At 31.8% G+C, this 144,179-nt stretch overlaps 3 protein-coding genes across 10 annotated transcripts; 2 read left to right on the forward strand and 1 right to left on the reverse strand.

Annotated features, from left to right (window-relative positions):
• Positions 1-7,679: 7,679 nt before the first annotated feature.
• LOC129906209 (chymotrypsin-2-like) lies at positions 7,680-36,166 on the forward strand. 2 transcript variants are annotated; one of them, XM_055981884.1, is made up of 5 exons: positions 7,680-8,651; positions 26,363-26,439; positions 32,487-32,811; positions 32,876-33,131; positions 34,391-36,166. In XM_055981884.1, exons 2-5 carry the CDS (start codon positions 26,380-26,382, stop codon positions 34,761-34,763), a joined length of 1,014 nt encoding a protein of 337 aa, XP_055837859.1. In that variant the 5' UTR covers positions 7,680-8,651; positions 26,363-26,379; the 3' UTR covers positions 34,764-36,166. The 2 variants fall into 2 exon arrangements, with proteins under 2 accessions (XP_055837859.1, XP_055837858.1); XM_055981883.1 differs by lacking the exon at positions 7,680-8,651 and adding an exon at positions 24,732-26,172 and having other exon boundaries at positions 26,228-26,439.
• Positions 36,167-38,728: 2,562 nt separating this feature from the next.
• LOC129906210 (uncharacterized) lies at positions 38,729-57,681 on the reverse strand. 7 transcript variants are annotated; one of them, XM_055981887.1, is made up of 8 exons: positions 57,540-57,680; positions 56,869-56,986; positions 55,082-55,329; positions 51,846-51,949; positions 48,256-48,372; positions 47,812-48,056; positions 47,497-47,733; positions 38,729-38,940 (listed from the first exon to the last, which is right to left on the reverse strand). In XM_055981887.1, the coding sequence occupies exons 3-8, from the start codon at positions 55,110-55,112 to the stop codon at positions 38,760-38,762; spliced, it is 915 nt and encodes a 304-aa protein (XP_055837862.1). In that variant the 5' UTR covers positions 55,113-55,329; positions 56,869-56,986; positions 57,540-57,680; the 3' UTR covers positions 38,729-38,759. The 7 variants fall into 7 exon arrangements, with proteins under 7 accessions (XP_055837862.1, XP_055837860.1, XP_055837866.1 ...); XM_055981885.1 differs by lacking the exon at positions 56,869-56,986; XM_055981891.1 differs by lacking the exon at positions 55,082-55,329.
• A 26,012-nt stretch (positions 57,682-83,693) lies between these two features.
• LOC129906208 (venom serine protease-like) lies at positions 83,694-95,802 on the forward strand. Its single transcript, XM_055981882.1, has 6 exons — positions 83,694-84,092; positions 84,159-84,367; positions 85,384-85,717; positions 85,776-85,874; positions 94,357-94,519; positions 94,583-95,802. Exons 1-6 carry the CDS (start codon positions 84,077-84,079, stop codon positions 94,947-94,949), a joined length of 1,188 nt encoding a protein of 395 aa, XP_055837857.1. The 5' UTR covers positions 83,694-84,076; the 3' UTR covers positions 94,950-95,802.
• Positions 95,803-144,179: the final 48,377 nt, after the last annotated feature.

Genomic DNA, 144,179 nt, shown 5'->3' on the forward strand with positions numbered 1-144,179 from the left:
AAACAACATTTTTAATAACATTTTATCTTCCACGAAGTGTAAGTTTCTAACACCAGAACTTGCCCATGCCATGACCGATGTCCGATCCACCGCCATGTTTCACAATTGCCCGTTTATGTTTATGGGAAAATTCTTCATTTGCTTTTCTCCATACAAAATAAAAAGTCTGTAGTGTACGGGGTGTCGGGGGCTCTAAGTTTTGTATTTAAAATAAAAGCCCCCGCACACTACAAACTTTCTATCGTCCGACAGTTTAGTCGTATGGGCTTCTAGTGTACGCACTACAGTCCGCTAGGAAATTTTTTAGTTTGAAGGCAATTGTGTAGCAAAACAAGCTTTTTTTCGATCAAACAAACTTTTTGATCGGCCGATACTTAATCGTTGTAGTGTGCGCACTCTCATTCATTTTTATTCTGATAAAGAGGCCGACTAAACTATCGGCCGATAGAAAGTTTGTAGTCTGCGGGGGCTCTTTAAGGTCAGGCGCACACATGCGATTTTGATCGCGCGATTATTCAGTCGCAAATTAGATGACAACAATTTCAATGACTGTAGACATAATTTTCAAATTTTTAATCGCGGGAAGCATGTGTGTTTACAGGCATTGAAATCCTTGTGATCTATTTTTGCGACTAAAATCGCATGTGTGCGCCTAGTTTAATACATCAAGAATACATTTTCTTAGAGTAATTGCACTGTTGAAATTTGTATTTTCTGTGTCCGATTAGTCGTGGGAGGCACTGTACTTAAACCAACTGCTGCAAAACTTTTTTCATTTGATATCAAAGCCAAAACCGTTAAGCGTTTTTGTGTCATGGTAGACCGTAGATAGTTTTAAATGATTTTTCAATTTGGAAAATCTTCCTTCTGCACTTGAAAGTGCAATACATAGATATATGTATTAGGACCGAATCTTAAATTGGTTTTTACATTTTATAAAACCTCTTCAGGTAACATCTTAAATAATGCATAACATAACACTGACAACTCCTCGGAGAGTTCTAATCTCAAAAACGTGAGCTGATGGAAACTTTCTGACTTCAGATTCGAGTTCAGCATCCCAAAAACCTTTGAAAAGGTTAATTTAGCTTAATATAACAAAACCAATGTTCTCCAGTGTTATTGATTCATAATCCATCAAAAATCCATTTTTGCCGCCCTGGTCAAATGGCCAATTATACTTGCATTGAAAATATGACAATATACTACATTAGTACGTCAAAAAACATAGTCCAGGATTTTCGTCCGTGTACCTCCGAGAAAGATAAATTACTTGAAAAGTTCCATCAGAACTTATCTGCTATTAGGATGAGGGGGTGGTTTTAGTGTGGTAACTAAAGTTATTAATGCTGGGACCCTACACCCTACTCCTCTAGAAATAGGTACATCGATCTACCGCGATTAGCACCAAATAAAAATCTACTTCCGGTCCTCGCATATAAAGATATCAACACCTAGCCACTTAAAACAAGTTTTAGTAAAGAAGAATTTACAGAATCCACTTTCACTTAATTAGGAAAACATTACAAAACGTTCATACATACTATACTATATACCTACATAACTACGCTTGATAAGATTTCCAAATTACGTATAAATGAACAAAAATCAACCCTCTACATATCTCATATATCCAAGTCATAAAGTATCAATCATATTTAAGAGCATTTAATTTGATTACCTACCGTTTACAAATTCCCAATTTTCGCGTTTGAAACATAGTTTGAGTTTTGGTGCGTTATAGAAATTATTAAAACCTCATTGCAAGGGGAGTTGTTGAACATTACCTACACTTTCAATACAAGAAACGTTTATTTTTTTTAATTTTATTTTTTATATAATTAGGTTCATCCCTTATTTTTTATAATTTTGTTAACATAATTTTGTTAGACAAATGCTTGGATCCCCGGATATTAATGTACAAATGTTAATATACATATTAATGTATACAAAACTTCAAACCAGTATTAAATATATATAATATTATATTTAATACTGGCTTGGAGTTTTGTCAATATATGGAAAATTATAGGGTGTTCTGTTGTGAATTTGTTAGTCGCAGATTTGTTTGTTGGAACATAGAAAATACAAAAAAATGCAAAGAAAATCTTATGCAGTCTTCACAAAAATTAAACCCTTTTGAATGTGAAAAACAGCATCTCTGTTATTCCTAGCTTTATACTACGTTTCCACCTTCCCTAAATCTGAGATATAGCTAAGTAGATTTACTGCCATATTATTCACTAGTTTTAAAAATACATCTGGATGTAAAGAATATCAAATGTCAAAAATAAATCCAAATCCATACCTAATTCACTACTTAAATCCAATCTTTAATCCAATTTTTTAAATCCAATCTCGTTAAATCCAAACAAATTTAAACTGCTCTCTGGAGGTCTGTTTAACTTTATAAATCCAGCTGTAAAATTCATTTTCACAGTGTTCAGTTGTTTTGTCAAGTATTTTGTGAAGGAAAAATAAAGATAAATGCAAAATATACAAAACTTATTGAAAAATCACATAACATGGTGTAACACTCAAAATATACGCGAGCGGAGACCTATCACGTTTTGTAGAGCTAGTCGCACTGATTACGAAACGGTATTTAAAAAGTCCCCAACACCCCCAAAATCTGGAGTTAGGGGCAAAAATAGGTTTTTTTGACCTTCACCCAATGAAAAAAATCTAGCTTCGTCAAATTTTTACCCAGTTTCTGATAGGAGATAAATATACCTTTTCAACAATGTATTAAACATGTAACTCGGTTAAACCACCTAGAATTTATCAAAGTTCAAGAATTTTATTTTTTTCGTCATTTCGTTTCTGATAGGAGATAAATATACCTTTTCAACAATGTATTAAACATGTAACTCGGTTAAACCACCTAGAATTTATCAAAGTTCAAGAATTTTATTTTTTTCGTCATTTACCCAACTTCGACATCAAATTAAAGTATATATTTTCACAACAACATGGTGTTTTAAAAATATATTCTAAAATAATATTTATTTCCAAATCAAACGAGGTATTTTTTATGAAAATCAGTTTAAAATTGGCTTAAAAAAAAAAAAAATTTGCGATTTCAACCCAGATACAGAAATTTGAACTTTTAGGTATTGGGCGCGAGGATTTGATAACGGGTTTTTGTAGAGGAGCTCAACACAAACATTTTTTTCTTTGGGAGGGGGGGTCTATCTCCCCCTGTTTAGGTGGGAGGGGCAGTTTTCTAAAAAAAAATTATCAAATTAAAAAAAAATTACTAAAAAACAACGCCAACACTTACAGTAATAAATGATACCTTTTCCGAAAGGCAAAATTATACATTTAATTTTAATTTTTAAATCAATATATTATAACCAACAGTTTTTGAAATAATCGATTTCAAAGTTAAAAACAGGCGAAAAATGAAAACAAAAAATATTTTTTTGAAAAACGAAAATCTGATAGATAAATTTTTCAATTTTCTCAAAAACTAGAAGACATATCTATCAGAAACTGTTAAAAATCGAAAATGGGTAAAAATTTGACGAAGCTAGATTTTTTTCAATGGGTGAAGGTAAAAAAAACCGTTTTTTGCCCCTAACTCCAGATTTTGGGGGTGTTAGGGACTTTTTAAATAACGTTTCGTAATCAGTGCGACTAGCTCTATAAAACGTGATAGGTCTCCGCCCGCGTATATTTTAAAACTTCATTTTTGTAACACCGTGTAATTTTTTTTTGAGTGAATAATATGAACAAAAACTAAATCCTTGGATTTATGAAATTCAGATTTAAGTGATTAGATTTAAAATTAACTTTAATCCAAACTAAATTCAGAGTGAATAATATGGCTGTTAGAATAAATCTCGAGATTTATTCTAAATCTACTTCGCTCAACCGCGGATTTAGACATAACTACCCTAAATCTAAGCTTTTGACCTAACCTCAGTCCGAGATTTAGAATAAATCTCCAGATGTATTTTAAATGGTACACCTACCCTAAATCTAAGTTTTTCAACTTACCTTTAGGGTAGGTGAAAAACTAAGATTTAGAGGGTGTACCTAAATCCGCCGTTAAGCATAGTAGATTTAGAATAAATCTCAAGATTTATTCTAACGACCAAAAAAACTCCTGTAAACCAGTGATATCAACTCCTGTTTAACAGATGTAAAATCTGTTTTTACATTATTCAATAATAGGTACCTACATATATGAAAATCACAAAAATTATATTGAAAAGTGAGAAGGTATGTATAACAATTGACACAGTAAAAACGATAAAATAACAAGAATTAAAAAAAAAATAAAACAAATACTGACGCAAATAAACCAAATTTATAGTTCTTGGATTGGGATTCAAATAGTTGGATATAAAATTCACGTTAACCAAACTAAACTCAAAAAGAATGTAATAAGATTTTATCAATTAGGGGAAAGGTGCGAACCTTTTTTTTAAATTGGTATATCTAAGAATGTTTTCAAGATAGCTTACCCAAACTTTGAAGTCAGTTTAAGACATATTTTATCTTAATGTTGCAAAAAAAGTTGTAGTTGAAGAATGAATGAGAGCATCACCTTGGACTTAAATGTAGAAAAAGTCAAAACGTCTCACCGTTTGCAAGGGATGCGATCAGTGAGACAGTCTTAGGGTACGGCCACGTCCTGAGCGGCTGAGCGTCTGAGCGGCTGAGTGTCTGAGCGGCTGAGCGTCAATCCTGAGCGTCAAAACTAAATTAGAATTTGGGGGTGTTAGGGACTTTTTAAATAACGTTTCGTAATCAGTGCGACTAGCTCTATAAAACGTGATAGGTCTCCGCCTGCGTATATTTTAAAACCTCATTTTTGTAACACCGTGTAATTTTTTTTGAGTGAATAATATGAACAAAAACTAAATCCTTGGATTTATGAAATTCAGATTTAAGTGATTAGATTTAAAATTAACTTTAATCCAAACTAAATTCAGAGTGAATAATATGGCTGTTAGAATAAATCTCGAGATTTATTCTAAATCTACTTCGCTCAACCGCGGATTTAGACATAACTACCCTAAATCTAAGCTTTTGACCTAACCTCAGTCCGAGATTTAGAATAAATCTCCAGATTTATTTTAAATGGTAAAAACTAAGATTTAGAGGGTGTACCTAAATCAGCCGTTAAGCATAGTAGATTTAGAATAATTCTCAAGATTTATTCTAACGACCAAAAAAACTCCTGTAAACCAGTGATATCAACTCCTGTTTAACAGATGTAAAATCTGTTTTTACATTATTCAATAATAGGTACCTACATATATGAAAATCACAAAAATTATATTGAAAATTGAGAAGGTATGTACAACAATTGACACAGTAAAAACGATAAAATAACAAGAATTAAAAAAAAATAAAACAAATACTGACGCAAATAAACCAAATTTATAGTTCTTGGATTGGGATTCAAATAGTTGGATATAAAATTCACGTTAACCAAACTAAACTCAAAAAGAATGTAATAAGATTTTATCAATTAGGGGAAAGGTGCGAACCTTTTTTTTAAATTGGTATATCTAAGAATGTTTTCAAGATAGCTTACCCAAACTTTGAAGTCAGTTTAAGACATATTTTATCTTAATGTTGCAAAAAAAGTTGTAGTTGAAGAATGAATGAGAGCATCACCTTGGACTTAAATGTAGAAAAAGTCAAAACGTCTCACTGTTTGCAAGGGATGCGATCAGTGAGACAGTCTTAGGGTACGGCCACGTCCTGAGCGGCTGAGCGTCTGAGCGGCTGAGCGTCTGAGCGGCTGAGCGTCAATCCTGAGCGTCAAAACTAAATTAGAACGTATAAAAATGTATGGGGGTAGCCACATACATCCTGAGCGGCTGAGCGGCAATCCTGAGCGGCTGAGCGTCAATCCTGAGCGTCTGAGCGACGTCGCTCAGCCGCTCAGCTCTGTTCTATTTTATTTTGAAATCCTGAGCGGCGAACTACATTTTATTCTAAATTACCACGAACATTTTAGTAAATGGTGAAAATAATGGTTTCTTGTGAAGAAAAATATTAAAAAACAATAATTTTTTTCATTAAAATAAAAAAAAAATAATTAGGCCCCGACAGGAATCGAACCTGGGACTCGAATCTTTGACTGTTTAAGAAGCTATAGCCTAAACAGATGGATCAATTCTCTTCAAACTTGGTATGTAGCAGTTTTTGGAGATTGTGCAGATGATTGTATGGAATTAATTTTTTTAGAACCTTATCTAACCATACCTGTGATCCACTTATCCTAGAAAAGTATGATTTTCTCAAAAACTCTTTTAACGATTAAAATTTAAAAAAATGAGTGTGGGTTTTTGGACAAGGCCTATCTTTTAACAAAAAAAGATTTTTTCTAAAGTCATTATTAACGGTACCTGTCATAGAACCGTTTTTTTAAACTCTGAATTTCTCGCAAACGACTTATTAATTTTTATTAAAATTTTTTGTACAAAAGCATTTATATAGTCTTAGTATAAATCAAAAATAAAATTTTGAAGAAATGCATTTTTGCATTTTTGAAAAAATGTTGATTTTTTTTTTTTTGAAAAATCAATTTTTTTCAAAACAGGAGATTAAATTCTTTTGAAATTTTGGTTTTAGGTGTTGACCTTTATTAACTACAATATGGCATACCAACTATATTTACCTATATTTACTACAATATGGCATACCAACTTTATTTTATTAAGAATTTTAAAATAAAAAAAAATATGCACTTCTAGGAATCGAACCTGGGACTCCCGCGTGCGAGCCGAGTACTCATCGAATTTTTTTTGCACTTGTAGGGTTTTGATTGCCGCTCAGGGTCGCCGCTCAGGACGTGGCCACCCCGTCGCTCAGGATTGACGCTCAGCCGCTCAGACGCTTAGCGGCTCAGGACGTGGCCGTAGCTTTAGGTGAAACAAATTAACAAATAGGTAATTGAAAAGTATGTAATTAATTAATTTATTTAAATCTAGGTATACCTCACTGTTTGCTTTTTAATAATGTCTCACTATTTACTTTTTTCATTTTTGGAAAAATATAAAATAACAAAAAACAGAAAGGCACATTATATTTTTTTTATGAAAGAACATGTAAATATAATACATATGTAAAAAAAGTTCTGTCCATTAACCTGATTATTTGTGTTACACACTCTTTTCATAACACTCCAAAAACTACTTCTACCTGATTTTGTGTGATATTTTCCGGTGTAGGAAAATTGGACTATAGGTACTTAAATTTAATAGGAACAAAATTAATACGCGCAGAATGGGAAATAAACGTTTTGACCCAAACAAGCGTTACTGTAGGTACTTCTTTTCAGAAAAGAGAAAAATGGATGTTCTCACTGTTTGCACTGTCTCACTGTTGGCACCTTTTCCCTACATTTTAATAAAAAAATTTAACGTAAATGAAAGCAAATTCGATCTTTATTCGAAATGGATACGAAAATAAGTAATGAATTCTCTAGAATAGATACCTATGTTTTTGTTTTTTTTTTTTAATATGCACCTATGTACCTCTGTTCTATATTATGTAAATATATACCTAGCTAGCTAAACATACAAACAAGAAGAAATGTGTTTTTTTTCGTTGTAAGTAGCATTGCAATGCACAAACGCTTACACTTGCTTATTGTTATGTTCAGCCTTCATCATAATTATTTAATTATCATGTAGATCATCATCGTCATCGAATCAACCAGCATATCTTATCATCTTCATTTTCTCTGGTAACAAACTCCACTCCAGTTACGTGTAGGCAAACGGCAGATATTCGTCCAGTCCACTCAGCGCGTGAATATTTTTATCTGTTTTGTTTTTATTCCCTTTTTCTTAATCCCCATACACGTGGGTATATAAATATGTAGGTATATGTACTTATCTGTGCAGGAACAGCATGGTGGAAAATCCCAAACAAATCGAAAAAAACGAATTTCACGATAAAAACAAAGAAAAGTAAAATACTTTTCCCCGTTTAAAGAGAGAAAACAAAATTCCAATTGATGTTGTCATTGTCATCGAGATTGGAAAGGGAAAAATAGAAGAGAACAAACTGAGCAAATATGACTTACAAAGAGACTGCGCGAAAATGAAAGCTTTTTGTTCTTAGATTTCTTCGTTGTGATACCAACTCTTTAAAAGGGCAAGTAAAAGTTTTTGGAACTATGTTTGGTGGAGGATGGAGGAAATTCCTCCTCGTTCGTGAAGGGTGCGAACGAGATAGTATTATGTATAATAGGAGTGCTTCATATTCATCCCTTTCATACATTCTTAAAATTTAATTAGGAAAAAAATAGTGGTGAAGTTTTTGCCCAAAGCTTGGAAAATGAGAATGGCTAAATGGGATGGGAACTTATTTTTCTTCAGTCACATTTCCGAGGGAGTTTTTTTTTAACACTTCCACTCCACGCAACCCCGTAGTGGTGGGTATTTTTCTATAGTAAGCGCGATGCTGTATGTGCGCTGTGGTGGCGACGATATTGTAAACAGACTTTCTGATTGGCTCGAATCTGAAGTGTAATTTGAAATCCTCCACAAACCTGTAGTTGAAAGTTGTAATCATAAAATTAATAAGAGAAAATATAAACAAACTATATTTAGCTCTCATTGTGTTGCATAGTTAAGTGCCATTTATTTCTGTGTTTTTGATTTCTGTACTGATTTTGCGTAAGTTATTTAAATTATTAACATACCATTATAAGAAAGTTATATCTAGATAAGAGCACATTTTTCTAGTATTAGGCATTCCCTCAATGATCTCGTTATCCCATGGAAAGTGTTGTCTAGTTAAATTCAAAGCTTTTAAAGTTTGTTTTTTTCTAAGATCTAGGTGTAAGAATATTGTTGTAATACCTACATATTGGATTTTTATTTCTTTTTAACGAAATAAAAAAAAATCCAGAATAATTGCATGTTTGTAGGCGATGAACTAACTATCTATGCTTATGGTTTGTGGTGGTGGGGTTGCATTTTAGGGGTGTGTTTAAATTTCGACCTCCAGCCCCAACCTCCATTATGCTGATAATGCCAAGTAGTTCTATTGTGTGTATCGGGCGATGGTATGGCAATGTAGGTTCATATATACATATCTTCTACCTACCTACCTACTATTTAAACTTTTTTTTTTCTCAACGTGAGAGAATTGCTTTTCTTCCTCACTTAATGTGATGCTATGCGGATGGAAAAGAGGAGATTGGAGATGTGTATAATGTTGGAGGATGCGGAGAAAATTTTTCTTAGCCTAGGTTTTCTCTTATATTTTTGCTCTCGTACATGTATGCGTGTTCGTATGTCTGTTAAGTATTTAAAAAAAATCCTGAAAAATGCGTTACGTTGATTGGTTGACATCATTTTCATGATTGTCGGAGAGAATTTGTAATTTAGTTCGGGTTGGTTAGTGTGCGCATTTTTGTCATGATGATAGTAGTTTGGGTAGGGCAGCAGGTAGTTGTAACTACATATTTAGGGGCTGTTCTAGTTAATCTCGTTTTTTATTATTTTATTTAAGTTGTTCTGTTTTGTATGGGTTTGTATGTTGTTCGTATTTATTTAGAAAATTAAGTTGCTCGTATATGTTAAAAAGAGAATATTAGGTAGGTATTTAGATTTAGGTCAATGTTTACTGCTTTTCAATAATTGGATCTGTGAAATGAACTTATTCTTATTTTTTTTAGATTATTTGTAGGTAGGTTACAACCAAAGATTAAATAGGTACCTACATACCTATCTAGCATGGGTATCTATTCCCAAATGATGCATTGTTTTCGTACTTCAATCTTAAATGAGTAAGTACCTAGGTACCAAACCCAGTTAGGTAGGTAACTAGGCAGTCCAGTGGTTTAGCTATTTTTTTATGCACCTACCGAGGTGGGTAGCAACACTAGTTTAAGTATTCCTAATCTAATTTAATATCAAAGCCATTTTCTTAATTTTTTTTTCTCAGAAAAATTAAGTAACATGATCTAGTTCTGTAAAATTCTAAATTTTAGAGCCGTTCGGGTAAATGGGCGCAGCCGGTAAGGCGATAGGTAGTTATGCATTTGTTATTTTTGAAAAATAGTGATAGTGATCAACTTCGAAATTCTGCCGATTCACAATTAACTAAGATATTCGTTGAAGTACGTGTTAGGTGTATGCTTCCCCTTCCAAAATTTGGAAGGGCTGGAAAATACAAACACAAAAAGACGAGCATCTGAGCTGCATCTAAAACTCTAAGATTTATTTACGAACAAGTTTCAGTTAATCATGTGCATTGTGATGAAATCAGCTAGGTAATAACAGGATATTGAAGGCTAGGCTCAAGCCCCCTCCCCCCCTCAATACGCCACTGTGTGACAGTGATCTGTCTTTTTTGTGAATAGGTAGGTGCTGAAATTTTCAAAAGATTCTATGAGGACCGGTAAACGCGTGCTTATTGATATGTGGGAACCTCCCGACCAAAAACTCTGCTTCCATAAAGCTTTACGGAAAATAAAGCATTATACAAGCAAAACTTTAAGTCGGACCGACCGCACTAAAACCACCTTCTCCTCCTGATTCCAACTACTTAAGTACAGATGGAACTCGAAGTTAAGTTACGCGTTGTAGATTACTTTCCGGTGAAAGTTCCTACTGATGTTATATAAAGCTAGCTAAATAGCATTTTTTTTATAAAATTATATCATTTGAGTAGATATCTATTGGCTCAAATTTTGTTATCAAAAAAAAAAGGTGCAACGATCTGGTGCAACAAGCCTAGTAAAAATGTAAAATTTTATTTTTTTACAATGGATCGTGAACGCCCCTCTTCTTAACTATAGTAAATATTGAAGCATGAATGAAATTCATGATGTTTTTTTTTCTCCACCGTTGCTTCTTCTTTTTTTCCATTTTTTATAATTTAATTCTTTGTCTTGTTCGGTTCCATTAATTTTCACTAACTATTTTACATTAAAAGAAACTAAATTACGGGACAAGAGTAGCGACAACCCTTATAAATAGAATAAAAAAGATAAACTGTTCATCATGGGCGACGGGACGGCGCGGCGAGATGCCATCTGTCAAAAAAATTTTACACCATTGTATTTTTATTTTGCAATAGGTCTAGGGTATTGCAAATTGCAAGACCATTGTAAAATTTCAATCCATATATTTTATTGTTGTAGTGTTGTAAGATTTTACACTTTTGCACTTTTGCAATGATACAAGACCAGTTGCATCGGATCGTGAATACCCCTAATATGTATAAAGTAGGTAAAATAGAAAAAAATAAATGCTCTTAAACATTTTTATTTACAATTTAAAAAGTTTTTTATGACCTGTAGCCCAGGTACAACAGTTGTGCTCATCAGTTAGATGCTGTTGAACCCTTTCTAAGATGCAAAATTTTGGTCGATGATTACCGACACTTATTTAAATTACAGCATAAACATACTTTGAATTCTAATATTCTTATGGGAATTTGATTAAATTCGTCCACCTAAATAGAACTGCTTGGGTCTGGCTGAAGTTATAAGAAAGAAAACAGAAAACTAAAATAATGAAAATAAAATCATAATTTTTGTTTATGATTTGTGGACTTTATGAATAAAATTCAATTTAAAAAGTTTTTTTATGACCTATAGTCCAAAATGCGTTTCACCCATCTACATGGTATGTTCAACTAAAGATCTTTATAATTTATTTTTCAGAATTTTATCATTATAATGATTTTCGAAAAAAAACTTTTTTCATAAAAAAAAAAGAAATAAACATTTGAACTTTTCATCAAACTCCTTTGAGCCGTTTTACAATTTGTTATAAGTTGTCAAATTTCAAATATGTACAAAAATGAACCAAATCGAGGTGGAAGAAAAAAAGTTTGTTTTTTTTTATGAAAACTGATTGCATTAAAAAAATGTCAGTTTTTTTTAAATGTCATACAAACATGATTGAGAGGAATATGTATTGGAATTTTAGATGGTATAAAATTTACTATTAGTTGTCATGTTCAAAAATTGACAATAGGTATGTTGTTTTTTTCGCTTTTTAATTTTTTAAACTTTTTTAAAAACATAGGTATAGGCCTAGGTTATGGTTTAATTATTTATTTAGAAGAAAAATAAGGAATGTCTGATGCCTGTCGTAAGAGGCGACTAAAATCCACCCTCCGTATACTGAAAATGAGTCCGCCCAAACCGCCAGAGCGTGCAAAACAAGACTCAGAGAAAGTAGAAAGTCAAAGTACAGTACAGTATTATTAGGCCTAAGCGAAGAAAATAAAATTGTTTGCTTCATATTACTGAATTTTTAAAGTGTTTGTCTCAATATCTTATTTTGTCTTAATATCTTTTTTTGTCTCATTTACTAACACTTATCATGTAGATATGGATTGACTAAAAAAAAGTTAAAGAATTGATACTTTTTCATAAAAAATATCGTACAAAAGGGGAAAAGCTCCAAAAGACGTTTTCTATGGAATTCATGCCTAGAAAATTACCAGACCAGTATATCGAGCAATAACGTGACATTCTTAACTTTATTCCAAAAGCCCCATCTGGGGTAAATATAGAAGCTCTGATCGTCTGGTTATTACGTAATGTTCTTAGATTTGAAGCAGTTTTTTCTTTCGTAGAAGTCACAGTATGTTCCCAACTTTTTTTAAGTCAATCCGTGTCTACATGATAAGTGTAAGTAAATGAGACAAAAAATTTAAGATATTTCAAAAAAAATTTAAAAAATTCAGCAACATGAAAAATTGTATTTTATTCGCCTGGGTTTAATAATATGGCAAGGTACTGTAAAAGACAATAACGATCTTCGTCAAAGACTCGACAAAACATTGAAATTCTATCAAGAGTTGAAAGAAGAAATCAATTTTCTAAGAAATGAAAATGAGGCCTTACAGAAAGCACAAAAAGAAATCGATCTTCTTCACAAAGAAAATGGTAGGTTGAAAAAAGCTCAAACACCTAAAGAATAAAAAAAAACTCCACAGCAAATGGATATTTACGAATATAAAACACACGAAGGAGAGTTGTAAGGGCCTTATTAAATTGTTTTATTTTAATGAAAAACAATATAATAATATTTGCCCAAGCAGTTCATAATAAAAAAAAAAAATTTTTTTAATCATATTCTTTGATTTTTAAAGGTTTCAAGAGTATCATTTTTTCCTAGATAACATTTGAATTCTTTTCCTTCGTATTTGCCTTTACTTGTCATCAATTTATCTTTTGGATGTACGTTATTATTTGTTATTCAATTTTCATTAAATTTGCGATTTTAGCTAGAAATAAAATAAAATATTTGGATATATTTTACTAAGCATGTAGCATTTCTAGGTACTTCCCTACTAACAATTTTGCTTATATAATGCTTTACAGAAGCAACAATTGCATCTGTAAGGCTTTATAGCACCAAAATTGTTTTTCGGGTTATATGGCTAACCAAAAAAATCAATGATTTACACACGAAAAAATATTTGTTTGTTGTGGTTTTTAAGGTGAAATATGAACTGAAGCTTCTTAACAGGAATATTATATGGACTACATTCAATCATGTAAAAATGTTAAGTCATATAAATAACATTTGAGGCGCAATACAAACACCAGTGGATTTAATTGTTCTTAATTATAAATTTAAAAAAGGTCACTTTGGTGTATGCGTACTTTTTTTTTTTGGTGTGGTGAATAAAAACTAATTCTTCTATAATTTTTAAACTAAGCGTAGGATAGCGAAAATAAAAGTTGGGCTACTCTAGGCTAACCTTGGGCAAACAAACCACGGTTTTAAACTAACGATTTTTTCACAGGAAAAAAAAGATCACAAATTTTTCGGTTTCTGATATGAAAAAAGTTTTTGGCTGTACCTTTTGAAAAAATAGTGAAATAAAGAAAAAAAAAGTGGGCTATCCTGGGCTTACGTTGGGCAAACGAAACACAGTGCAAAACCAACGATTTTGAGGTGAAAAAAAATAATTCCGTTATAATTTTAGAACGAAGGGTTGGCTAGCGAAAAAATCTTGGGCTATCCCGGGCTAACCTTGGGCCATTGGAACAGGCAGGTTTGAAAAAAAATTAGCGTTTGGGGGTGCCAGCTTCACATTGTCCATTTTAATCGATGCTGTTTTTTTTTTTTTTTTGAAATTCTACATAAAAATTTTGCAAGCATTTCGTTACTTTAATGAAAACCAAAGAAAACTTTCCTTTTGCATCAGAAGCTTATCTAATGCACCTGTCTATTAAATTTAACAATTGATAATTATTGTAATTAAAGTATTTCACTATTAGGGAAAAATAAATAATTATTGAGCACCAATGTGTATCATAAAAAGATTACTATCATTTTTTTTCTAATTACTAATAATAATACTAATACTTTTAGGCGTATTAGTTGTTCAAGTATAACTTGTTCTAAATGACGAGTATAGTTTCGTCAAATATTACTCTCAGAATAAAACGATTGGACAAAAAAAACCTGAACTTTGAAAAAATGATCATTTATATTTTTATTATATTAATTACTACTTATTTAACCTTTTGCACAATAATTAAAACATAGTTTCTTATATCAATACCTAGTTTCGATTATGTCCATTTTTCCAACGTTCCGCAAGCTATTAGAGCATTTTTAATATCCTAAATAATGCAAGAGAATCAGAGAATAGGTACAGCCTTGGCCAAAAGTATTAAGCACCCCAATAAAATGCTTCTTTTGGATAAATCTGCTTATATTGGAAGCCCAGACTTGTTTCAAGTTCAATTTTTTTTTGCTGAAATTAGTCGTTATGGATGCATGTGAGTGTCTTAAATAAATATGACTTTAACAGTTGTCCCTGGTTCTCATCTTGTTTATATTCGTTTTTGTATAAGGTTAAAGTAATAGCGCAGCGGTTGCTAATAGTAATTCTACGTTTGAATTCAGCAATGGTGTTGCTGACTGTATTAATAGCGGAACCAAACTAGACAAATTATTACCTCAAAGTTACGACTCTCCATGGTTTAGTTTTTTCCAATAAGTCGGTGTTGAGTGTCCTTTTCTTAGGACAGTGCCTACCAGTGATGCCAACTAGAGGCATAATTATGCCTTATAGGCATACTTTTATTAGCTAAGGCATTGAGACTTGTTTTTTGCCAAAAAGACTCAATTTTTTCAATCCACCCTTGATTTATATTTTAAAAGTTTCTTATAATTTTTTAATATTTTGATAAAAAAAAATAAAAATTAATAAACTATAATATTATATCTTTTAAATAAAGGTTGTTCGAAAGATTGTTTGCAGAATTTGTTTTTACCATTTAGATTTTGGTAGTGTTTAACCCCTTGTAACCCAACATCGTAAATTTTAACATTAATAATGTCAATCGAAAGGGCTTTAGTTATAATAAAACACGTATTTTTTAAAAATTCAATAAATTCATTATTTGCTTAGTTATTTCGAAATTTACGCAGTAAAAAAAAAGTTTAAATAATTTATTTTTGTAGATAGATAGATAGATAGATATAATTTTTATTTTCATGAAAAGTGATTAACAAAAACATGGCTTTAGCTGGTATATAAAAATTAGTTTAGACAATAACATTAAGTTGTCTGTCAGGTTAAAAAAGTTACATTAAAAAAAAAAATATAAGCTTAAGAGTTAGTTTGTTTAAGAAAATTCATTTAAAATGAGGTAGCGGTATTTAAGTGCAGCTTTTAAATAGAGATAAAGATTAACATAGCAATTTCCATTTAGGATGTTTAGGAGTTGAGAGTGTGAAAGCACGTAGCTACCTAGAAATTTAAGTCTGTATCCTTTGAAAATAGGGCATATTCCAATGAAATGAAAAGTATTTTCAGATTTTGTATATAAATGCAAAAATTCAAACAAAAAGCTATCTAATATTTATTTTTAGGCGCATTCCTAAAATCCAAAAATAAAACCCCGTTAGTTTATGCACGAAAAATACTTTTTCTGAATTTCGTAGTTTTTACATAAATTTGCTTGTTTTCCAATTAAAAACTATTCGTGCCAATTAAAAACTATTCGTGCTATTTATTTGAAATATGGCGCATTATTTCGATAAAGAAATTCTTAAAGATTATGTAAGAAGCTTTAAAAGAATAAAAATATGTTTTTCACAGCTTTTTGGCGATCTTTTTCGGTTTGTTACAGAAATGTCACATGGGGCTACAAGGGGTTAATTTTTCGAAGAATTTTGTCCAAACTTATCAATTTTACTAGAAACGAATCTGCAAAAAGCGATTTTGTTGCTATAAAAAGGTCTAAAACGCTTGCAAATAGGCGATTATTGGACTACAGGCCAAAAGAAAATATAAAATTGAAATTATTTCTTATTGGTGAAAAAAAAAACTTTTCGCTAATTTCTTTCAATTAGGTACGTAAAGCAATGTCTCAGTTCCCTTGAAAAATTCCTTTCGAAGAAAATAAGTTGCTTTTTCGTGACAAATAAGTAGCCTTGATATATACTTTTATTAGTTAATTAAACATTTCGTTTTGTGTACTTGCAGTTTTTGTATATAATTTTTCAAACATAAACTAAGAAATCTAAATTGAGGCATAATTTATTTGAAAACGCATATTTTTTTTTCGGGATCGGGTCAAAATTCTGGCTTCAAAATTCTGCTTTTCAAAATTCTGCTTTTTTAGCGAAAATTCTGTTTTCAAAATTCTGCTTTTCAAAATTCTGCTAGCATTATACTTGAACAAACAAATTCTGTCAATTCTGTTTTTTTTTTATAGCTGACTAAAGAAAAATACACCTCATTATAGTAATTCAACATTGGTACTTTCCTAAATTTTTTTGTTTAAGTGTCGCAAATATTTTTTAAAATGCATAGACTGACTTTCTTTCAAATAAAATCTATAACTTATTGGAACCGAAGGTGTTTAATACAAAATATTCCTTTTCTTATTCAAATTTCTTAATATTCATCTTTATTTGATAAATTAAATGTTTAGTATTAAAAACCTTTTCTTAATATTTAAAAATTTATTCATTTATAAAACAAAAATTAATATTCATTCAAAGAATGACAAATAAGGTGAAATAAGGGGTAAATCTTGTAAATCTTGTGGACATGAGACTTTTTTAGATTTTTGACATAAGTTATAGAATATCCAAACAAAGATAGAAACCAAAAAATTTGCCTATTAGCACTAATTCCAAGATTGTACCAGGATGTTTTTTAGTGCATATCCTAAAATTTCTCCTTTTCTCAAAAAATACCAATTTTTCATAGGTACACAGAGAAAAATATGACCCGCTAAAAACTAACAGATTGCCATATTGTTTTACCGTCCATACATTTCATAAGGAAATCTTATTAAAATCAACGATTAATAAGGTTTTTTTAAGGAGATTTCTTATTATTTTTATAGAGAAAATCTTATTAAAATTTGACTGAAAAGTTGATTTTTTTGCAACTTAGCACTAAAACAAAAATCGCGATCAATATTTTCATGGCAGGTTGGTTCAGGTGGTAAGTTGGGCGACTAAAGATTTGAAGTCTCCAGTTCGATTCCCAGCCTGGTCATCGTTTTTTTATTTTTTTTGTAGATTTTAAAACAATAAGGAAAACCCGATTGTTTTAATAAGGTGTCCTTCTTGGATGAAAACCATAGAGAAATTTTATTGTTTTTGTTCTATTTTATGTGGTCTATTTTTCTCTGTGTATGAATGTTTTTTTCATTTGATTGTTTTGATTCTTAATGATAATGGATATGAAAACCTTCATGCAAAATTTGGTTCCGCTACCATAACTTTTACGGGTTTTTCGGTAGTAAGTAAGCAAGGTGCGGGGAACTAAGTCCACTGAGGTAGTTAGTTCCCACTCAGTGGGAACGAAACCCACTTAAGTGAAATGGAGTAAGTTCCCATGCTAGGTGGGAATCTAATTCCGTAAAAAAACGTGTGGTTTTCATTCCCTCTGAATGTTAACTTGATTCCCATTTCACCAAGAAGAAGTTAAATAAGAAGAAAAAGAGTCACGAGTTTTTGATTTGACTTTTTACAGAATCTGGAAAATCAGTACTTCATTTCGAAATCCAGTTTTCAAGAAACTGAAAAGAGTGTACACCCACGGAACTAACCCAATTGAATGTTAGTTCTATTTAATTTGGAATTAACATCCGCGGGACAAAACACAGTTTAGTTAAAAAAGTCTTGTTATTGGCGCCTTCCTGGCGACTTTACATACCCTTAGCGGAGCAACGAAGTAACGTGAGCGGGACAGAGAACCCTAAAAGGGATTTAAAATACTGAGAACCCGTGAAGCGAGCCAGGCAAGGTTTCAGTTAGTTAAAAAGACGCCAACATATCCTAAGTGGACCGCTCACGCAAGTTCGTTCCTCTGCTTAGGTAATTTTAGATCGCCAGGCAGTCGCAAATGTTTGCATGTTAGTGAAGTGTTATAATTTGGCAAACGCGAAGCGGAAAAACATTTGCTAACATGAGAATCTATTACAACCCAAACGCGAAGCGGAAAAAAATTTTGCCCAGGGGAGAATCAATTTTGAGGTGTGAAAATAAAACTTCGCGCGAATTTCCGAAAGTCCCTCAGTGGACTTAGTTCCCGTGGACTTAGTTTCCTGCACCAGTCAGCAACTGCTATAATAATATGGGTTGACAGATGAAAAACAGGTATAACTTTTCAGACACGTCAGATTGCCTTGATTTTAGATTTTTTGGAATCAGCATTAAAAAGTACCTTGAAATCATGCATCATATGTATATATGATACCATCGTCTTTTTTTGCTAATTTTAAAAACCCCATTTCGCACTTTGACCTTGAAGGTCAAATTGAAAATCGCTATTTTTCTATTAGCATTCATTCCGAGGTTAAACCCTTATTTGACTGGATTATAGGTAAGTAATCAAATATGTAGATAATTTTTCAAGAAGATGATTTTACCGAATTTTGCAAAAAATTACAAAAGCGTTTGGAAAATGTTAAAAAGCGCGCTTAAAAATCTACAGAAGTTTGATGATTTCTAACGTCTGCTTCTACACGAAGATTTTCGAAAAGAAATTGGTATCGTTTCTATTGAAAAGCTCTATTGTTGTTAATTTTAACAAAAAATGACAAAGGTAAGATTTATTAACAATAAAATTATCTAAAAAATGATATAAAAACCAATTCCGTGAGTTGATTCACTAAAATTTTATAGTTGGTAAAAGTGCGGGTTTGTCTCGCAAGGTAGGGGCAAAATGGAATTTTTTCATATATCTGACGAAGTTTGTTGGGGTAGTATGAAAATTATAAAATTTTATTTAATCAACTCACGTAATTGGTTTGTATATAATTTTTTAAGATAATTTTATAGTTAATAAATCTTACATTTGTCATTTTTTTGTTTATTTGAACAACAATGGAGCTATTCAAAAAAAACGATACCAATCTCTTTTCCAAGATGGCGGCTGCTCCCGACCTCCTATCAGCCAAACAAATTAATTTTTATGATAAGGACAGCCAGCGAAACACATTCCATGAAAAAATTTTGAAAAATGTGATTTCATGCCCATATTTTGAGATTCAGACACGTTTTGGACGCGTTTTGAACGCGTTTCAGACGCATTTTGGACGCGTTTTTTTAAAAGTTTTTGAATATGAGCATAGATCAAGCATCGGTTCCTGAACTTCTAAAGACTTCGATTGTACGGCCAATACACAAAAACGGAAGCAAAAGTGACATATTAAATTACCGGTCCAGTTCCATCTTATCAGCGGTCGACAAAGTTTTAGAAGAGGTAATGGCGAATAGGCTTTATGGATATGTTGGAAAATACCAGATTTTTGAAAAAATCAGTTCTGTTTCCAAAAAAATAAGAGCATAAATCGGTTGCTTGGAGATTTCTCTAATACACTATACTCCAGCCTTCACAAAAGCCATAATTCAAAAGTTCTATTCATCGACTTCAAAAAGGTCTTTGACACGCTGAGTCATGTGCAAATAATAAAACAACTGGATAAAATAGGCGTGAGAGGCAATATTATATCATGTTTCTCGAACTACCTTCAGAATAGAAGCTTTGAGGTGAAAATTGGAAAAGAGTTGAGTGAAAGACAAAGACAAACATATGGTGGCCCACAAGGATCAAAACTGGGCGTTTCAGACGCGTTTTTAACGCGTTTCGGACGCGTTTCGGACGTGTTTAAGACGCGTTTTGGATTCGTTTTGGACGCGTTTCGGACGTGTTTCAGACGCATTTTGGACGCGTTTCAGATGCGTTTTGGACGCCTTTCAGACGCGTTTTGGACGCGTTTTGGACGCGTTTTGGACGCGTTTCAGACGCGTTTTGGATGCGTTTCAGACGCGTCTGGACGCGTTTCAGACGCGTTTTGGACTCATTTCGGAAGCGTTTCAGACGCGTTTTGGACCCGTTTTGGACGCGTCTGGACGCGTTTTGGACGCGTTTCAGATGCGTTTTGGAAGCGTTTCGGACGCGTTTCAGACGCGTTTCAGACGCATTTTGGACGCGTTTTTTTAAAAGTTTTTGAATATGAGCATAGATCAAGCATCGGTTCCTGAACTTCTAAAGACTTCGATTGTACGGCCAATACACAAAAACGGAAGCAAAAGTGACATATTAAATTACCGGTCCAGTTCCATCTTATCAGCGGTCGACAAAGTTTTAGAAGAGGTAATGGCGAATAGGCTTTATGGATATGTTGGAAAATACCAGATTTTTGAAAAAATCAGTTCTGTTTCCAAAAAAATAAGAGCATAAATCGGTTGCTTGGAGATTTCTCTAATACACTATACTCCAGCCTTCACAAAAGCCATAATTCAAAAGTTCTATTCATCGACTTCAAAAAGGTCTTTGACACGCTGAGTCATGTGCAAATAATAAAACAACTGGATAAAATAGGCGTGAGAGGCAATATTATATCATGTTTCTCGAACTACCTTCAGAATAGAAGCTTTGAGGTGAAAATTGGAAAAGAGTTGAGTGAAAGACAAAGACAAACATATGGTGGCCCACAAGGATCAAAACTGGGCGTTTCAGACGCGTTTTGAACGCGTTTCGGACGCGTTTCGGACGTGTTTAAGACGCGTTTTGGATTCGTTTTGGACGCGTTTCGGACGTGTTTCAGACGCATTTTGGACGCGTTTCAGATGCGTTTTGGACGCCTTTCAGACGCGTTTTGGACGCGTTTTGGACGCGTTTTGGACGCGTTTCAGACGCGTTTTGGATGCGTTTCAGACGCGTCTGGACGCGTTTCAGACGCGTTTTGGACTCATTTCGGAAGCGTTTCAGACGCGTTTTGGACCCGTTTTGGACGCGTCTGGACGCGTTTTGGACGCGTTTCAGATGCGTTTTGGAAGCGTTTCGGACGCGTTTCAGACACGTTTTGAACGCGTTTTAGATGCGTTTTGGACGCTTTTCCGACGCGTTTTGGAGGCGTTTCAGATGCGTTTTGGACGCGTTTCAGACGCGTTTTGGAGGCGTTTTAGACGCGTCTGGACGCGTTTCAGACGCGTTTTGGACGCGTTACAGACGCGTTTTTGACGCATTTTAGATGCGTTTTGGACGCGTTTAAGACGCGTTTTGGACGCGTTTCAGATGCGTTTAGGACGCGTTTCAGACACGTTTTGAACGCGTTTAAGATGCGTTTTGGACGCTTTTCAGACGCGTTTTGGAGGCGTTTCAGACGCGTTTGGACGCGTTTCAGACGCGTTTTGGAGGCGTTTTAGACGCGTCTGGACGCGTTTCAGACGCGTTTTGGACGCGTTACAGACGCGTTTTTGACGCATTTTAGATGCGTTTTGGACGCGTTACAGACGCGTTTTGGACGCGTTACAGACGCGTTTCAGACACGTTTTGGACGCATTTCAGACGCGTTTAAGACGCGTTTTGGACGCGTTTTGGACGCGTTTCGGAGGCGTTTCAGACGCGTTTAAGACGCGTTTCGGATGCGTTTTGGACGCGTTTTGGACGCGTTTTAGACGCGTTTTGGTTGCGTTTCAGACGCGTTTTGGACGCGTTCAGACGCGTTTTGTACGCGTTTCGGACGCGTTTCAGATGCGTTTCAGATGCGTATCAGATGCGTTTCAGACGTGTTTAAGACGCGTTTTGAACGCGTTTCAGATGCGTTTTGGACGCGTTTCAGACACGTTTTGGACGAGGTTTAGATGCGTTTTGGACGAGGTTTAGATGCGTCTTGGACGCGTTTCAGACGCGTTTTGACGCGTTTCAGACACGTTTTGACGCGTTTCAGACGTGTTTAAGACGCGTTTTGGACGCGTTTCAGACGCGTTTTGACGCGTTTCAGACACTATTTGATGCGTTTCAGACACGTTTTGGACGCGTTTTGGACCCGATTCAGACTCGTTTCAGACGCGTTTTGGACGCGTTTTCGATGCGTTTTGAACGCGTTTCAGACACGTTTTGGACGCATTTCAGACGCGTTTTGGACGCGTTTTGGACGCGTTTCGGAGGCGTTTCAGACGCGTTTAGGACGCGTTTCGGACGCGTTTCAGACGTGTTTAAGACGCGTTTTGAACGCTCTTCAGATGCGTTTTGGACGCGTTTCAGACACGTTTTGGACGAGGTTTAGATGCGTTTTGGACGCGTTACAGACGCGTTTTGACGCGTTTCAGACACGTTTTGGATCCGTTTCGGACGCGTTTCAGACGCGTTGTGGACACGTTTCGGACGCGTTTTGGACGCGTTTTAGACGCGTTTTGGACGCGTTTCAGACGCGTTTTGGGCGCGTTTCAGACGGGTTTTGGAGGCGTTTCGGACGCGTTTCAGACGCGTTTTGGACGCGTTTTAGATGCGTTTTGAACGCGTTTCAGGCACGTTTTGGACCCATTTCAGACGCGTTTTAGACGCGTTTTGGACGCGTTTTGGACGCGTTTAAGACGCGTTTTGGACGCGTTTCGGAGGCGTTTCAGACGCGTTTTGGACGCGTTTCGGACGCGTTTTGGACGCATTTTGGACGCGTTTCAGACGCGTTTTGGATGCGTTTTAGACGCGTTTTGGACGCGTTTTAGACGCGTTTTGGACGCGTTTTGGACGCGTTTCGGACGCGTTTCAGACGCGTTTCGGACGCGTTTCAGACGCGTTTCGGAGGCGTTTTGGGCGCGTTTCAGGCGTGTTTTGGGCACGTTTCGGACGCGTTTTGGACGCGTTTCAGGCGCGTTTCGGATGCGTTTTGGACGTTTGGACGTTTTAGACGCATTTCAGACTTGTTTTGGACGCGTTTCAGACGCGTTTTGGACTCGTTTCGGACGCGTTTTGGACGCGTTTTGGACGCGTTTTGGGCACGTTTTGGACACGTTTTGGATGCGTTTCAGATGCGTTTTGGACGCGTTTCAGACGCCATTTGAACTACTAGGTAAATTAAGTTTTTGTCAACTGACATAAGTTTTTCTGGCCGCTTTAAAAGGTAGATTAAGTTTGTGTCAACTGACATAAGTTTTTCTGATCGCTTTAAACGGCCATCAGGAAAAAATATTCAATATCATACTATTTCTTTTTTTGATGCATTTTACTGAAAAAAACTCAAATTCTAGATAGTTCCGCGGAACTAGTTCCAGGAACTAGTTCCGACCGAAAAAAGAACCGTTTTATGTTCGTTCCGGCTTTGGAACTGTTTTGCGGATCTCTGTTTTGAGTAATTTGCCTTGGCTATAATAATAATTAAATCAAAATTGAAACTTTTTCGTATGATTTCTCTTTCCAGTTTTATAATGAAACCGTAATGCCGACTTATAACAAGTCGATTTTCGCCATGCGGCGAAGCTTTTTGGCGTCAGTCGAGTCGTGTGAACGTAAGCCGCACGCGACTAAAGTGACAATCCCCATACTAGAGTCCTAGTCCACTTAAGCCGTGAGACATATCATATGGTTAAATTCGACTCGTGAAAAGTCGGCATAGGTGTACCTACTTATACCTTTTGAATCTAAGATACATATTTTCTAATAACTTATCGTTAATAAAAATTATCTGTGAACCATCAAGTTGCTAAAATTTTTTTGTTGAGATATCACTACAATATTTATTATAGTTATTTCAAAACTTTTAGTTTACATTTATAAAATGACATGATAGGACACCAGATTATATCCGATTAGTCTCTAGTAAGTTACCTGCACAAATTTCTAACCTAACTTAAAAATAGCTTATGATATTGAAAAAGCATCGAAAAAGGGCCCAAGAATTATTTTGCCTAGAGGCCCATGACATGGTTAATTCGGCACTGCTGCTGATACGGATCGCAAAGCCAAAAATACGTTGTCTTGAAATTGATGAATAGTTTGTGAATATTCTAAACGTATAGAAAACGTCAAAACGTCTTACTGTGAGACGGGCGAATAAAACAGAAACAAATTAGAATTATCGAAAACGTCGAACTAGTTAGGTAGTATCTATTTGGGAATTTAAATTTTAATTTATTGTTATCGGTTAAAATAACCTTCTTAAATGGTAATTTTAAACAATTTAACTTAACCGAGGCGACTACGTTGATTTTAGCAACGAGAACTACGTAGTTTTTAACCAAGACTACGTTACTTTTAACACATTTTATTTAACCCACTTCTCGGTAGGCCCATTATTTTTCTGCGTGAACTCCAAAGCGTTTCGCCCAGGTACAACAGTGTACTCATCAGTTAGATCTTTCGTACCCTTACTAAGGCGCCTTATTTTGGTCGATGTTTACCGACACAATATAAAACTCACAGCATGTATACACTGTGAATTTTAATATTCTAAGCGAATTTGCTTAAATTCAGACAATTCAGGTCAGGCTGATAATAATAACGAAAAAATAAAAAAATAATAAAAAAATATTTTTATTTTAAGTGGAGCAATTGAATATAATTCAATTTTAAAATTCAAATGACCTCAACTCCAAAGCGTTTCGCTCCACTTTAAATAAAAATAATTTTTATTATTTTTTCGAACCAGGCTCTCCACGAACATGCAAGAAGGAATTCTGAGGAAATTCGCTCATCAAAGTTTCGACGGATTCGAAAGTAAATCAGATATTTTTCGCTGAAGATGGAGCCATCATAAGTGAAAACTCAACATCCTTGCAACGATCAATGTGTGACTGTTCTGAAGGGAAGTGGATAAGCTCGAAAAAGATAAAATATTTATGATGTCCATTTTCCGACCCTGACGGCCCACGGTTGTCCAAAATGACTTTTCATAATCATAACTTTTGAACGGATTGAGGTAGCGGTACAATTTTTTTGAAAATCATTATTAACGGTTTTTTTTAATCCGATATTCTCCGAAACGGCTTATTCGATTTCAACGAAACTTTTTGTGAAGAAGCACTTATATAACTCAAATATAAGCCAAAAATAAAATTTCAAAAAAAAATAATTTTTGGATTAAAAAAAAAACTTGATAGTTGAGTCAATGAGGAGTCAAATGCAGGGGATCCGAAAAAAGTTGTGACGTCAGATAAGTTTGAATGCAGTATTGAAGAGGGGCTTATCCTGATTATAAATCTCAGTTTGCGTATTGTTTGGTCTTGTGGGGCGTCCACCATTTTAAAAAACGCATTAGTCTCAATACCTCGAGAACGACTTGTCATACAGAAAGCTTCAAGGACTTTTTAGATTGGAAATATAATTATTATCTTTCTTTCTATGGCATATCATTTTTCTCTATTAGTAATACTTTCAGAGTAAGAGAATAGAGGATGGAAGAGTTAAAGACAATTTGTATACCGTTACAGATGGTTTCCAACGTACGCACAAGATTATTTTTCCTTCAGAAATGTGGCCTTACAGAGTGAGAGCTGGCGTTATTGACCGGTGGAGTGGGAGAGTTGTGATCCCATGAGAGTTGAAGAAGATGAAGTTTTTTTATTAATTCAAAATTTTACGAAATGTATTAAAATTTTAGCGCAATTTCATAAGCCATCTATATATAATTTTGACCCCAAAAAGGCTTGCTACGATTAATATTAATTATCAAATATAATGTTACGTTTAAACTAATATCACCTTTTTTATAAGACCAATTACACTGTAGAATGTTTTGATATTTTAGGAATAGTGAAATTTACTCCAAATTTGAGTATCTTTCAAGCTTTCAAGGTTTGTAGAGACATTTTCATTTTAACTGATTTGGAAAATTTTCTATATTCTTGATTTTGCGTACGGTTTTTTGGTTCGATAAAAATAATATATAAACTCCGATTTTCTAAATATTAATTTCACAAATTGTGGGAGAGATAATGTTTCCATTAAGTAAAATATGTAAGTTGAACTTATAAACATAAATAATAAATAATATAACCGCCTCTTGTTAAAGATATACTGGCTCTACTTTACAATGTTGGGATTTCATTTGCCCTTTTCGAATCTTGCAACTATTCGTACAATAATACCGATCCTAATAGAGAATTCATTTTATATTCACCATATTATCCTAATCAATACACTCCAGGAACTTCGTGCTTGTATATGCTGACGGTTCCACTGGATTATGAAATTGTTGCCGATTGCAGTTTATCAATACCAAAGGTAAATATATATTATTCACAACTAGGTCGCACGAATGTACATACATACACTCTTAGTTCATATTCCATAGATTGCTTTTTGTACATAATTTTTTGAAGATTAATATCTGTCCTATTCAGAATGAAACTGTTCCTTTTCCGTTCGAATTTTGTTCCTTTTTCGTAAATAGTCAAGAAAAAGCGAAAATCAAGTAAAATATATGGAATTGATCTTACTCCTACGTGACTTTTGACGTGAAGTTTAGTCTCTTTTATTTTCTATTTTGGTATTTTGTATTCGGCCGAAAGTTGTGACACTATTTGGCCATATTGATATTCGTTCACATGTTCGGAGGCATATCTAATATCGATTCTTCGGCAGCATTGTTGCTCGAAATGTCAACATTAATCGAACTAAAATTTATTGTTTTATAACAAACAAACTTTTATGGTGATTTTTTTTTGTTTTTGCTGCTAATTTCGTAGAATTATGAGTGATTCAAGAATTGTTTATAACTTTAATTTTCCTTATTTCGGGACACCCTGTATTAGGGTGCTTCTTATATGATCGAAAAATTTTTTTTTTTCGATTTTTTAATGGGACACCCCTGAATTATGTTCTACCATATAAGCATAGTATATGGTATTTTTTTCCGATTTTAATATTAAAATTTAGGGGTCGCTACCATTAGATAAAGATTTAAGTAAAAAAAAAGATCAATTTCAACAAAATTTTTTTTGTTACAATACAAACTACGCTTAAGACCCGATTTTTCAATTTTCTAATAAACAGTCAGTTAACTGTCTTTCGAATAAAGATATTAGGCTCATAAACAAAGATAAAATCATTGAATTTTTCAATTAAGAAAGATCACTCAGTTAGCTATTCTACAGAATAACACAAAAAAAATTTCAAATTCAAAAATATTCAAAATTAAACTTCATTTTTATTCCGCTGTATTTTTATCAAAATTTCTTTCAAAACAGTTAGAGATTTAATGTAAGGTACTTAATTCTGATTAAAAATTTTAAAATTTTCTGAGAAAAAAAACAAAATTTGGTGTATTTTTCAAAACTTTGAATTGTGGTAGCGACCCCTAGAACGTGTTTAAACTGGACCAAATTTTACCCAGTTTATATTTAAGGCAGGAAGAACAAAATGAAAGGGTGTCCCATTAAAATTTCGAAAATTGATTTTTAAGAAGCACCCTACCCTGTATGTACACTTGATGATCTTTTTATATATATAATTTGCGTACCTTTTTAGCCCCGTAAGAATAGACGAAAAATTGTCAATGAAAGGAAAAAAATTGTAACACGCTAATTTTTGGTATACAGCTTGGTGTTAGGGTGGTTTACAATCTGTGAAAAGTCCCGAAGTTTCCTCTGTCCGCTAGTCCCATTATAAGGGGTCAAAGGTCACAACACAACGGCAGGTTAAAGACAAAAATTATGTTCTGCAAAACTGTAGCTGAGGTTATTTTACACAAAATTGTCATATAAAGTTTTTTTGTACCACTTAACGTTTAGACATTAAAACATTTCAAACTATCCCATGTAATTTCATTAAAATAACAAATATAAAAATATCACTCAGAAGTTTTTTCTAAATCGCCAGCTTAACTGAAGCCACCTGTGCGATAACATGAGACAATTTTCAACTATGTCTCCTCCTCTGTGCCACGTAGTTCAGTGTTGTATGTTCTTCTCTCGTTCTTTCTCTCTTTGTCTTTCTGTGTTGTATTAATGTCTTGTGTTGTATCAGCAAAATGGACCTAGATTCCGAAGCTGCAGTGTTTCTAGTCCGGAGATTTATCTTCAGACTAGTTTAATATGTAATGTAATGTAATGTAATGTAAAAATATCAAGAAAAATATTTTAGCAGAGTAACTAAAGCAAATTATTAGGGAACCCGGCCGAACAGCTCTGATTTTGACGATTTTTTTTTCAAACGTAGGTAATTAAAAATACTTTAAAGTCTATAGATTGAAAATTGCTGGTGTTGCCGTATTGTTTTTAAAAATTAAAATTAAATTTTTTTTTAACAAAACCATTTTTTTTGCTTAAATTTCATAAAACAAATGAAAACAAAAGATTCTCTAGGTAATTTAAGGAAAATATATAAAAGGCAGTAAGGGACAATCTTCCATCGTTTAAGCGATAAATGCAATTTTCTAACATTCTGACCTCAAACACAAAAAAAATATTTTGAAAACAACGGCAACACCTACAATATTTTAAAATACATTTTTAAAAAGCCAGAAGCTCATTCTTATCTCTTAAATCTAAGTCCACTAAATTTAATCAAGAGTTTTTGAAAAAATGGTCCTCAAACTCAGAATTAAAAAAAAAATGTTATTAGAAAAATTTAAAATGACTTTTTTCCAAACTTTTTCTAATAAAATATGAATTTATTTAAAATAAATTTTTGGCCATAAATATTATCAGTTGAATTTCGAAGCAAAAAAGGTAAAATATATCACACTTTTGAAAAAAAAAATGAAAAATTACTTCAATTTCAATGGTTTTTTTTTTATTAAAACTGAATTTTTGCATTGAAATAATTAATTTTCTCAAAGACTGTGGTAAATAGGAACTTTAAATTTTTGCTATTTAACTTTCAACAGTAAGGGTTATTAAATGAATAAAAAATAATTTTATGTTTAGATGTTGAACTTTAAAAAAAAATAAGTTACATTTTTTTTCAAAACTTTTATTAAAAAAAGTTCTTTGAAAATGAAATACTTTTAAATTTTTTTCATAAACCGTAATACATATTGACATTTCCTTTTATAATTTGAAATCATAATAAATACGGCCAAAAAAATTTGAAAATAAATGCATTTTATATTACGACCAAGTTTAAAAAACGACATGTTAAAATTTTTTCAATAATTTTTTTTTTCAAAAATCTGAGTTCAATTACCATTCTTTCAAAAGCCGTTCATTCAATTAACTTAATTTTAATTTTACATATATGACTAAGCTTCTAGCTTTTAAAAAATGTATATTTGAATATTGTAGGTGTTGCCGTTGTGTTTAAATATTTTTTTTTTTGTGTTTGAAGTCAATTAATAAGAAAATTGCATCTATCGCTTGAACTATGGAAGATTGTCCCTCACTACCATATATTTTTTTCCTTGAATTTCCTAGACAATCTTTTGGCATCAATTAATTTATGAAATTTTAGAAAAGTTTTTGAAAAAAATTTGTTTTTGTTCACAAAAATCTTCAATTAAATTTAAAAAATCAAAACGGCAACACCGGCAACTTTTAATCTATAGACTTTAAAGTATTTTTAATTACCAACGTTTGAAAAAAAAGATCATCAAAATCTAAGCTGTTCGGCTGGGCTCCCTAATATTGCCAATTTTTGGGCTTTAGTTACTCCACTATTTGCGAGTTTGAAGTGATATAATTCCTAAACGGTGCATGATACAAGAAAACTTTGTAAGACAATTTTTTGTAAAATAGTCTTACAACAACAATAAAACTTTTAACAGATTATAAACCACCCTAACACCAAGCTGTATACAGCAGCTGTATTACAGCTGTTACAAATTTTTTGGGAGCGGGTCATAATTCTGCTTGTCAAAATTCTGCACTACAAAATTCTGTGGGGTCAAAATACTGTAAGACCATAATTCTGTATGTCATTCATTATACTGTAAATACAAAATTCTGTATGTCAAAATACTGTATGAACAAAATACTGATTTGCAAAATTCTATTTTCTAAAATTCTGTACCTGTACGGTAAAATACAGTATTTTTACAGTATTTATTTATTTATACAGTATTTTTCAAGAAATTTCTTTTGATAAAAAAAACTCATAATACTAGCTTTAAATATAATTTTTGACTATAAAATTGTAATTTTATACAGACTAATTATTAAAGTAAAAAAGTAAATCAATTCTAGGAACACAAATCAAACTTTTTTAAACATACAAAATACATTTTACAAAAAACTTTCAAAATCAATATAAATTTAATTTTATTGGAAGCCGTTCTAGGTATGCAACGTGGTTTAATTGAGATTGTTTTTAAATAAGTGTAGAGTTTTGTTTTCTCCCTCCTTTTTCCCTCGCTCCTAGTACCTAGATAAATAAGCATTAGAAGTTTGCCTCTTTATTAAGTTGATCTTTAAGAAATTCATAATAAAACCTCTTTTAAATAAATCTGTATTTCAAAGTTCTGTAAAAATGCTGTAAAAAATATCGTTTTGATAATGTAAAAAAGTACGCGCGCACTTTTTTACATTATCAAAACGATATTTTTTACAGCATTTTTACAGAATTTTGTTGTAGGTACAGAATTTGGAAATATCGGACCCTCAGTGCAAAAGAGCAATAAGTCAAAAAATGACATTTTTGAGATAATGATGAGGAAATGTTGCTTTTTAAATTACCTTTCTTTTGAAGCGCTTGTTGTTAACGTAAACGAAAAATTCGAAAGATTATGACTGTTTTTATCCAATTCCTACTATATTAAAATTCAAACTCTTTCCTAATTTAAACAAATTTAAAAAATAAATTTACTAAAACTACAAAATAAACATAATGGTTCTTGAGATAGAGCCTTGCCATTATGGAAATTGCTGTCCCATGGAAAGTTATAGGGGAAAGTTTAGAGTCAGTATGTATTTTGCAGAAGCGTTTTCTCGAAATGAACTTTTTTGAGTTCTCGCTCTTTTGCACTGAGGGTGCGATATGTACAGTATTTTGACCAACCAGAATTTTGCTATACAGAATTTTCACTTTCGGAATTTTGTTCGTACAGCATTTTGCACTTACAGAATTTTGAATACAGAATTTTGCAGCATACACTCATACAGCATTTCGACCCCAACCCAAATTTTTTTCTTGAAAAAGTCTATTTTTCCTGGACTATTTACTCCGTCGTCGCGTGCTTCGTCGTTCCGATTTTATCAGTAATTTAGATCCCAATTTTATTTTCTTACATACTTTGACGTAAGAGACTCGGAAATCATATAAAAAAAATACGATGAATACCTTTTCTACATCTAGATAGAATTTTTCCAAGTTTTTTGTCGTTGTTTTTCCCAGCATACATAGTATTTGGGCTATACCTTAAGTAATAAACGAGCAATCTGAACAGAAAAACAGGCACCTGAAAGCTGAATAAATAAGCAAGAAATAATAACTCAACTATACCTATTCAACAACACTTTTACCGATCGCATGAAATGAAGGGAGCGAAGTATCATCTGGCCCACCCTAGACAAAATCTCTAGCTACGCCAATGACCACACTGTGCATCGGTTTTAAGGGGTAATAACACCTTGTAAACCACGAAATCAAGCGTTATTTTCATCAGCGTATAAAACAAAGAAAAAATATTATTTTCTTTTGGTGTTTGTTTAGTTTAATTAAGTATATCAATAGGTAACAGAGTAGGCTAATGTTAAATTTTTTTATGATGTGAAATTTTTTAAATGGCGGTGTAGTTCAGGATGATAGTAAAATTCTGTGCTCCCATCGGGCGACCAAATAACTCCTACAGTTTTTAACCGATTGGGCTGAAATTTTGTGTGGAGCTTAAAAATACTATTCTCTAGTGAAGTACGTAGGATTTTTTTGAAATATTAAAATTTAACGATTTTATGGTCTTTTTTTCAACGAATTTTGTTTTTGGAATGAAATAATTTTTTCAAACTAATGCCATTTCTTTAAAAATTAATATTTAAAAAAAATCCTACGTACTTCACTAGAGAATAGTATTTTCAAGCTCCACACAAAATTTCAGCCCAATCGGTTAAAAACTGTAGGAGTTAGTTGGTCGCCCGATGGGAGCACAGAATTGTACTATCATCCTGAACTACACCGCCATTTAAAAAATTTCACATCATTAAAAAATTTAACATTAGCCTATTCTGTTACCTATTAATATACTTAATTAAACTAAACAAACACCAAAAGAAAATAATATTTCTTCTTTGTTTTATACGCTAATGAATATGACGCTCGATTTCATGGTTTACAAGGTGTTATTACCCCTTAAATAAATTCAATTTTGATTCAAGGTTTTATTTGATTTTACATTCTAGGGAAAAACTTCATGTTCTACTGACTTCTTTTTCATCTCTCGGGATGGTGATCAAAGTTTAAATGGAGCTGAGCAAATTTGTGGTTCGGGGAATATTACTCGTGTATCAGAATTTAACAAAATTGTCATAGCTTACTCTTCATCTGCAAATAGCCGAGGTGGTCGCTTTAGTTGCAATTTAAGTACGCGAGTAAAGGCCTGTGATTGCGGTTGGTCCTCACAAACAAGAATAATTGGAGGTACTGCAGCTAAACAATATGAATACCCATCTATAGTTAGTCTTTGGCAAAAAAGAACACAGCAGCATGTTTGTGGAGGGACTATAAGTAGATATAATATCTGCCGTCCGGGTCTTTGATATAATTTAATTGTAAATCTTTTTTTTTTCAGTCCACCGGCGTTATATTGCTACAGCAGCACACTGTACTTTATTTTTGGAGGATCCGCAAAACATACTCATTCAAGCTGGGTTTAATGCAACGGAGAAGACTGTTCAATTTACAAGAATTTATGAAGCTGAAGAATTTATAAATCATCCCAACTACAATTGGTTAACAAGTTACAATGACATAAGTCTTATTAAAACGAAAACTCCTATCGAATGGGCATGGCACATTGGGCCAATATGTCTCCCCATTAACCAAGAGTATGTATTTTTAAATTAAAAAATTGAATGATTGAAAAATTTTGATGTTGACATGTATTATTGCACTTGCACAGATACCAAGCCTCAGTGAAAATATCCTTACAAAACTAAAACAAATAAAAAATTGTTAGGAAAATCATTTAATCCCCTATACATAATCACCTTCTGTTTGCGTTAACACCGCAAGTAAAATTTTTGAGGAAACTTGTTATTTTTAAATCCTTGTGCGTATTTGTTAATTGCAATCCAACATGAAAAATTCCACAAGTTTCAAGAAAAGAAGTAAACACTCCTTTGAAGTCGGACTATAAACTGTAAAAATATGTTTTTCTTATGGTACCTAGTAGGTACTACCTACCCAATAAACAGAAATTGTAAAATTCATCCGACAGGACTTCGTAAACAAAACTGTTCCTAAGAGACTATGGGAACTCAATTTTGTGACAGATACAGTAAGAAAAATACCGTGCACACCTCTTAAAAATATGTTGAAAATTATGAAATTCGCAAAAGAGCATATTGGTAACCTTCTTTTCTTCTGAAACAAGGCTTAGGACTGATAAGTTCTATTGCACTCCACAGATCAAATGCGGTCCACACCATAAAACATTGTTTCAGAAAAAAGGAGGTTTTGCAACAATGCCTTTAGCGAATTTGATAATTTTCAACACGTTTGTTAAGCTGCTTCCACTGCTTTTTTGTGTGAGTCTGTTCCCAAATTCGAAAATTGTGCTATTTTTTGTAGAAGAGAGCGCTCATGGTCATGGCACAGTATAAAATTTCCCCTCCCTGAATTATTTGGTGCCAATTTTTTTTTTTGGCAGAAAAATGAGTTCTGTCAAACGAAAAGTTGACTTAAGTCATATAATTTAAAAAAAGTAAAAATCAAATCGTTGTGATTGTTGAGTTGAATTGGGTTTACTTGTGTTTGCATAAAAAATAGAATATTTGGTATCGAATTAAACGAATAATATGAAAATCTTAAATGTGATTGGCGTTCACTTTGTTCCAAATTCTTTTACATTGTTTCGCAGGTTTATTTTCTTATGAGAGAATTTTCTTCAGAAATTTCACAGTCTTCCTATTTTGGTGCACAAAAAGTGCGAAACAAATACTCTAATCTCATCCCAACTAGCCAATTTTTTTTACGAATGTTTAACAGTTTGATTCATGTTTGATTGAATGTTGGTCAAAATACCTACTTTTGTCACTCAAAAACTGCACTTCTAATAAAATATTTGTAATAACTTTTTTTGCAGATACAATAACTTCGACTTTGAACCAGTTGATATCGTTGGTTGGGGTACCACTTCCTTTGCGGGTTCACTATCAAAGAATTTGCAAACAGCCACTGTATATGTAGTACCTTATAATGACTGTCAAACACAAATACCTTTTGTACAACATTCGGAATTATGTACATATTTACAAGGAAAAGATTCTTGTCAACGGGATTCTGGTGGACCAGTTGTTTCGAAAGGATACACTCGGCAGTATTTACTGGGAATTATAAGTAGAGGTAATGCATGTGGATCTGGTCCGGGAATAAACACTCGTACAACTTCTTACCTTGAATGGATTTATCATGTGATCGAAGGATCCTTGTGTTATAAGCCGTTAAAAAAAAATTGAAAAAAAAATTAAGTTTTTTCGAGAACTTCTAATAAAACATATTCGCCTTTAAAACTTCTTCAATGATTTAATTTTTATAATAATTACGTAGTATGAATACACCACGAACCAAAACTCAAAGGAATAATTGAATCATTGACATACTATTATACATGGACTGCTATTCGTGTGAATATGATTCAACGGATTCACACCGCGATGCTAGCGAATAATGGACTCAGGTATATGCGGAAGACGAATATAAAGACGCCAAATTAATTACTTTTATTTTATTGATGCTTCAAGATTTTAAGAAACTTAAATACTAATACACTGAAGGAAAAAACAACTTAAAATCAACGAAAACCACGTTGATTCAACTATTTTTCGGAATGATTTTGCGTTGAAGACGAAAATTTTAAAATCAAAGTAGAACATCGTTAGTTTAAAGTGGTTAAGTGGTTATAAAACATCTTTAAATCAAAGAAGTTTCAACTTAAAAAAAAAAAGCGTCAATTTATCAAAAAAAAAACAAAAACAAAATGGGCAGCCGCTGGGGATCGAACCTATAACTCTTGGGTTACTAGGCGAATGCTTTACCAACGTGCTATCTCACTGTTGAAAATTAGAGTGATAAAATGCAGCAAAAGCTGAAGTTCGACACAAATAAAAAAATTCGTACGTTGTTTCAATTTTATTTTGAAGAAGTTTCATGTTAATGTTTTCAACATTAAATCAACGTTGAACATTTTACATTTTACGTTGCGTTTTTCCCTCAGTGTATGTATGTACTACGCTTCCACCTACCCTTAATCCGAGATTTAGCTAAGTATATTTAGAATAAATCTCGAGGTTCTTTAAATTATTATTCACGTAAACGCGGAAAACCCATAGAAACCGTAGAATTTTCTATCGGTAGAAATGAGCTGTCAAAATTTGTATGGGAAAAATATTCCGCAAATCATAGAATTTTATCTCACAAATTTGAAGCAGAAACCGTAGAAAACAAATCTGATAAACTTTGGGTGTGTTCAATCACCTATCGGATAGGCTATCTGGGATCCCCGTATCTGGAATATCTTTTTGAACGCGATTTATGTGTTATTATTCAGATAACCACAAATAAAATATATGTTAATATTGAAAAGAAAATGTTATTTTATTTGAGCATATTACATTTTTTTTATTGTTGCATAGTACACTTAGGGGCAAAAAAAAAACGGAATGAAATAAATTATTTATATTGAAAACAAAAATTGCAATGGATAAAATAATGTTTCTTCTAGTCTCATGGTCTCATTTAAAAGCTTGAATTTTTTGCTTTGAATTGTTGGTAGAAACATAAAAATGCATACGATAGTATCGTCGCTATCTGTCAATAAATTGCACTTCAAATGTTAAATTTTCTGGATACTCTGCTTCAATTTCACTCTTTTTTCCTTACTTTACTATTGACGTTATCTGTTAATAAATTGCACTTAATTTTTTTTAATGTTTAATTTTCCAGATAATCTCTGTTTCAATTTCAGTTTGTTGATTTGATCTTTATAAAGTGAACGGGTTTTGAAGTTCCTTGCATTGATTTAAAGCTTTTGCTGCAAGCTTTTTAATGGTGCAATTAACATTCATGTGTGTCAGTTACATCCTGACCAATTAACGTTCTTACAGAACGCAAAAGTTTGATTCCATTTTTTTGCTCTTAAGTGTATTTGCAAAATTAGCTTGACTTGATTTTTTTAATTAAACAAATTTTATAAGTTCAATTTGACGTTTAACAAACACCTGTTTGTTTCCCTTGTTTACGCAATTATTTTCTGCTGGGGTGTTCATTTAAACCTTTTGTGGAATTTTCTATTTTTCTGCAAAGTAGAAAATTATCTTGTTACGTGAATACCCTTATTATTTCCTCAAAAAAAGTTTATGACACAATTTTTTTTTTGTATTTAACAAATTTAATTTAACAAAAAATTTCAAAATGCACTTATCATGTTTTGAAAATAAACGATTCAATTTTAATGCAGAATGAATAAGTTTCATTTTTGAAGCTGTTGGAATTATGTTTATTTCAGAATTGTTAACACCATTTAGTTTTTAACTAAGTATAATTTTAATCAGAAGCATGCTGAACCATTGTTTACCCAAATAAAGCCTTATACGGAGACAAACCTATTGCTGAGTGGGTGGCCGTTTTCAAAGCGCAACTAATTATAGAAGGAAGATGTTAATCCCAATCATTTTGATCTTTACCTTAAAGTCCAGACAAAATAGACATTAAACCCGGAAATAATTCGCATAGAGCTGAAAATTGGTACAGAGCTTTTAAATGCCGATTAAAGTAAAATGTCAAAAGTCCCATGTGTGCATAAAAAGTTATTCAAGCTTTAATGTCGAAAATTTATGTTTTTCATATACCTATAACTTTGAAACGGAAGAAGCTTTCATAAAAAAGTATATGGATGACTTATAGGTTTTGTAATTCCCTAAAAGTAATGTACACTTTTTTTTCTACGAGATATTGTTTAGAAGATATCGTGATTTTAAAATGTGTCAAATGTCGAAAATATCGGTTTTTTGCCTATTTTTCTTAAACGATGAGTCCTATCGAAAAGTTATCTTTAAGAAACTGGTAGATAATATCATTGAATAATTACAAATAGAAGTGACACCGAAGATTACTCATGCGACTATAAGAGTACCGGAAGATAGATGAACTACATGTTTGCGCCTCAACTATCATGTATTTTCGAGTTGAGTCTTAACTAATAATTTTTTTTAAACCTTCATAAAAAAATTAATAATTATTATTATACATTTCAAAGAGCTTATATTGATATAAGTTTTCGTATATTGAAAAGTCATATTAGTCTAGAGAACAAGGACGATGCCTTTTACTCCTACTGGCCTAGGTTCGAATACCGGTAAAAATTGAAATTTTTTTTTTATTTTTGCGGAGATTTTTTTTTGACAAATTGAATTAATTTTTATTCTAGTAATGTAAAAAAAAAAACAATCTCAATTTCCCGTCAGATTCGAACCTAGGCATGTAAACTTACCAGACACTCACCTTATCCTCTGGGCTATCTCCACTTTTTGAAATAGGTAAACTTTTATCTATATGTATAAGCGGTTTAGGATTTGATTTTGGATTGTTGGATTTGCTTTTGATTGTTGGATTTGCTTTTTTAATTCAACGCACGATACTAGCGCCTATAATTTTACAGCGGAAGTTTCCCTGGGTGTCCACTTCTATTTGTAATTATTCAATGATAATATGCTCCTCTATATAACTACGTTTTTTGTTTGCCAATTTCTCAAACATTTTTGGTGATCACCTTACACAGACGGAAAATATTTTGTGTTCACATTTTATAATCACAAATGTGACTATCGCCAATCACCTTATGCGATTCTACCCCAGAATTTCGCTTTGTTATTGTAACTCAAATAAATACAACATAAAGCGCGGCGAATATAGTAAGTAGTATCTTGTAGGTTTAGCCCAGTAATTTTAGGCATTTTTTACCCCAATCTGCGGAAAAATTCCTACTGGGCTCGATTTTGGTATAGACCTTCGTTACGGCGTTGTTATGAAGATGCGAAAAATCGACATTTATATCGCGTCCGCGTTAGAAGTTATAGAGGTCAAAAGGTCACGAAAATCAGTTTTTCGCATATATCTCGTGGCCTGTTGCTCGGAGGTCAATAGGGGTCTATGGAAAATCTGTTCGTCATAAAATTATCTACAAATATTGCCCTATGCATTTTTCGTGACCTTTTGACCTCTATAACTTCTAACGCGGACGCGATATCAATGTCGATTTTTCACATCTTCATAACATTGCCGTAACGAAGGTCTATACCAAAATCGAGCCCAGTAGGAATTTTTCCGCAGATAGAACCTAAAATTACTGGAATAGTTTTATTCATTCCCTTGTTAATTTTAATAACTATGCCTTAAGGTACTAAGGTAAAAAAAATTTGCATACTGGAACGGATTAAATGTGTTTAAATGCGTTTCTAATTGGATATAGAAGCATATGGTGTCATTTTTACTCGACTCATCTGGTATGTCTTTTCAAAGCCAAGCTTTATGTAAAGATTTTGTGATGCAGCATTATGAGGCAGAACTGCAACAAAAGGCACGTTGTTGAATTCGATAACAAGTTTTGTGAGTGCTTTAGCAACTTGAATTCCATATCTGAAAAAAAGAAAGAAACAATTTTTAATTATTTTGATCCTTCCAACATGATAAGAGTATACAGGGTGTCCCAAAAGTTAACGTCGAAACGAAAACGGTAGATAAGGTAGGTGGTGACAGTTATCAGAAAAATAATAAAAAAAATTGCAGCCATATATTTTGTGAGTTATGGGCATTTGAAAAAAAGTCGAAAAAATGGTCACCCTGTGACAGTTTTTCATGTGCCGTGACTACAAATCATAATTTTTTCTTTCAGAACCTTTCCGAATACAAAAACTTAAATAATATGGAAAAATTACCTAATAAAAAAGTCGGATTTCTTTAGAAAATAAATTTTATCTCGGTTATTTATGGAATATTCTCAACAATGTCATACCATTTTGAAAAGAGAATTGAACACACCAACTTTTAAGGTAACTTGCCAAAACATCGTAGTGCATTTTTTACACTATGGTTCATTGAATTAGAGTCATGTAAATTTTTTTAGTATTTAGTTGGGCAAAAAAGTAATATTTGCTTTTAAACTGATGCAGCTGAGTTAAAATTTTTGGATGTATTTAGTAGCAGGGTTATTCAAGGTTCTGCAACAGAAGAAAAAAATGAAAAAAATTAAGATTTGTAGTCACGGCACATGAAAAACTGTCACAGGGTGACCATTTTTTTCGACTTTTTTTCAAATGCCCATAACTCACAAAATATATCTATGGCTGCGATTTTTTTCATTATTTTTCTGATAACTGTCACCACCTACCCTATCTACCGTTTTCGTTTCGACGTTAACTTTTGGGACACCCTGTATAATGCTATAATATCCACATGAAGATGAACAATTTGTCACAGCAGGGTTAAAAAATATTGTGAACAAAAAAACATTGAACTTTTTCAGCCGATTGAAAATAGACACAAGTTTTCTCAAAGAACCTCCAAATCTTTGGCCCGAAAACCCGCATTTTAAAGAAGGCTTTAAAAAAGTGCAATAACTTAAAGTCGTAAATGACATGACAGAAAGAGGAGTCAAATTAATAACCGATTTTAATAACCTTTTAACTAAAGATGAGGAACAAAAACAATATGTACTTCAAGTAGTCAGTGAGTGCCGAAAATTGTATCCTGATGCTTCCAAAACTACTTTGTAAATCTCTTGATTAAATTTTTTTAGTATTTACTTCAATAATTATGTATAAGAAATGTAACACGATGTTATTTTTTTTGTTTTTTAGGCCTATGTGAATTGCGTAAAATAGTTAACATAGTGCAAAATTTTTGACACTATTGAGGTGAATAAAAAAATTTCAGCTGTTAAAAATTTATTGGGCTCTGGCACCTGGTTAAATTTGAGTTAAATTTTTTTTGCAGATGGTTTTGTTTCGTTTTTTTTTTTTTTTATTAAAAAGGAGTTTCATAGCAGAAAAGAAGCAGGGAAAATATTAAACAATAAGCCATACAGCTGAAATTTTTTTGTTCACCTCAATAGTGTCAAAAATTTTACACGGTGTTAACTATTTAACGCAATTCACACACAGCCTTAGAATTCTGTTAAATGTTTCGTTTTTTTAAATAGGTAAAACAGTTTAAAAAAAAAAGTTTCATTTTAAATCGAGTTTGCACTTCAGCTCTTTTTGAGGTAAGTACTGAAAATTTAAATTGATGACAAAATTTTTCTGTTTTAGTAAAACTAAACAAATTTAGCATCTGAATTATGTGTAGCAGCACTACCCTTAATTTAATATATAAAAAGTGAAAATAACCCGATCTCTTTGGGAGCTAGAGCTAATTTTCTTCGAAAAACAGTGAAAAAACAGAGATTTTTGATACTTTGAGTGTCGGCACCATTTAGAGTTATCCAATCGAGCTGAAATGTTGGCTATCTAAAAATCTGCAAAGGCGGAACATTTTATGGGGTTCCCCCGACCAAATTTCGAAAATCGATTTCTTGCGGTCACTCTATTGTACACTTTATAGTACACTTAGGAGCAAAAAAAAACGGAATGAAATAAATTATTTATATTGAAAACAAAAATTGCAATGGAAAAAATAATGTTTCTTCTAGTCTCATGGTCTCATTTAAAAGCTTGAATTTTTTGCTTTGAATTGTTGGTAGAAACATAAAAATGCATACGATAGTATCGTCGCTATCTGTCAATAAATTGCACTTCAAATGTTAAATTTTCTGGATACTCTGCTTCAATTTCACTCTTTTTTCCTTACTTTACTATTGACGTTATATGTTAATAAATTGCACTTAATTTTTTTTAATGTTTAATTTTCCAGATAATCTCTGTTTCAATTTCAGTTTGTTGATTTGATCTTTATAAAGTGAACGGGTTTTTAAGTTCCTAGCATTGATTTAAAGCTTTTGCTGCAAGCTTTTTAATGGTGCAATTAACATTCATGTGTGTCAATTACATCCTGAGCAATTAACTTTCTTCAACATCCTAGGAAGAAGAAATTAACTAAATGTTCTTTGTTTACATGTTTTACATATGATTTTAATTGTTTTTTCTTTTTCTTTTCTTTTCTCATTCTAATTGTCAAATTTAAAGCTTTCTATGATTTAGGCAACGTCATTTTGTGAACGGAAATTTGAGTAAGTTGACTAAATAAGTTTGGATATGATGTTATTGTCAAATTTCGAAATTTAATAAAGACCGCATGGGGCAAACACCGAATTTAACTTTACTTTAATAAATAAATAATATTAATTATAACCGATAACGCACTTTTAACTCGTGTTTCACACAAATAAATTCAATTTTGCTAACGAAATTCTGTAATTAAAAACAATCAGCTGTCATGTTGACAAAAAAACTTTCCTAGATTTTTAGGTAAAATTTTCTTGCCTAATTTTCCAGTTAGCTTTCCAATAAAATTACCCAAATTGGAAGGATTTTTTTTGACAGTTGACCAAGGCCAAGGCCAGAGGCCGAGAAATTACCTAAATATTTAGTCCCTAACGTTTCTGAACCTGCCCAATAAAAATATTTGCTGAAGATGGCATGTAAGGTGCCGAATTCAAAATTGACGTTTGTTTTTAATTTTAATTTTGCATTTTTTATCTGGATTAATAATTGGGAACAAGCGTTGAAAATTAAAGTGAAGTCATTAAGGCGTGTATGGCTAAATATTTATTTTCATATAGTTTGTTGTGAACTTTGACTTCTTAATGATCTCGGTTTAAAGCAAAATTGATACATACAATGCAATTTGCAATGCAATGTATTACAAGAAATAATTATTTTTAAATATGACTGGACAAAAAAAACTGATGGGATCCATGCATTTGTGGCAGCAATGTGAACAAACTTAAGACTATTCATTATACAGTTAAACTGTCTTAAACAATGGATGAATAGTAGTCTTCTCAAAAGTAGAGGTTGTCTGTAAAGACGGTTAACGGACGATGATTTTACGTGATAACGTCGTCAGAAAACAGGTTGTGTGCTTTTGTTTAAAATGAGTCAATTGAAGCGTTTACTTATTTCAAACAATGATAATTTACAAGAAAAAATACCTTTTTTATTTTCTCATTATATTATTTTTTTTTTAAAGCTTACAAAAAAAAAATGCAATTTAAGCAAAGTATTTCTTCTTTAGAATAAAACCATTTTGAAATTTTACGATGCGCAAAAAGTTTAAAAATTATTTATTGAAACAATCATTTTTATCAAAAAAATCAAAAAAAAACATGAATTTTTATCTTCTCACGTCATTAATTCCATTTTTTCCCCTAACAACCTATAACCTATACCATTTGAACTCGATCAAATTTCATTAAAAAAAGCAAAAAAACATCACGCTATGGAATCAATTTATTTGTTTGACAACCTATAAAAAATTTTATACCATGTGAAAGCTTATTATTTCACCTTTCATATGACGTATCAATCTCATTTCAAAGATGCCAAGAGAAGTTAGAATTTTTTAAAGTCAACCATGTCAAATTTCCAGACTGAGATTACGGTACTTCCCACACTGGTGGCTGTTCGGGGGCAACAGATCTCCATTGGTGTTTTGAGGTTTTTCCCAAGTTTCTTGATTTAACATTGTGTAGCTTATTGTTAGTCTACCGTTATGTGTGGTATAGCAAATGAAAGGTAATTGTATCAGAGTGCTCATAAAAGTTTAATAATATCTACTCTTGGTCAATTGTTATAACCTGTAAAATTTTATTTTACCGTTATCTCAAAATTGTGTTTACGAAAATGATTGAAACTTCGCACACATTTAGTCATGGTCATGGTCTGTCCATGACCATATACTTTATCCCTGTATCTATTAAAGAAAAAAAGATAAAAATAAAAATCGATGAAAATCGGTTGAAAACGGTCTAAAAACGTCTTCCGTTATTCAGTCAAAACTCACTAAGTCCAATTTTTTGCACATGGATTCATAAGGCCAAAACCTACATGTTTTATAAGTTTGAGATTTTTTGAACGCTCCAAAAAAAGCTAAAAATCAAAAACTACCCAAATATACCCCTAAAAAACAAGGTGTTTTTCAAAAATTCATATTTCAACTTTAAATCTAGGTGTCCCACAAGGTTCTGTATTGCGCCCAATATTGTTTTTAATTTTTGTTAATTCCCTTTTCGTCCAATTTTAAGGGAAATATTACGGCCTTCGCGGACGATACGGCGTTAACGTACTCCACAAAAAACAGTTTGAATATGTTTATTAATATTAATAATGATTTGGAAATACTTCGTCTTTGGTTTCATTTCCATAAGCTTACTATAAGCCAAAAAACGAAATATATGATATACAAGCTTTCAGCTCCAATTTGTGATGATTTTACGCTAAGATACCATTCTCCCTGTTGTTCGAAATATATTTTACAAACCAAACAGACCCATTCTGACCTATGGCAGCTTAGTCTGGTGGCAAGCTCTAGGGAAATCCACGAACTTGAAAACCCTAACCAAAGTACAAAGAACAGCATGCACTAGTACTACGGGGGTGATGAGGTCCACTCCAACCGCAGGTTTAGAGGCAATCCCTAATCTCACTCCCTTAGATCTATTTGTACAAGAATTAGCAGCAAATAATGCCCTACGACTTAGTCAAACCAACATTTGGAGTACTAGTCAAAGCGGTCATACCACGATCCTCTCTAACTACGTTGATAACAACGTAAGTACAGACTACATGACCCCTTACTTAGACTTCAACAAGTCTTTCAATGTCAGTTTCCCCAACAGGCAAGATTGGGAAAACAGTGTACCTTTCTCAAATGAGTCGACTATTACCATCTTCACTGATGGCTCGAAAATGAACACTGGGGTTTGTGCAGGTTTCTACTCAGAAAACCTCAACCTTCCCAGTTCCTTCAGACTCCTCGATTACAGCAGCGTCTTCCAAGCCGAGATACTGGCAGTGAAAAATGCTGCTACACAAATATCCATGATGGCGATACCACCTGCTGACATCACCTTTTTCATTGATAGCCAAACGGCAGTAAAAGCGATTTCTGCCACCTAAATCAAGTCAAAGCTTGTTTCATGCTGTCGCAAAGAGCTTAGGGTTCTTGGTATCCAGCATAATGCAAGACTCTGCTGGGTTCCCGGCCACAGTGATGTGTTCGGCAACGAAGAAGCGAATGAGCCTGCAAGGGAAGGCTCAGTACGTGATCCCTCTCTCATAGACCATAACATCAGAATCCCACAATGTGAAATGAAACGAAATATCGTCAAACATGTTTTTCAAAAAAACCAATGAAAGATGGAACCTCCTAGATAACTGCGGTCACACCAGGAAACTTTGGCCGAATTACGACGAGAAAAAATCTAATAAGATCTTACTACTCAATAAACCTTCCTTAAGATCCCTTTTAGGTATCTTAACGGGACATAACCTACTGGGCTACAATAAAAAGAAAATAGGGCTTAGCACAGATGACCTATGTAGAGGCTGCGGCAATGAGGACGAACAGGAAGACACCACTCACTTCCTCTGTCGCTGTCCAGCTCTCTGCCGCACTAGAAAAACATTTTTAGGGAACTACTTCTTTAATGAATTAGAAGAACAATCAGAACTGTCAGGCAACAGCCTACTGAACTATGTCAAGTCTACCAAATGGCTCGACAAACCACACTTTGTCACTTCTTCAGGGTATCAGAAGGGATCTACATTGATCTAAGTGTGACGGTAACAACATCAACTGTCAGCCCATTTTACCTTTTACCTTTACCTACAAACCTCTTGTCAACACAATCTTCACCCAAATACATTTATTTCTAGCGGAAGTTGTTATAAGGATTGTTTTGATATTGAACGTGTTGACAATTTTAAGTACCTTAGAGTCATATTGGTTGCTAGGTTAAGCTGGAATGATCACATAAAAAATCTATCTCAATATTTTAATATGGTATTGAGGAATAAACAGGGTGTCCCAAAAGTTAACGCCGAAACGAAAACGGTAGATAGGGTAGGTGGTGACAGTTATCAGAAAAATAATTAAAAAAATCGCAGCCATATATTTTGTGAGTTATTGGTATTTGAAAAAAAAGTTGAAAGAATGGTCACCCTGTGACGGTTTTTCATGTGCTGTGACTACAAATCTTAATTTTACTCATTTTTTTTTTTGTTACGGTACCTTGAATAACCGTGCTACCAAATGTATTCAAAAATTTTAACTCAGCTGCATCAGTTTTAAAGCAAATATTACTTTTTTGCCCAACTAAGTACTAAAAAATTTTACATGACTCTAATTCAATGAACCGTAGTGTAAAAAAAATGCACTACGATGTTTCGGTGAGTTAACTTAAAAGTTGGTGTGTTCAATTCTCTTTTCAAAATGGTGTCATTGTAGAGAATATTCCATAAATAACCGAGATAAAATTTATTTTCTTAAGAAATCCGACTTTTTTATTAGGTATTTTTTCCATATTATTTAAGTTTTGTACCCTTTCAGAACCTTTCAGAATATAAAAACTTAAATAATATGGAAAAATTATTTATGTTTATGTAAAATTGTTTAGTACTTAGTTGGGCAAAAAAGTAATATTTGCTGCGATTTTTTAAATTATTTTTCTGACACCACCTACCCTATCTATCGTTTTCGTTTCGACGTTAACTTTTGGGACACCCTGTTTATCACCTCAGCCTCTATTGTAGCCAATCTCTTTTAAAACTTGTTTATAATGGTCTATTTAAATCAAAACTACAATATGGATGAGTCTGTTGAGGTGGCACTCACCGCAGTGAAATTGATCTTTTGTTTATTAAACAAAAACACGCCATTCGTATTTTATGTAGAGTAAAAAGTAGAACTCCAAGCTTTATTCTGTTCAAAACGCTAGGGATTTACCTATAAAGCATTTATACCTTTATAAAGTCTCAAAAACATTTTTCGAAAAGTCTGGATGTTCTGTTTCCAGGCAATGCAACCTTTATAATTTACGTGTGAACAACCCTAATGTTGTACCTATTCCTTATATCAAAAAAACGCACTTTTCTCCGTTCTATAAAGTCACTGCAGCCCGATTTTTCAATAAATCTACTAGATAATATTAGATGGGAAAGAGTGAAATCGGTGTTTTTGAAAAATATTAAATATTTCCTATTTACTTTAAATCATAATGATATTACATTTCTTAATATAGTAGTTTGATATTTTTTAATTTTTTAATAAATAAATATTTTTTTTCTATCTTCGATATTTTTGGATTAAACATAAATTACCTACATAAAAAATTTACACATTCAAATATAAAAAAAAAAAAGATTTTATATCTTAAAAAATTATTATACAAAATTACAATAAATGATCCCCATCAATTTATCATAAATTTATCAAATTTGATGGTACATTCAACTCTTGTCGTTCGACAGCTGAAAGTTCTTAACTATTTCATATAAATAAATTTACGCTATTTTTTATATTGTTATTATTTTAATCTTGTTAATCAATGTTAGCACTAAGTTTTTATATGAAGTAAAGAACATATGAAATGAAAATTAAATTAATTTCTTAAATTAGTAGGCTGCTTTTGCATTTCGGTCCTAATAACTTCCCTATAACTCTAGATGCGATAAAAACTATAACAATTCTGAAATTCCCTTTAGAAGCGCTTATTTTTAAAAAAGTTGGCCACCTAGGTTCCTTTCCTACAGATGTTTTTTATACCACAGGTGTTTAAAATTTTTCATAAAATAATTTTTTTTTTACATTTTGCATTGAAAGACAAATTTCAAGTTATTTTTTTAAGAAAAGGTGCAGCAGTTATGATAACTTCTTTTGGAAACTGTCTAATAGGTAGACAGTAGATATACGCAAAAAGAAGGGGCGTGTTCTCTAATGATTTCTGCAGGAGTTGCATGAATGAAGAAGAAGAGGATACTGTTCAACATCTTCTGTGCACCTGCCCAGCTCTATTAGGTATCACAATGGACCATAAAGGGTCTAAACTAATTTATTCGCTTAAATATAAAATAAGCGTCGGTATCATTTAACCCTTTTTCAGTTTTTTTTTTTTTTTTTTTTCAAAAACCTTTAAAAAAATCTAATGGAATTTTAACTTTCCCAAACCTTAAATTCAAAACAAACAAACTTTCTTACCCCTTCCGCCTGTACTTTGGAAGTGTCTGCATTGAAAACATTGCTCCATAGTATGATGAAAGCATCCAAGAAGCAAGTTCATTTGTATCCTTGTTGAAAACTCCCAATGCGGGCAATTTCCCTACTAGCGTTTCGAACAACTGCACACACTCTATTTCCTTTGCCGGATAGTGGTCATGCACAAGTTTTACATCGTTTACAGTTAGGGGACGTATTTCGGCCTCTTCATCTAGAAAACTATAATATGTATTTAAAAAAATGGCCAATACATTTTTTTATATAAACAAGAAATTATTCGGTACATATCTATCTTACTCTTTCACTTGCAAATCAGCATTCTGTGAATTATTCAAAATTAAAATATCACAAATAAGTTGCTCCATTGTACCAAACTTCTCGTAAAAATCTGTTAGCCGATCGACAATAGCTGAATGAGTGAAATGTAGGTATATTGGCATTTTCCAATTTATCAGGATGTCTTCAGTTTCTATTAGATTCACACATTCCAAATGACTCAGTGGACAAAAAATTGAAAAGCTTTGGTAAATATTACCGCCGGGCTAAAAAAGAGCAAACAATTAAGACAAAAGCATTGGCGCAAAATTTTAAACGATTTAGTAAATTGATAAAGCCATTTAGTAAGTTGCTAAGTTAAAAAACCGTATGCTTTTTGGCTTAGTACTTAATTACTAAAATGGCTTTAGCAATTTACTTAATCGTTTAACATTTTGCGCCATTATTTTTAATGATTTATTTTACCGTGAGGGTACAACCTGGAAACTGAATAAGTACTGGTTTTTGAGGCCATTCTTTAGAAACGTAAAAGTGAAAATCCCATATCCGATTCTTTATATATATATTTATGGTCTGATGCAGCTAAAAAAAAGGTAAGTAACTTTTTATAATTTGTAGCCCTGTTCCATTGGAGGTGGTAGTCTACTAATAGTAGATGTTTTGGTTAATCTAGTACTATCTACTCATGCTCTTCCTCCCGAGTAGATACGATTTGTATTGAATTCGTTGAAAGTACGTTCCATTGAAAATCGCTAGTAAACTACTAGTAGTACATTGCCACCTCCCAAAGAAACAGGACTTTTGTGACAACATACATAGACATAATACAATAATAATGTCAACACTAAAAAAAAGGTGTGCACACATTTACACACGATACTAATAATTAAAATTAGTGCTAAGGTTAAAAGAAAAGCTTAAGATTTTAGTTAATCCGCACACCAATAATGTATTTAATCTCCAGTTTAATTGTTAGCAACACATTAAAATTTAAATATTTAAAGTCGAGCACTAAAAAAAAGTAACTTTGTTGATGAAAATAACCAAAATGATGGTCCAATAACCAAAATGATGGTTTATTTTTGATAAATTATTTATCCCAACCGAATATTCTTGTGAAAAATAATAAACAAAAAATAGAAAAAAAAAACAATAAAAAAAACTAGCTCAACTACACCCTGACTTGAACCTAGGCCGGTGGAGTAAAAGACAATCTCCTTGTCCCCTAGGCTAATTCGAAGGATATAAATAAGATAATATTTTTTCTCAAAAACATAAAACTGGAGACTAAGTTAGTGAAAAGGTTAAATTGTTTATCAGTAGCATTTTGTAAAAACTCAGCATTTTGTTCTAACCTTCTGGTTAGCTAATAGTCGACATTAGCATTTGATTTATTAGTAAGGCCCAATTGATGTAGAAGTTGGGGAAATGACGAAAAAATGGAACTTTTGAAATTTGACAGCTTATAAATTCTAGGTGGTTTAACCGAATCACATGTTTTATACATTTTTGAAAAGGTATAATTATCTTCTATCAGAAACTATAAATCAAAAATGAGTATAAATTTGACGAAGCTGGAATTTTTCCAATGAGTGAAGGTCCAAAAAAACGTTTTTTGCCCCTAACTCCAGATTTTGGGGGTGTTAGGGACTTTTTAAATACCGTTTCGTTATCAGTGCGACTAGGTCTAGGTGGTTTAACCGAATCACACGTTTTATATATTTTTGAAAAGGTATAGTTATCTTTTATCAGAAACTATAAAAAGATCAAAAATGGGTAAAAATTTGACGAAGCTTGAATTTTTTCAATGGGTGAAGTTCCAAAAAACCGTTTTTCGCCCCTAACTCCAGATTTTGAGGGTGTTAGAGACTTTTTAAATACCGTTACGTAATCACTGCGACTGGGTCTCCGCCCTCGTATATTTTGAAACCTTATTTTTGTAACACAGTGTAATTTTTAAAACTTTGAATTTTAAAACTAGGTAATGATATCTACAATAAAATTAAAATTTTTTTTATGAGTCAAAAATGATCTAAGATCGTTTGAATACTATAATTGAATTATGTATGCTGATTGCTGAGTCTACACTACACCAAAAAATAAAATAATAAGTTTAGGAAAAAAAGGAAAAATGCATAGGAAATTAACCTACTCAAAAGATCTCCTGAGAACCCAGAAAAAAAACTTTAGGTATATACAAAAATTCAGCTAAATTTAATCTGGAATGAGTCTGCCCCTCCCTGATCAAAATCCTGCGTACGCCCTTGGAGTTCACCATCGATGTAAAAAAATTGTAGTTTTTATGAGTAATAGAAAAAAATCATGAAGTCATTATTATTTTTTTTTTTTTATTCATTCAAATCTAGCCAAAAGTAAATAGATATAAGCATCAAAAACAGCCACACCAAAGCCAACAGCATCAATGAAGAAACCGACACATTAATTGGTATGAAATTGAAGCCATTGCAATGCAGCTGAACGAATTCCAACATAGTTCGATACGGACTGAAAAATTCATCGGAACAAGGAAAGAATTGGAATCGATCGAACTTAAGAGGCTGGAGAACAAAACTATGAAGAATGCCAATTCCAAATTAATGGAAACTTGGAATTCAATTTCCAATACATAAAGAAGTTACCATTCGCCACCCCTGGTGTAAGTCGTATTTAGAATATTAACGTTGGTATTCTAGAGATCGTTTTACTTTTTAAAACTTTATTACTCGACACAGTGCTGATACGAATTTTGTATAGTATTTGGCATTATTCTATAATTATTTTCATTGAGATCTTAGACTACTTGTTTCAGATATCAAAAGAGATATCAAACATACAATATGTATATTGTATAATAGTATACATTGTATTCAAATACCTATAAACATAAAGATATACAAAACTGAGATAAAGTTGAAAGGGAGGCTCGAGACTTTATCAGTTTCGTCTTTTTCATTCGAAATCATTAGACAAACGTCATATTCAGGGGAAGGATTCTTATGTAAATACATATTTTTTTTTCCGCTTTAAAATGGCATTTATTTGCTAGTCCATATTTTTGCATATTTTGCTATGAATGTATATAAATGCATATTTCGGTTTTTAGTGCATATTTTCGTAATAAACGCATATTTTTGCGACATACATATTTAAAAAAAAAGGAACAATTTAATTTTTGTTTAAGTTTTTTTTTTTAATTTGTTTCAATTTGTGCGAATCAGATGCAGTTTCTATAGGAAAAACTAAAGAAGTATTGAACAAAGCAGTGCTAAAAATCAATTAATATTTCTAAATTCTATAACTATGGCTTTTTCAATGAACTCTTAACTAAGCTTCAGGGTTGGAATTCATTAAAAACCAAAATAGATTAAATTGAAGCTGCTTTAAAAAAAAAGTGCAGTTGAGAGTTCAATTGGAAAAGCCATTTAAAAAAAAAAACTGAAAATGTTTTAAATAAAAGTGAAAATTACTTCGAACTTAAAAATATTTCAAACATCTTGTCGAATCCCGAACATGACGTTGTTTTAGAAACTTATGGAGTAGTGAAACACTTGCTTTTAAAAATGCTCCAATAACATCATCCGAAGTTGAACGGTCTTTTTCTATGTTTAAAAGTTTTTTAGGCCAAATAGGCAAAATTTAACATTTGAAAATTTCAAAAAATATTTTATGGTGTATGCCAAGAAAAATTACACTATTGATCCGAGTTTGTAGATATCTGTATCTATGTACTTAACTTAAATTTAATGTTTGTTTTTTTTTTTTAATATTTAATTTTAATAAAAGACTGAATTCTGTTAATTTTTCTTTGGTTTTAATTATATTTTCATACTTTTTATAGCGCATATTTTTAGCGCATATTTTAAGGTTTAGTATATTTTATGCACATATTTTGTGTTTTTAAGTGCATAAAAATCCTTGCCCTGGTCATAATGTTTTCGTCGTTTGTCGTTCTACAGGAGTAGCAGTATTGTACAAACTAATCTTACGTAGATTTAGATATGCAACGGTCGAACGGCCGAACCGCCTATACTTTGGAAAATGAGATTCATAAATACCTTAAGCGATTCTGGTAAATAACCATCCAAAAGTTTCAAAATGTCCGTTAATTCAAATTCTGGAACCAATCGAAAATGTCTTCCTTCTTGAATCAAATCCATTTCTAAAATGAAAACAAAATATCTTATTACTGGTAGTAAGATAAGATGCACCATCAGGGCGCGAAAGCATGCTTATATTTTTTGATGAAAATTGGTTTTAGAAGTGAAAACTATTCTTTTAAATAAATTCTTCTCATATTTAAACATATACAAAAATGTATCCGGAAACAATAAAAATTATGCTTCAGATCAACTTTACACAGTTTATCCAATATGCCATTGGTCATTTGAAGCCAAGGCAGCTTTTTTTTTTTAAGTTTTCAATTTAATTTTATTTTAGTATCGTTTCACTTGATAAAAATAAGAAATAAAAATCACTTGAAGCTTGAACTTTTTTTTGAATAATTTTTTTGAAAATTGTTTATTTTGTTGTTTCTTTTTTTCTTTTGTAAAGGTTTGTTTGACTTCTTTATCTGTCAATTTTACACGTGTTCAAATAAAAATTTGCCTACGTTACGTGTCCCATTTTTTTTCTTTAACTAAACGAGCGCTCTAACTAGAATACGCTTTATCGTTTAAACGAGCGCTGACTGAAAATTTGCGCTTTTGACATTTTGGATTTGTTTAACTTTTATTGTTAGCAAACACACATCATAGACTTGGCCAATATGCACACAAAATTTTAAAATGTAGGGGAGAGGTGCGGACCGTGAGACACACTTTTTTTAAATTAGTATATCTTAGAATGTTTTCAAGATAGCTTAACGAAACTTTGAAGTCAGTTTAAGACATATTTTATCTTAATGTTGCAAAAAAACTTGTAGTTAAAGAATTAATGAGAGCATCACATTGAACTAAAATGTAGAAAAAGTCAAAACTTCTCACTTTCACTGTTTGCAAGGGGTGCGATCAGTGAGACAGTCTTAGGTGAAACAAAATAAGGTGCCGTGAAATAACGCCGAGCGAAATAACGCCGAATTCCAAAATTCGGCCTTATTTCACTTTACAAAAGCGAAATAACGCCGAATTTCAACATTCGGCCTTATTGCACTTTGTCAAAGTAAAATAACGCCGAGTCCCAACTGAGAAATAAGGCCGAATGTTAGAAAAGTCAGCATAAGAGCAGACGCAAGTTAACCGGTATGTTACCCTTTTTCTTATTTTCAAAGGCATATAAGTCCCAAATTTATTTGGGCACAATGGCTCCCATACCAATTTGGGACTTATGTCCATCCCATCGAGGTATAGGTTCCAAAAAAGTTTTGGCTCTTATTTCTTATATGCCTCTTAATTATTCATTAACCTAGATAAGTTTCAAGATGTGATAAAAATGTGGCGCAGGGACATAAGACCCAAGGACATAACGCCCACTCTTTATTTTTGGGAGTTATGTTCCACTTGAGTGGGACGACATTTAATTTAAGAATTATATCCCACTTGAGTGAGACATTAGCCCAACATATTTTTTATTTAACTGGGACATAAGCCCCACACTTTTCGAAATATAAAATAATAATGTAGAATAACTTTTGTTCTATTTTATTCGCGTTTTGTTTCAGATTCTTTAAATGAAAAAGAAACTTTGAATACAACCAACCTCGCATGATAAGCGCGGGTCATTTTGAAAATTATCTCGCAAATAGGGCGGTCATCACAATACAAAGATAAGAAACGAATAAATCCCACCTGTTTTAATTGGTGGAAGGCAAAGCGGGAAAAAATTTGCTTACATGAGAATATATTTGATTTTCGGAACCCAAACGCGAAGCGGAAAAAAATTTTGCCCACGGGAGAATCAATTTTGAGGTGTGAAAATAAAAATTCGCGCGAATTTTTATTTTCACACCTCAAAATTGATTCTCCCGTGGGCAAAATTTTTTTCCGCTTCGCGTTTGGGTTCCGAAAATTAAATATATTCTCATGTAAGCAAATTTTTTTCCGCTTCGCGTTTGCTAAGTTATAACACAAACAGGACTTAGGCGTATAAATAGTGAAGTATGTTTGTAGGCTGGGGACATGCTGTCCTGCTTTGGATACACTATTGGATAGGCGTATGTGCCAATAGGGTGGGACATAAGTGCAAAATCGAATTTTGTAACTATCCCAAATCCAGTTGGGAAATAATTTTATAATTTGTGAATTCTTCGTTAGTGAGACATAACGTCCATCTTTTATTTGTGGGTCTTATGTCCAACCTGAGTTTGACAATTAATTTGGAACTTATGTCTCACTCAATTGGGACTTAAGTCCACAAATATTAAGTGGCTGTTATGTCCATGGGCCTTATGTCCCTTTGCCAAGAATATGGCATTTCAATACCAAACTGACTACAGGTGGTTACATTGCAATTTTTCCTAAGCTCCACTTAGCAGGATTTGCCTCACCGAAAAAGTGAAATAATGCCGAATCGGCGTTATTTCACTTTGTCATTGTGAAATAAGCCCGAATGTTGAAATTCGGCCTTATTTCGCTTTTGAAAGTGAAATAACGCCGAATTTTGGAATTCGGCGTTATTTCGCTCGGCGTTATTTCACGGCACCCAAAATAACGAAACCGTCAAATAATTAGGTAATTGACAAGTATATAATTAATTAATTTATGTTACTTTAAACCATTTTTTCAAAAAAAAAATAACAAATAGCAAAAAAAAACGAAAGAAAAAAAGCTACGAAATCATATTGAAGTCATGCTAAAATAATATATTTTTTTTAAATCTATGTCTCAGTGTTTGCTTTTCAAAAATCTTTCTCACTGTTAACTTTTTGTCATTTTTCGGAAAGATATAAAATTACAAAAAAACGAGAAGGAATTCTAATTACATGATATTTTTTTATGAACACTAACCAGATTTTTTTGTGTTATACACTCTTTTTATAACACTCCAAAAACTACTCTCACCTGATTTTGTGTGCTATTTTACGGTGTAGGAAAATGGACATAGCTTTAATTTAGTCGGGACAAAATTAAAAGACGCAGACGGGGAAAAAAACGTTTTGACCCAAACTAGTGTTACTGTGGTTATTTTCAGAAACGAGAAAAATGGATTGTCTCACTGTTTGCACTGTCTCACTGTTCGCACCTTTCCCCTACCTACTTAATTATTGGCTATTCCTCTTCGTTTAGCCTGGATGGGCAGTTTAAAAAAAAAATTTACTTCATTTGGAAAACAAAATATTAGAAATCAACGGTTATACCTACTATACCTTTTTGTAAAGCCAAAAACATAGACTATTTTTGTTGTTCAATTTTCATTAAAAAATGGCGGTTTTATTGACTTAAGGCCCATACAGCAAGAATCCATGGGCGGCGGGCAGGTACGTTTTCAGGTGTAATTAGGGCTGGCAGACCTCCCGATATCGGCGGGACAGTCCCGACATTTGGACCCTGTTCCGATTTACAAACTATCCCGATTTTATCCCGACATTCCGATTTCGTTGAAAAACTTTGGGAAAAAAATAAAAGTGAGTGTTATATGAATGAATATGTCCTTATACATAATGTCCTTACTAGGAACATTTGCAGCATGTTAAGTGTTGCATTTCGTTTTTTTTTTTAATATACATATTCACACCTTTTTTTATTATAAACACGCATAAAGTAAAGTTATTGGTCCAATATTTTTTTGACTATCTGTGTGTGTTAAAATTTTAAGCATAAAAAGCTTTAACCCCTTGTAGCCCCATGTGACATTTCTGTAACAAACCGAAAAAGATCGCCCAAAAGCTGTAAAAAACATATTTTTATTCTTTTAAAGCTTCTTACATAACCTTTAAGAATTGCTTTATCGAAATAATGCGCCATATTTCTAATAAATAGCACCAATAGTTTTTAATTGGCAGTTAATGTTGAAAGTTCGCCTTTTTTGGAAAACAAGCAAATTTATGTTAAAACTACGAAATTCAGAAAAAATATTTTTCGTGCATAAACTAACGGGGTTTTATTTTTGGATTTTAGGAATGCGCCTAAAAAAAAAATTAGATAGCTTTTTGTTTGAATTTATGCAATTACATATGTATATACAAAAATAAATTATTTAAACTTTTTTTTTTACTGCGTAAATTTCGAAATAACTAAGCAAATAATGAATTTATTGAGTTTTTAAAAAATACGTGTTTTATTATAGCTAAAGCCATTTCGATTGACATTATTAATTTTAAAATTTACGATGTTGGCAAATCGCATAAAATGTTTAAAACTTCTTTATTTTTAAAGGCGACGTTAAATTTAATGGAAATTTGGGATTGTTACTTACATTTATTAAAAGATACATCACTTGACATTTTTTTTTATTATTTTTTATGGATAAGGCCCAATGTCTTCACTATCCATTAAGTTTAAAGACGCCATTACAGATTTAAAATTTGTCAAATTGCATACGAATTTTAAAACTTCCCATGTTATATGGTGACTTTGACTTTAATGGAGAGTGGATAAATTGGGACTAAGTTTAGTTTTCAAAAAATGAAATTTTTAACAATTCATATTTTTGCGTGAAATCCAAAATCAAACACGTGATTCTTTTCATTTGTTTTTAATAATTTTCGATTTCAATAATTTTTTGGTGTCCCGATTTGTCTCGACTATTAAGACCTATTGTCCCGACATTAATAAAATTTTATCTGGCAGCCCTAGGTGTTATCAATGAAAAAAGTTGATCAATTCAGGGTTAATCCAATACTTTTTTTTATCTTAATTTATCTAAGTCTAAATGTTTAAAAAATAATAGACGAATGATAAATGTTTCACAAATAAATTTACCAACAAGACCAGCCAAGAAAAACAAAAAATAAAGATGTTTCTTAGAATATAATTAATTTCTCGAAAATGTCAAGATATTTCTGGATCCGGTTTTTTGTTTTTGTTTATATATAAATAAAAGCATCGAATTTTTAAAACTAAATTAGTACTTAATTACATAAAATTTAAAAAAAAATTAGTTTGACTTTTTTTTTCAAATTGAGTCAATTTTTTTTTAAATTACCCCTACGAGCTAAACGAAGGGGAATAGACCCCCCCTCCCATAGGATTTTTTTCTTGTCTCGACGCAAACTACACGCTCTAGCTTTTTGTCACAGTCCTCCTGAATCACGCTTGATCGGCTTGAAAAAAACAAATGAGTTTTATGGATTATTTTTAGTGTTAAAAATATATTTTAAGTGAAAGTTACAATTTTTAGATCGATTAAGGCATTTACAAATAATTCTAAATCGTGCCATCTATTTAATCCACTCCACCAGTCTCGATTTAAAAAATATTGTTACGATAAATTAGGTACAAGGCTGAGTATTTATTTGGGAGTTTAGTTCGAAAAAACTTGTTAAGTCTTGAAAAATAGTAACTTGCCTTGAAGTTTTACTTGCAACAAATTACAAATCCCATTTATTATCTACTCTTTTTCCTTAAAATACAAAATTATATACCTACCACTTTTCATGGAATGCCTCTTAGACTTATTGGAGACGATGTTTATGTATTATGTATGTGATTCTTTTCTTGAGTAATTTATTGATAAGAACAAAATTTATTACTTTTTTCGTTTTCAGGGTTAGAAAAATACAATTAGTTATAATATGCTCTCCATAATTCATAGTTTAATTTGGCGCTTACGATAATTTGGTGGAAAGGGCTTGATATATTTTTAATTGGTCTAACCTTGTAAAATTGTTAGATATCATACACCGATAAGTAAGTTTATTCAAGCATTAACAAGCGATAAGAAAAAAGTTAACGCATAAGAAACAGACACAAACATGTCTTGTCTCGATGAACTGTAGAGGCAAACTATTTTCAATTAGAATTAATAAACTGTTACTTTGCTCACTCACTAACGATTCGTATTTCGTAGGTATACCTATATACACATGCATGATAATGACAACAATGCCTAAATACAAGACATTCAACCTTCAAACATCATTAATGAAAATGATAGGTACATAAGTCTAGTTTCATTATAGCACTAAAATTGAAATACAAAGCTGACATTTATTTGTGTTTGACTAATAACCACGACAAAGATTTTTATGCACTTAAAAACCCAAAATATGTGCATAAAATATGCACCTGAAATCTGAAAATATGCATTAAAAAACCACATTAAGATCAAAAAAATTAACTGAATTAAAATTTAAACAAAATAACAATATAAATAAAACATATAAAATGTTCTAGAAAAAAACACATTTGCTTCTAAAACCGAACTGGTGTTCAGATATAACACCTTTTTCTTCTTTTATTGGCTGAAGACGCTGTAGAAATATTCTCTCAAAAATCTTCGACACTACAGAATGCAGGGAAATGGGTCTGTATGATTTCTTTTCGTGTGATGGTTTGCCAGGTTTCAAGACCATTATTACTTCTGCGACTTTCCATTGATTTGGAATATATTCTAGCCTTAAAGTGGCATTTATTACACTGAACCAAAAAGGTACATAAAATTAATGAATTTGTACATTAAATTAATGTAAAAATTCATGGCAAATGAGCCAATGTAAAAATTCATTAAATTTAAGAATCTTTTTAAGAACAAATTCATGAATGAATATTTCTTAAAAATTAAGAATAAGTTCTTAAATTTTAAGAATTCTGTTCATAAACGAATTCGAAAAGTTTTGAACATGTTTAAGAAAAGTTTCTTAGGTTTTAAGAAAAGTTTCTTAGATTTTAAGAAAAGTTTCTTAGATTTTAAGAAGAGTTTCTTAGATTTTAAGAAAAGTTTCTTACATTTTAAGATTATTTCTTAAATTTTATGATTTTTTTCGTAAATTTCGTTAAAATTTAAATGAAATGTTGCTTAAATTTTATGAAACAAATCATAAAAACTATGTATGAATTTTTCTTAAAGTTTTATGATTGTTTTCATAAAATGTAATACACTTTTCATTAAAATGTATGCATTTATTTATATAGATGCATATAATATACATTACCATTCCAAGCATTTAATTTGTTCCTGAAAAAAATTGTATTCCAATCAAACAAACAGCCAAAGAAAACAACCCAAAATCTGAAACAAACAAATGAAATAATTTTTAAAAATAAAAGAAATGATTGAGTTTAAACGTAATAAAAATGTTTTATTGGTCACTGTCACTGTACATTAATTTTTAAATTTAATTTTTCTTTTTTAATTGATGCATCATCTGGAAAGATAAGAAAAAGTTTGTATTAGTAAAATGACTATGTAATATTTGGTTCAAAAAATCGAAATAGGAGGTAGAATTATCTTTTACCTTATTTTAATCGGCAGCATTAGGCTCTGCAGCTGAAAGAAAAAACAATACAAAATTGAATAAGTTGCGGAAAGATCACAATATAAAAAATTTAGGTAGATACATCATTATATAGAATAAAACAAAATAAAAACAAAATTTAAATATTTAAAGGAATTAAATAACAACAACACTTATTAAATTCTATGTTTTCCAAACATGATGTGTTTGCTTTATTCTGCAATGACAACTTCGGAATGTACTGGATCTGTTGCAAACAGCCTTTAAGATGGTTTTTACGGAGCAGTATTTAGTGCCCTTTTGCCGGTTTTATTATAATTCGCTTTTTTGCGAAAATAACATGGTCTCAAATTGAAGATTGAAGACTCATTTCACAAAAGTATCTAAATTATGTACCTATAACAAAAAAATTTAAAATATATTTAATATATAAAAGAAAGAAATGTTTAACATGTTATGTTTTTATACTTATCTAAGTATATGAGAAAGAGGCAACGTGAACCAACAATAATTTCAACTGTTGAATGTCTTATACTCTTCAAAATTGTTTACGTGGTTTAAAATGCATAACACATAATAAATATTGTTTTTTATTCACAAATTTGTTTCGGCAACGACCGTCCACTTTGAATATCAGATGTTAAACTAAATCCGCAGAGAAATCCTTCTAAGGCATAGATTCAAAACAACCAAAACAACAGTTATTATTTTCTAGATTGATGAAAAAATACATAGACTTTAAGAAAATATACTTAAAAACTCAAAAGGTAAGTATTTTTTCATAAATTATATGTATACTTTCATAAAATTTAATGAATTAATTCTTAAATTTTGGAAAAATATGAATTTCGAACTTAAAAAGTATGAACAGATTCTTAGATTTTAAGAATAAGTTCTTAATACCGAATGCAGGATAACGGTAAAATTTTCGTTATTTTTCAATTAATGAAAAAATACATTCATTTTAAGAAAAAATACTTAAAAACACAAAATTTATGAACTCCTTACAAATGTAATTTTAAAAATAAAAATCAAAAAGTCAATTTTAAAAATTATTTTAACTCAAAATACAACTGAATGGAAAATAATAGTGAATTTCATTCATAAAAGTATGTCCAGATTCTATGCAGCAAAATATTCTTTCAAATTGGAGCTAGAAGTTTATGAATTTATTCATAAACCTTCGTATTTGTTCTTAAAAAAAATTCATTCAAATTTTTTCCATAGGAAAATTTTTATGAAAACTGATTCTTAAATTTTATGAATTTTTCTTAAATCTAAACTTTTTTTTTAAGAATTTGTGCTTAAATTTAATGAATTTTTCTTAAAAATGTATGAATTTTGGTTTATGAACAAGATTCATAGTTTTTAAGAATAATAATTTTTTCAGTGTATATAAAGGAAGTTTATTTAACCTTTCCGTGAGTGCATTTTTTTTACTTTACTTTTTTACTTTTTTTTACTTTAACTTCTTTATTTCTTTATTTAATTCGGTGATCGTAACATTTCTTGTGATGAAGCTTTCACTTGACGTTATATATTCATGTTTATACTGTCATTCAATGCTTGCCCATTGAATGGTTTGAATGTTTCCTCTAGGAATCAGCAAAAACGATTGCATTCTCTTTGTCGCTTCTTTTCATAATCGGAGTTGCTGGAAGCCTTGGTGGCTTTTATTGCTTTCCATAGAGAGTAGTTAGATTCTTTACCTGCCGTCAAATTTTCTAGGTAATTTTTAGCTTCGCTGCTCTTAAAATCTCATATTATTTTTTTAAGCAACCTAGCTAGGTGATTTAGATTAGCTTTGTGTTGAGGAGTACGAGTTTGTTGCCATTTCTTGCTCGCTTTTCGCTATTCTTTAAGTAGATCTTTTATCTCTTGGGGGTATTTAGCGTCTTTGTACCCTGAAATTTCTCTTAGGTAAGGGGTATTGTTCCATGCAGCTTTTTGAACAATATGCACAAAATTATTTACCGCTTCCTCAAGCCCAAAAGGTGTTTGTAGTGATATTAATTCAACATATTAATTCAACATATCCTCAATATCTTTCTTAAAGCCTTCCCAGTTAGTTTTACCGTTTGTTAGCCTAGGTGGTATTTCAACTTTAACAAGACTCTCGCTCATAGTGAGAATAACGGGAGAGTGGTCAGAGAAAAGATCAAAGCATTCCGTTATTTTAATTCGATTTGAGGGTATTCACCTGACTATCAAGAAATCAATCAGGTCAGGTATTTTAGAGGTAGATATCTGCCGGCAAATAAGTTGGTTTCACAGTAGAATGAAAGTCACAATTATTCGTATAAAGCTCGGCCTTTTTGAGATATACATCTAGAACCCCAAAAGGAGATCCCACATTCTTTGTGCTGTACTCTCGAATTGTATTGTTGTTGTTTTGCATAGTTTTGCATATTCGAAATCAAAGCTTCGCCTTTTTCCTTAAGCCAGAACTAAAAATTGACTGAAGCGTCGGATGAAACGGAGGGGAACAGCACTCGACGGATGAAAACTTATCAAAAATACAAAGAAAACAACAACAATTGACGGTAGCTTCCGACTCCATCCACCAATTATGGTTCTGGTTTTATCCAGATTATACCATTTGATCTTCCCAAAAGTCTTTGTCTGTTTGTTGTCGTTCACTGTCTCCATAAAAAATTCTGTCGGTAGGAGACGGTGTTGGTGGGCGATAGTTTCTCCAAGTATCATTTTACAATCCTAGACCCGAAGTTTCGTGAAACTAGATACCAACTGGTAATCAATCTAAGTCTCACTCTGAAAATTGTTTTTTTACCGACTTCCAAAAAGGAGGAGGTATTCAATTCGTCTGTATTTTTTTTTTGTTTGTTACCTAATAACTTTGGACTGAGTGAACCAATTTTGGTAATTCTTTTTGTATTGGAAAACTGGTGGCTGCAGTGTCGTTCATTTATAGCCATAGAAACTATTAAAAAAAAACCATAAAACCCAGCTTTGATGCATGGAAGTCGGTTTTGTTTTTTGATAAAAATGATTATTGAAAAAAAAGATGTTGTCTGTAAAGCCGGTTTAAGGACGATGATTTTACGTGATAACGTCGTCAGAAAACAAATTGTGTGGTTTTGTTTAAAATGAGTCAATTGAAGAGTTTCTTTTTTCAAACAATCATAATTTACAAGAAAAAGCTAAAAAATTACCTTTTTTATTTTCTAATTATATTATTTTTTTTATTTTAAAAGCTTACAAAAAAAATTATGCAATTTAAAAGGCAAATATTTCTTCTTTTATTTTTAAATTTTATAATGCGCAAAAAGTATAAAAACAATTTATTGAAAACAATCATTTTCATCAAAAAAATTTATACCATCTAAAAGCTTATTGTCTTAGCTCAAAATATATATATCGATCAGGTCTATGACCTATGAGACATCTACAAAAAAAGCTAGAATTTTTTGAACACGATCAAATTTTTCACGCTATGGAATCAATTTTTTTGTTTGATAACCTATACTAATTTATACCATGTGAAAGCTTATTATTTCACGTTCCATATGACGTATCAATCTCAAAGCTAAAAATCAAAAATTACCCAAAAATAGCCCTAAAAAAAAAGGTGTTTTTCAAAAATTCATATTTCGAAACGCAGAGTGTTGGAAAAAAATCCGTATCAAATGCCTTATTTTTTTTTCTCTCATTTTTCACCTGGCATCTTTAGAATTGTCAAAAATTTACCCAAAATCATCATTTTGTCATAGCCTCAACACATGTACAACGTTCAAAAAAAAAAACGTTATAGCTTCGTTTCAAATTTTTTTAGAACTTCTTTTTTAATGCAGTTATTCTTAAATTAATCTCATCTATCAATTCTCTACAACTTCGCGTTTAGATTTTAGCCCAAATTTCATATTTCCGTTTTACCCCTGTTTACCCTATTAAATGACTGAATTTTTAAAAATACTTCATTTGAATTAAGCTTTAGTTATTATCTTTCAAATAAGCTATAGAAGATTTTTGTATCTCTAATAGTTTATTTTTAATTTTGAATTGAACTTTTTTGCCGCACTGCGAAAGTGCGAGAGTGTAACGTTAGAAAATGGCGTCACTTTTTTGTGGTGGCCGCCATGGTTCATCGATTTATTTTTTTTTTTTTTTTGTTAAATTCCCACGCCTCTTTCCCCCCCAGATACCGCACGCGCTGGGGTCCATTTTCACCGAGTACGAAGTCATTTGCGGATGATTATCGTATAGGCACTTTTTAGTGTTTTTTGAAGGTAAAAACAAATTGAAAAGAACTAAATAAGTAAAGAGAATGGTGATACGAATATCAAAGGAAGGTCAAAGATTGGGACTGCTTAGTACAAGCATTTATTATATCTATGCAAAATAAAAAAAATTTAAAATGAAAAAAAAAAATAAATTTAATATTTCATGTTTAATTTTCAGAAAGTGTCAAAATTTTAAAACAAAAATGTTTTAATAGTCAAGAGTGTTGAGAAAAAATAATTCAATATACATATGTACATTAAATTAGGTATAAAGATATTAAATGAGAAAAGAATCAGTAAACATTAAACATAAATACAATAAAAAAGTTTATGAGCGTGGTACACTGGTTTTTAGTATTTTTTCAGACTAGTTTTATTAATATTAAAATCAAACAGATTAGTATTCAAATTTACAAGCTTACACATGCGAGTTAAGGGCACATGCATACCATAATTAGTACGGTGTTGGGGTAATTTTATTAAATCTAAGCTACGAAAGTTATAACCTCCTCTCCGGTAGTTAAAATTAATAGAATTAAGCAGATCAGGGCCATCAATTACACCCGTTATAAGTTGATGAATAAATACAAGGTCGTTATTTACTCTCCTTTGAGACAAGGTTTGGATCTGCAGTAGGTTGATTCGATGCTCATAGGAAGGAAGGTTAAAAGGGTCCGTCCATGGTAAGCCTTTTAAGGCAAAACGAATAAAATTACGTTGGACTGATTCTATTCTTTCTATATGGATGAGGTAAAAAGGTGTCCAAACTTGAGATGCGTATTCTAAGTGGGGGCGAACTAAGCAGTTGTAAAGAGCTAATGTAACGTAAGGGTCCCTAAACTCTTTCGACCAACGCTTGACAAAGCCTAACATAGAATTGGCCTTGTTTACAATCAGGTTTATGTGATTGTAAACAAGGTCTTTAAAGCTATGCACGCGGAGTAAAGTGTGATGAGATATCTTATAATCATACAGACTAGGAGTTTTTTTCTTTGAAAAGGTCATCGTCTGACACTTAGTAGGGTTGAGATTTAAACCGTTCTTTGTACACCAAATAGCAAATCTATCAAGATCATCTTGCAAGGATATGCGGTCGTTCACAGAGCTTATGGTTTTACAAATTTTCATATCATCTGCGAAAATAAGAATTTCACTCTTACGTAAACAAAACGGTACGTCATTAATAGCTAAAATAAAAAGAAGAGGTCCCAGGAGATTACCTTGCGGGACGCCCGATTTGGCAATGAAGGATTTTGAGAAGGTCCCTCTGAATTTCACCTGATATGACCTATTTTTAAGGTAAGAAGAAATCCAAGTGATAAAACTTATAGGAAAACCAAACGTTTTTAATTTAAACTTTATGATGTCATGAGAAAGTTGATCAAAAGCCTTAGAATAGTCTGTATAAATGCAGTCGAGTTCCTGTCCACTTTCTAAAGCGAAGGAGCAATTTTGCAAAAATGAAAGTAGATTCGTAACCGTTGATCTTTTTTTGCATGAAACCATGTTGTTGATTACAAATAATATTTCTACAGTAGAACGTTAAACTATCACAAATAACTTGCTCAAAAAGCTTTGGAATACATGAAAGTTTTGATATTGGCCTATAGTTAGTTATATGGGCTTTATCTCCCTTTTTAAAAACAGGAGTAATATATGCGCTTTTCCATATGTTTGGAAATATACCCGATTTAAGAGATCATACGAAAATGTGTTGAAGAGAGAGAGCTAAAACGGATCTACAGTTTTTCAAAACTATCGGAGGGATTCCATCAGGTCCCAGAGAGCAATCATCATGAAGAAGTGAAAGACAGTGTGAGATCTTATCGAGCTCAACTGGAATACTGTTAAATGTAAATTGGGGGTAATCACGTAAATAATGGAAGTAATCTATATCTATATCGATGGGGGTATCAATAAAAGATTGACTAAAGTTATTTGCAAACGCGTCAGAGATCTCAATAGTACTTTTTAAGATATTATTGTTATAATTAAAGTTGACTGGACTTCAGACTTCTTTTTTGAATTGACGAATTTCCAAAAACTTTTAGGGTCTTGTTTGATAGAAATCTCCATCGACTCAAGATATTCTGCATAAACATTATTAGAGAGAGTCTTAAACTCATCAAAAAGAGAGATGTATAATTTTCCGGGGACATAATTTTCAAATAATTTTTCCATGCTTTATTTCTTTTGTTTCGGAGAATTTTAAGTTCTTTGGTATACCATGGATGGCATATGCTTGTGTATTTGGATCTTTTCAAGGGAACTATCTCCGCTATACAACTATTTAAAACGTTATAAAAATTTCAACGTCACACGAAACTGGAATATTTACAGATGCACTAAGTTTATCAGATAACTGATGCAAATTAGCTCTCCTAAAGTCAAATTCATATGAATTGTCTTGAGAATTACTATTTACAAGTAAATGACCTCCTAAGTCAAGAAATATGTCAAGTGGGGGATGGTAAGGGTCTATGTTAGATATAGCAGAGGAAGATTCTACCACTACTGTATTAACTGCGTCAGATGAGAAGACTAAATCGAGTAATCGATTTTTAAAATTTTGAATACAGCTGACTTGCTGTAAGTCTGTAGAGATAATATTATCCAAATTCTGGGGCTCCAGTTGAGATGAAGTTAAAGAAGCTTCGAAGTAGGACTCGTCTTCCGATGGCACCCAGTCAATGTTAGGAAGGTTAAAATCGCCTATCAGAATTATTGTACTATTGAGATCTGCAATGCCAATAACAAAATCAAGTGCTAAGGAAAGCTCTGAAAAGGTAGAAGTTGGACTTTTTGGGGGGATGTAAGCTGTTAATACTAATAGATTTTTTGATTCCGTAGTTATTATTACACATATTAATTCTATGGTAAGATCAAAAGGGAATGTAACAAGAGATGTGCAAAAATGATGTCGAACTGCGATAAGAACTCCACCGCCTACAGGATTCTTAACGCCTACGTGACGATCTTTCCTGAAAACTAAGAACTCTTGGTCGAAAAGTTCAGTGTCCAAAATTGTGGAATTAAGCCAGGTTTCAGTAAATGCGATAGCATCGTATTGTAAAGCTTGAGAGTTTTTAAAGATTTGAGTAGTTTTGCTACGAAGCCCTCTTACGTTTTGGTAATAGAGGGAGAACCTACTAAGTTTTTTGAAATGTTTTAAATATTTGACTTTCGTTTATTTTTTTGCCTAGACGGGGTAGTAAATTCTTTTACCAATGTATTAGGTGGCCAGTTACTAAAACATAATATGTTCTCAAAAATTGGGCTTGGGGCAATTATTTTAAAGGATGATACAAAGCTAGAGGGTTTACTGATTTTCAAACATTTGATGCATGAGGCGTCCGGAATGGCAGCAATTAAGTGTTCAACTATGTCTTGAGGTGTAGTTACAATTAGCAGACGGGAGATAAATGCTGTTTTAGGTTTGGGTACAGTTTCTATCATGTTTTGTAGAGCTAGTCGCACTGAATACGAAACGGTATTTGAAAATCCCCTAACTCCCCCAAAATCTGAAGTTACGGGCAAAAAACGGTTTTTTGGACCTTCACCCATTGAAATAATTCTAGCTTCGACAATTTTTTACCCATTTTCGATTTTCTTACAGTTTCTGATAGAAGATAAATATACCTTTTCAACAATGTATAAAACATGTAACTCGGTTAAACCACTTAGAATTTTTAAGCTGTCAAAGTTCAAAAATTCCATTTATTTCGTCATTTGCCCAACTACGGCATCAATTTAAAGTATATGTTTTCAAAACAACATGCTATTTAAAAAATATATTCATAAACTATATCTATTTCCCAATTAATCGAGGTATTTTTTATGATAATAACTCCAAAATTGGCCTTAAAAAAAAATTTTCGATTTCAACCCAGATACAGAAATTCGAACTTTTAGGTATAGAACAAAAATGTTGTTTCGGCACGTAGTAGGATAACCTTGGCGCCAGGATTTGATAACGGATTTTTGTAGAGGAGCTCAATACAAACATTTTTTTTCTTTGGAAGGGGGGTCTACCTCCCTCCTTTAGGTGGGAGGGGCAGTTTACTAAAAAAAAATTATCAAAGTAAAAAAAAATATTAAAAAACAACGGCAACACTTACAGTAATAAATGATACCATTTCCGAAAGGAAAAATTGTACATTTGATTCTAATTTTTAAATCAATATAACATAACCAATAGTTTTTGAAATAATCGATTCAAAAAATAAAAATTGGCGAAAAAAATTTTTTTAAAACTCATTTTATACTATTTTTGTCCAGACTGTGAATTTTAGTAAAAAAAATTACTCACACAGAAAACTGCCTCAATTGATTCCTTATCGAACAGTGAAAACTATATGTTTCTATGTCTTCTAGTTTTTGAGAAAATTGAAAAATTATTTTATCAGATTTTTCTTTTTTCAAAATATTTTTTGTTTTTATTTGTTTTTATTTTTCAATTTTCTCGAAAACTAGAAGACATAGAAGATAGAAACATATAGTTTTCACTGTTCGATAAGGAATCAATGGAGGCAGTTTTGTGTGTGAAAATTTTTTTTATTAAAATTCACAGTCTGGACAAAAATAGTATTAAATGAGTTTTTAAAATTTTTTTTTCGCCTATTTTTAACTTTGAAATCAATTATTTCAAAAACTATTGGTTATGTTATATTGATTTAAAAATTAGAATCAAATGTACAATTTTTCCTTTCGGAAATGGTATCATTTATTACTGTAAGTGTTGCCGTTGTTTTTTAATATTTTTTTTTAGTTTGATAATTTTTTTTTAGTAAACTGCCCCTCCCACCTAAAGGAGGGAGGTAGACCCCCCTTCCAAAGAAAAAAAATGTTTGTATTGAGCTCCTCTACAGAAACCCGTTATCAAATCCTGGCGCCAAGGTTATCCTACTACGTGCCGAAACAACATTATTGTTCTATACCTAAAAGTTCGAATTTCTGTATCTGGGTTGAAATCGAAAATTTTTTTTTCTAAACCAATTTTGGAGTGATTTTCATAAAAAATACCTCGATTGATTGGGAAATAGATATAGTTTATGAATATATTTTTTTAATAGCATGTTGTTTTGAAAACATATACTTTAAATTGATGCCGAAGTTGGGCAAATGACGAAAAAAATGGAATTTTTGAACTTTGACATCTTATAAATTCTAAGTGGTTTAACCGAGTTACATGTTTTATACATTGTTGAAAAGGTATATTTATCTTCTATCAGAAACTGTAAAAAAATCGAAAATGGGTAAAAAATTGTCGAAGCTAGAATTTTTTCAATGGGTGAAGGTCCAAAAAACCGTTTTCTGCCCGTAACTTCAGATTTTGGGGGTGTTAGGGGATTTTCAAATACCGTTTCGTATTCAGTGCGACTAGCTCTACAAAACCTGATAGGTCTCCGCCCGTGTATATTCTGAGTGTTACAAATTAAATATATCTTTTTTGTAACTCTTTCCATAAGTAACAGTGTAGTGTACGAGTGTAGGTAGGTACCATCATAAAAAGAATGACGATTGTAACCTTGAGACCTAAATTAAATGAATGACATGTACGTATGCTTGTTCTTTTAGTTGGAAAATGAAAACCCTCACTATAAATGTGTTTGGATTAAAATAAAAAATGCTAATTAGTTTTATTTTGTGCGAAGTTCGCACTCAACATTAAATGTTCAATTAATATCCAAAGGCGAAGTTACCACTGTATCCATGTAACAGGGCCCCCGAAATATAGGGGCCCCAAGAAACGTCTGAAATAAAAACTAAAATCTTCAAACATAAAATAAAATTTGAATATTAAAAATGTTATGAAAACCATTTCTAGTTATTGCGTTTTTGCGATAGTCTTTTTTTTTCTGTGTATCCCTATACATACGTCCACTGAGGGAACAAACGCAAAGAATTTAATATGGTCAACGTTTATTCAATGTTGAAACAACTAACATAAAACATATTAAAATTAAAATTGAAACGTTGAAAATTTGAAATCTTTGTTGCACTTTAGCTTTTGTTGCATTTGAAGTTATGGAAATAATAGTGGCGTACAAAAAATTCATTTTTGAGCTACGAGAGATTTAAGAAGCAGGGTTTTTTTTTAATTTTTTGAATTTTTCCTTTGATTTATCGAAAAGCGTGGAAGAGTTTGAAAAAGAACATATTACGTAGAACAAGCTTTTTCTTTTAAATTCTACTTCATTTTGAAAAAAAAAAAAAATGGGTTACGCCACTCTTGCATTCATGGTTTTCTGTACAAATAAAGAAAACTTACGCCAAACTTTATACAGGGTGTCCCAACTCCCAGAAGTAATGGATCAAACGAAATAGCTGAAAGGCCAACTTACGGGTTTTCAGAATTTGGTAACTTGTTCATTCCAAATCCTTACGATTTTCGATTAAATGCAGTTTTTGTGAAATTTCGCAAAATCCCTACTTTGCAACAGTATTTTGCTTCCTCCGCCCATACTTGATTTGTGTTTTTTTATAATTTATTCTTTCACTAAAAAATAATTAATCAAAATATTTTTTATTTCAAAGGCCATTTTGATGCAAATTAATTAACAGTTACAAAAATCTCAATGTTTATGGTGTGACACCAGTTTATTATTTTAATAACTTGTGCCGGTATTGCAGTTTCCAAAGAAATATAAAAATTTCCAAAGTTGAAGCTAGATCAAAAAATATTACGATTTGTATTCAACAACAGTTTTTAGAGTAAAAAAACAAACAAAAACAAACACATTTTCTCGAACTGTTTTTTTATTTGTTTATTTCTCTTTGAACAAAAGCGGTGACGTGAAATAACGCCCTACGAAATAAGGCCGCATCGGCCCTTATTTCCATTTGTAATGGAAATAAGGCCCTGACAATGCTTGCGGCCTTATTTCCATTTCAACAACGAAATTAGGCCCGTCGGGCCTTATTTCGTTTTTTCTACTTGAGAGTAGAAAACAAGAACATCTGAACTTCCAAACTTCATTCTTTAAAAAAAAATTAAATGTTATTTGAAGTTCAGAGGGTATAAACGTCAGATGAATAAGCGGGGATGCAGCCCCCTATAACGCCTTTCCCCCTTCCTAGGGCAAATTATAGGGTTTGGGGTGGAGGCAAGGTTGAGTGAATTCAATATTTCTTTTAGTTTCCTAGAAACTTTAAAATTTTGAAGAAAATATGCTGACACATAACCTAACACCCACCTTGAATCGGTGCAGGGAACTAACTTAAAAATTTTATCTGTTGTGGGTAATAATTCTACTTTTTCGTTATATTCCATCATTTATGATGGGAAATAAGTTTATCCAAATGTGTGTCAAAATATTTCTCCCTTCCACTTGAAGAACAAAAATACATTTAAGAAATTCAAAATAAATAAAATTGAGTTACATATATACTTACTCGTAGTAACATAAGTATGTAGATTAGGGTGGGTCAAAAAAATCGAAAATTTTTTTTTTGATTTGGTACACCAAATATGAGCTCTTTATATTAATGGGAAGGTCCTCCGCTTTGCAATTTTCCATTTTTACATCAAGCTTCTACTAAAAAAAAATAATTTTTTTATTAATTGACTTTTTAGCAAATTTCTTTTCAGATTCTTGTAGGAAATTGAACGCTCTACAAAAAAGGCCATATACACTTTTTTCGTTTATCTAACCGTTGAATAGATATTTGAGGTCCAAAAATCGAGAAAATCTTTAAAAATTCGTTTTTTGTTCTTAATTTTGTAACAAATTTAAAAATTATAATGATTAAACGCGCAAGACATATTCTTGTTGGAAATTGATTGCTCCACAAAAAAGGTCTTAATAACTTTTTTCATTAATATAACCATTCTAAAGATATTCGAGGTCAAAGTTAAAAAAAAATATAAAAACATTTTATATTTTTAAAAAATTTCTAATTCATTGAAACTTCATTATTTTCAAATTAGCAAGATATATTCTTGTAGGGGCTTAAACGTTCTACAAGAAATTCCTTGGAATGAAATTGATTGCTTCAACTGTTTAGAAGATATTCGTATCCAAATCGCAATGCATACGGGTCATAAGAAAACTATTGAAATCAGTGAGCATTGGTTTGGATACGAATATCTTCTAAACGGTTAAAGCAATCAATTTCATTCCAAGGAATTTTTTGTAGAACATTTAAGCCCCTACAAGAATATATCTTGTTAATTTGAAAATAATGAAGTTTCAGTGAATTAGAAATTTTTTAAAAATATAAAATGTTTTTATATTTTTTTTTTAACTTTGACCTCGAATATCTTTAGAATGGTTAGATTAATGAAAAAAGTTAATAAGACCTTTTTTGTGGAGCAATCAATTTCCAACAAGAATATGTCTTGCGCGTTTAATCATTATAATTTTTCAATTTGTTACAAAATTAAGAACAAAAAACGAATTTTTAAAGATTTTCTCGATTTTTGGACCTCAAATATCTATTCAACGGTTAGATAAACGAAAAAAGTGTATATGGCCTTTTTTGTAGAGCGTTCAATTTCCTACAAGAATATGAAAAGAAATTTGCTAAAAAGTCAATTAATAAAAAAATTATTTTTTTTTAGTAGAAGCTTGATGTAAAAATGGAAAATTGCAAAGCGGAGGACCTTCCCATTAATATAAAGAGCTCATATTTGGTGTGTATATTCTAGAGGGGTCTAGCAATCGATTTTTCGGAGTACCAATTAAAAAAAAAGAATTTCAATTTTTTTGACCCACCCTAATGTAGATTCAATTTAATTCCAATGTTCAAATGCGAAGCGGAAAAAATTTTTCTACCCCGAATTTTAATGCGAAGCGGAAAAAATTTTTGCCCACGTGAGGATCAATTTTGAGGTGTGAAAATTAAAAATTCGCGCGAATTTTTAATTTTCACACCTCAAAATTGATCCTCACGTGGGCAAAAATTTTTTCCGCTTCGCATTAAAATTCGGGTTAGCAAAATTTGTGAAGACCCGCGATTCCCCATTTTCATTTTCAAGTGCAGACTTTTTAAAAAAAAAATGTGCGAAAGACACCTCATCTAATAAGATACAGTATTAAAAAGAAAAATTATTTTCCACCTCACACTTCACCCAAAAGTGAATTTCGTTCCAAAAAAAAAAAAAAATTGTTGTTCTCACATTCAGCGAGAACTAACTTCCCAAAAAAATTGAAATTATTTCCTGCTCTTAGTGAAGTAATGTCCCATAAGAAAGCCGCATCCCCCTCCCATATTCTTCTCACTTCTTATTACTTATAGGTACTATGAACACGAAGCAAGATTTCGCTTCCTCCAGAAATGCGGCCTTATTTCTATGTTGAATGGGGTCTTATTTCTATATTGCAACTGAAATAAGGACCGTCGGGCGTTATTTCGGTTTTTCCATGGAAATAAAGCCGCATTTCAAATGGGGCCTTATTTCGTAGGGCGTTATTTCACGTCACCAACAAAAGCCTCTTGTTTTTGCCAGTTTTTTTGCTTGGCGTTTTCAACTTTCGTCACTCGTTTTCTATCGTCAACAAACTTAATTTTTTTTTATCATTCTGCATTCCGTTAGTCGAAAATAAACGACGGCTATGAAGAAAAACGACAGTATCTCTCGTTCTAAATTTTGCTCAGGACAGAGAATTGGAAGGCTACAAAGCACTATCTTTTCTTGTAAAATGATGTTTTTTGTACAATTTATCATTATTTAATTCATCATACAAATTTATCATACACAAAGCAATAATAGTCCAGTCATTTAAGTCACTTTTAACTTCAATCTGCGGAAAAATTCCTAGTGGGCTTAATTTTGGTATACACCTTTATTACGGCGTTATAATGAAGATGTGAAAAATCGACGTTGATATCGTGCCGGCTTAAAAAGTTTATAAGGGTCAAAAGTTCACGAAAAGTTTTTCGCAAATATCTCGCGACTTATTGATCGGAGGTCATCCGAGGTTTCGGGAGAAGAGAGCAAAGAAGGTGACTAGATTCCACTCATATACGAAAAAATACATATTTTTGATATATTTTGCTCAATTTTTGAGGTTTTTACATTTTTTTTGGTCTCATTAACTTATCTTATTATGTAAATATGGATTAACTAAAAAAAAACTAAAAATGTAGACATTGGGATAAAAAATAATATATAAAATGGGAAACCACGTTTTTTGAAAATTTTGTATGTTTCCCTTTTTGTTACAATAATCGCTAATCATTATTTAGAACACACTTTTTAAACATGGTTTAATTTTAGTTTTAAGCTTGTTATCAATCTTAAATTACCATTAAGCTTTTTCAGCAACTAATTTTTTATACTGTTATAAGGTATTCTGCAACTTTTCTCTTGAGAAGCTTCAAACGACATTTTCTATGGAATTCATGTTTGGAAAATTGATAACAAGCTTAAAACTAAAATTGAAATATGTACATATGTACAAATGTTTAAAAAGTGTGTTCTAAATAAACTGAAATTCCTGAAATTCGCAAATCGAAATTAGTCGCAGACGCTTGTCGATATTATGGAAATTTTTTTTAACTGGATAAATTCACATGGAATTGAATGGAATGAGATTATGGCAAAAACTGTGAATTCTTAGTTTAATAAATATACAAACATAAAATTTTTTTAGACCGATATTATAAACATATATAAAACAAAAATTGTTCCTGAATGTATGGAAATCTGTATGTAAATGCAACTGAAGGAGGCGTAAATCTCCACTGGAAGATACATAAATAAATTTACTGAACTTAAACTGAAATTTCAAGCAATTTACTTCACTATTTAGAATCATTTAATATACAAGATCTTCTTTCTAATCTTATTTTGTCATTGTCCAATAAAACATTTCGCATTAGTCCGTCTTTCTTGTAAACCAATATTCTGCATTTTTTTTTTTTCAATTTCATTAGATACCTATTCCTTTGTTGTCTTTTAAAAATCTACTACAGATTTATCGCGTTGTAAAAGTAATGGAATGCCGTTTGAAAAACGACACGACAAAGGAAACGAGAGCTGTCGAAAAAACGACACGACACACAGTGTGCTTTAACCGTTTAGAAGATATTCGTATCCAAATCGCAATGCATACGGGTCATAAGAAAACTATTGAAATCAGTGAGCATTGGTTTGGATACGAATATCTTCTAAACGGTTAAAGCAATCAATTTCATTCCAAGGAATTTTTTGTAGAACGTTTAAGCCCCTACAAGAATATATCTTGCTAATTTGAAAATAATGAAGTTTCAGTGAATTAGAAATTTTTTAAAAATATAAAATGTTTTTATATTTTTTTTTAACTTTGACCTCGAATATCTTTAGAATGGTTAGATTAATGAAAAAAGTTAATAAGACCTTTTTTGTGGAGCAATCAATTTCCAACAAGAATATGTCTTGCGCGTTTGATCATTATAATTTTTCAATTTGTTACAAAATTAAGAACAAAAAACGAATTTTTAAAGATTTTCTCGATTTTTGGACCTCAAATATCTATTCAACGGTTAGATAAACGAAAAAAGCGTATAAGGCTTTTTTTGTAGAGCGTTCAATTTCCTACAAGAATATGAAAAGAAATTTGCTAAAAAGTCAATTAATAAAAAAATTATTTTTTTTTAGTAGAAGCTTGATGTAAAAATGGAAAATTGCAAAGCGGAGGACCTTCCCATTAATATAAAGAGCTCATATTTGGTGTGTATATTCTAGAGGGGTCTAGCAACCGATTTTTCGGAGTACCAATTCAAAAAAAAAAGAATTTCGATTTTTTTGACCCACCCTAGTGTCGAGCCCATACAAAAGTTTATCATAAATACTTGCAGCTAAGTTTTTGGAGTTTTAATATCTTTTTTTGTGTTTTTATGGCAGGAATAGAAAAAAAATTACAAATTAACAAATTAAACAGCCTATTACTTTTTTTTTTTAGTATAATTTATGAAATTAACATTTATTGAAGAAGCCACTTGTGAGCAAAATTAATTTTTTTTTTATACTCAGGGTGTCCCAAAAGTTAACGTCGAAACGAAAACGGTAGATAGGGTAGGTGGTGACAGTTATCAGAAAAATAATTAAAAAAATCGCAGCCATATATTTTGGGAGTTATGGCCATTTGAAAAAAAGTCGAAAAAATGGTCACCCTGTGACGGTTTTTTATGTGCCGTGACTACAAATCTTAATTTTTCTCATTTTTTTCTTTTGTTACGGAACCTTGAATAACCCTGCTATCAAATGCATTCAAACATTTTAACTCAGCTGCATCAGTTTTAAAGAAAATATTACTTTTTTACTTTTTTGTATTCTGAAAGGTTCTGAAAGGGTACAAAACTTGAATAATATGGAAAATTTACCTCATAAAAAAGTCGGATTTCTTAAGAAAAAAAATTTTATCTCGGTTATTTATGAAATATTCCCAACAATGTTATACCATTTTGAAAAGAGAATTGAACACACCAACTTTTAAGGCAACTTGCCGAAATATCGTAGTGCATTTTTTTTTACACTACGGCTCATTGAATTAGAGTCATGTAAAAATTTTTAGTACTAAGTTGGGTAAAAAAGTAATATTTTCTCTAAACCTGATGCAGGTGAGTTAAAATTTTTGAATGCATTTGATAGCAGGGTTATTCAAGGATCTGTAACAAAAGAAAAAAATGAGAAAAATTAAGATTTGTAGTCACGGCACATAAAAAACCGTCACAGGGTGACCATTTTTTCGACTTTTTTTCAAATGCCCATAACTCCCAAAATATATGGCTGCGATTTTTTTAATTATTTTTCTGATTACTGTCACCACCTACCTTATCTACCGTTTTCGTTTCGACGTTAACTTTTGGGACACCCTGTTTAACAAAAATATACTTTTCGTAAGGTTTTTGGTGTGCTGAAAAATTCTATCATATCACGTTTTTGAAATATTTCCGTTAGAAAATCTGAAATGTCGTTTTTTAACAGTTTTTGAGGTTATGTTCTTGAACGTGGTGATTTATTTTAAATAAATTTGTGACAGTTTCTAAAAGAACTAAATGTTTCCTTCCGTTTAAATCTTTTCAATATCTTTTTTCTACTTTGAGAAATCTTAAGTTGAAGTCAACTTGTTTTGTTTATCTTCTCTATACAGAGAGCAGACAAAACTTACAGCATCAGCTTGTTCTATTGTTTTATTTTTGTTTTGTTTTAATTTAATGTAGCAGAGGATCCCATGTACCAGAAAGATTGAAACTTTGGTCACGGTTGAAATTTGTGTGCAATTTTATTTCAATCGCTTCTCGTACCAATCTTGGAACATAGAATCTCTCCGTAGCAATAGATTTAGCTTTATCAAATCTGATGAAATGATCATTATTATAAGCTAAATGCTCACATATTGCCGATTTTGTGACTTGGTTGTTTTGTATGGCTCTCAAGCTTACATAAACGCACAACAACAATTAACAGCACAACAAACAATAACAGATCAATTACAACAACAATCAACATCTCAAATGCAATTGCCACCACAGTCAACACACCGGTACAATTTACGTAGAAGAGAATGAAGAAAAAGAAGAAACAACAACCACCCACAAGCCATCAGTCTACCCGTGACCACGACAAGTGGAATCTTGTCGAAACGTCGGGAATAAATATTCAATTAATTTGAATTAGTAAGTCCGTTACGTTAATAAAATAAATACCAAGTAAGTTACTAAAATGGCTTTTGCATTTTACAAAATCGTTTAAAATCTTGCGCCAAAGAGTTCGGACATTCTATTGGGCTCAGTTGAAAATGTACTCATAGTTTGTACACAAAATATTTGAAAAAGTGGCGAGGCTCAAAGTAATCGAACATAAAAATATCTTCTAAGTGTAGCGCTATCAAACTATCATGGGACACAAAAATTGGTTCGAGTTAGAGGGAAATTCGAGTGAGAGGAATTAATTTAGTCTTTTCACAAATTGAAAATTTTGAAAAAGTTCGAGTTAGACGGAAATTCGACTTAGAGGGATTCGACTGTATATCAGTCAATTTTAAAAGAAAACAGACAAATTTACAATACACTCCGCTTCAACTGAATAAGCACACAAATTTTCAAAGGTATTTAGTCCTTTTTTTTTCCTAAGATTGAGCTTAAATGTATCATTTCATGATCCTTGTCGTTAGCTTGTGATGTTGAGAAAACAAATCAGAAAAAATAATTCACAAAGTACCGCTATTTTTATGACAGCTCTGTTACAAAGCGTCCCATATGGAAAAATGCAGTTTTTTTTTGCGTCACCTGAATAGACACACGGTCATTCAGAGTCAATATCTTCATTGTTTCTGAGAGTTTTGAGGTGATTGGTATACCAAATCAAAGGTTGAAGTGTTCTTAGTGAGATTTGGTCGTTCAATTAAAATTTAAAAAAAAATAGTAGATTAAAAGCTTTGGATAGTGCCGAAAGAGCTAAAATTGATTTGTTAAATACAAGGACTGACCGGGCCTGCTATAGCTACCAAAATTGATAGGAGTTTTAGTGTTGCATATTCGAACCTCAAAAATAAAAGTTCGTACAGGAAAAATATGAATTGAGGCAAAAAAAACGACAAAATAGCAGTTAATCGACGAGAAATTTTGAGATCTGTCTCAAACCACGCAAAGTGGTTTTTCTGATGAGAAAAAGTTCAATTTTGATGGCCCCGACCACAGTGGGGCAGAATAGGTCGATTTGTGTGTTAACAGACTTCTTGAATATTATGAACTTTTTTCCATTAAAATTTTTATTTTTCTCCAGGAAATTAAGTAAGGGGACAAAATATCAATGCACCTATAATTTTGAGTTATGTTTTTTTTTTTGTTTAAAAAGTGAACTCTACTTTAAGAAATAGTTCTTCAGTTTAACCTAAGAAAAAAATTGTAAAAAAACCTTATAGCCGCATCAATTTTAATTGGAAAAAAATTAATAATAAATTAGATTTAAAAATATTTTAATAAAAAAAAAGTAAAAAACAAAAGCACTAACTTTATATAACAAATCACCCTGTTTCACGGAACTTCTTATAATAAAATAAAAAAAAAAAAACAACTTTTAAAAAGAAGAGGTAGGCATGCCTGTCGTAAGAGGCGACTAAAATCCACCCTCCGTATACTGAGAATGACGTATGTATACAAAAATATGGAATGAATAAAATAGATTCAGATTTTCTGGAAAATCCACCCTCTTCGGAGGTTGGCTGTTAGGATTCTGGGAAGAACCAATTATTCCAATTCGAACGCTTGATAAATGCGTTCCACAAAAATCGAGTGCATCCGGGCAAAAGAGTCCGCCCAAACCGCCAGAGCGTGCAAAAGAAGACTCAGAGAAAGTAGAAAGTCTTGTAAGTCTTGTAAAAGACAATAAAGATCTTCGTCAAAGGCTCGACGAAACATTGCAACTCTATCAAGAGTTTGCAAAGAAAATGATATGTTGAAAAAGCTAAAACAGATATAGAATCAAAGGAAACTCCACAGCAAGTGGATATTCACGAATATAAAACAGAAGAAGAAGAGCTAGAACGTGAAACGAAAAGATTCTCAAAAAGACGTACTAAAAAACGTAAAGTCACCAGAGGATGCATCCTCTTCCGAAACGGAAGAAGCGAATGTAGAAGTAAATAAACAAAACGATAAAAATAACAAAGCAAAACCTGTTAAAATAAGGCCACCGCCACCGATTAATGTTGTCGGGGTTGCGGAGATCAATAAATTACAAACTATTTTAAAGGCGTTACCGCCGACGAATTTAAAAGTTATCTCGCTAATAACAACAAGTGGAAAGTTTGTGTAAAAGACTCCGATAACTATCGTCTCCTTTCGCTAAGACTAAAAGAAGAAAAAGTAGAGTGGTACACATACGAAAACAAATCGGAAAGACCTCTAGAGTCGTTTGTGGTAAGTGTGCGCACTTTTGACTTTGAAGAAGTATTACAAGCAAAATATAAGATGTACATAAAAAAAGTAAATTGATTATTAGAGATACATGTTTTGACTTCTTAAATTCAATTAAAATATAACTAATATTTATAAAATTAATTATGTTTCTCTAAGAAAACCAAAACAGGTCATATTGCGCACACTTACCCCTTCGTAGGGGTAAGTGTACACTGTGAAATTTTGATGCATTTTGAAGCATTTTATGCAAATATATATATTTTCAGTAAAATCCCATGCATTTGCAGGCGCACACTTGCCCCCGAATTTTTGCGTACACTTACCCCAAATGCAGTTTTTTATTGTTTTTGATAAAATATTAATAAATAAATACTAAAAACAATAAAATTTTAATTGGAACATAAAGTTTAAATAGTAAGCTCAATAAAAAATATCAATTGCCTTCACTTTAAGTCAAAGGCAGATCACTGTCAGAGTTTGAAAATTGTGAAAAATTTTAAGGAAAGTTAGCTTTTTTTCTTTTACTTTTTCTCGAAACACTGAAAACAACAGAAGCATAAATATAACGGACTTCGACGAAGATCAGATATCTAATTAATTGTGCATTAGCAGAAATTTAAATTTTTACACTAGTTTCGAGAAATTAGCAATGCGCACACTTACCGGCTGCGCACACTTACCACGAACGACTCTACGCGTCGTGGCGAGGGGCTTAAACAAAAGAACAAAATTACAAGATTTAAATGCTGAAAACATCGTCAAGAAGGAAAAACAACAAAAAGATAAAGAAACAGTCGTGGTACTCGTACAACGTGGCCTCCCACTATTTATACTCACGTTTGATAAAACAGAAAAACTAGAAGAAATCTACAAAATTAAAACAATACTTAACCTCGTTGTTAAGATCCAACCTCTAAGAAACCGTACAAAGCAAGTACTTCAGTGTAAACGCTGTCAAGGTTTCAACTACACGCAAACCTATTGCAAAAAAGAACCTAGGTGTGTGAAATGCGCGGGAAAATATTTAACTGCAGACTCTACCGGAAATAGCAAAAGTACAGCGAAGTGCATTAATTGCAATGGAAGTCACCCGGCAAGCTATAGAGGCTGTGAAGTAGCCAAAGAGCTGAAGAAACGCCCAGAAAAAACTCACGCACAAAGAAAACCAACGAAGCAAACAGAAAAACCAATTCCTAAGACAATTAAAAGGGCAAATACATTAAGACCCAGTACCGGCAAAGGAAATGCTACGCCATCAACATCAAAGACGTCGCTGATTACCTAGAGGAAACATTCAAACCATTCAATGGGCAAGCATTGAATGATAGTATAAACATGAATATATAACGTCAAGTGAAAGCTTCATCACAAGAAATGTTACGCTCGCCGAATTAAACAAAGAAATCCAGAAGCTCAAGACAAAAAGGCACCAGGATACGACTTAATTGCTGCAGAAATTCTTAAAATGCTCCCACGGAAAGGTTTAATAAACCTGTTTTATGTAATGAATGCCACTCTAAGGTTAGAATATATTCCAAATCAATGGAAAGTCGCAGAAGTAATAATGGTATTGAAACCTGGCAAACCATCACACGAAAAGAAATCATACAGACCCATTTCACTGCTTCCTGTAGTATCGAAGGTTTTTGAGAGAATATTTTTGCAGCGTCTTCAGCCAATAATATAAGAAAAAGGTCTTATACCTGAACACCAATTCGGTTTTAGAAGTAAGCACTCGACGATTGATCAAGTGCATAGAATCACCGATGTCATTGAGAAAGCTCTTGAAGAAAAGAAAATTTGTTCAGCGGTCTTTTTAGATGTCTCTCAAGCTTTTGATAAAGTATGGCACGAGGGTCTCAAATTTAAATTAAACAAGTCCTACCTGAAGGACTCTTTACCATTCTTAGAGAATATCTAGAGAACAGACACGGAAATGATTACTCAGACTTTAGAGAAATAGTGGCTGGGGTACCAAAAGGTAGTGTTTTAGGTCCCATTCTGTACCTTCTATTCACACGCGATGTACCTCAAACTGAAAACACAATTGTAGCAACTTTTGCTGACAATACTTGCAGTAGGCAAAACAATTAACGAATCGACAAGTAAATTGCAGAATAATAATGTCAATGAATGGACACAAACATGGCGAATAGCGCTTAACGAATTTAAGTCAGTCCACGTATACTTTACGTATAAGAAAACTACCTGTTTTTATTAATACTACTCAGGTCCCATTTGCAAATGAGGCAAAATATCTCGGGATGACTCTCGACGCGAAATTAAAATGAAAACCGCATGTTAAATATAAATGTGATCACTTGATCAGTTAAATATGAAATTAAGAGAAATGTACTGGTTGCTCGAACTACATTCTAGACTTAGTATTGAAAACAAATTTACAAGCAAGTACTTAAGCCTGTCTGGACATATGGTACTCAACTTTGGGGTTGTACCCGCGATACAAATTTAAATAGATTACAAACTTTTGAAAATAAATTATTAAGATCATTTGTAAATGCGCCGTGGTATATAAGAAACGAAGATCTTCACAGGGATCTTGGAATCCAAACGGTTCGCGAAGAAATAAAAACTTTTGCCCAAAAGCATAGAAAACGCTTAGTCGAACATACTAATAGAACAATACTAGAAATTCTCGATGAGACAAACTAACCGAGACAAACTTAGTACGACGTTTGCGAAGGACTAAACCTTCCGATTTGGTACAGTAAAATTTTTCAATTTCATTCCTTTATTTCAAAATATCGGCATTGATTAAAATATTTTTCTTTTGATAACAAAATTTAAACCATTACTTAAATGATTTAATTCAAAACAAATGTTATTTTTTTATTTTTAAATATCATCAGTAGGAACTTTCACCGGACAGTTACCTACAACACGTAACTTAACTTCGAGAAAGATAAATTGCTAGATAAGTTCCATCTGAACTTAGTTGCAATCGGGAGGAGGAGGTGGTTTTAGTGGTTAAGAGTCCCACATATCCATGACCACGCGTTTTCCGGTCCTCATAGAATCTTTTGAAGATTTCAACACCTAACCATGGACAAAAAAAAAGAAAAAACATTGTTTATAAGTAATCAGTGCATGATTGTCAAAAATGAATGATTTTGTATTTTATTTTAATAAAAACAAAAAAGCACTTTCTTAAAAAAAACCGTTTTTTTGAAGTTCAAAATTTCATTAAAAATATTTTAGGCAAATATTTAGCAAAAGTGTTTATAGTTTATAGGGGCTTATATATAAACAAAAAATACCAAGACTGGAAACTTTCGTACGTCTTTCCCCCCAAAACCCTTTTGTGTACAGTGCTGTCTGTGAATATATGTGAAAGCCACCACGTTGGTAAATGACGTTAACACGCACACATTTATAGATTCACGACATTCACCACACATCGGACATGAACACAACGATAGGTTCACGACATCCACCACACCTCGCAGCTTGTAGGCAAACGTCAGTTGACCGCCGAGTTTCCAGTCTTGGTATTTTTTGTTTATGGGCTTATACAGTAATTACTTATCATGCTTTCTCGATTTTTAGACTTGCTAAATATTTGCCTAAACAGAAGATTTTGAGAAAAAAAATTTAAGATGCGTTTCAAAAAATTCATTATTTTCTCATTCATTTTTTTAATATAAGAATTTTTTTCAGAAGAATAGTAATTTACATACTTTTATCTATGCGAGAAATTTGTATTTTATTTTTTTCTCAAATAATTTTGAGTTTAAACAAAAAAACAAAAGAACACCTTTTTTATTACCTACTTATTAAACACTGAATTTTTGCTCTAAAACTCTCAACTTCAACCGCATGAATAAACATAAATCAAAGACTTTTAACAAAACAAATATGCTCATCTTATTAATTTTACTGTTAAGTTTAGATCTCGTGATCTTTTTTCCCATAGCTTTAGTTTTAAAAAATAACCTTTATATCACCACACTATGTGGGGCTGCCCCATTGTGCGACGGCTTCAATTATGAATTTAATTGTATCCATTTACCTATAGCGAAACTCTTGTTACACAAATTACCAAATAACTTGAACTTTCTTCCAACAAATTTGCCATGAGAGGGCATTGAAGATTGGCATAATTTTAAGCAAAAAAGTGGACTAATTGAAAATGTCAAAAGGTTGATTTTGTTTTTAATCACGCACGGCTGAAATGAGACATGGAAATTTTTTCAAATTAGCTTAAATGTTTTATTAAATTTGACCGCTTCATCAATTCAAATTGCTAAAAAATTCAATTTGGCTCAAGTCCAAGTCCATTAACATTTTAAAGGTCTAGGAAACACTACAAAACTGCTTTTTACAAATACTCGATTCCGAACCCTGTATGAATCTGTGACCAATTAAAGTCCTATAGGTATTTTATTTAAATAAAATTAATAAAAGGATTTTACAAATTCCAGGAGAGGCGAAACGAGGGCCTCCAAAATAAATTGGATACAGGGCCCCCAAAGGGCTAGCTACGCCACTGTTATAGATACAAACAAAAACTCCGATTTGCTCGAAAAATCATCATAACCATATCACTCTTCTGTAAATAGTCAAATACAAATTATAAAATAAGTAAAGCAAATTCGGTCTGATCGCAGTTTCTGCCATAAAACCGAAGTTAAGTTCTTGAATATTTATAAATTTATTAAATCAATCAAACATTACAACTAGGTCGGCTTAACATTGCACTCATTAAAAAAATGCTTGTTTAAGAAGATAAAAGACATTCATTCTGCAAATAAAGTGTTCGGCTGTGGTTTCATTCTGCAAATAAAGTGTTCTACTGTGGTTGTTAAGAGTTATTTCCAAGCATTCGTAACTTGTCAGCGGTTCGAAAATGATTTTGTGTCTAGGTTAGTTCCAGGGAAATGAAATAATTTACAATTTTTTTTAAGGAATAATCTACAATTTTTTTTAAGGAATAATTTTGCTATTCAAAATCTTGGTGATATGTAACGGACTATTTGAGGGATGCAACCATAGATATTCACTTCAGCCAGATACTGTAGCTTACGTTGAATCTCCTTTCTACCCTCTGAAGTATCCATCAGGATCTTCATGCAAGTATTCATTTGTGGCTCCACTTGACTATGAAATTTATGCTGAGTGTTCAATGGCAATAGATAAGGTAAGATTTCAAATATTTATTTTTCTTATAAAAAGTAGAAGTAATACTTTGTTAAAAATTGTTTGTTCTTGAATGAAATAATTTTCTAAATAGTGAGCTGGTTAAGTAACAAAATTGTGAACTTTGTGATCAAAGTAGGAAATGTGCATGGTTTGGGTTGGTCAATATACAAGTTATTTTGAGATTTTGGGCCACTTTGGAGTCCACCCCCAAGAGTAGATACAAGGATTTTTCAGTTTGCAAGTGCAGATTTCAATTTCAAAGCAGGCCTAAGATCCAATGAATCGTTCTTGATACTATATTTCGAGGTATTTTTAATACTTAATTGATTAAAATCAAAACCAAAAAGATTTGACCTCCAAATAGAAAAGTGATTGGTCCTTTTATGAATAGGTAGGTACTCCTTTTCTTTTGGAACAACAGTCATTACTCATTACTTAATCGATTTCTCTTTTAAATTAAGAACCGGACATAATGAAATTTGTCATGAACGTTTCGTATAGGTATCATGGGTAAAATAATAAATAATGAGCATTAAAATATTTTTGGTAAATATTTTAATATTTACTTGTTTTTTTATTAAAGTTTTCAGGGAATGAGGTGACTAATAGCTTACAAAAAAATATTCATTTTGTAATAATGATTCTAAAATTATATAGGATTTCAATTTCAGTATTTTAGATTTAAAAAAATTAAAAATTCATAAACTTAGCTTTCTAAGTTGTAAAGTAGAGTTGGATACATTGGAGCATATTTGAACACTGCTAATAACATTTTAGTTTATAAATCTATTTTAAAAGTATGCAATTCAATATATTAACCTATCAACACCATATATCCATAAAAGTCATTAACTTTCGCTGATTCTCTGAACTGAACTAGAGTAACTATGAGTACCACAGAAGGTACCTACCTACTATTGGGATATAAAAGTATATTTTGTGTCTTATTTTTGGTGTAGTTTCCTCGTATCTAATGTTTTGTAATATTGTTCTTACTTAATATTTGACTTACAGAATCCAAACGCTTGCAGTACTGAATACTTTTATTTTTCTCGTGATGGTGACGAAAATTTAATTGGCGCAGAACAGTTTTGTGGAATAGGGAATTTAACAGAAACAACACTATTTACAAGACTTGTTATAGCCTACGTGTCTGGTGATGCAACAAATTCTGGAGTGGGGGGTTCATTTAGATGCAAATTATCAACGCGCCCTCAGGCATGTGATTGTGGATGGTCGCAAAACACAAGAATAGTAGGTGGAATTCAGACAGCAATTGGGGAGTTTCCATCAATGGTGGCGCTTTACAACAAACCAACAGGTTCAATCTATTGTGGTGGATCAATAAGTAAGAATTCGTTGAGAAAATTAAGCTGTAAACGAAATTTATAAAAAAAACATTTTAGTAAGCCACCGGATAGTTTTAACTGTAACTCATTGTGTTCGCCTCTTTCCAAAACCAGCTGAAAGTATAATAGTTGTTGGGGATCATGACTTATCTTCAAGTGAGTAAGCTTTACTTATAGCCAGCTGCTAACAAATTAAATATGAGACAAAAGATCATTACTAAGCTCTAAATCTTAATAAGAAATTAAATAACATATTTTGAAAGAATATGATTCCTTCATTCCTTAATCGTTTAAGAGTTAGATTGCATACTGCAAGGTTCACGCATTTAAATGAAAGGCGATCACTAAAATAGAACCACAAGCGGTTCTACTAAAAGCTGTCTTCATTTGAGAACATATTTATTTTAGGGTGTCCGTTATTTCCCAAAGTGATGTTTTCGGGGGAGACACACCCTAGATCGAAAGCTTAGGGCCTAAATAAGGGGAATTTAGAGGTCATTAACCCGTGCCTCTAGGGTCATACTTTCCCCATACAAATTTGTATGGGATATTTTTAACTCATACATAAAATTTTTTTTCTCTCGAGTTAAATCATATTTTTTTTTTAATGTTTGATAATTCTGGTTGAAAAACGGCAAAAATTTCAAAAAAAAATTTCAAAAATTGAAATTTTTGATTTATTCACAAATTTTTGAATGTAATATTTGAAAAGAATTAAACACCAATAAAACTGCATTTAAAATTGTGTGATAGGTGAAAGCAAAAACTACGAAAACAGCTAATAATTTCAAAAACCGAAATAAAATATAAAAAAAATTTTAACGGGAAATTTTGAATGCGATCTTTTAAAGTAACTGTTTTCCAACCAGAATTATCAAACATTAAAAAAAATATGATTTAACTCGAGAGAAAAAAAATTGTATGCATGAGTTAAAAATTTCCCATACAAATTTGTATGGGGAAAGTATGACCCTAGAGGCACGGGTTAATGATTTCCAAAATTTTTTTTTTGCTAAATTCCCCTTATTTAGGCCCTAAGCTTTTGATCTAGGGGGTGTTTCCCCCGAAAACATCACTTTGGGAAATAACGGACACCCTAATGTATATCTACTGCTTAGTACATATGTACTTAAAGCTACTTTGAATTACTTTTTCTATAGAGAAATAGTAATTGAAAGCAACTTAAAGTTCTAAGCAGTAGATAAATGCACCTAAAGGAAAGCAGCAAAAATCAGTAGGGTTTTAAAAAATAAAATTAAAAGTTATTAGGCGTGTTTTGGTGGTACTAAGTATTTTACTGAGTTTTCTGCTGTTAACAATAATAAACGATTATTTTAATTTATTACTAACAATCCTTTATTGTTAAAGGGTTACAAATGTATAAGTTTAGAAAAAAAATTTCTCTGTTAACCAACAAACAAAAAACTTTTATTTATCCTTAGTAATCATTTGTTGTTGTTTCCCGTGCTTAATTTACTGAGCTAAGTTCTGAGTTACCAAAAAAACACAGCAATAGCTAGTTATAATTTTGAAAAGTTACTGATTACGATCATTTATGTTTAATAAAATACCAATGAAGAAATCATTGCCTGTTCAAACAGTCCACTGGAATGTTTTTAAAGCGCAAATTTTCTAAAAGACCGAGAGTCTACAGCAAATTTTGGGAGGTGAGGTATAATTAAAATGTGAGTATGAGTAGTTATATACCAACGGTTTTATAGCCTTATGCATTCTAAAAACGAATTCAAAAGTCTGGCAGCTTTAAATCGTGGGTTTTTATGGTTTTTAGGGGTTTAAATAACTCGAGTTTTCCAGTTAGAAGGCTAAATTAACACAAATTCACATTCTTAATATGAGGACTGATGCTCTGTTATTTTCCCTAAGCCTTAATGCCTCAATCTCGACGATGCGGCCAATAGAGTACTCAAGATATAAGCTTTTTTAACTGAGCATATCGGCTCTGTTCTTGAATATTTTTGAATTAAAAAACAAAACAAAAAAATTAAATACCTAAACAAAAAAAAAAATACACACAAAAGACTCCAAAACAAAGCCGCTTAAACAGCTTTATTTTGAGGTCTATTAATCGCATCATCAAGATTGATGTCTTTAGGCTTAGGGGAAATGACAGGCCATCCGTTCTGGCATGAAGAATATGAAATAGTGTGACTTTAGCCTTAATATATGAATGGGAAAGTTGACGTTTTTTAAACCACCTGAAAACAATAGAAAGCCGTAATTTAAAGCGTCTAGACTTCTGAATTCGTTATAAAAACATATAAGTGTATAAAACTGCAAACTCATAGGTACTCACATTTTGGGATATTATTAGATAGGTATGTATCTCCACCCCCAAAGTTGCTGTGGGCACTTAGGGCCTTACCAATAATGAATCGCTAAAAACACGTTTAAGTATCGCCGAGTTAAATTTTAACGTCGGGTTAATTTGTGTGTATACCAGTAATCAAAAAAAATTAATTTTAATATTAATTAATAATTAATTTCTCTGGAATACAAATTTTTTTTGAAAATTAATTGAACCAAGAAAATATTTTACCTGTCATCAGGGGCGTACACACCATTGGGGCAAGCGGGGCAGTGCCCCGGGGCCCCCGAATGGAGACAATGCAGAGAAGGCAACTTTTTATACATGTGTATATCGAAGCAAGAGATCAGATATTTTACATGAATCACTTCGAACACAAGAGAGACAAATTATATTCTTCAGTGTAATGCATAATAAATCGGGGGCCAGCTATATATTTATTTCACCTCAAAAAAATATTACCTCAGGGGCCCCAAACAAATAAATAGCTTTTTTGAAAGAAAAATTATATACCTATTATCTTAGAGCTCCAAAAAATATTACTTGAATAATCTAAGTGACCAACGAATGATACATCAGGGACCCAAAAAAAAAGAGTAGGGCGTTTACGTACTTTTTTATTTTTTCTTATTTTCTATATCAAATGGGACCCAAATATCAAATGGGCCCCAAAATTTAGTCCTGCCCCGGGGCCACAGCAACTCAACGTACGCCACTGCCTGTCATTATATTCAGTGGCGTATATTGCGTCGCTATCAAACTCCGCAGTTTCCTCCACAAAATCTAGAGCTGATATCTCGGCAATTTCATAATCCGTCTCCGCAGGCTCCTCAGGAGGCTTTCCGCCACCAGTCTCCTTCTGAGATCTTTTAAACTGACTTTTATTTGTTCTGGCTTCTTGTTTATAGCCGCTCCACCTCTCCCTAATTTGCTTAGGTTGCAAATTGAAGCCACTGGCCCGAAATGTAGCCGCAATGCCTTCCCAGGCTTCTGATTTTAGTTTTAAATTTTGTCCGTCATTAACTTTCGAGTCTATGATATCGGCTTCAAGTAGCAGCTCTTTCATGAAAGTGGTCCAATTTGCTGACCGTTTTCTTTTGAAGGTTTCCTTTTCAGCCATATCTGAAAATTACATTACATTACATATTAATCTAATCCAAAGATAAATCTTCGGACTAGACACACTTACAGCTTCGGAAACTTAGTCTATTTGGCTGAAACAGCACAAGACATTTATACAACAGAGAGAGACAAAGAATAGAAAGAACAACAGAAACACGTATAACACATAACTACGTGGCACAGAGGGGGAGACATCGTTGACAATTGTCTCATGTTATCACACAGGCTTTAGTTAAGCCGCTGGCTGGGTTCGAACCCACGATGTCTGGCTCTGAAGTCATCTACCTCTTCCTCTGTGATATCTGAAAATAAGTGAATATTTATAAATAAAAAGATAAACACAAATAAATATTTAAACAAATAAATTTGTCCACTTACTTATTGAATAATTTTCCGCCAATATGATAAATTTACAACAACTTGTTGACTTGACAAATGTTTTTTTGCTGTAAAAAAGACAGTGCAAACCGTGCGTTTACATTTAACTGTGCGTTTATAGTTTAGTTTCCAACTATAAATTTAACGTGGCGTTAACCCTTAACCTGACTATTAAATTAGTTATATTTAAAGCTCAGTTAAATATTTAACTGAGCTTTAAATTTGATTACACAGGTCGACAAAAATAAAAATATTTTTTGTGCTTGGGTTTAATTTGCACTTTTTGGGTTCATGGTAAACCAAAACAATAGATAATCACCCTTTCCCCTCCTAAGATTTGCTTTTATAGTGTTGGGAGCAAAAATACAATTTTCATACCCTGTGAGTCTAACTCGAGTTTTATGAGCTATAGTGCAAGAACCGTGCATTGTACAAAAAAACTGTTAAGGTATAAAATGTAGATAATTGAAAGGTCTAAATTTTTGCTAAAGCACTTTATTCGACTTAAATTATAGGAAAAAAGTTATGATGAATTTAAGGGTTTTTTGCTCTGAAAAACCCTGTGTTTTGAGTTCAAACTGTAATATTTTTAGATCTAACTTCAACTTTGGAAACTTTTATACTTTTTTAAAAACTGCAATACCGGGATAAGTTTTAAAAATAATAAACCGGAGTCACACAATACAAATTTTTTTCGTCTTGTTGCTCTGAAATAAAAGTAAGAAATTGAGTTTTTACGAAACTTGAAACTGTTAATTTATTTGCAGAAAAATGGCTTATGAAATAAAAAATATTTTTATTAATTAATTGTTTCTCATTATTAAGCAATGTTTTATTGAAAGAATTGTAAAAAACAAAAATCAATTATGGGCAGAGGAGGCAAAATATTGTTGCAAAGTAGGGAAATTTCACAAGAACTGCATATTTAATCGAAAACCGTAAGGATTTGGGCTGAAAAAGCTACCAAATTCTGAGAGATATTAAGTTTCGTTTGATCCATTTTTTTCTAGACACCCTGTATATGCAACAAAATAATAAAAATACCATGCAAACAAATTAATTTAATGTTTCAATAAATAAAGAATTTCAATATGAATTAGTTTGGCTACAGTTTGGATACAGTTATTTTTGTAGATTAAAAATACCATCAGAGTGATTTACTTTTACCATAAATATTGAAAATAGAAGGTATCAAATAATGCCTCAAGCTCCCATTTGACAAAAATTCGAACAAAACGAAAATTTCGACATAATTTTTCTTTTTTCTTCTTAATTTTCTTCTTTTTTTAATTTTTCTGAATATAAATATGAAAACAGCATTAAAATGAAGAAAACAAAACAAAAATCAGCCAAATCGGTTAAGACGTTCTCGAGTTTTTGCCAAAATTACGTCCGACAATTTTTGTAAAAGACAGATTTTCTTGAATACTGGAAATTGCTCTGCTGACCTCAAAAGCAAATTAAAAATAAAAAGAAAAATGTTTTCCAGATGAGTATCAATATATCTATCATCATTTCATAGTCACAACCCAAGCACAAATTTCGTGTTGACCTGTGTTATTGATAAGGCCCTTAGACTATAACAGTTCCTACCTACACTCTATCGCGATAAATTTGGGTTCTATCGATATCGAGAGCATAAAAAACCACCGTTGATTAAAAACAAAGATTTCGAAATACGAAAAAGTCAAGGCCAAGATATACCTAAACTGATAATTTAACTTTAAGAGCGTATAAGTTGCATGTTGCAAGAATTATATCGTTTTGAAATTGAATTTTTCGTAGCGTGTAAAGAAGATTTAACAGTTGTAACGTGGTTTGGTTTCATCGTTATTTAAGGGGTAATAACACCTTGTAAGGCACGACGTCGAGTGTCATTTTCATCAGTGTATAAAACAAAGGAGAAACATTATTTTCTTATAGAGTTTGTTTAGTTTGCTTAAGTATATCAATAGGTAACAGAATAGACTAATGTGAAAATTTCAGGATGATAGTAAAATCCTGTGCTCCCATCGGGCGACCAACTAACTCCTACAGTTTTTAACCGATTCGGCTAAAATTTTGTGTGGAGCTTAAAAATACTATCTCCTAGTGAAGTACGTAGGATTTTTTTGAAATATTAAAATTTAACGATTTTATGAGCTTTTTTTCATTGAATTTTGTTTTTGGAATAAAATAATTTTTTCAAATTAATACCATTTCTTTGAAAATCAATATTTCAAAAAAATACGTACTAGAAGATGGTATTTTTAAGCTCCACACAAAATTTTAGCCCAATCGGTTAAAAACTGTAGGAGTTAGTTGGTCGCCCGATGGGAGCACAGGATTTTACTATCATCCTGAACTACGGCGCCATTTACAAAATTTCACCTCATTAAAAATTTTCACATTAGTCTATTCTGTTACCTATTGATATACTTAAACAAACTAAACAAACTCTAAAAGAAAATAATGTTTCTCCTTTGTTTTATACACTGATGAAAATGACACTCGATTTCGTGCCTTACAAGGTGTTATTACCCCTTAAATAACTGCACCAATAACAATTATGCAATCACCATTGCTCTGAACCTCAAGTCTAGTTGTGCAGTGCATTAATCCCAAAAACAAGCATACAGCGTCATTAAGATGATTTAAGAGTATTTTCCGATGCAAAATTGGTTGAAATAAATATTTAGACGAGACTAAATATTTGAAAATAAATTTTTGAACACACAAATTTTCAGCTGTCAAATACTTACCTGGGACCCGGTTAAATTTGAATCTTCAGAGAATAAATTGTTTGCAGAAGAATTGATGTATTTTAATAAATAAATAATTAAAAACTAAAAATAAAGAAAGAAAATTGGGAAAGTGCAGTATGTATTAGGGAAAAAACAATATTTTTTCAATATATTTCACTGTATTGATGATAAACAAAAATTGTAAGTAAGAATGTCAACGCAAAAATAAAATTCATAGGTGGAAGTTTGTAAATAGTAAATATTTATAAATGTTTTAAACACCATTAATTTTTTTGTTTTGCAGACATAGGATACAAATGTCAAAAACTTATCCTCGGCTAGATATTTAACCAAATTCACACACGGCCTAAAACTAATATTTGAAATAAATGTCCCGTTTTCGAAAAATTGAAACTTAAAAAATATACCTGTATATTTTTCTTAATCCAAAAAATTAATTTTTCTATATTTAATTTTTAATTACTAAAAATCAAACCTTTTGTTTAAAAAAATCTGTTGAAATTATTGGGGTAGTCATTTTAAACAAAGTTAGAATTTAATAACCGTTCTACACTGTGTGAATCTTAAACCTAGTTAAAATAAACAGAAACCACTTTGATTTAACTATTTTTCGGAATGATTTTGCGTTGAAGACCATCATTTTAAAATGTTTTTTTTTCAAAATGTTTTTATCAAAATTGCAGGGACAGGTTTGGAGAAAACGAACTATGTTTTTACAAAATTCTTTGATGGAAGGTACCTTAATTTATGGTTCAACTGTAATTAAAGTACGAAAATAATTCAGAAACGTTTTTCTTCCACAATTGTGTTTTGGGTACAACTCGCATTAAAAAAACCTTGATTTTTCAGTTTTTAAAAGTTTTCATTAAAGAGTAGAGAGTAGGTAAGAAATCAAATTTTATTTTCATGGCCTCATTATACATATTTACAACTAAAGACGACTTCTTGCTAATATGCCCATGAATCATTTCCTAAAGCATAGTCTATTACAATAAAGAAACCATTCATATGGTTTAAAAACTCGTTTCCACCTTTTTGCTTTATAATTTTCTGTTTTTCACATTAATTTTGGGGGGGGGGAGGGCATGTCCCCCCATGTATAAAAGTTTTGAAATTAAGGTAACTTGAACTCTAAGAAGTAATCTAAGTTAGTGCGACCCAGTTGGACATTTGATTTTAAATCACCTCAAAAATGTGAACCTTTATGTTTTCGAAAAAAAAAATAAGGGTAAATATTATTTTATTTAAACAAAAAGCTAACAAGCCTATGACCCAGTCTAGTGGGGATGGGAAAGGGTCTCCAAACGGCTAGCTACTTCACTGTACTTAGCTCATTATCCACCAGAGTTGCGTATCAAATTATGCACACAAAGCTTTTAACGTTTATATCTTCTTCAACAAATATACCACTTAAGGCCCCAGCCCATAGAATCCGTTGCGTCCGTTCCGTCGAAGTTTTTGACTGACAGCTCGATAAAATACACACGTTCTTATGGGAAGCGACCCATAAGAGACGGATCGGACGGAGACGGACGGTTTCGACGGAAGAAGTTGCCCAACTTTCTACTTTTTCATCCGTCGTATGGTTTGACATTGGTTGTAAACAATAGATCTGTTCAATTTTCTGTTTTAGAGTGCACACCGGGGAATTTCAGAACTAAATGAACTGCGCTCTTTTCTTCTCCGATTTTATGAGTTGTGAACTTTCAGTATTCATTAGTGAATTAATTGTAATAAAAGTAACAATTAATGATATATCTAATAAATTATATCAATTAAATACTAAAATTCTGTTGTAGAGTTCAATTTTACTATGCCAAAGTCATATCTACAAATGATAATCTGTTATTAAAAATTGTTTTTAACTGAAGAGCAAGTACCAACATGAAATCTAGTCGCGCATTTTATTTTATTAAAAAAAAGAACAACAATAATAGTTAAAAATTGTAAAATGCTTATCTTGCACAATTAAGATCACGGATTAAAGTGAAGGATAACAACAACATATTTTGAACTCTAATTAATTTAAAATTTTTCCTAATAGTAGGTATCATTTTTATGTACATAGGTACTGAGTCCAAATACGCAGCAACATATGAAATTGTTTCTTTCATTGAACATCCAAATTATAATGCAACAAATAATCTAAATGATATATCAATAATAGTCACTCGTGGAAATATTGAGTGGTCTTCGGGTGTTGGACCAGTATGCTTGCCACTGGATCAATTGTAAGCTTATTCATTCTAACGTACCCAATGACCTAATTTTTATATATACTTATTTAATTTCAGAAATAATCCTTTCGACTACACAAAGGTAGATGTTGTCGGCTGGGGAACTACTTCTTTTGCTGGTCCAAAATCGAATACACTCCAGAAAGCTAGTGTGAATATTCTCCCAAATTCAGTGTGTCAAAATATATACCCGAATTTGCAGTCGACACAAGTTTGTACATTTTTTCAAAATAGAGACGCCTGCCAATTTGACTCTGGAGGTCCAGCAATTCATAAGGGTTCTGCTAGACAGTTTTTATTGGGATCCATTAGTTATGGTTTTGAATGCGGAAGTGGTCCAGGTGTCAACACAAGAATAACATCTTACCTACCATGGATAAGAAGATTTCCTGTAGGGAAGTTGTGTCCAAAACCATATAATTAAAATGTCAACGCTGTTAAGTTATTTAATTATATATACATTAGGGGGGGTCAAAAAAATCGAAATTCTTTTTTTCAAAGTTTTCTAATTCCCTGAAAATTCAATATTTTCAAATTAGCAAGATGTTTTCTTGTAGAGACTTAAACGTTCTATAAAAAGTTCCTTGGCAGCAAATTAATTGCTTTAACCGTTAAGAAGATATTCGTATCCAAACCAATGCCCACTGATTTCAATAGTTTTCTAATGACAAGTATGCATTGCGATTATCTTCTAAACGGTTAAAGCAATCAATTTGCTGCCAAGGAACTTTTTATAGAACGTTTAAGTCTCTACAAGAAAACATCTTGCTAATTTGAATATATTGAATTTTCAGTGAATTAGAAAATTTTGAAAAGTAAAAAATGTTTTCATTTTTTTTTTTAACTTTGACCTCGAATATCTTTAGAATGGTTAGATTATTGAAAAAAATTAAGACCTTTTTTATGGAGCAATTTGTTTCCTACAAGAATATGTCATGCGCGTTTGATTATTATAATTTTTCAATTTGTTACAAAATTAAGAACAAAAAACGAATTTTTAAAGATTTTCTCGATTTTTGACCTCAAATATCTACTAAACGGTTAGATAATTCAAAAAAGTGTATTTAACCTTCTTTGTAGAGCGTTCAATTTTCTACAAGAATATGTAAAAAAAATTGGCTAAAAAGTCAATTAAAAAAAAATTATTTTTTTTTTGGTAGAAGCTTGATGTAAAAATGGAAAATTGAAAAGCGGAGGACCTTCCCATTAGGATAAAGAGTTCATATTTGGTGAGTATATTCTAGAGGTGTCTAGCAATCGAGTTTTGGAAGTACCAACCCGAGTCGAACATTTGGCACTATTTAAAACATATTTTAATCCCAAACATTCTCTATTTAGATTTAATAGACCATAAATATCACTTAATTTCTAAAGAAAATAACCTCTACTTAAGACCGCAAATAGTCGGTTATCGGAAAAAATCCCATTTTGGGTAGTTATTTAGGACCAAAAAAAAATCTAATTAACCCTTTTTTTAAAACCTTAATACACTACAAAAACTCATTTGGTCCTATTTATTCTACTTATTTTCAAAAATTCTACCTATAGGCTTTTTTACTCTCATTAGGGTCTAAATATTCTTGCTAGGTCCTACAATTACTAACTACGGTAGAATTAATGTTCACGTTAAATAAAATGGGTATAGTCGTTTTTTTTTCGGTAAGTACCTACCTACTTAGCTAAGTAAACTTTAAGAGCCGTTTGCGGAATTGAAACTTAAGCATTTAAGTGAAACATAAATCCTTATGTTGTGACAGTTTAAGCGAAAAAGTAGGGAATGAGAGCTTATGTTTAACAAAAATTATTTAAGTTTCGATTCAGCAAATGGTCCTTAATACCTTAAAGAACAAAAAACGATTACTTTTATTTATTATAAAAAATCATTTGATGTTAAAAAATGTATATATGTATTAATTTAGAAAAAAATGTTTCCGTCAACCACAAAAAATCCATGCTTTGTTTGTCCTTAGCATTTATTTGTTGTTTTTACAGTGCAAAATTCTACTGAGTACTGAATTACATAAAACACGGTTTCTATATTGATCCAGATCATTAGGCATTTTACCTGTTAAGCTCAGAAAAGAGTTCCGAACACATCAAGCATCATATCGAGCATGCTCTTAAAATCCTCTGAACAAAGTGTGCTCAGTTATTTTATTCGAAATCGTTAAAGCCGTTTTCGAGAAAATTTTAAGCTCAAAAATTGTGTGTGGGAGGTTCACTTTTTAAGTGAGATATTAAAAAAAAACCGCAATTACTAAAAAATTTTCTGTACTAAATTTCAAGAAAAACCGTCTAACCGTTTAGACTACAACTTAGTTTGACGATGCACAGACGTACCGATGCACAGACCGCCGGACTTCATGACGATAATCACTTTTTTTTACTTCTCCATTATCATTAACTAAAACCTCAAATTTTTGTTTTTGACACGAAACTTAATCTTGCTCTATACCTAGAGCAATTAAAAAAAAATTCACTACAATATTAATTTTTTTTCACTTTCACTGTTTTTTTCTTTATATTTTATTTCACAAATTCATTTTTTTTTTTTTCATATTCCAGGGTACGCTGGTTTTTATAAATTATTATTTTTTTTATTTCAAACTAACAAAACTTAAACTTTTATTTGTATTCCAATTTTCTAATAATATTAAAATCACGCTCGCCGATTGACCCATTCTCGCCGAATGACCTACTTCGAATGGCATTTAACGTGTCAAGTGCAAGAGACAATGGACAAGATCGTGCTTGTCTGAACCTATACCTTTAGGACTTAACTAGTATTTGGAGTTTCGAAAGTTTCAGCCCAGATTAAAGAATACAAATTTAGGGGTTAAAAATTCTAGAGACATGAACATTTAGGACTAAAAAGTGTTTGGAGTTTTAATAGTCTCAACCGAGCTTTAATAGTGTCAATGGTATTTTCCAAGCTCAAAGAATTTTTCAAGTACATACTTAGCTCTAAAAATTTAGGACACAAATAGAATATTTAGAATTAAACTACTATTTTCAGTTTTCAAAGGCGTTAATTATTAGTCGTGAAGGTTTCTCGGGAGATACTGAGTTTAGTAAGTATTCAAAGTTCATATTTAGGTTCAATTTAAAATGAAAAGTATTTAAGTAGATTCTATTAAGTACTTTGAGTACTAAATTCATACATAAAGTTCGACTCGGGAAATCAAAAAAACGAATTTCCATTTTTTTGACCCACCCTAATATACATACAAAGTTAAAATTTTACTAAGGTTCGCAATAAAATTTGTTTTGTCTAGTTTAATTTTCTTCTTTTATTTCCGTTCAAATAAACACACTTTATTTAAATCAATTTATTAGCTGCTAACAATAGCCCTGTTCCATTGGAGGTGGGAGTCTACTAATAGTAGATGTTTTGGTTAATCTAGTACTATCATCTACTCATGCTCTTCTTCCCGAGTAGATACGATTTATATTGAATTGTTTGAAAGTGCGTTCCATTGAAAATCGCTAGTAAACTACTAGTAGTACTTTACCACCTCCCGAAGGAATCGTGCTAATATACCTACAATACTCTTCTTTCCCACGAACTGTATTCCTTGACTTTCAAAATCAAATTGTGTCGTTAGTGCGGAAACCTTTTTATACCAAAATTCACCTCTTAAGATTTATTCAAGAAAGTTCTCGGCTTTGCTTTCTAGAAGTGTCCTTTCCAGGAGAGAGAAAATTCCACTCAAACAAAAGAGCATTATACCTTCTTATAGCATAGGAGATAGGATAATATATAATCACTGTGTTACAAAATAAAAATCATGTCAATTACTTTGGAAATGACCTAGCAGAGGTTGTAGGTATTACTGAGTACATCATATTTCGACACTTGAAATTATTATGCTCAAGCAAGTATTAAATTTAAATAAAATTTTGGTGTTGCCTCACATTTTAAACCGGGTATCTACCTATACGAAGAAAGGATACCTATTTCCTGGAATATAAAATGAGATCTATCTGTCAATAAATTGCACTTCATTTTTTTCTAAATGTTAATTTTTTTTTTGATACTCTCTGCTTCAATTTATTTTTTTTTCTTACTATTGACGTTATCTGTCAATAAATTGCACTTAATTTTTTTAAAATGTTTAATTTTCCAGATACTCTCTGTTTCAGTTTCAGTCTTTTTTTCCTTACATGCTTCATTTATGTTGATTGGATCTTTATAAAGTGAACGGGTTTTTAAGTTCCTAGCATTGATTTAAAGCTTTTGTTTCGAGCTTTTAAATGGTGCAATTAACATTCATGTATGTCAATTACATCCTGACCTATTATCGTTTTTACAGAACGAAAAGTTTGATTCCATTTTTTTGCTCCTAATATATATATTGCTCCTAATGTATATATTATTTAGCTTTTAATCAAAACAACGAAAAAAAACTTAAAACTGGTAACAAAAATGTATTGTATTTGTATTTTTATTGTAGCTGCAATTGTAACTTATTTTCTTTTCTTAAATCTATATTGCACAGTTTACAGAGATATGGTATAACTCTACCTTACTACTGAAAAATAATAACATTTTTATTACAATTGACACAGAATTATACAAATTACAAGAGAGAAGGAAAAGTTACAAGAAAAACCTTCCTATTATCGTATCGCTTTGTTAAGATGAGAAGAGAAGGGGAGCTTAGGACTAAAAAGTACCTAATTTCAAACACTGGCTTTACAAACAAATAAATAATTTAACAGTTAATAAGTAATTAACATTGATGAGGGAACAAAAAGTAATAAATAAATAAATAACAACTCAACATGTAATCAATAATTGCAAAAATAAATAAATAAATAGTTAAATAAACAAAAATAAATAAATAAATAAATAGATTAATATATAAATAAATAAATAAGTAAATAAATTAATAAATAAATAAATAAATGAACAAATAAATGAATAAATAAACAAATAAATAAATAAGTACATAAATAAAAAAATAAAACAATCAATAAATATATAAATAAATAAATAGATAAATGTCACAGAATTTTTATAAGCTAAAAAGTTTTTTTTTTGTATATTTTGTATATTTTGCATTGTTAAAAAATTTTTTTTTGTATGTATTTTTTGAATTTGTGTTTTTTTTTTCAATTTTTTATATTTTGACCTTTTTTTTGTTTTTTTTTTTTTATTTTGTATGTTTCTTACTCAGCCAAGTTTGAAATCAAATAATTTCCAGATGAGCTACAGGAAACATTATATCGTTCGTATAGGTAATTAATTCTTGCCGGAATGCGATCGATTATGGCTAATATGTGGAGTAATGCCATGGCAGATTTAGCATCATTTTTAGAATTTTGTTTTGTACTCTTTGCAATTTATTTATGTGGGTTCTAGCGCAATTACCCCAAACAGGAGAACCATACAGCATTATGCTTTGAAAAATTTCTTTAAAAATGATAAGCTTGTTATCAACACTGAGTTTTGATTTCCTATTAATGAAAGGATAAAGAATTTCTATGGCAATATTAACTTTATTGATTGTTTCCTGTATGTGATATCCAAAAGTGAGTGTTTTGTCTAAGCGTACTCCTAGATACTTAACCCTAGATTTCCACTCTGTTAATACACCATCTATCTGGATTCCGTTACTGGGTAAGAAACAAGGTTTTCTTTTCCAAGTGAAAAGAACCGCTTAAGTCTTTCCAGCATTAATTTTGATTTTCCAGTCATTACTATAGTTTTGCACAATATTAAGAGCAGATTGCAAGTTGGTTTCAATATTAAAACCGACTGAATCTGACGAGTACAAGCAAGTATCATCTGCAAAAATTTCTGACCTACAATTTGTAAATTTAGGAAAATCGTAAGTATATATGATATATAAAAAAGGACCAAGGACTGATCCTTGAGGTACACCTGCAAACGATTGTTTTAAGGTCAGAAAAGCAGTTGTTAACAGACACTTTAAATGCTCTATCAAGTAAAAATGAAATAATAATTAAGCACTAGAAGTTTATGAATCAAACCCTCATGCAACACTGTGTCGAATGCTTTTTCAATATCTAAAAGTACTTACTTTACAGTACTTTTTCCTGATTCTAGGTCGCCCTTAATATCCTTCGATATACGGTGAACTTGGTGAACCGTGCTATAGTGGGTCCTGAACCCGAGTTGTTCCACTGGAAGAACATTATGCGTGTTTAAATGAGTAACAACTTTGTTTTTAATAAAGTTTTCTAGGCATTTGCTAACAGAGCTAAGTAAGCTTATGGGCCTATAGCTGTTTGGTTTTGATGGATTTTTTCCCTGTTTTTGGATGGGAATAATTTTTGCTATTTTCCATTTATTGGGGAAGTAACCTATTTTAAAACACGCAGCAAAAACAACTCGTAGAAACTTGACCCCCATTTTCGGAAGATTTTTTAAAACTGAATTTTTCAAACCATCTAAGCCCGGAGACTTAGATTTTTTTAAATTTATCAGCACATCTTTAACATCTTTAAATGATACTAAATCGTTGCTTTATCGTTATTTGTTAAAAATGTTGAGGTCCTAGTTTTAATCGTTGGAATCTGCCAGTTATTTTTTTTTATGACCTTCACCAAGTTCCAAAACTGTTTGCTACCTTTGTCTAAAGTTTGAAGTTTTTTATTCCAAGCTTTATTTTTGTATTCAGCTGTAGAAGATTTGATTAAATTGTTTAGTATTTAAGTTTCTGTTAGGTAAGTTTCATCTCTAGTCCTCATCCATAATGATCTGTACCTGTTTCTCACTTTAATAATTTCAACTATGTTGGAGGGTAGTGAATTTGAGTTTTCAATAAAACGTTTTTTTTTAGGTACAGACTGTGCTACGCTTTCCAACGCTGCACTTGTAAAATAATCTACCGCCTCATTAATGTCCTCACAAGAAACTTGATTGAGATTTATTAATGAAGAATTTTCTAATTTCGCTCCCATTTTTTTTTTTTAATCTACCCCAGTTAGCATTTTTGTAGTCAAAAATCATAACCGGAAGATGATTTGAGCGGGTACTTTATAGGTAGCATTATTTTTGGGAAATCAAATAATCTTACATCTGGGCATTCAGTTTTTGTCGCTCCGCAGCGAATAATTGCGCACTTTGTTCTATTCCAAGATGCCATTTTTTTATATATTTAAAACAAATGATATAGGTTATAAAAACAAAGTGACTTAGAGCGGCTGAGCGTCAATCCTGAGCGTCAAAACTAAATTAGAACGTATGAAAATGTATGGGGGTGGCCACTTATACCCTGAGCGGCTGAGCGTCAATCCTGAGCGTCTGAGCGACGCGCTCAGCCGCTCAGCTCTGTTCTATTTTATTTTGAAATCCTGAGCGGCGAACTACATTTTATTCTAAATTACCACGAACATTTTAGTAAATGGTGAAAATTATGGTTTCTTTTGAAGAAAAATATTAAAAAATATTAATTTTTTTTTCATAAAAATAAAAAAAAAAAATACAAATAGGCCCCGACAGGAATCGAACCTAGGATTGGAATTTCTGACTATTTTAGAAGCTACAGCCTAAATGGATGGACCAATTCTATTCAAACTTGGTATGTAGCAGTTTTTGCAGATTGTGCAGATGATTCTTTGGAATTAATTTTTTTTCAACCTCATCTAAAGGTACCTGTGGTGCACCAATCCTAGAAAAGTATAATTTTCTCAAAAACTCTGAACGATTAAAAAAAAAAAAAATGAAGTGCGGGTTTTTGGACAAGGCCCATCTTTTAACAAAAAAATATTAACGGTACCTGCCATAGAACCGTTTTTTTTTTTAATTCTGAATTTCTCTCAAACGACTTATTAAATATTATCAGCATTTTTTATACAAAAGTATTTATATAGTCTTAGAATAAATCAAAAATAAAATTTTGAAGAAATGCATTTTGCATTTTTGAAAAAATGTTGATTTTTTTTTTTTTTTAATCAAATTTTCGAAAACAGGTCATTGGATTCTTTTGAAATTTTGGTTTTAGGTGTTGATCTATATTTACTACAATATGGCATACCTACTTTATTTTATTAGGAATTATAAAATAAAAAAAAAATAGGCACTTCTAGGAATCGAACCTGGGACTCCCGTGAGCGAGGCGAGTACTCATCGAATTTTTTTTGCACTTGTGCACAGAGAAAAAAAAACCACATAAAATAGAACAAAAACAATAAGATTTCTCTTTGTTTTCATCCAAGAAGGAAACCTTATTAAAACAATCGGGTTTTCCTTATTGTTTTAAAATCTGCAAAAAAATAAAAAAAACGATGACCAGGCTGGGAATCGAACTGGAGACTTCAAATCATTAGTCGCCCACCTTACCACCTGAACCAACCTGCCATGAAAATATTGATCGCGATTTTTGTTCTAGTGCTAATTTGCATAAAAATCAACTTTTCAGTCAAATTTTAATAAGATTTTCTTAATAAAAATAATAAGAAATCTCCTTAAAAAAAACTTATTAATCGTTGATTTTAATAAGATTTCCTTATGAAATGTATGGAAGGTAAAACAATATGGCAATCTGTTACTTTTAGCGGGTCATATTTTTCTCTTTGTAGGGTTTTGATTGCCTTAGGTAAATAACAAAGAAAATAAATAAATTAATTAAATTAAGTACAGAATTAAGTAGAAAACAGAGAACTAATGCATGTGCGCATACACTTGCCCCTTGCCTACAATTGCCACACAAATCTCACATCTCAACACACAAATAAAATGTGTTAACAATTTTCAATAGAATGAAGTTAAACATTAGATAAGGTTGAGCCATAAGAGTTTAGATGAAAATGGTAGTCGCTGACTTATTTTGATTAATAATTAAAAATTCAAACTCCATTTCCCTTCATTGAAGTAGAAACAACAGTCGTTTTTGCTTACATACAATCTCCTATACTTGTATACATTTGCAACATGTTGCTCACCTCAAAGTATAAAAACTCACCTCAGCATCATGAATCCTATACATAGCTCCGCCCATATTGATAAACAAAATGAAAGTGTGGTGAAATTTAATTAGTTTTTCTTATTTTTCTCGAAAACTAAGTTGTCACAAACGATTTTATTGATATATTCGGGAGTCACAAACGATTTCTGATCGAATGAGTATAAAAAAGTCCATACTATTTCAGTTTTGAAAAAAAAAATGGCTAACTGGTACTTTTTTTTTAAATTTGTTAATAACTAAAAAACTAGCGAGTCACAAAACTTTTTATTGCTGTCACAAACAGTCACAAACGAATCACAAACGAATGGCATAAAAAAAATTCAAAAAGTTGATTTTTTAAAAATTAAAATGGCTATCTGGGAGCATCTAAGAAAAGTATCTATTTTCCATACCGGACATCTAACATTCACAAAAAAACGAGACATTCTGACATTCCGTCAGACTTGCTTTTTTGATTTTGTGTTCATCTTACGTTCGCTTAAACCATAAATAAAGCGCAAAGTCCATTGTTGAAAATATGAGGTATTGATTTAACCAAAAAACATTAGAATAAATTGAGAAATGTTCACTGCAATGAATATAAATTCACTTTTCGGTTTGAATATATTTTCACACAGGTTAATTTTTTTTTATAAATGAATCATTATTTTCAAAACATGATAAGTCCATGATTTTAAATTTTGCAGGAGAAGAAAAAAACGTTCTATTTTCTTTTGATGTGTGTAGCAAAATTTACAAAATATATATTTTGTAGAACTTTTGCCTAGGTACAAAATACCGTTTCGTTTTTAATTTTTGGAGCGATAGTTTAAAAGATAAAAACGCTTTTGGACTTATCATACTTTGAAAATATACGGATGTGAAATTACTTTTAAAATGGGTACACAATTTTGCTTTCATCTCCAGTCTATCACAAAATTGTATTTGAGATTAAAATATATTGTATATATAATGTCCGGAGTGCTTCTTTAACTTTAAAGAAGCATTAAACTTAAGATTTTCAGCCAGTAGCTTAATATAGCATTTACACATAAAAAAGCTGTTGTTTATTTTCAAAAGATGATAACTCGGCTATCCTTCGAGATACGAAAATTTTAAAAGGATGTTTTTTGTAGCTTATAACATGTTCTTCAATTCATGCACAAACATTTTTTGCGTATCTTGAACCGTTTTCGAGATATCGATCAAAAAAGTTAAAAATTTACGATATGCGATTTGTTTTTTTACATTATCTATTTTTTGGTGATGAATATCCAAAAAAATGTCAAAATCAAATTTGTAGACCCTGTTAGACCTACAATTTCGCATTTAAATTTTTTTTTTTTGACAAAAATTACGACCTCCAGCCGCCCGCAAAGTCGTTTAGTCCGCACCCACCGCCAAGCAAGCCGCTCGTTCGGTTGTGAAAAAACAATCATTCATGTTTTTTTTTAATGTCAAAAAAAAAAAAAAAATACGAAATTGTAGGTCTGAACAGGGTCTACAAATTTGATTTTGACATTTTTATTGCGGAAAAAGCTCATAGGAAATCTTGGTCGAAAACTTCAAGTTAAGCCTTTTTAAGCATCCCCTACAACATATCCAAAATTTAGCTTTCTCGGTCATTTTGCATTTCCAAATGTTTTTCACCATGACCATACATTTGACAATTGTAGCATTGTGTGATCCTATCGAACTTGTGTTTTAAAGATCGCGCGATAATTCTTTTTAAGTTCATTTAGCATTGAGTATCTTAGTAAATTAGATAAAACACATCAACAAACTGATCATAGGTTTTTTTTAATAATTTTCACATTAAGGCATTTGATTGAGGCCAATGGAAATTAGTTTTTGTTTTAGCTCAGTCGTTCTTAGTTCATGCAAACCATACAACATGACTTTGAATGACCTTTTTGTAGTTAACGAAGCACACACTTTTTGATGGGTTTCAAGGGATTCACAATGAAGTTTAATGCCTATAGACATTTTTTTAAGGCTGTAATTTTCGAGTTTCAGCTCTTTAAATAGATTATGCAAATTTTGAATTGATTGTTGTAGCACGCATACCGAAGGAATTTTGGATTGTTTCTCAGAGATCGGCGGTGAAGGTACTTCATCATCGATTTCAATGTCTTTATCCGTGTCCGGATGGGTTTGTAGGGGTATCCAATATTTTGGATGCTTTTTGTTGGAAGAAGACATGGTCTTCACCATTGGTGGAGGAGATTTTCTCTTAATTTTGATTTACTTTCTATACCGCACAGAGGGAGAGACGTTATAGTCGTTTAACGTTCCTACCTATTATCGTTTTTACAGAACGAAAAGTTTGATTCCATTTTTTTGCTCCTAATATATGTATATATTGCTCCTAATGCACATATTTTTTAGTTTATAATCAAAGCAACGAAAAAAACTTAATGCTGGTAATAAAAATGTATTAATTCAATAGTTATAAACAAATTACCACATTAGGTAATTTGCGCACTCTTATACATACTATTGTGTAAGAGTGCGGGGCTTAGTTTGTAAGAGTGCGCAGCTGCGCACAGGTGTACCTAAGTTCGCACAAATAAAACTGCCTATCTTTAAATAAACAGAGTATTTTTCGACCTATCACTCTTTCCATGAGGAACATTCTATTTAGTCTTCGATCAATGGTTCCATCCTACCCTATATATGGTTTTAAAAGGCATCAATCGTAAATAGAGAACATGAAATCTTTTTTTGCCATTTTCATATTTTCAAATTATAAAAGGTTTTTTTTTTCATGCAAAACAGGGAAATCAGATTGTCTTGGTTTTGGTTCCAAGAGATTCAAGATCGAAAAATACAATAAGGTGATGTGCTATAACTTCAGATTGTTTTTTAAATGCTGCAGTTTGCTTGTTGATTGTTTGTGGCATTTAAAAAATATTCTTAGGGTATGGCACATCATCTTAGGGTATTTGATGCGTTCAGAATAATAACACTGTGCAAGTTTTTTCAAAATTTTGTTTGGACATGTGCGCTGTTGCCTGTTTCCCCCTACTTCGGACCTGGAAAAATTGGAAAAAAATTTGGAAAAATCTTGATAATTTGAAAACCGAAACAAATAAGAGAGTTTTGACTACATAAATAAGAAGAAAATATTTTATTAAAAATTAAAAAAAAATTAATCGGTGTGTTTTTTTGCAAGAATTCCAAAATTGTCGTTTACGACGAAACAAATCTTGGGCGACGATTTGTTAATCGAATTCAACAAACATTGACAAAGATTACATCGGCGCTGGGTCAATAGATTACTGGTGGTAAAGAAAATATGTATAACTTTAAGAAAAGTCCTCTGTTTAACTTTAACTTCTAATTCATTCGGGAAAAAAAGTGTATTTATTATTGCCACAGCAAAAACAAAATTATTAATTACATCGAACTATAGGCTAAGGAACAGAGAGAGACAGAAAACTTAAAAATGTTATTCTCTGTTCGAGCTCCAAAAGTTTACTTTAGGAAAAAAGAAGAAGTCCTAAGTATTTTGTTTTTGTTTTAATTAAATTGAAAAGCTACAAAGTAAAAAAATTATATTTTGAAAGCTATCCGTAAGTGCACTTGAGACAAATGTCGGAATGTAAAAAAACCTCCTCCCCAACAGAAACAGAAAAAGCCTTATTAAATTAATAAAACACTACCAAGGCAAGGGAGTTTAAGGGAAGGAAAGTCCACCAATATAACAATAATGAAAACCCCTTTCATTACGAGACAATTTTTTGTTGTGCCCGCGAAGAGGAAAGAGAATGTATCTAGTTATGCCTCACTTGAGGACATCCTTTGCAAAAATTATCATCATTTGACAAAAAAATATGCTGCAATGAAGCATTTAATGGATTCGTCCTTGGAGGATTTAAATTTTTTTTGTGTTCTGTTAGGTAGGTTTGTCTTGCCAAAAAAAATTTAATTAAATGATTTGTTAATTATCATGCAGGTTTCAAGCTCTTATCACTTTTGGGCTTTGAGGGGCCGGAATAGGAGTGAATTCTGATGTATCTTTATACATAATTGAAAGATAGTTTAACGATGTATTATTGAACTACATACTAAATATGTAGGTATTACTGTAGGGTTGTTTTTTTTTCTAGGGACCTCGTCAGGACATTTTGGTGACATGAAATTTGTATAGGTAACCAAGCACTGGAATGACATTTGCAAAGTGTATGCATACGGTATTCGCATTTTTGTTGAGAACTACACTTCGCACATGATAAAGCCTAGTGCGCTGCTTATGCGAAACGAAATTTTTCGTCGGTCTCTACGAGGACTTGCGAAATCTCGACGGAAAAATATTCACAAATTATAAAACGTAAATTATAAAAAAAGCAAAATCCGCATCACAGAAATGCAAGCAATGACAAAATGAACAAGAAAAACAAACGAAAAAACTCTAATGTCATTTTTCCGCACACAATTAATGTCTCTGGCAATTGTTTGTGTGCGAATAAGAAGTGGAGACTTTTCAATTTCGCTGTGTCGAACAGAGTACTGTAGACACAGTTGAACGAAATTTTTCGTTTATCTACGGTTTCGTTGTCATTTTTTTATGTAATTTTTCGTTTCGCATCAATAGCGTACTAGGCTTAAACAGAAAACAAGGTATGCTTTTGGTGTTTGTAAGCACCATTTCGCAATTTTGAACAAGTGATGACGCAATCTTCGCCTCCAAGTTTGACAATCGAGCTTGCTTACTAATGGTACTCTCTATATGATTTTATTTCTTTCAAATTTTCAGTGAGATAAATAAAGTTTAAAGTTTTAAATACACATTTAAAAAAGAGTTAAAATAGGTTTAAAGTTTGAAATGGTGGAATTTGTCAATTTTCAAGAAGAAAAAATGCAATAACGACTATTCTAGCGTCGCGTCGTCAAATATGAATTGAATTGAGTGATTTGAGATATTTTAAAAATAAGACATACAGTGCATCTAGAAGGTTGTTTATAACAATGCACAGAAAGCAAATTAAATGAATTTGTGTAAAATTTGTTATTATTAGAAGGCCCATATACATCATCCTAGGTAAAACCATTGAATAATTATATACAGGGTGTCCCAAAAGTAATGGTTCAAACGAAATATGCTGATAAGCCAACTTTAGGGCTCTCAGAATTTGATAACTTGTTCATCCCAAATCTTTACGGTTTTCGATTTAATGCAGTTTTTGTGAAATTTCGATAAATCCCGACTTTGCAACAGTAATTTGCTTCCTCCGCTCATAATTGATTTTTGTTTTTTACAATTTTTTCACTAAAACATTGCCTATTAATAAGAAATAATTAATTAATCAAAATATTTTTTATTTCATTCGCCATTTTGCTGCAAATGAATTAACAGTTCCATGTTTTATGAAAACTCAATTTCTCACTTTTATTTCAGAGCAACACCCTGAAAAAAATTTGTATGGTGTGACCCTGGTTTATTATTTTGAAAACTTGCCGTGTTATTGCAGATTTCAAAAATGTATAAAAGTTTCAATAACACGGCAAGTTTTCAAAATAATAAACCAGGGTCACACCATACAAATTTTTTTCAGGGTGTTGCTCTGAAAGAAAAGTGAGAAATTGAGTTTTCATAAAACATGGAACTGTTAATTCATTTGCAGCAAAATAGCGAACGAAATAAAAAATATTTTGATTAATTAATTATTTCTTATTATTAGGCAATGTTTAAGTGAAAGAATTGTAAAAAACAAAAATCAGTTATGACCGGAGGAAGCAAAATACTGTTGCAAAGTCGGTATTTATCGAAATTTTACAAAAACTGCATTAAATCGAAAACCGTAAAGATTTGGGATGAACAAGTTACCAAATTCTGAGAGCCCTAAAGTTGGCCTATCTGCATATTTCGTTTGAACCATTACTTCTGGGACACCCTGTATATAGAAGTGACACCGGAAAAAACGTCCGCTATGTTTGAGCGGTGGAGCCACAATCGTTTTAGGATTGTGTATTCGATGGCCGAAAAATCCCTGAAAAGCATGGTATAAAAAGAGAAGGTATGATCATTAGAAAAAACTCAGTATCGAGAACTGTCAAAACTTATGGCTACTTAAGGTTTTGACAACCCAGCCCATTGAAATTGTTGTTGTAAACAAATTTGTCTTGGAAATTGTTGTTGCTTTTGGCTTTTGCCAAATGCCAAACGTCAAAACCTTATTACCCCATTTTGTAAGATGGCGGCTCTAATGATCATACCTTGTCTTTTTATACCATGCCTGAAAAGGACTTTTGGTTACTAAGTAACCACATCTACAATATTATTTATATTTGGTGTATTTGTATTAGTTTTGTGTTGTGCTAGTAGTGTGTTTTTTTATTTTTGTTTCTGTAATATTCAAATTGAATTTATTTTATTGTAATATTTTGAATTCAATATTTATTTTTGAATGTTTGATTCTTATGTATATTTGAAAGGATTTTGTTTTTTGTTTTTATTAACGACAAGAAGATTTTCTTCAGTTATATTTAATTTTGATTAGGGTGCTTTTTGTAATAACATCTAGACCAAAGTTGTAGTTCACATTATTTGAATATTTTCCACATGCACTGTGGCATATACTTACTATTTTCTTAAACCGCATAATGCAAGAGTAGGTTAGGATCAAGTTCATACAATATGGCCATATTTCACATTATTTTAAAGTATTTTAATACATATTTCAAAGTATTTTAATACAATACAAAACAACCTCGTTTATTTGCTTAAACTGATTAATGTTTGCGAACAAGAACTTTGGATATACGGCTTTGTTCAAATTTGCAACTGTAAATGAAAATTTAAAGTTCTTATAAAATGTTAAATTTTGAAAGAAAAAAAAAATCTTTTCGTACCATTTTTTGGATACTTTTCTTTATTTTTAATTAAAAATTTTTTTATCTAAAATTTAAACGATATTTATTAATAAAATGTTCAAATAAACTCAAAAGGTAAAAAGGCCCATTTTGATCGCAAATGAAAGAAAATGTGGATTTTGGATAGTTCCAATGATTTTTCTATTCCACCATTTGAAATAAAATATTTGTTTCTATTATCCTAAAACTAGAAGAATGTAGCTTTTACATGCTTTTTATTTTGTCATGATACTATATAAGTCCAGCTATGCATTCGTAAAAAAAAAAGTTGAAATAACAATCAGACATGGGATTGCTATTATAGCACTGTTCCACTGGAGGTGGTGGATAGGAATTTTTAGAACTAATTTTTTTTACCAAAAATAACGATACCTGCCATAAACCAATTTCGGAAATGTTTAATTTTCTCGAAAACGGTACCAGTGATTTTGTTTAAAAAAATTATATAATAGTTGTTGGGCAATCATGGAAATTTTTGAAAATTATTATTAACCTACCGTAGAACCGTGCCGAATTACCAATTCAATTTCAACGAATTTTTTATACAAAAGCATTAATATAGTTTAAATATAAAACAGAAAGAAAAAAAGCCAAGCTTTAGAACTTTGTACACTTTTAAATGTCAGTACTTTTTGTACCAGCCATTGACCTACTATATATGGACTGCTAGTCGTTTGACTTTTCCATACAAAAATTGAAAAAAAAATGATTCCACATCTTTCTAGCTCTACTAGCGGTATAACCTTAGACGGCGAAAAGAGGAAACTTTTAGTGAATGACATCTGTCGTTAAAAGGTAGTGCTTTCTCTGTTTTTCTATATTTGTTCCTTTCGCACTTCGTCAAAAATATTGCACTTATTCTCCGTTTTTTTTTAGGGCGCTAGTATCGGGAAGAAACAAGTGGAACCAACCTAAATATGCTTCTAGCAGTCCATATATATTAAGTCAATGGTACCAGCATAACTTAAACATAGGAGAACTTGGCTCTTTTTTTAACAGTAATGTTTTTGTTTTGATTTCACTCCTTTTTGCAAGGTATTGCTGTAGAACTTAAAATCTCTATAATTGATGAACACTCAGAAAAAATGGGCGGTTACCACGCCCCTTGTCTAAAATTCTCAAATTTGAAAATTTTACTTTTGTTTAAACTACTACTAGGTCTACCATTCTACCAAATCTACAGTTAAAAATGCTCTATAATATTTGATGAAAATTCAGCAGAAATGGGCGGTTGCCACGCCCCTTATCCAAAATACTCAAATTTTAAATTTTTTCCTTGGTATAACTTACTAGCTTTACCATTCTACCAAATTTCAAGATTCTACGATAGTCAGAAGTTCTCTAAAAAATTTGATAAAATTTAGTGAAAATGAGCGGTTACCACGCCCCCTGGCTAAAATTCTCAAATTTAAGAATTTTCCCTTTGTAAACTACCAGCTCTATCAATCTACCAAGTTTCAAGATTCTACAATAGTAAGAAGTGCTCTAAAATATTTGATGACAATTCAGCGCAAATGGGCGGTTACCACGCCCCCTGAATTGAAAATCTCAAACCCCATCACTGTGCCAAATTACAAGTCTCTACGATATCGGAAAGTTCTCCATAATTTTGATGATCTGTTAGTGAGTGAATCAGTCAGTTACGGTTTTTGAGATTTTCGAAGCCCTATATCTCAGAAACTACTCACCCTAGGTAGCTGAAATTTTGTAAGGAGTTTGTTTTCGACTAGTTCAACATGGAGCGAGTTTGAAATTTCTGACATATTTGGTATAGAAGTTGGAGGGGGGTCGAAAATGGCCTGAGTTGTTTCCTGTAAATAAGGGTGTAGTTAGGGTTGCCAACTTTTTTAAGAAGGAATAGAGTATATTTGATTTCAGGGACGAAAAAAAAGAGTACATTTTAAAAAAGAAGATTACCATTCATTTCAAGTCTTGAAAATGAATTTTTTGGTACTTCTTGAAGTATATAACAATATTTTTGTTATTTTTAAAATATGTGTAGGTATAACTAAACGGTGAAATTCAAAATTCATATAAATTAAGAGCTTATTTTTGATCAATTTCAATGCAGCTTTATTCCTCTCAGCTCACCACTTCATATTCATGACCCAAAATACTCTCTCAGTGAATGCTGAAGTTGTAAGAACAGATAGTATATAGCTCACAATTTTTGCAGTTACCAATATAATTCATCGAAATAAAAAGAAATAAGAAGCTTATCTCAAACATAAATACCTTGATTTTTTACAAGAAAAAATTTAATGTTTTGAGGTCTTAAACAAAACAAAGTAAAATAGAGAACAAAATTTGAATTAAAAATAAATTAAACTAATATTTCTGAAAAAGTAAAAAATCCTTTAAACATTTATCTTTAATTAATATTTAAAACCGTTTTTTGTAATAAAAATCAACATATTAATATTCTATAAATTTTTTTATTTCAAAAAGTTACACCAGTTCAAACATTGGAAAATCAAGAAAAATAGCATCAGTTGCGTTTCATATTTAAGTTTAATTTTTTGAAAAAAGTTTACTCCTTCCTTTTAATCAATTTCATTCCAAAACAGAATAAAAAAAATTAAATTCTAAGTCTGACGATGTTTATGTGGTGTTTTTCTTAACCTTAAGTTAAAAAATGAGTATTTTGACGTACTCTATCAGAGTTATAGATTATAGAGTACACACACGTGAAATAGAGTACAATACTCTTTTTTAGAGTACGGTTGGCAACCCTAGGTGTAGTGCCAAAGTTGCTAGAGAACTTGGCTGGGCACTACCGTGCCCCTTGATAAGTTTTATTGTGAACCCGGAATAAAACATTACAATACTTTAAATCTTAGACGATTTTCTTTACATAAAGATGGAATTATTTGGAATTATTTGAAATGAAAAAAATAGTGTAATTGGCCAAATGTTTGGCTTTAACTAAGGATGTTTTTTGTGTGTAATAAATGTAGCGATCCTACATACATATTGCATATTTTTAGGTTTTTTTTATTACTTTTTGCATTGAAAATTGTACTTTTGTGCTTTAAAATTAAATAAAGATGCAGAAAATTGTTTTTATTACAAACTACCTATCGTGTTTAAATGACATTTTGTGTCAAATAAATAAATTAAACCAAGAGAAAGAATTTTTTACGTCTAGCCAGTATGGATCTGTCCACTATGCGCTTGGGTGGATTTCGCCAGATTTATTGGAATTGCATTACTTTTTCTCCTGCAGTTATTATTACCTGTGTGCACGCGATTTCGTTAGAGGTATTGGAGTTTAAGACAACTCCTTTAGGTCTTCGGTAAGCACTAAATTATTCACTGGTACAATTATATAAACGAACAACATTATCGGCTCTTGATAAGAGTATTTATCAGAGAATACAAAAATTGTGTTCGTAGCATCAACAAGATATTCTTGAAATAGTATTTGTTTAGGATTACTATCAACTCATTATATTTTTTTTCATTGGCCCCTGAAAATAAAGATGACAGAACGTGGTTTTCCAGGCCTATAAATATGTCTATTTGTCTCAAAAAACTTCATCTATTTTTTTTTTTTAATGGGTAAACTTTTATCTATATGTATAAGCGGTTTAGGATTTGATTTTGGGTTGCTGGATTTGCTTTTGGATTGTTGGATTTGCTTTTTTAATTCAACGCACGATACTAGCGACGACAATTTTACAGCGGAAGTTTCCCTGGGTGTCCACTTCTATTTGTAATTATTCAATGCTTGAACTGTTTAGGAGTGCAGTTTAGAAACTATACTCTGCCCGATAAAAATTGGCAGCACAGGGAAGATATGACATTTGCATCTCACTCTGCTTCACGGATATGTCTAGCACACCAAAAAGCTTACACAGCGATGCAGTATTATCCAAAAGAAATATTTCGAAAAGGTTCCAGCGTTACCATCTTGTTAAAACGTTGACATTAACTGTTTTCCTACATACACAAAATTAAAAACGAACAGGCAGCAACCATGTGACAACACATATGCTTAGAAGGAGATGGGAAACTTTTGACGTCATACTGGTTTGCCTCAAGCTCGGATTGATACTTCTGGCTAAGTACCTACATATGCGTGAAAAGATTGAGGCTTTTGGCTAAGTATGCGTGAAAAAACGCATATGTATGCGTGAAAACACTGGTTACATTATGTGTGTATTTCACATTTATTCACGAGTACAAAAGAAATTAAAACAATACGAAATAAACAAATGGGTTTTGGGGGTAAAACGTACGATCTCCTTCCAGGTATCTCTGGTGACGTGAATGCTTTTAATACACAGTTTCTTTGTGGTGTAGTCTCCATGTTGTGTGTATGAATGTATATGTAAAAATAAAATAAAAATAAAAATATATTAAAAAATTTTGTATATTTGTATATTTTAATTTTGTTTTATTTTATAAAATTTAATTTTATAAAATCAGTTGGGTTGGCAACCCAACAACAAAAGTCGAACAATTGAGCCCGATGATGGTTTTCTAAGAAACCGAAACGCGTCGCAATAAAATAAAAATTAAATGTTGTGAAAAATTAAATTAAATTAAAAAATATACAAATATAAAAAAAAATTTAATATATTTTTATTTTATTTTTACATATACATTAATACACAGCTTTGATGATTGATTTTCATTCTGTCACCGATCGTGTGACAGATCGGTCATAAGGCGATTGTAAGGGTACGGCCACGTCCTGAGCGGCTGAGCGTCTGAGCGGCAAAACTAAATTAGAACATATGAAAATGTATGGGGGTGCCACATAGGCCCTGAGCGGCTGAGCGTCAATCCTGACGTTGATATTAACTACTATAACGATTTAACGATATTTTTATTGAACAGTAATTATATATATACAATTTGGTTAAAGCTAGTTATCTAAAAATTAACATTGATTATATTGGTATTATGTTGGCACAAAAGGGGCCTAACGTTTTTAAATTGTTTTTTTTAAGCTAAATTTACAGTTAGTTGTCATTGTGTTTGTTTTAAAAATTAATTCTGTTGGCAGCTTTTTAACTCAGGTTGTTCAGGTCCGGTTGTCATTGTGAAGGTTGGATTAGGGAGAGGTGAGGCTTTCAGCCACGATAGTGAGCTGACCCAGGATCAGCGTAGAAGGGAATGTTCTCTTCGTCTTTGGTTGATATCAAATCTTCATTCAAAAGTTCCTTAGCTTCTAAGTACCGCTGGTTAGGATGTCTTGGCTGGTTCATGATTCTTCCTATTATTGAGTTAGGGTGGTTGGTCAGGTTCTGTAGGCATCTTCTGCTTGATTGGATAAGATATTTGTCGAGTTTTATAATTTTGGCTTCTTCAAACAGTCTCTTGTTGCTGACGTGTTTCCTGCGTATCCTGTCGTAGTGCATGCCTGTACAGATCCTTAAGATCTTCCTCTCCAGTATCGCTAACTTGTTTAGATGGGATTTTGTCACCGTGAACCAGATAGGAAAACAGTAAGTGATGATAGGCCCGATGAGCTACTTGTACAGGAGAAGCTTTGTCTTTTGGCTGAGTCCGTTTCTTTTCCGCATAAGCGGATGAATGCGATGAAAGGCGAAATTGGCTTTTTTCAAAACGGCTGCTGCTTGAGGGTAAAATCGGTTCTTCTCATCGAATTGTATTCCCAGATTAACTACAATATGACATACCAACTTTATTTTACTTAGAATTATAAAATAAAAAAAAATAGGCACTTCTAGGAATCGAACCTGGGACTTCCGCGTGTGAGCCGAATACTCATCGATATTTTTGCAGGGTTTTGAAATTGCCGCTCAGGGTCGTCGCTCAAGACGTGGCCACCTCGTCGCTCAGGATTGCCGCTCAGGACGTGGCCGTAGCCTAAGTCGCTTAATAAAGAAATTACAACAACAATGCCATGGCACGTCTATGGTTTTCTTGAAGGTTTCAGGGGCATATTTTTCGTGGATTGCTTTTGGGCAATCATTAGGTCCCCCTGATTTTAAAAAAGCTCTCCCATAAGGCCTGTACTGCCATTTTTTATCGGAGTATAATAATTATTATTTTCGCGTTAAAAAAAATCATTTAATTTTTCTGGATCCCAAAACATTTGATTTTGTTCAGGGTCCTACAATATTATTGGGCCCCAGTAACTGTGCGGCTAGCCAAAAATACAGCATACGAAAAGGGCCATAATTTCTAGCTATTGTGTTGTTATTTTTATCCTTGAGATTAATATGGAGGCTAAGTGAATATTAGATCTATTTGCCTAGTTATATTACTAGCCGACCTGCCCGTTGCATAGCGCTTCGCTGCTATGGTTATGAGTGGAATTAAATAGTTTTTTATATATAGTGTTTAATGTATACAGTTTGTTTTTGATTATTTGATTGTTGTTGGTTTGATTGTTTGAATGTTTGTTTGATTGATTGTTTGTTTGATTGTTTGTTTGATTGATTGTTTCATGGCTCCAAAAAACTTCTTCATCCCGATTTTCAGATCTCCATTGGTGTTTTGAGTTTTTTCGCAAGTTTCTTGATTTAACATTGTGTAGCTTGTAGTGAATGTACCGCTAAGTGTGATATACCAAATGAAAGGTAATTGTATCAGAATGCTCATAAAAGCTTAATAAAATTTCTATCTGCTCTAGATCAAAAGTTATAACCTGTTGAATTCAGACATTTTATTTTACCGTTATCTCAAAATTGTGTGTACAAAATTGATTGAAATTTGGTACATATATAGTCCTATCAATAGTCTATCAACCCTGCAAATTTCATTCATTAATAAGTTAAACAAAAAAAGATAAAAATAAAAAACGGTTAAAAACGGGAAAAAATGACCAAAAAACTTGGCTCCAAAAAACTTCTTCATCCCGATTTTGATGGAAAATTTTATTTTAGAGTTCCAATTTTTTGCACATACACTCACACATACTCCACCTATACACCCTATAAGTTTCAGATTTTTTGAACTCCCGGAAATATTTTTAAAAATAAAATAAAGTTCAATTTAAAGGTGCAAAAAATAGGTGTTTTTCAAAACTCTCTATCTAAAAAACCAGTTACTTAAAAAAAAAATCCCAACACACGTCTCGGCTATTTTTTTATTACCTATCTATTGGTATACTCAGAATTCCCCAAAAAAATTTCCCTCTCTCGTAATGACCCCTTTCTCAACTTACCCCAATTTGATAAGGTTTTCAAAACCTAACGATTTCTTATAGTTTTAAATTTTAAAAAATTTTTTACCAAAGGTCCATTAACATAAAAAATGATTATCTATCTATTGCAAAAAAAATCAACTCTCTATAACAACGCATTTAGATTTTAGATAATTTTTTCAATTTGCCATTTTGCCCCTTTTTACCCTATTTAATTTGCGATTTGAGTAAAAACCTTTCTTAGTGCAAACCGCTTCACCTATACATATCATATACCGTTGAGTTTGAAAATTTTTATTTTTTTCCCATATAGAGCCAGTGATTATGTGAATGGTCAGAAAGGTAAAAATCAACGCATTTATAATATAGTAGTATTAACAGAATTATTTTCTATTATATGGTCTTTCATTGGACCCTGGCATCCGTCAGGGGCCCCAGAGCACTGCCCCGTCTGCCCCCAATGGTATGTACGCCCCTTTTAGTTGATATGAATGATGATGGAGTACACATCACGGTTGAATGCCAAAATATAAAAGCAGGAAAAAAGAACATAATGTAGGTAGGTACATAGAATATATTTAAAAAAATATATACAAAAAATTAGGTAGATGATAAAAAATAAAAAAATGAAAAATAAACCAATTCAAAAACGTTTCAAAAGAATTGAATTAAAATACGAATTTTCCGGCTTTCAAGTTGTGAAAAATTCATTATGACCAGAAAGCTTATACTTTCGTATTAAGTTAATTTGTCGTAGTTATTTATATTCAGCGTTGTTTTATCATCGTGTCTACGTCTGTTTTATTACTTTTTTGTGGTGCCTTCAATTTCCGTCTGTTTTATATTTACCGCAAAATGAAAGCTTAATTAAAAACAATGCACATTTGTGGTGACATGCATGGGACATGTAGGTTGTTGGTACTTGTGGTGTATAGATTGCGGGCATAAGGTATACAAGACAATCGACATTGTTGGAAAGGTATAGGTAAATAAATAAAGTATATACCTACATTTATGGGAAGAGATTTCACTTATTATATATATTCAAGCAGTAACAGTTGAGATAAAGAATTATGTTGTTTTCTTAACGAATATTTATAACGAATAAGGGGTACATTGTTTGTTTTTATTTATAACTATCAACGAAATGCTACACTCAGAAAAAAAAAATAGTCATATACATATAACTATTTTTAACTATTTCCATAATTAAAATCGGGATAACTATTTTAAATTGTTAAAAATAGTTATCTGTGACTATTTAAATAGTTAGATTGAGGGCGGGACTATGGGACTATATAGAATGCCTTTTTTATAGTGGGAAGGAGGGAGGATGGTATATCGCCCTCCGCTTAGACGGGAGGGTAAATTATATAAAAACATTACAAATGAATAAAAAGTTATTAAATAGTTTTGTTTTTATTTAGAATCGTTTTTTTTTAGAAAGAGTATCCCAAACTAATTCATTCGAAAAAAATATGCTGGATGGGCCAAAATCGCGGAATTCGGTAACTTGCTCTCCCTGTTGATAATTGAATTGATTTTTGTTTCTTACAATTTTTCACTGGAAAATTGTTTAATAACACTGTGCAAGTTTTTTGAAAAAAATTTTTGAGACAGGCGCGCGATTAACTGTTTCGCCCTATTTCGGACCCGAGAAATCCATTGGCATCATTAGTTTTTCGATTTATCGGTACGACTTCGAACAAATTTTTTTTTGAAAGTATTTTCAATTATTTTGAGATTTTTCCACTGTTTTTAGTCATTTTTCAATCAAAAACAATGTTTATATTGCTAATAATTCTGCTCAAACGTTATTTGCTACATTGTAAACAATTTTGAACAATTTATTTGAAAGTTTAGTGATTTTTTTTGAATTTATTTTAAAAAAATCGAAATTTTTTACATTGTTACCGTTTTTTCGCTGTTTTTGTTCTCTTTTGCACAAATACATAGCATGTTTTCCATTAAAAATTAATTTAACTGTTAATTTAGACCTGGTTAAACTTTGACATACTATCGATAGCATCGATAACAAAAAAATATCGAGTATATCGATACTTCACAAAACTATCGATAGTTTCAATACTTCCAAATTATTTTACCACAAGGCTACCGATATTATCGATAGCTTTGAAATTAATTAAACACAATTTGAACTACAAGTTAAGTTTTCGTTTGACATTGGATGTAAACAACGAATTAACATAGAGTTTGGTAGATATCGATAGTTTCCATTGCCGATTGTATCGATAGTTTTAAGAAAAAACTATCGATAGTATCGGTAGCCTTGTGGTATAATAATTTGGAAGTATTGAAACTATCGATAGTTTTGTGAAGTATCGATATACTCGATATTTTTTTGTTATCGATGCTATCGATAGTATGTCAAAGTTTAACCAACACTAAATTAACAGTTAAATTAATTTTTAATGGAAAACATGCTATGTATTTGTGCAAAAGAGAACAAAAACAGCGAAAAAACGATAACAATGTAAAAAATTTCGATTTTTTTTTTATTTTTTCAAAAAAAAATCACTAAACTTTCAAAAAAAATTGTTCAAAATTGTTTACAATGTCTTTCTACTGGTAGCAAAAAACGTTTGAGCAGAATTATTAGCAATATAAACAATGTTTTTGATTGAAAAATGACTAAAAACAGTGGAAAATTCTCAAAATAATTGAAAAAACTTTCAAAAAAATTTTGTTCGAAGTCGTACCGATAAATCGAAAAACTAATGATGCCAATGGATTTCTCGGGTCCGAAATATGGCGAAACAGTTATTCGCGCGCCTGTCAAGAATTTCGACTTGCACAGTGTAATTTTGAACAATATTAGTAATTAGGTAATAATAATTGAGTATAATAATAATTTCTTCCTTTTATTTGGAGCAACGCCCTGAAACAAAATTTGTATTTTCTGACACTGGTTTTCCTCGAAAATAAATTAGGCTAAATGCTTTTAGGCTTAAGTTTTGTTGCCAAATAAGTGTTAATTCATTAATGTGTTGTTTATTAAATGTTAATTTATTTTAAATAATGTAAATTTCAAAATTCAAAAAAATAATAAATATTAACCCCTGATGAATCTGGAAAATACTAGCGAAGTGTTGGGTTAAATATGAATTAATTTTTTAATTTAGTTAATTGCATCTACGAATCTGATCATTTAAGCCCAAACATCAATAAATAAATAAATTAAACTAATAAATAAACCAAAAAAAAATTTGTTAAAAAAGAATTAAACGAACAACAGCTTTAATTCTCTTCAAACAAAAGTCTCTATTTTTGTACCAATGATGATTACTATTTTAAGAAAAGCTATTTATTTGGCTTAAGATTCTTTTTGTTCAAACCTCTACGATTTTTTTTTTTTTGACTGCAATATCAAACATCGAACCAAAAACCATACTTTTGACTTTGACTATCAATATTTCAACAACGGATCACTTTACAGAAAATTCATTCAATTTTCAAAAAAAAAATGTTTTCCCATTTGAATCGGAAATAATAATAATCTACCTAAAGACGCATTTTTAAAACCTTTAAAATATAAACTTTTTTTTAGTGTTAGCGAGTTTTTAAGCCTTTAAAGTCGCTGGACTTATGTCGTTTCTGAAATAAACGAATTTGTATTAGTAAAACTTTTGTTTTTATCTAGCTATAGTTTTTGAACCCTGCCTCTGATTTAAATGAATAAAAAAGAAGTAGATAGGCTGCCAAAATAATTTAAAACTGGTAAAAAGTCATGTATTTAACAGTCAAAAATATTGCCACCGCGTGGAATCTTTCCATACATTTTGAACCCTTTACTTTCAATTTTCGTATTTTGGGGGGTCTGACATACTTAATTTTTTTTCAGAAGATGAATAACTATACATAAATGAGAAATAAATAATAGTAAATAAATGGTCTTATCAAAGCTATCAAAATATGCATGTTTACGGTTTTTTAGAAAATGTACCGCTATTTTATATCTATGGATGATAACGATAAGATAAACTGAGGCCTAATTATTGAAGCTTAAGATACTTGATATTAACGTGCAAAGTTACTTATTTATTCATCAAAAAGTTTTTCTGTTGTGGCACGTATCCAGGGGAGGGGAGCTTGAGGGGCTAAGTTCTGACTATTATTATCTATCTACAGTACAAATCTCTTTCATTTATCTGTTGAAGAAAAAAAGATAAAAATAAAAAACAGTTAAAAATGGTCAAAAAACTTGGCACGTTATTCGGTCAAAAATCATTAAAGAATAGCATACAATTTTTTGCAAATGCAATAATTCATGCGCACGATCGATGTTCTATAAGTTCGAGATTTTATAAATGCTACGAAAAATTGCTAAAAATAAAAAACCACCCAAAAATACCAATAAAAAAAAGGTGTTTTTCAAAAATTCATATTTCGGAAAAAATTCAAAAAATAATCCGTAACAGAGCCCTAACCTTTTTTTCATTATATTTCGAAAGGTCTAGGTTCAATACTCAAGTGTGACGGAAAAAGTTTTTCAAATTAAATGAAAAATTACTAGACTAAGCACCACATACAAAAAATGGAATAAGGAGTCTGATGATCGGATTGGCGTCACTAAAAGATTTCCCCTACCTATAAAATCAATACTTTGTCAAAGGTCTACCTCATATACCATTTATAACTTGGTAGGTAGTACAGGAAACAGGGAGCTGAAAATGGGTCATCTGAGTATTTTTGGAAAGGATTTGAATTTGATATTTCGTATAAAAAGGTATATAAGACGAACATACAAAAATATTTAGTTTGTCCCAAAAACGTGTGGTTTGCCCGCCATTTTCAAAAATGAGTTTTTGTGATTTTCTCGGCTCCTGTTTATCTTAGAACGGAATTTTTTGTCTTGTTTTGTAGAAAAACGTATCCTAAAATTTTTTTTTTGAAATAATTTTTTTTGTAATGTTGCTCTATAAAAAGTTATTGACGAAAACATGTAAAATTTTTGGAGGTGATCGTGAGTTTTACATTTTTTCAGTTTAGGTTCATCTGAGCGAAAAAGTTCTTATAATAACATTGATACAACTCTAAATTTCCTACATTTTGGTATTCTAAGTTTTCTTGCACGTCCAAAATTATTTCAGTTATAACGTGACGAATTCAATATTTTGGTTGGCTACAATGATAATACTGCTCAAAAAAATTTAACTTCTTTTTTTGCAGAAGAACCAAAATATACTTTTCTGAATATTTTTGGGTTGCTGATTTTAAATCCGAAGTCAGAAAAAATGTTTTGGTCTTAGTTAGCTGAGAGCTGAGCTGAAATGTGAGCATTTTGAAACCCTGCTGTTTGGTACTAGCAACTAGGTTCCATATTTATGTTATTTAAATTAGTTATAAAAGAGTTTTTATCTTAATAATAGAAGAAAATTGTTAAAATTTATGGTGTTCGGAATTAGGCACCTAGTGTTCGGCTTCTGGCGAAAACGACATGCCTTCGGTTTATATTTTTGAAGTTATACTTCTTCTGTGGGACGGTGGGTATGAAAATTTGCTTTTTGATAAGAATGTGTCAAAGGGATTATGACGCGACCGACGCGACAATTGGGCAGCAGGGCTGTGATTTCACCGTTGGAGTTGGCAGTACTTTAGTATTTTAAAAATGCAGTACCACGCAGTAAGGCAAAAAAAAACACACAACACGTGGCAAGCTGCGTATGGCATGTGGCATGAAACATGGTGCAACAGGGCTGTGATTTCACCGTTGGAGTTGGCAGTACTTTAGTATTTTAAAAATGCAGTACCTACCACGCAGTAAGGCAAAAAAAAACATACAACACGTGGCAAGCTGCGTATGGCATGTGGCATGAAACATGGTACAGGCATGTGACATTCGGTATAAAAAATGTGAAAGTGTATGTGGCATGTTGCAAGTTGCGTGTGGCAAGTTGCATGTGGCAAGTTGCATTTGACAAGTTGTATGTGGAAAATTGCATGTGGCAAGTTGCGTATCGTCGCCCGAGAGTTGTTTTGTCGTAAACGCCTAAATGCACTTTTTTAAACTGGATATGTAGTAATAGGTTTTAGAACGTTCTCTTTTCATTTCTGTTATCAGATTTGTCCTATCGTTTACCGTTACTGAGATAATTAGTGTGCATTTTGTCGTATATCCACAAAATAAGCATCGGATTAGCGTTGGTTTGTCGTAAGCGCCAACTTTTGGCGTTTACGACAAAAAATCTATGTATTTTTCACCTTTTTTTTCTTCAGTATTGGTTTGTCGTACGTCGTACAAAATACTGTAGAAAATTTCGAACTTGTTTTGTCTTACATGTATGTAGGTATATGACCCAAATAGAATATAAACAAATATAATAAACCTACTAGAAAAGTATTTATTGAAAATAAGGACTTCATGTGCTATAAGGACAAAGAATTTAAAAACTAAGGGCTGCATTAAGCTTTGCGCTACTTGAGGTTTTGCACTATTCCTAGAGGTGCAAGGAAGAAAAAAGTGCATCTGAGAGACATCTCAAATGTTGTATTTAATTTTGTCATGGTTCTTGTCGTTTGTTCCTGCCGCTAGATACTTGACCTCATCCTCGGTCGCAAGTACCGCTTATAAATATGTACACTTGTTGATCTTCTATCGAACACAAGATCAAGAAGTCGACCGTCGGTCGCGGGCGCCGCCGCTTCGTTCAAGCGCGTTGTCTTGAGCGAAGTGAAAAAAGGTCGCAGTTTTATTGTTTTATTGTTGTATACTTACTGATCTTGTCACTTCGTTCGCGCGCGCCGCTTCGTTCACGCGCGTTGTCGTGAACGAAGCGAAAAAGGGTTGCTGTGAGTTTTGTTATTGCACCCGCTCGCAAAAAACACCTGCTGGTCGAAAATTATTTTTTTAAGGCGCCCGCCATTGTTCTTCGCTAAATTTGCGTTATTGTTTTGCAAATTGATGATACTGATGATACTTTTACACTATTTTATAAAGCGAGCGGTAGAAAAGTGGAATATAAAAGCTCATCAATATTTAAAACATATAAAAAGTCTACCATATAGCAACTCCTGTAAATTTGTTCAGCTAATGTCTTCAAATTACTAAAAAATCTAACTCGATAACTAAGGATAAGATTATTGATAATCATATTTATGCCTAAATCAGACCAAGAATATTATGAAGCGTTATTCAAATCAAAAAATTAGAATAAATTCTTTAGTTATTTAATTTACTTTTATTTATGACCATATATTAATTTATTAATTTAACCAAACTTGGTTTATTCTTATTTTATTTCTTTCATATTTCGTAGCCATAGGATGACTTTTATTTTTTGTTAAGACATTTTTTTAATTTTTTTTATGTTTATGGTCATATGTTTTGGTTTTTCTCTATTTTTAATCTATTTATTTTAATAATTGAGCCTCAAAGTCAAACCAATACTACTTTTATATAATAAGAAACTATTTTTTAACAGTCGTATTTATTAGATTTTTGTCTACTTATACACTGCATAACTTTTTTCAAATTGTTGGAAATATGTCTTATTTAATAAAAATAATAATCACATTATCGCGATTAAGACAATCTAGTCTTGTCTATAAGTTTGACAGCTATAAGACAACAATAAACAAGGTTTTTGATCACATTTTAAAAATTTAAACAGTTGTATAAAGTTATACAACGTTTATAAATACGGGGGTAAATGTTTAATTAATAAATAAAAACGAACTGTGAAATTTTTTTTATTTATTTTTTAGTATTGGAATGTCGTACGTGCGCCTACTTTGTCGTACGTGTATGGGATGGAAAAAAAGTTGATTTTAGTGGCGTTTACGACAAACTGATTTTGGATAAAAACCTTGATAATTTGAAAACTAAAATAGATGTGACAATTTTGACAACATATTAATGAAGAAGATATCGTACAAAATATTCTATTAAAAATTGAAAAAAATCTATCGGCCAGTTTTTTTTTTATAAAAGCTCAAACCTTAAAATGCGATTTCCCAAAATTCCAAAATTGGCGTATACGACAAAACAATTCTCAGGCGACGGTATGACAAGTTGCATGTGGCAAGTTACAAGTGGAAAGTCGCGTGTTGCAAGTCGCATGTGGCAACTTGCATGTGGGAAGCTGCATGTGGCAAGTTGCATGTAGCAAGTTGCATGTGGTAATTTTCATGTGGCAAGTTACGTGTTGCTACTAAGTGCTCGAGCACACACAATTCTCATAAAATAACAATATCACACATATGCGCAATTTGTTTACGGCATATGCCGTACGTTCTGAACCGAACAGAATAAATTGAAAACAACATGGACGCAAGGAGGTTGGAAGAATGAATTTAGTGTTCACTTGATAAAAATGTAAAAAACGAAGTATGGATTGATAATTTTTATAATAAAAATTAAAAATATCAAACGAAATTCATTTACATATGTATACTGAGTGAGAAGTATAACTTCAGTGGCGTGTATAGTACATGTGAACACACACTCTATTTTTATAATAAAACCTTTGTACTCATTGACACAATTTTATTTTCTTATAATAAGTATTCTTATACCTTTCGCAAAAAAAATATTTTAATTTTTTGTCTTCAATAAATAATTTTTTGCAGCGTTTTTGGTTTTGAATTTCCGTTAACTGTTCGGGTATTGGTGCAATCACCCTGCATACATTTTGCATTAAACTTTTTTTCAATGCAGATTTTTTGTTTTAATACCATTATTTATTTAATTCATAGGTTAACACTTTTTCATGAAGTTACAATACTTCAGGGTATCACAAGGGATCTACATTGATCTAAGTGTGACGGTAACAAAATCAACTGTCAGCCCATATTACCTAACCTAACCTATTATTTATTTAATACAAAACATTTTTATTTGCAATACATATAAAATTTATTTTTAATACCTACAAATATTTACCAGTTGCAATAACATTTTTTTAATGCAAAATATTTTAGTTGCAATAAATATTTTTTTATGCAAATATTTTTTAGTTGCAATAAAAAATTTTTTCGTAATGCTAATTTTTATCAGTTGCAATAAAATTTTTTTAATTTATTTTTTTTTATTATTTAAAACCCTGAACATTTCATTATAATAATTTCACGCACATGCAAAATATATCTAAATTTAGTTTCCAAGCTTATATCATACCACTCTTTATCATAGTTTGAAAACTATTGTTATTTTATAATAACGGATTCGACAAGTTCCATTTTGCATTTAAATCCATGTAAGCATTTGACTGCTCATAGCAACAGTGAGAAATTGGTTGCCGTCGTATTTAGTTCAAATTATTATAGGGCTTAATATGTAGAAAAGAGACACAAAGTCTCCTAACTACGGACATTACAAGAATACAGACATGGAAAAGAGGTATTAAAGCATTTTCATTTTTCTAATTAAAATGCAAATGAGGGCTTTTGTCTCTGAATCAGTCTTATAAGTAAGAATTGGGTGTAATTCATAAATAAAATTTAACTCGAATCCTGAATGGATTTAAAAACTTAATTATTTTAAACTACTCTTATTTTTAAATAGCAAAATATGTTTGAAAAACACACTTTCAGTACAGTTAGTTTTATTAATTATGGATGTTTGAAATAAAATGTTTTTACGGACTTCCAAAATTGAGGAGGTATTCAATTCGTCTGTATTTTTTTATGTTTTTTTTCTATGTTTGTTATTTCATAACTTTGGACTAAGTGAACCAATTTTGATAATACACTGAGGGAAAAAACGCACCGTAAAATCTAAAATATTCAACGTTGATTTAATGTTGAAAAAATTAACATGAAACTTCTTCAAAATAAAATTGAAACAACGTAAGAATTTTTTTATTTTTGTTGGACTTCAGCTTTTGTTGCATTTTATTACTCTAATTTTCAACAGTAACCCAAGAGTTGTAGGTTCAATCCCCAGCGGCTGCCCATTTTTTCTTTTTTTTTAATAAATTGATGTTTTTTTTTAAGTTGAAACAACTTTGATTTAAAGATGTTTTATAACGGTAAACCACTTTAAACTAATAATGTTCAACTTTGATTCTAAAATTTGGTTTTCGTTGATTTTAAGTTGTTTTTTCCCTCAGTGTACTTTTTGTATTGAAAAGCTGGTGCCTGCAGTGTGATCCAATTTCAATTCGTCCAGTAATGGCACAAAGCTCAAAGCTCAAATTCAGGTTTTTTTATTTTTTATTAGAAAAAAGGTTACCAAATGCATTTGTCTGAGCCAAAATAGTTTTATATATATGTAATTTTTCAGGTAGCGATAAACCTTAATCCACACGGAGACAAAATACCTTATTTCTGGTAAATTTAACTTTAATTTAGAGTTTAAATAGGGATGACTCCCCAATAAAATGGAATTTACCTTACTTTTCTAGTAAATTTATAGCTTATGATTAACTTTACAGTAAAGCCTTTTTTGTATGAATTTCTAATAGAAATTACTAGAAAGTTAGGTACATATTTTACCTTACTAAGGCTAAAAATACTGATTTTTAAAGTAAATTGAACTTCTCTATGAAAGGTTACAGATTGGATTAAATAAAGTCAATTTCATTGTTATTGATGACATTTTTCTAAATAAAATTGTATGCATTTATCTTACAAAAATTGAAATAAAAAAGGTAATTTTTGTAATTATTGAAAAGCATAACTAGGTAACACGTACTTAATCCTCAAAGCTATTTAGAAGTAAGTAACACATGACCCTATTATGTTTTTCAATAATTACATAAATTACCTAGTTTATTATAATTTTTGTAAGGTGCAAACAAACAATTTTATTTAGGAAAATATCATCAATAAAAATGGAATTGACTTTATTTGATCCAATTTTTTTTCTGATTCTTCATGAATTAATCAGATTGAATGATGTTAATGCACATGGATACTACTATACTATTCTAACACAAGAAAAAAATTTGCTATCCGTAATTACGGAGCCAATAATAACGCATAAAAGAACACAAAAAGTAATGAAAACATTTCACTTTCAAAAGAAAAACACATATTTGAAAAGAAATTTTTACATTTTATTTATTTATTATAATTATTCCGCAACCGGACACCCAAAAGCTTTGACAAAAAAAAATATCCAAAACAAATGGAAAACAAAATAGCAGACTTTTCAATGACAGCAATTAAGATATGGGGAAAATTCCTAGCATTAGGTAGTATTATGAGTTATGACCTTAGTGTAAGGTAAAACTTATTCATAGAATAGTTAAATTTGTAAAATATGTTTTACTAGAATCTTAAAGTGAAAAGAGTCATACACTTTTTTGGATGAAGGTTTATTTTACTCTACGTAAAGAAAATATTGCTACTCGTAAGGTACATACTACTTTATTTTATTCACCATAATTGTCTTGTAAAAATTACTTTACGGAGCCAAGAAATGTTCAATACGTAAGGTAAATTTTACTTAAAATCTAGGGCTTTTTGTTTTTACTTTAATTTCCCTACTAGTCATATGGAGTATAAAATACTAGATTCATTTTTCTCCGTGCAGGCACACAAAATTTATTTCTTCTTAAAATGGCTTCCATTTTTTTTAGGTATATATTTTGATTAAAATTTGATTTGCGGTTTTTTTGCCCAAGGTTAGCCCAGGATAGCCCAACTTTTATTTTCGCTATCCTACGCTTATTTATAAATCCACCACACAAAAAAATTTAAAAAAACAGGTCACTGTGGTGTATGCGTACTTTTTTGTGGTGAATAAAAAATAATTTTTCTATAATTTTTAAACTAAGCGTAGGATAGCGAAAATAAAAGTTGATCTTAAAAAAAATTAGATAATTTTTTTTTCAAAACTTCTATTAAAAAAGTTCTTCGAAAATGAAATACTTTTTAATTTGTTTCATAAATTGTAATACAAATTTCAAATAATAATAAATGTGGGCTAAAAAAATTGAAAAATAAATGCATTTTAAAATTTTTTCAATAATTTTTTTTTCAAAAATCTGAGTTTAATTACCATTTTTTCAAAAACCCCTCAATTTACTTAATTTTAATTTTACAAATATGAATAAGCTTCTAGCTTTTTAAAAATGTATATTTAAACATTGTAATTTTTTTAATTGCCTAGACAATCTTTTGGCATTAGTAAATTTATGAAATTTAAGCAAAATTTTTGGAACATTTTTTTTTTGTTCACAAAAATCTTCAATTAAATTTAAAAAATCAAAACGGCAACAGCGGCAAATTTTAATCTATAGACTTTGAAGTATTTTTAATAACCGACGTTTGAAAAACAAAATCATCAAAATCACGCCGGGTTCCCTAATATTGCCATGTTTTGAGCTTTAGTTACTCTAATAAGAGTATGATATTGGAATTCCATTATTTTTACTAGGGCATTCAATAAATTCGTTAGTTCATATTTTACTACTTGTTACCATTGGGGAGCTGCCTGATGTAACCGACACGAAAGATTGATTCCCAATAACAGCCACTTAAAACAACTTTGACTCAATGATGATCTAATATTAACGTAGTTTGTGATTGATTATAAAATTTTCATCTTTGACGCAAAAACATTGTATAAAATTGTTAAATAAAAGTGGATTTCGTTGATTTTAATGTTTATTTTTCAGTTTGTCGACAACACTCGACGTTATAAATTTAAGTTCTTGATCTTTATATTTGCCTATCTTTTATCTTTTAACTTATAGTTACAAAAGTATAACTCCAAATCAAGAAATGAAAAAAAAGCCGCGAATAGTGATTTGGCCGAATACCGAATATTCGGCCACTCATTGGTCGAATACCGAATATTCGGCCACTCATTGGTCGAATACCGAATATTCGGCCATCGATATGTGTATTTATCTGGTAATTTTATGTTTATATTCGTTCAGTTATCTTGTCACAATTCTTTAAAGACTTTTATTTGAAAAGTACATAGCGCAGATCTCGGAATATTAACACTTCAATGCAGCCATGGCGAATGATTTTTCATTGTTTTTTTATTGAGAGTGATTTTCAAACCTCGTTTTCTCTATTTTTTTTTTTTTGTGTTGGGCATTATGCATCGAAAATAAACAATTTTATTGAAAAACCGAAAACCTTTTGTACATTCTTAAGCTTATTTCAAGACCTTATACTATACACCAAGTCCATAAACACATTGGTTGCGGCCGGCGTTCGAATAATTTGGGCACATAGAGAAAATACCAAAACGTCTCTTTTGATATTTCTGTATAAATTTTATCGATAACAAAACGATTATTGAACTTAGGCACTACTGTTTTTATCGAGACAAAAGTAAACTCCAGATAATTAACTGGAGTTAGTTTTTCACACAATTTTCTTCGGATTTGCATAAAAACACTCCTAATTTATATTTTTTGAGTATAATAATTAATGTTTGAATATAAATCTTACCGGAGAAATTGTTAACTATAATTTCATACTACGGTAGCGATACCGATACGAGATGCGAAATGCAACAAATTGGGTGTATCACTTCGTTTCGTACCTCATACGATTTAAGTATCTCATACGGATTTAGTATTAAAATTGGGATCGCGTCGTTGCTCGTATGTTTCGTGACTTCAGTAGGGTAGAAGGGGGAGGATTTGCCACGATTTAGAAAAATTGACTTAATTATCTTCACATAAATATTTTTTTATCTGGATATATTAATTGTCTCTATTTTTAATAATTTATTAAAAAAAAAAAAAGAAAAGTAATGTGGCAAAGCCTCCCACCACGGAGGTGGAGAGAGATTGCCAGTTACCTAAATATCAAGATTAATACAAATAAAACCACTAATCATAAACAAAACTTCTTTATTCTTTTTAGCTGAAAATACGAAGAAGGGATTGATTTTTTAGGATTCTCCTATCCTCTTTTGAGGAAGCTCGCTTCTGGCAAATGTACCCCATAGGGTGCATTTGCCAGAGCAAAACCTACCAAAAACAAATGGCAAATGTACCCCACAAGCTGATCTTTCGAAAATTTACTCATAATTTTTTATAAGTTAAACATTATAGTACACATAATTTTCAAAAGATATTTGTATGAAAAAGTTTTTTTAACAAGACAAATACTAAAAATTTACGACGGTTATGTACCTTCATATTTTGGTTCTCAACATTAAAAAACTAACACAAGCGTCTAATTTATTTCGTGTCCAGCCAAAAGCTGTCAAACTTTGTGGAAAGTTTTTAATCATGGATGTGCAACAGAAAATGATTTTTCGGTATTTAATATTCTGTTGGCTTGGAAAAAAACCTGGACTGGCAAAGGTACCCCATTGGCAAATGCTCCCCCTTCTACCATACCCAGTAATCATACGAGTAACTATACTGTTTAGAAAGTAACGTTTCGTTACTCGTTACTAAAGTAACGAATACATACGATTTGCTACAGCACTAGCCACAACTTTCCTTTCGTAAACTTTAAGCGTCAACTATTCTGCCGAATACCGAATATGAAAAAAAAAATTCGAATACCGAATAGTATAGCCGAATATTCGCGGCGTCTCTAAAAATAAATATTAAGTAGGTAGCTACTAGCTACCTTTTGTATTGTAATGTAGTTTCCTACTCACAAACTATGGTTATGTGAAGGTATGCATGACCTTTTGCTTCATTAGTAGGTAGAATAAAGAATTCTTTGTAGTTGAACAAAACAAAAGATGATACGTTACAGTTTATAAAACAACCAGTTTCTTTCTGGTTCCGGATTTAAACAGATACTTAAAAAAAACATCCTATAGCTTCAACGTTCAACAACTCAATCCGTCTATCTTCTGTTTGCCCGAAACCCCAAGCCATTCCCATTTGACATCCTCATTTCATCACTACAATGATGTGAAGTGTTCTTTTGATTTCTTGATACTTTGTGATTTCTATGTCCTTTAACTCAGGATCTCGTCAGTGTATCCACCTTTTTTTTTTGTTTTTTTATTGTTTTTTTATTGTTTTACTTTCATGTGGGAAAAATCACTTGACGGAAATATAACAAGAGTACAAGTGGGGCACACAACTTTACAAGACGTCATCGTCATCCTAGTCCTGTCGCTGTCGTCGACTATATTTCTGTACTACACAATACGATTGTGATGAGAATAGGAAGCAACGGACAAAGATCATGTTAAAAAAAATTAAATACAAGGACAAAGAGGGAAGCACAAATCGCATTATTATGTCAAATGAATGGATCCTTGGGAGTGGGTGTATACTTTTTACATTGTGTGTGAGTGTGACAATGGGAAGCATGACGAAGCTTTTGACTATAACAGTGAAAGAGTTCCCTTAAAATTAAGTTTTTTTCAGTTCACCATGGATTTTTGGTCCTTGCAGTTGTAGCTGGTTGTAATTTTGTATATTCATCGCTGTGTGGTAGATTGTAATGAGTTGTTTTTTTAAGGCTATAGCCGTGTATATCCTTAACGATTATATTATTGCAAATGTTTTCTATGGTAATTAAGTTGCTTTCTTGTTTTATGCACATTTTCTGAAAATTAGTATTACTCAAGTGCCCTTGTCCATAGATTTTTTGTATGAACAATAATTTTTTTTTTTAATTAGCTTTGTGATTTTATTTGTATGTTTTGAACTTTGAAGTTTTTTTGTGTTTGTTTTTAATCAAATGAAACAATACGATTTCTGTTAAGTACCTGAACTTTATTATGGTAGTAGGTATACGCCCATTAGGCGTAATTTTGCTGAATTTTAAGCTCACAAAGTAGAACTCCATAAAATTACAGTCATTTGAAACCTATCAAAACCTTTAAAACTTGTAAACACAATAACAAACAAAACGCGAAGCACTTCCTTTTTTCCCGTTAGCCTAGTATACGCAGATTGAGCTAAATTTCAGCTTCCAAAAAAAATTCACTCCAAAATTAAGGTTAGGTTAGGTTATGTTAACGTGGCTATCAGCAAGAGAGCTGATACACTTAGACCATGATTGGTCCGTTGTGGTACCGAGAAGACACGGATATCTGAATTTGATACCACGTTTTCTTTAAGCCAGGACAGGACTTCTTTTATAGCCAAAAGTTCCGCCTGGAACACTCTACAGTGATTAGGAAGACGGAAGGAGATGCTTAAATTTAGTCTATCTGAATATACACCTCCAACAACTCCATCATCAGTTTTTGATCCGTCCGTGTAAAAATGGATCGAATCATCTTCCAGGAATACCCTTTCCTCCCAGACTGATCGAGAAGGGATGGTTACCTGAAAGTTTCTATCAAATTGCAGTTGTGGGATGGTGTAGTCTATTTTACTTGGGATTGATTCGAATGAATTCAGAATAATAGAGTGACCACCGTTATTATTGATCCATTATGAAGAGGCTTTGAGACGAATAGCTGTACTTGCAGCCATTTGTTTGCCATGTCGAGGGGTGTTAGAAAGAACAGCGTGTCCAGTGCCGCAGAAGGTGTTGTTCGAAATGCTTCTCCTATGCACAGACAGGCTGCACGTTGGACTTTGTTTTTTTTTTTACACAATTAGCATTATTGTCTAGAGCAGTCCACTATACTGAAACACCGTACAGAGCCGGTTTGAGGGGGAGGGGCAGCCTGGGCCGTCGCCCAAGGGCGCAAGAATTGATTGGCGCCGCAGGCGCCCGGAACTTTTACAAAAGTTATATAAATAACGAAGTCTTTCCAATCGATGTTTTAGTTTTTTTACATTCACAAAGGCGCCCCAATTTTTTTCTATTTAACATTTTCAACGGCGCTCGTATTGTTTGTCCTAAAATTTTTGAAGAATGAAGGCGCCCCCCAATTTTGGGTTAATTTATTTGGCTTCCGGAAGGACAATGGTGTCCAAAATCTTCGTTCGTCTTTGAAGAACAAGGCGCCCCAATTTCTTTTGAAAGACTAAAGCAATCCTAATATTCCTCCTACCAATTTAATTTTTGCAAAGGTGCCCCTATAATAATGAATAAGGAAAGAGAAGGGAGACGGACAGAATCCCGAAATTAAAAATCCAGAAAGCCCAAAATCCCGAAAACCCACAATCCCAAAATCCCGAAAACCCAAAATCCAGAAATGCTAAAAATTGACAGCTTCTCCATTTCTCATAAAAACTACGTTTGTGTGTGAGAATAAAAAAATAGGTTTATTCGTTGTTCCCCCCTCCAGGGCACTCTAAGTCATTTCAATTAACTGTGAAAAAAATCAGAGTTTCTCGGGTTTTCATTTTACATCGAACACCTCAGAGCTTTAGTTTCATCAGCGAACATCGAACACAGAGGAAATAACTCTGGTTGAAAAAGGAGCTACAAAAAACGCTTGACAACGAATTCGGAGCGACCCAGAGTGCCCTAGAGCTCACAACGAACAAACCTTATACTTATAAAGGTATGTTGTTTTCGATTGGCCGTCCGGAAGCGCCTGGAATCATTAAGAAGCGTGCTGCAAGTTTTTTATTCTCCTAGTGAAAAAACAAAACACAATATTTGATTTTTCACCAATACAGATATTAAATTTTAGAATCGGGTGGAAGCGATTCAAAGTTTTTTATTGGATTTCAGAATAAGTGAATCATTGAGTGATTCCAATCGAAAACGACATTAATGTACCTAGTTGAAAAAGTTTTTGAGAAAATTTTTTTTAAAAAAGACCAACTGTACCTAATCTTTAAATGTGTTTAAACAAAAAAGTCAGAGATAAAGGTAGTCTTGTCAATTGAGCCTAAATGACATGAATAATTAATTTTTTTTTTAAGCTAACCTTTTAAGTTTAAGCACATTTTTAATAAATGCATTAACAAGTATATGAGAGGTAAGACATAATCTGCTATTGCTTTTTTTCGTGATTTTAAAAAATTGTTTTTAGATGAATTTTTTTTTAGAGGCGCCACTTGCAATCTTGCCCAAGGGCGCCGGTAGTGCTTAAACCGGCACTGACACTGTATATTAGAATCGGTCTGATTACTGTTGTGTAGAGCCAATAAGTAATTCGAGGTTGAAGCCCCCATATATTTTCCATGGCGTGGCCTTTTTAACTCTCTCTTGAATGTTAGGTTTCCTGCTTAACTTTTTATCTAAGATCAGACCTATATATTTTGCCTCGTCAGAGAATTTAAGTGGTATAGGTACCTTTAATGGAAGGAGAAGGGGGTTCTATATGAGGAATTTTGTATTTCCTGGAGAAGAGGATAAGATCTGTTTTGTGGGGATTTAGATCTAGTGTACACCAATCGGTCCATCTTGATAGCTTGGTTAAGGTATGTTGTAAGAGATCATTAAGGGTACTGAGGTGCTTTCCTCATACGGCAATAGCAATATCATCCGCATATGCAATCACTCTGTAACTCTCTAAATATTTCAACAGCTCATTTGCTACCAAATTCCATAAGAGGGGTGAAAGAATACCGCCTTGTGGTGTCCCTCTACTGACAAATCTTCTTGCAAACGAGTCACCCAGCTTTTAATTGATCATTCTGCTAGTAAGCATTTGTTTATTCAATTCTCCAAGTGACTCTTCCACCTTAAAAGAAAACGCGATTGCAGATGTATTGACATTGTTAAAAGCACCTTTTATAACGAGGAAGGCAACCACAGAATACTCTTTATGATGGAGGGCGTATTCGATGGTTCTCACCAGTGTAAGGGAGCTGTTTCCACCGATTTCTCTTTGCAGTAAGCATCCTGTGCCATAGACAGAAGTCTAGTGGCAATGCTTGTTCTTAAGTGGATATCAATCATTCGTTCCAAGGTATTGAGAAGGAATGATGATAGACTGATAGGTCTGAGGTCTTTTGGTTCTACATGGGAATATTTTCCTGCTTTCTCTCTCCATAGCACAGGTGTATAAACTAGTTTCAAGCAGCTATTGAAGAGCATCTCAAGAATGTGCAAGGTAATGTCACTAGTATTTTGTAGTTCGGCTGGTATTATGCCATCAGGTCCTGCTAATTTCTATAGTTTGAAGGTATTGATTTCCCAGTGCAGTTTTTCCCTTGTGATCAGATCTTGTGCATAAGTTGCAACGTTTTCAGACACACTATATGTAACGATATAACACTTTGAGTGCTTCCTGGGAAATGAAGTATGTATCAAGAAGCAGGTTGAGAGATTCTTCGCAAGAACTGGTCCAAGAGCCATTAGCGTTTTTCAAGTAGCTAGGCATCATTGGATTGGATCTCATTCGGATAAAATCTCCAGAAAATGTTTGACCTCATATATAAAATATCCATGAAGAAAGGCACCCAATGGACAAAATCTCCAATAAATTAATTTCTCTCCCACTTTCTTCAAATCCCCAAAAATCTCCAAATAGCAAAAACAAAAACGGTATAGAATGATAAAAAATCACTATCAATCAAAGTAAAACCAGAACTATACGCGACAATTTTAATATCATAAAGGATCCTCTTTGAAAAAGCAACATAAAAAAAAAATTAATGTAAACAACCGTGATTTGAACCTTCATTATTTGACCTACTATTCGTGTGCCTAAACCATCAAGTTGAACTAAGCATAAGGTTTGAGATTAGTTATCGCAGCTTACAATTAGATACGAGTGAAAATTGGTCTTTCTCAAAATGAAGATGCGCAAGTTGTGTATCAAGCAATCAAATCACGCGCGCGATTTTGGATTTCGACTTTGGAGATTTTCTTTTTGAGATTGCGGATTTTGGTCATTCATCACCAACCCATTTATATCGGTGCTACCCCATACTGTATGATGGGAGTGGGAGTCTTCTGCCATTCAGCTTCAGCGATTATCTTTTCCACGGTTTGTCCCGGGAGAGGGCCAAGGTTGTCATGACCAAGATATGCTGAGACTAGCAAAAATAAGCATTTGGCTGTTTCAAGCCTGGCTGCGGTTGTCTTTTGTCACTAAAAGGAGAGTGGGCATTTTGGCCCATTGGTGTAACACATTGAGACATACATCAAATGAAAGGTCTCGATGAGTGTACTATTTTTTTGTATGGGCACAAGTCGGTATCTCGTGCAGGGAAAGTGCAGTGATGCATTTTATGTCTAAAAATGTATGTAATAAAATTCAGAAAAGTATACATTTTGACTAGACGCTCGATTAACTTGGTTCAAAAAAATTACACAACTGTGTTGGGAGATCAATTGGGCTATTCCATCACCAGTTTTCACCCATGACGCAATGCATTTTTCGGTTTTTAAAACACTTTTGTATGGGACGTGGCTCATTTGTGTAACGCATTGAGACACACATTAGATGAATGATCTCAATGAGCGTGTTATTTTTTTGTATGGACAAAAGACTCTATCTCGTGCAGGGAAAGTGCAGTGGTGCATTTTATGCTCAAAAATAAATGTAACACATTGAGACCTACATCAAATAAAAGGTACTGATGAGCACATTATTCCTTTGAATGGACACAAAACTCTTTCTCGTGGAAGGTGGAGTGTTGCATTTTATGTTCAAAAATGTATTACAGCTTATTTTACATGTATATAAGCAAAATGTATACTTTTCTGAATTTTATTACACATATTTTTGAACATAAAATGCATCACTGCACTTTCCCTGCACGAGATACAGACTTGTGCCCATACTAAAAAACAATACACTCATCGAGACCTTTCATTTGATGTATGTCACAATGTGTTACACCGATGGGCCACGTCCCATACAAAAGTGCCCAGTCTCCTTTGGAAGTAAAAATACTTTAATGCTACTTTTAACTAGAATGTAAGATCTGGGGTCACCTTTCGCTAATGCATACATTATGTAGTATACAGGAGTCCATAGTCCTCTCACCATGGATTTAAAAATCCACGGTTCTTGGATATGGACCATGGACGATGTCTTCCGCTTATTGTGTGAGGCTGAGGATAAGGACAAAGACTTAATGGAGCGCTGAAAGTTAATCTGTACTAGCCGCATCATTTTGACCAGATAGATCAACCTCAAATAGGGTGATGTCGTCGTTGTCCTCGAACTCAGAGGATGAGTTTAAAAGCTCATCCTCATATAGAGGACTAAAATCGGAGTCTTCAGTCTCCATAGCGACAAAACTGTCGACGATTTGAGAAGACTGTTCCTTATTCAAGGATGGAAAGGATACATCGTCTTCCATAGATGGGCACCAGCACCCTCAACCACAGGAACATCTTCAGGGCTCAGGGGGTTGTATTGGAACGCCTTCTGCGTTCAACTCATCTTTTTTGTAGATTCGTAGGTTTATGTGGTCAAAACCAAAGCGAATCGCACGATTGGTCTGAGCTAAGAGGGAGAGAAATCCTTATTGACAACGATTATAGCGCTTCTATAAACACCCGTAACCTCTTCAAGCTTTCCGACTTTCCAGTCATGAGTAGGGAAGGATGGATTGCTTAACTTGTTTATTTGGAGAATATCATCCATACAGGAGGGTTCCACCGGAATACATGCTCTTGCCCTTGGTCTGCAAGGGATATCCTTCCTTGCCACAAGCTCGAGTTTCGCGCCTGGCCAGACTTCACCCAATTTGCCAACAGCCAGCTTATACAGATGGCACGATCTCTGATCATCACAAACGATGAGTTTAACATGACTTTGATGCCAAACGCCATCGCTTGTGATCGAAGGTGTTTCAGGATTTTCCTTCATTTTACCTAAGAAGCCTGCCGAGAGCTTCTCTCTTACCACCTGCATTGATCAAAGGTGATCGTGCAATCTATATCGCTCATGTCGATAACCGCAATCACTATCTTGTCTTTGAGAGCATCGCTATAGGAGGACTTTGCTTATATTCTTCAAACATGTCTAAGCACCTAAGACGCTTCCAGCGCAGCGCCGGAACAAACGATCTATTTGCGAAATGATCTTTACTACTCTAGTCGATATCCATGGACAGCTGTTGGCTTACGAGTTTTAAGTGGAACATATATTTTGAGAACCAGTATTTTAATTTCAAGTTAAATTCCAAAGAAGAGAAAATTGAAGTCCAGTCGAGAGCGTCACACGCATTGAAAAGGGATATAACATTTATGCTTTCGAAATCAAAAAATCTATGAAAATTTTTCATATTATGTTTCCATAGTGGATTTCTATAACTGCAAAGTGAAAATTGTGCCGCGAAAAAGCTGGAAATGAAAGTTGGCTGTATGATTTTAAGATATTCTTACACAAGGAAAAAAAACCCAAGGTAAAATCCACGGGAAAATCTGATGTTTTTTAAACCCTTTCGGACCCAGCGTTACACTCATGTAACATATTTTTAAAAATTCGTAAAAAATATTCAATTAAATATTTTTTTAGGTTTCGATGGCTCAATTGAAAGATAATTATGCCTAGTTACTGGATTATTATAAAAATTTAGTCAAATATCATACCTTTAATTTTTTTTATCAAAAAAGGAACTGAATTTCACATTGTTTTTTTTTTTGCAAAAAAAAAAAAATTTATACAGGGTGTCCCAAAAGATAACGTAGATACGAAAACGGTAGATAGGGTAGGTAGTGACAGTTATCAGAAAAATAATAAAAAAAATCGCAGCCATATATTTTGTGAGTTATGGGCAATCGAAAAAATGGTCACCCTGTGACGGTTTTTCATGTGCCGTGACTACAAATCTTAATTTTTCTCATTTTCTTTTGTTACGGAACCGTGAATAACTCTGCTACCAAATGCATTCAAAAATTTTAACTCAGCTGCATCAGTTTTAAAGCAAATACTACTTTTTTGTCCAACTAAGTACTAAACAAAATTACATGACTCTAATGTCTAATTCAATGAACCGTAGTGTGAAAAAAAATGCACTACGATGTTTCGGCAAGTTACCTTAAAAGTTGGTGTGTTCAATTCTCTTTTCAAAATGGTATAACATTATTGAGAATATTCCATAAATAACCGAGATAAAATTTTTTTTCTTAAGAAATACGTCTTTTTTATTAGGAAATTTTTCCTTATTATTTAAGTTTTGTACCCTTTCAGAATCTTTCAGAATACAAAAACTTAAATAATATGGTCATAATTTTGAAAAAAAGATATAAAAAAAGTTAATCCAGAAAGTGTGTCAGTTGTCCGTTTTTTTTGGTGGTCATAGGCAGTGCATGTTACTTACATGTAACATGAGTGTAAAATTCTGTATAGAATTTGTTCCAGAATAATTAAAAAACGAAACTTATTACCACGTTATAAATTCAATTTTATTATTCTTAAGTAGCAACTCTAACAATGCATGAATAGGTTAAGCAAAAATTACTTGCACGATCGATGATAGAATTTTAAGAGACTTTACAAAATTAATTTCAATGATTAAGAAGGTACAATTTTAGAGTGTGGTGAATTTAATTATTGAGAGAAATGCAAACATATGTTTTGTACTAAATTCCATATTTAAAGTTAGGCGGCAAATTCAAATGTTTTATGTTTTTTCTAATTTATAATAATATAAGGATTTACAATTTAATTTATAATAATGTATTGATTTAAGGCTGCAACAATGAGAGTATCACATTAGTTTTGCTATTTATTATTTTGGAAAATAACTTTTTACTATTTACATTTCTTAGTTGTGATGTTTTTGATACGATAATACTGAAAAAACATTATAGTCTAAGAGCCAGCGACCTAAAGTTTGCAGGTAATTGCTTAGTATTCACCCCTATGAAATATGTTTAAGGACATCCCCCTGCATGTTACTGCAAAAAAAAAAGTCTCGTGAGACGTGGCAAAAACGGTCTGCCAAGCACTTGAATGTGAAAAAAATTTTAAATTAAGAACTCGACCTTAAATCAAAAAAAAAATATTTAAAGAGAACGGCAACACTTACAAAACTAAACGATACCTTTTTTTAAAGGTAAAAAGTTATACTACTTTTTGGTTTTTATATAAATGTTTTTTGATGAATAGTTTTTGAAACAAAAAATTTCAAACACAAAATTTTGAAAAAAAATTCAAAAAAAGTTCAAACAGTTTTTTTTTTCATAAAATTTACCCAATCAAATATTATTTTTTTTTTGTTTTAATTTCTCTTATATATTTTGAGTCAAACACCGAAAACTAAAAGTCAAAATCTCTTTTACTTTTCGAGAAAACTGAAAATTACCAAACCTTCTATTTTTTCACCAACGCCAAAATTACGGCTATTAATTATGTCTTTCAGAAAGGAAGTAAGATATTCACGGGTTTTATTGCAGGAATCGTTCAATGGGTTATGAAAAAGATAAAACCGCGGAGTGCTATTAAATGAGAGGGTGGGAACTGGAGATAGGGGTGCAAAAGCCCCCTTTTTGGTTTTTTCAATATATCTCGTAAACAAAGCATAATTTTGAGATATTGTTCTTAATAAATTTTGTAGAGAATAAAATTTCCTATAATAATAATGTTTTTTAAAAATTTATAAAAAAAATTTCCTTAACAAAACAGTCAAAACAAACAAAAACAAAATCAAACAAAATCAATTTTTTTAGTTTTTTTTACTTTTTTGGTTGAGTCTCTTATTTGGGCTGAGATAGACATTAACATTGCTCTAATAAAACATAGAAGATTAAATTTTCTTTGAAATGCTGGTCTCATCAAATTTTTTCATTGAAAATTAACCAAAATATGGCCATTTGAACCTATCTTTTTTTCGCAGATTCAGTTTTTCTCAAGTAAAAAAGAAAAATTTGAGGGGAAAGTACTATAACTTAGCAACCAAGAATTGATAGTGGTTTTTCGTTGAAGGGTTAAATACAATCATTTTTTATTATGGGAGGGTGTGTCTATCTTCCCCCGTTTAGGCGGAAGGGGTTATTAAAAAAAAGAAAAATACTTAAAATCAAAAAAATTTATTAAAAAACAACGGTAACACTTACAGTTATGAACGATACTTTTTTCAAAAGCTAAAATTATACACTTAATTTAAATTTTTAAGTTAAGTTATTTAAATCAATTGTTTTCAAAATAAATGAATGAGCCTGGTAAAGAAAGTAGTTTTTGCATTTTTTAATTTTTTAAGGAAAACAAGAAGGCATAGGAACATAATGATTTTCAGTTTTTGATAAGAAATCAATTGAGGCTGTTTACTTTATGGATAAACTTCGTATTGAAATACAAAGTCATTCTTAAAATAGTAATCAACGTGTTTTTTAAACTTTTTTTTCTAAAATTTTGACTTTGAAATCGTTTATTTCGAAATAGTCGGTTTAAATAACTTAACTTAAAAATTTAAATTTAGTGTATAATTTAAGCTTTCGAAAAAAGTATCGTTCATAACTGTAAGTGTTACCGTTGTTTTTTAATAAATTTTTTTGATTTTAAGTATTTTTCTTTTTTTTAATAACCCCTTCCGCCTAAACGGGGGAAGATAGACACCCCCTCCCATAATAAAAAATGATTGTATTTAACCCTTCTACGAAAAACCGCTATCAATTCTTGGTTGCTAAGTTATAGTACTTTCCCCTCAAATTTTTCTTTTTTACTTGAGAAAAACTGAATCTGCGAAAAAAAGATAGGTTCAAATGGCCATATTTTGGTTAATTTTCAATGAAAAAATTTGATGAGACCAGCATGTCAAAGAAAATTTAATCTTCTATGTTTTATTAGAGCAATGTTAATGTCTATCTCAGCCCAAATAAGAGACTCAACCAAAAAAGTAAAAAAAACTAAAAAAATTGATTTTGTTTGATTTTGTTTTTGTTTGTTTTGACTGTTTTGTTAAGGAAATTTTTTTTATAAATTTTTAAAAAACATTATTATTATAGGAAATTTTATTCTCTACAAAATTTATTAAGAACAATATCTCAAAATTATGCTTTGTTTACGAGATATATTGAAAAAACCAAAAAGGGGGCTTTTGCACCCCTATCTCCAGTTCCCACCCTCTCATTTAATAGCACTCCGCGGTTTTATCTTTTTCATAACCCATTGAACGATTCCTGCAATAAAACCCGTGAATATCTTACTTCCTTTCTGAAAGACATAATTAATAGCCGTAATTTTGGCGTTGGTGAAAAAATAGAAGGTTTGGTAATTTTCAGTTTTCTCGAAAAGTAAAAGAGATTTTGACTTTTAGTTTTCGGGGTTTGACTCAAAATATATAAGAGAAATTAAAACAAAAAAAAAATAATATTTGATTGGGTAAATTTTATGAAAAAAAAAACTGTTTGAACTTTTTTTGAATTTTTTTTCAAAATTTTGTGTCTGAAATTTTTTGTTTCAAAAACTATTCATCAAAAAACATTTATATAAAAACCAAAAAGTAGTATAACTTTTTACCTTTAAAAAAAGGTATCGTTTAGTTTTGTAAGTGTTGCCGTTCTCTTTAAATATTTTTTTTTTGATTTAAGGTCGAGTTCTTAATTTAAAATTTTTTTCACATTCAAGTGCTTGGCAGACCGTTTTTGCCACGTCTCACGAGACTTTTTTTTTTGCAGTAACATGCCTGGGGATGTCCTTAAACATATTTCATAGGGGTGAACACTAAGCAATTACCTGCAAACTTTAGGTCGCTGGCTCTCGGTCTATTATTTAATATTGATTTTTATAGCTTGGGTTCGAAAGGGTTAAAATAATGATTCTCGACCTTTTTTTTTCAATTCCATTTGTACTGGTTTTGTTTTTAAATGACATCAATAATACTTTTTTGATCTGAACAATGTAAAAACAAAATGTTTAAGTTTTGATTCAACATGAAACACGGTATTTACACTGAGGGAAAAAATAAATTGAAGTTGAAAACAACCTTGTTTCAAAGATGAACTACTTTGATTTATGTGACTTTAAGATACGAAACCATCAAAAATTAACCTTTTTTCCATGTTGATTTTAAAATGTTCATCTTTAACGCAAAATCATTCCGAATAATAGTTAAATCAATCAAGGATTTCC

Source organism: Episyrphus balteatus, chromosome 1 (genome assembly GCF_945859705.1).
Source record: "Episyrphus balteatus chromosome 1, idEpiBalt1.1, whole genome shotgun sequence".
NCBI classification, from domain to species: domain Eukaryota; kingdom Metazoa; phylum Arthropoda; class Insecta; order Diptera; family Syrphidae; genus Episyrphus; species Episyrphus balteatus.

Excerpts from the sequence above, each read along its gene's own strand:
- LOC129906210 (XM_055981885.1), bottom strand. The coding sequence starts at position 55,112 with ATGTTTTTGGCTTTACAAAAAGGTATAGTAG. Across the intron at positions 51,950-55,081 it reads TTTACAAAAAGGTATAGTAG|AAATGGATTTGATTCAAGAA; the intron begins GTATAACCGTTG and ends TTTTCATTTTAG. Across the intron at positions 47,734-47,811 it reads GCTGATTTGCAAGTGAAAGA|TTTTCTAGATGAAGAGGCCG; the intron begins GTAAGATAGATA and ends TACATATTATAG.
- LOC129906209 (XM_055981883.1), top strand. The coding sequence starts at position 26,151 with ATGTTTCCATTAAGTAAAATAT. Across the intron at positions 26,440-32,486 it reads GCAGTTTATCAATACCAAAG|GGAAAAACTTCATGTTCTAC; the intron begins GTAAATATATAT and ends TTTACATTCTAG. Across the intron at positions 33,132-34,390 it reads TGTCTCCCCATTAACCAAGA|ATACAATAACTTCGACTTTG; the intron begins GTATGTATTTTT and ends CTTTTTTTGCAG.
- LOC129906208 (XM_055981882.1), top strand. Across the intron at positions 84,368-85,383 it reads GTTCAATGGCAATAGATAAG|AATCCAAACGCTTGCAGTAC; the intron begins GTAAGATTTCAA and ends TTTGACTTACAG. Across the intron at positions 94,520-94,582 it reads TGCTTGCCACTGGATCAATT|AAATAATCCTTTCGACTACA; the intron begins GTAAGCTTATTC and ends ATTTAATTTCAG.